The 143,338-nt window shown below is 38.5% G+C and overlaps 10 protein-coding genes, 1 long non-coding RNA gene and 1 pseudogene across 14 annotated transcripts in view; 6 read left to right on the top strand and 6 right to left on the bottom strand.

Annotated features, from left to right (window-relative positions):
• LOC110060382 (pre-mRNA-splicing factor ATP-dependent RNA helicase DHX16-like) overlaps window positions 1-8,233 on the top strand; it is a 21,378-nt gene extending 13,145 nt beyond the window's left edge. The window contains exons 13-21 of the mRNA XM_020767153.2: window positions 1-116; window positions 562-702; window positions 1,130-1,243; window positions 1,738-1,905; window positions 2,536-2,603; window positions 5,158-5,482; window positions 6,268-6,345; window positions 6,863-6,961; window positions 7,296-8,233. The exon at window positions 1-116 is cut by the window's left edge and continues 136 nt beyond it. Of these exons, the coding sequence (XP_020622812.2) occupies window positions 1-116; window positions 562-702; window positions 1,130-1,243; window positions 1,738-1,905; window positions 2,536-2,603; window positions 5,158-5,482; window positions 6,268-6,345; window positions 6,863-6,961; window positions 7,296-7,430 (1,244 nt within the window). The 3' untranslated portion in view covers window positions 7,431-8,233. The remainder of the gene's footprint in view (window positions 117-561; window positions 703-1,129; window positions 1,244-1,737; window positions 1,906-2,535; window positions 2,604-5,157; window positions 5,483-6,267; window positions 6,346-6,862; window positions 6,962-7,295) is intronic.
• A 6,525-nt stretch (window positions 8,234-14,758) lies between these two features.
• On the bottom strand, window positions 14,759-20,944 carry LOC110063264 (uncharacterized). Its single transcript, XR_002298208.2, has 4 exons — window positions 20,760-20,944; window positions 20,386-20,447; window positions 19,530-19,642; window positions 14,759-15,714 (listed from the first exon to the last, which is right to left on the bottom strand). It is a non-coding gene; the product is annotated as an uncharacterized LOC110063264 (long non-coding RNA).
• A 1,712-nt stretch (window positions 20,945-22,656) lies between these two features.
• Window positions 22,657-26,790, bottom strand: LOC110060529 (uncharacterized). Of its 2 annotated transcripts, none has more exons than XM_020767326.2 (4): window positions 26,713-26,790; window positions 24,772-24,851; window positions 24,239-24,443; window positions 22,657-22,897 (listed from the first exon to the last, which is right to left on the bottom strand). In XM_020767326.2, the coding sequence occupies exons 2-4, from the start codon at window positions 24,836-24,838 to the stop codon at window positions 22,828-22,830; spliced, it is 342 nt and encodes a 113-aa protein (XP_020622985.2). In that variant the 5' UTR covers window positions 24,839-24,851; window positions 26,713-26,790; the 3' UTR covers window positions 22,657-22,827. The 2 variants fall into 2 exon arrangements, with proteins under 2 accessions (XP_020622985.2, XP_089153950.1); XM_089297824.1 differs by lacking the exon at window positions 26,713-26,790 and adding an exon at window positions 25,515-25,608.
• Window positions 26,791-48,842: 22,052 nt separating this feature from the next.
• On the bottom strand, window positions 48,843-50,581 carry LOC149106221 (uncharacterized; annotated as a pseudogene).
• A 148-nt stretch (window positions 50,582-50,729) lies between these two features.
• LOC110062293 (uncharacterized) lies at window positions 50,730-51,802 on the bottom strand. Its single transcript, XM_020769167.2, has 2 exons — window positions 51,656-51,802; window positions 50,730-51,562 (listed from the first exon to the last, which is right to left on the bottom strand). The coding sequence occupies exon 2, from the start codon at window positions 51,510-51,512 to the stop codon at window positions 50,952-50,954; it is 561 nt and encodes a 186-aa protein (XP_020624826.1). The 5' UTR covers window positions 51,513-51,562; window positions 51,656-51,802; the 3' UTR covers window positions 50,730-50,951.
• Window positions 51,803-51,860: 58 nt separating this feature from the next.
• On the top strand, window positions 51,861-61,874 carry LOC110062304 (dysbindin-like). Of its 2 annotated transcripts, XM_089297747.1 has the most exons (12): window positions 51,861-52,038; window positions 52,198-52,248; window positions 52,392-52,427; window positions 53,365-53,418; window positions 54,390-54,450; window positions 55,170-55,302; window positions 56,841-56,973; window positions 57,644-57,666; window positions 58,229-58,369; window positions 59,222-59,334; window positions 60,113-60,265; window positions 60,390-61,874. In XM_089297747.1, exons 1-12 carry the CDS (start codon window positions 51,983-51,985, stop codon window positions 60,414-60,416), a joined length of 981 nt encoding a protein of 326 aa, XP_089153873.1. In that variant the 5' UTR covers window positions 51,861-51,982; the 3' UTR covers window positions 60,417-61,874. The 2 variants fall into 2 exon arrangements, with proteins under 2 accessions (XP_089153873.1, XP_089153874.1); XM_089297748.1 differs by lacking the exon at window positions 52,392-52,427.
• A 797-nt stretch (window positions 61,875-62,671) lies between these two features.
• LOC149106220 (uncharacterized) lies at window positions 62,672-65,045 on the bottom strand. Its single transcript, XM_089297814.1, has one exon. The coding sequence runs from the start codon at window positions 64,302-64,304 to the stop codon at window positions 63,675-63,677; it is 630 nt and encodes a 209-aa protein (XP_089153940.1). The 5' UTR covers window positions 64,305-65,045; the 3' UTR covers window positions 62,672-63,674.
• Window positions 65,046-67,688: 2,643 nt separating this feature from the next.
• LOC110061017 (collagen triple helix repeat-containing protein 1-like) lies at window positions 67,689-70,761 on the top strand (the record flags this gene model as incomplete). Its single annotated transcript, XM_089298378.1, has 2 exons — window positions 67,689-67,757; window positions 70,048-70,761. Coding segments are annotated over 2 exons (426 nt in total), but the record flags the coding sequence as incomplete, so codon positions are not given.
• A 5,197-nt stretch (window positions 70,762-75,958) lies between these two features.
• Window positions 75,959-83,109, top strand: LOC110062590 (collagen triple helix repeat-containing protein 1-like). 2 transcript variants are annotated; one of them, XM_089297792.1, is made up of 6 exons: window positions 75,959-76,003; window positions 76,096-76,141; window positions 77,610-77,654; window positions 79,572-79,702; window positions 79,915-80,250; window positions 82,606-83,109. In XM_089297792.1, the coding sequence occupies exons 4-6, from the start codon at window positions 79,619-79,621 to the stop codon at window positions 82,960-82,962; spliced, it is 777 nt and encodes a 258-aa protein (XP_089153918.1). In that variant the 5' UTR covers window positions 75,959-76,003; window positions 76,096-76,141; window positions 77,610-77,654; window positions 79,572-79,618; the 3' UTR covers window positions 82,963-83,109. The 2 variants fall into 2 exon arrangements, with proteins under 2 accessions (XP_089153918.1, XP_089153917.1); XM_089297791.1 differs by lacking the exons at window positions 75,959-76,003; window positions 76,096-76,141 and adding an exon at window positions 77,483-77,525.
• A 12,255-nt stretch (window positions 83,110-95,364) lies between these two features.
• On the top strand, window positions 95,365-99,283 carry LOC110060996 (collagen triple helix repeat-containing protein 1-like). Its single transcript, XM_089297780.1, has 3 exons — window positions 95,365-95,707; window positions 96,022-96,360; window positions 98,763-99,283. The coding sequence occupies exons 1-3, from the start codon at window positions 95,603-95,605 to the stop codon at window positions 99,117-99,119; spliced, it is 801 nt and encodes a 266-aa protein (XP_089153906.1). The 5' UTR covers window positions 95,365-95,602; the 3' UTR covers window positions 99,120-99,283.
• Window positions 99,284-103,521: 4,238 nt separating this feature from the next.
• LOC149106219 (uncharacterized) lies at window positions 103,522-104,157 on the bottom strand. The gene has a single exon (XM_089298377.1). The coding sequence runs from the start codon at window positions 104,155-104,157 to the stop codon at window positions 103,522-103,524; it is 636 nt and encodes a 211-aa protein (XP_089154503.1).
• A 19,155-nt stretch (window positions 104,158-123,312) lies between these two features.
• On the top strand, window positions 123,313-130,188 carry LOC110060330 (uncharacterized). Its single transcript, XM_020767107.2, has 4 exons — window positions 123,313-123,567; window positions 126,993-127,024; window positions 129,227-129,357; window positions 129,787-130,188. Exons 3-4 carry the CDS (start codon window positions 129,274-129,276, stop codon window positions 130,186-130,188), a joined length of 486 nt encoding a protein of 161 aa, XP_020622766.2. The 5' UTR covers window positions 123,313-123,567; window positions 126,993-127,024; window positions 129,227-129,273.
• Window positions 130,189-143,338: the final 13,150 nt, after the last annotated feature.

The raw sequence follows: 143,338 nt of genomic DNA, 5'->3' as shown, positions 1-143,338 counted from the left end.
GGACGCGTAAACTGGGCTCTAAGATCAACGAACTTATGATTCTGCCCATTTACGCCAACCTTCCATCGGATTTACAGGCCAAGATATTTGAACCCACTCCTCCTGGAGCAAGAAAGGTAGTGTAAACGCATCGTATGAGAATTTCTGTATCAAAATAACAATTATACTGTGGCTACTTCAACTACCGACACCCCTTAAAATTGAGTGCAAATTAAACGAATGAAAATCTTGGATGTTAACAATTTCCCTTTTAAGCGAAAAGTACATTTCATGGCAGAAATAGTAATTTTGCAACCATTTGATATTTATTTACATCATTTGCTTGACTATTGTCTCTTAGTCTAATCATTTTGTGACATTTTTTCCCCTTTGGCATTTTTCCTACCATGGCGAGTGACCGACTGACTGTTTTGCGAGTCGAAGATTATAGCTAGATACGCGCTTGTCTGCACTGCAGGCAAAGGCCTGCACCAGTTAGAAAAAATTTTCTATTTTCGTCCTGCAAGACTTTTTCGTCTTTGGGACAGTTTGGTCACTTGTGTACATATTTTTGCCTGGTAGGTTGTCCTGGCAACAAATATTGCGGAGACATCTCTGACTATAGACGGCATCATTTACGTCATAGATCCTGGATTTTGTAAACAAAAGAGTTACAACCCTCGAACAGGAATGGAGTCTCTTATCGTCACACCCATATCAAAAGTGAGTCATTTGAAAAAGATCTGAATTCTGAATATTGTAACCTGATGGCAGGCTTTTGATAGAGAAGGAAAGTGGTGGAAAACGAGCAATCTCTTTTCACTCATCACGTGCACAATTCCCTTCTTTGGTACCAGTATCGTGAGGTATAATACCTTTAAGGGGATATCTGATACGTGGACTTCGCTCCAGTTAAAGTACTTGAAAAATCCACGTTAAAACCACGCAAAGCTATAGCAGTGGATTCCTTTTGATTCTGTTACTTAGCGTGCTCTCCCGGTGTATGACGTGGCGTGTGAATTGCTTACGCAGAAAGGATGCAAACAAACAGTTTGCGCGAACGTCTTCAGCGGTTCTGGCTTCCGTTGGTAGAATCTTACAAGGCTTGGTGTTAAAGCATCTAATTAAAATTAATGTTTTGCCTTTTTAGGCCTCAGCCAATCAGCGGGCAGGGCGTGCAGGTCGCGTGGCAGCAGGCAAGTGTTTTCGAATGTACACAGCCTGGGCATACAAGAACGAGTTGGAGGAGAACACCATTCCTGAGGTAACTACGGTTTACACCTGTAACCCTGCGCTAATGCTGCTTTGATTGTTTAAATTAACTGGCACGGAATGAGAAAACTAACCAAGACACTCTCAACTGCCTCTCTTAGACTCCGCCCAAGTGATCAGTGACTTAGTACTGAGGAAGGGCTAGGCCCGAAACGTCTGCTATAAACATCGTTTTTAATTTAGCACTGCATTATTACTATTTACAACTTTTGAACTGTTAACTGTGCCACGCAGCAACTGATCCTCTTGGATTACAAATATGTTTTTTGATCAGTGACTTTGACGAAGAGAAAGTGGAAAGGATCACTCCTAGCCATAGTTGGCTTGATGGCTCAGAAACGTGAATTCCGGCTACAACCTAAAACAGAAAAAGAAAAAAAATCGTTGGTCTAAGCTAAACTTTCATCGTGATTGCCTTTCTCTTTTCGTCCTTAGTTGTTAGCCCTCAAGGGTTATATTGTATTTATTGTTATACCACTTTTACAGATCCAGAGAACGAATTTGGGCAATGTGGTGCTCCTCCTAAAGAGCTTGGGCATCAACGATTTGATTCATTTTGATTTTATGGACCCCCCTCCAGCAGAAACTCTGATCATTGCACTTGAACAGCTTTACGCTTTAGGAGGTCTGAATCATCATGGAGAACTCACCAAGGTATATTTTATGGGAAAATATGTATTTAAATAATACTGACAGTTTAAAAGCTGCCGTGGCGTAATGTTTCGTGAGCTAAAGGACTCCAGAACTGGGTTGTTCAAAGGGTGGATAACGCTATCCACCGGATAAATCCCTATCCAGCGGATAGTGCGGTTTGTTTTTGTTAACATTTATCCACTGGATAGCGGTTTTTTCAGTGGTTTGCGCTATCGAGCCTTCGAGCAACTGGGGCTAGTTAGTGTTTTTTGGGGGTTTGAGCCCTGGCCAGGTCATTGTGTTGTGTTCTTCGGCAAGACACTTTACCCTCACAGTGCATCTCACCATTAAGGACTGTAAATGGGTTCTAGTGAATCTAATGCCAAGAGATCGATAGAGCTGCGGAGGAGTAGTATTCCACCTAGAGGGGAGTGGAAATATTCTAAGTCAATAACGACCAGTACTCACTCCCTCTTATGGCTCGTCTCTCTGTTGTTAAACTTAACTCAAGTTACGTTGTATTTAGGATAGTTTTAAGGCCCTGTCATTTGTTCTGAAAATCTTACCTGGTTGTGGGGGACGTAACTGTGTTTTGATGTTGTTGAACAGTGTCAATCAATTTACACTGACTGAAGTTTGTTATTTTTCCAGCTTGGACGTCGCATGGCAGAATTTCCAGTTGAACCGACCATGTCAAAAATGTTGATTGCATCGGAAAAGTACGTGTAACGATTTTTTGATTTGATCGAATTTCATTCTTTGTTGTAGCTCGACTAATATAAGACGTGCAGGTTCTTTTGTCTGTTATCAGTGTAAAGTATAATCATGGCATTTGTACAGCCTTGAGAAGCGTTCGATATCTGTTTTCAAACTGAATATTTAATTTGCGCGTTCCACCAGCTGAGAAAGAAGAAAAACATTCAGAGGCCAAAAAAGCAATAAGAAATTATAGAGAGCTTGAAGAATTATTCAACCTTTGAACTCGTTTCGTCCCAGTTGTGTGTGCGGTTGCCTCTTTGACAGGTTTAGGAATGCTCAACTGGAAAGACGCTTATTCATTATCTATTAATTGATTAATTCATTTTTTTGTGTAGGATTTCCCACACTTTGTCAACGCCAGGGATATTTATTTATTTGTTTGTCCACGAGAGCAAAGCGTTTGTCACGTGGTTTCAACTTGGCGTGTAGACTGGGTTCCACCAGCAAAAGGTTGAGTGTTTTTGAGCGGCGGCCATTAGATGTGTAATTACTCTTACCGGGTGTTGTTTTTTGGCGAATTTTGACTTGTTTTTGAGATTCGGAGGGAGTCGTCGGCCTCAGGTCTTAGTGTTTTTCAGACACGCGCTGCCGTATTTATTTTTGACGTGCCATTTATTATAAGGTGGGTAAACATTTGCTTTCTGTATATGCGCGAAATTCTTGGATGAATAAGGAACAATCAGTCAATCATACAACAATCATACAAAGCTCCAGTTCTCGGACAAATCTTTCTGCGATTACATATTTAAATTATGTCACATTGAAATTCCTTTGATCAGCTGAAAATCCCGACAATTTCTGCGGAAAATGAATTCTAGTAAACATTGTGCATGTCGCGACGCGCAGTCTGCGACTGTCGGAATAAAATTTACACTTGATTGATTTCATTACTTTCAACTCCCGTCTATTGCTAAAATCATCATATTTATAGCAACAACCGAAGTGTTACGGACAGATATAAAATAATGACAAAGCCCAGCATTTTCCCGTGTATTTATGGTTACCAAGTTGAGGTCCTCTCGACTAATAAACCATGATTTCTTGATACGTTGCGTGACAGTGCAGTTTCCGTAGACTCACAAGTTTGAAAGGACTAAATATTTTAATTTGCCTTCAAACTTCACGCTAAACATTTTCACATTTACTGGTCATGTTTAAGCACAAAAGCTAATTTCTAAAAGTAAAATTTACATACAGTTTTCTCAGTTGGAAGCACGAATATTAGCTGACATTTGCAATCGGAGCTGATTTATCTTGAACAAACTCCGTGCAACCAGCGACCGATTCTAATATTTCCGCTGAGAAATAAAAGTAGACAACATTCCTATTGCCGTTCCTTGGTTCAGGCTAACTCTTATGGCCTTAGAGTACTTTTCCGAACAATTTCGACTGGATACCGTCTGAATTTTTCATGAAGGGGTGGGGGGGAGCATCTGCGTAAGAGCTAAGGCTAACTAACCTATTTGTCTCCACTGGGACTAATCAACAAATCCAGGACAAATGTAGCTAATGAAATAAAGCTGTTCCCACAATAAACATCCCCTAGCCAACGCGATTCAAAAGTTGTGTTCGGGAACATTAATTGTCCCAGTTATATAGCAGGTCATCTGGCATCCCGACGAAACAGGCCACGTTATTTTTGATTGCACGGTCCAAATTCACGACCAAAACTAAACCGTCTCGTGTGCACTTGCTTTCGATGATGTCATTTGTTTTCGCCCCTGCTGCGAAAAACAAGCCTAACCTGCAAAATGTGTTTACTTCAATGACTCTTTCAATGAACCCCTCCTCCCTTGAATTTTTTTTGTTTTTTTGTTTTTTGTTTTTTGCTGGGTTTTAGTATACGTTGTGAAACAACGGTTACACGGGATTTTGCCAAGGTAACAAAAATGGCACATGGAGGAAAAACATTTTTCCTTTTCGGTTACATATTAATGACAAGCAGAGAAACGTGATTTGCTCGTAATACCTTAGACATCAAAACACCAATGCAACTGACCACATTAAATGTCAAGGGCTCTGCATGTGATCTTTTTTATGTGTCCATGGGTATTAACTACGGGAAATTTACCTCCGGAAATATTGGTCATACTCACTGGTAAAAGGATCATTTACCACGGTAAAGAGTTCCGTGTAACTAATCCTTAAGGGAGCGAATTTCCTGGAAACTTAAGTCCAAACATGTTTCTCCTGTAACCGTTTTTTCATCTGCAAGCTGGGATCTTATAATCAGGACTCTACGGTATCTTTACTCTACATTCATCACTACAACACGACAAAATGTATAAATATTCACTGTAAAGCTACAATTTCTCTGATTTATCCATAGAGCATCAACTTTTATTTGACTGAAATCCCACACAAGTTCGCATTGCGGACCTATAGTTTTCGTCTTGTATAAATCAGATCATGAATTAACCAACGTTTATGGAATACTCGTGTTAAGGAGTAACAAACCGGCTTTGCGAGATGTCCACAACGCACCTTGATGTACTTATTAAATTAATCTTCCAGATACAAATGCGTGGAGCAGATTCTCACCATCACCGCCATGCTATCGGTAAACAACGCCATTTTCTACCGTCCCAAGGATAAAGTTGTGCACGCGGACAACGCGCGCATTAACTTCTTTCGTCCCGGCGGAGATCACCTGACCTTGTTGAACGTGTATGACCAGTGGGTGGAGACTGGGTACTCCACCCAGTGGTGCTTTGAGAACTTTATACAGCACCGCTCCATGAAACGAGCACGTGACGTCCGGGAACAGCTGGAAGGACTAATGGAGAGGGTAGAGATTGAGATCTCGTCGAATCCGAACGACTCGGTTCCTATAAGAAAGGTAACAAGGAAAGGAAACAACACGCCATTTGTGATAAGCCTGTGTGCGGGTGTTCAGCTTAGTCATTTGCGGGAAACCAGCCGGAATAGTGGTTTTCTTGCTCTCTGTTGAAACGCGCTAATATTTACACCATGATCGGTTGAAAACGGTTCCTTAAATTAACAAGGGATTTATGCTTTAGCATTCATTGTCGAGTCATGATGTGCACAGGAAAAATCACGTCTTCAGTAATTTCCGGAGACCGGATACCAGCCGAAAGAGTAGCACGTTTTCTCATTCTGTTCTGAATCAAGCTTAAGTTTCAATCGTGATCTGTTGAAAAAATTTTCCTTGAGAAATAACTATCGATTCATGCTTTAACGTGCATCATTTAGTTATGGTGTGCGCAGGAAGTTTGGAGAGCATAAGAAACGCGTAAGAGTTTAGCTCCTTGAGGAATCTCCAGACCTTCCGCAAGCATCTAAATTTGATGGTGATGCACGCTAAACCATGAATCAATTGTTGTATAACATTGCTAGTGGAAATTGTGCAATGAAACTCAGGCGAAGCGAAGAGAAGTCAACTTTGCTTATGCTGACGTCACTGGCGTGCACCACTGGATTATGATGCGCGCTTTACGTATCCTCAGTTGCCGACATTTCATGAAGTCTTGTTTTTCACCCTTTTCTTCCCCCATTCAAAATAGTGATTTTCTCTGTCAGTTGCTTCATATTCCTTTTAATGCCTGTAAGGCAAATAAACCGTAGGTGCGTAGGGCTGACTCTCATCCTTTTTTTGCTCGTCAGGCGATCACAGCTGGCTACTTTTACCACACAGCCAGGCTGAGCAAGAGTGGACAGTACAGGACAGTCAAACATCAGCAGGTCAGTAGCTTCTGTTGTTTCGCTTCGAGCTTCGCAAACTCGCTACGGCCGTGAATTTGCCTTTATCAACTTGAAAAATAGATAAATAGCTAACTTTTTCTACCGAGAAGTCGTGGTTGATTTGTGGCCTAATTTTTCACCTTCTACGCAGACTGTCTTTGGGCTTGTTTACAAAGATTGGAGACAAGACCAATAATCAGCTACCCGTGAGACTCATAATACAGAAACTCGAGTTTGCCGCGGCATATGTTAGTTTACCACGCCTTGGTTTGTTTACATTTCGCTTTGAACTGTCTACACCAAAAACTGTTTTTAAGACTGTAGGCCATTTGTGAGTGCTTGTAGCCTCCTTTTTAGAACGAGGTCTGTTGCAAATGAGCTACGCTCTCTTGTTGGGTTTTCCATGAGAGGTTTCCCACGTTTTTAATTTCCACCTATCTCGTGTCAGAGTTAATTGGAACTGACCTATTGCAGTAACACGTGTTTCTGTTTTTTCCTTTGCTCGTTTTGTTTGCAGACTGTCATGATCCATCCTAACAGTAGCCTGTTCCAGGAGCAGCCCAGATGGGTCATCTATCACGAGCTAGTGTTCACTACTAAAGAGTTCATGAGACAGGTATTTTGAACCTTGCTACTACTCATAACTCCTTGAATCAAACGTCAGCTTTACACTATCAGGTTGAGTGAACACTCGCCATTCCCAAGCATGGCAAAGGTTATGTAAGAAGCTGATTGGTTGAAACCAATCAGTTTCTGATCTGATTAGTTCTAGAGTGCGACGAACAACAGTTTGAACTGATTAGAACGCTAATCAAACGCAAGACAAAATGTTCAAAACTCATTCTGGGAATTTCATTATGGTGGACCTTAAACTTAGTGCGGAGGGTAAGCGTAAGCAGAAAGGAATAATGTAGTCATTAATCACTATCTTTTCTCATTGTCTGTATTAGATTATAGAGATTGAAAACAAATGGCTTCTGGAGGTGGCACCTCACTATTATAAAGCCAAGGAACTAGAAGACAGCTCTAGTAAGAAGATGCCAAAAACAGCTGGAGTCACACGAGAGCAGGCCAGGTCAACGTGATAATGGATTGCGTGACAAAAAACACCGCGTCACGCCGTTTTCTAACATCGACTTAAAATGGAATGGCAATTTGTGTAAATACTCTGCGGACAGTCCACTGGCTGTGAAAAGGAAAATGCCTCATGTTGGGTTTAATAAACAGAGCTTCTCTGCTATTAAGCGGGAATAACGAAGATATTTGTTATCATGGAATCACTGTATGGTGCTTGCTGAAAAGACTATGGAGCCTCGCAGTCCAGTCTCCCCAGCGTCACGCAGCAGCTAAGAGCGAGACGACCAAAACAAAGGCTACAAAGTGAGACCAAAGGAGACTACTCGAACCTGGATGAAGGGATTTTGCCTTCGTAAAGCTGATGGCCATAATGCGGAGAAACGTGGTTTTAGTCAAAGCTGCTCAGTCTGATTCAGTGGTGTAAAGAGCTTGAAAAGCAAAGAACGTCAACGGCTCGAGCTTTAGCGTGGAAACTCAAGTTATTGATAGCTGTATTACTTTGAATGTGGTTTTCGACTATAAATCTTTCTGTGTAAAGCTGGCAGAGTATGTCATTGACTGGAACATCTATCCCACTGTACATTTCGAGAACAGTTTTTCTGTCCCTTTTTCCTTCACCATCGTGGATAAAAAAATATGCCCTGGTGTACGTCGAAGGCATTTTATTGTACATTCAGACATTCAAACATTCATTCACAGAAAGAATGTTTATTCTTGATCTTCTAGAGGATGTTGCCCGTGTAGTTAGCTTTCCACGGTTGGCTTCATAATAGCTTGAACAATTGTCTTAAATAAAATGCTTTAAAAAGTATTCATGTTGAAAAAATTGTATGTGCTTAAGTTTGTAGAAAGGGAATGCATAAAAGGGGGAAACATTTGCTTTAAATTTAGCAAGTCTTCCGTTTCTATTTTAACCTCTTTGTTATTGGCTGAGAGCTGGCAAATTCAAATTTAATTTACAGCGCAATTAATTCGCGAATATTGGTAAGTTTGAATGATGTAATAAGCGAATAATCCTATGAAAGTTCGAGCAGTTAAGCATTTAAACTACTCGTGATATTTCAAAATTCTTTCAAATTCCAGGAGCTTTAAATTGTGATAGAATTTTTAAATATTGCTCGTAAATTTTTTATTGCTGTCTCATTCGCCCGATTACCTAATGACCTTATGAAAATGGGTGGCTTGCTGCTGAAGTTAATTTGTGAAATACTGTATGTATTGCTCTTTATATACGACTAAACAGGAGTGCGTTACTCAATTTCCTTTTCTGTTTTTATCACTGCTCTACAATAAGACTGAAGTGACAATGCGCCATACTACATCTTAGTAAATCCTCCACTCCTGTCTAACGACTCAGTCTTCGTCCTCCTTGCGCGTTGACTTTTCAACACTGCTTTTTTGCATTAGATTGTACGACTGTTATGATACGTTTGTTCTTTTAAATTTGATTATGAATAGCATTGTAAAAGTATTACAGAGCCAATCAAATTTAATTTATCCGGTCAGAAAACCCCCTGAGGTGAGGTAATAAGGAAAAAATCCACTTTAAAGCACAAGGCTTTCCGTGTTCTCTGTAAGATTCTTCTAAGAATTTCAATGTGTCCCCCTACACACAAAAAACGTCCGGTCGTTCTGATGGTTGAACACGTTCCATGTACACAACATTCAGTTCAGTTGAAACGCATACCTCACTCAGGGGCTTCCCGGCTTATCAGGTTTGTGAATATCCTATTTGAATTTGATTTCCCCCACTTCATTCCTTTTCTTTTTGGTTATTTGCCTTGTAAAGATGACTACATACTTTTTCTCTCGCCATGCATTCGTAATGGTACTGTCAATTCCAATCGCACGCACCCTACCCCCCACCACCCCGGGCACTTGTCGGGCATGAATGATCTCCCACGGCTAAGCTTCACAGTTCAGCGTCAAACAGAGAGAGATCTGGGTCCCAGGTTAGGTTAGAGCTCTGGTCGACGTCATTTCGTTGTTCTCTGTGAAAAGACGCATTACTCTACAACCAGGTGCATAAATTGAACTTCAAACTTTAATGCTGGGAGTACCCTGTGACGGACTAACGCGCATATAAACAGGGGAGAATAGAAATACTGCTGGTCAAAATAAAATAAATATCTAGCAAAGGCAGGGTAGAATGATTAAAGGATATTACAGGGCGGGTGTCGGCCCAATGTCAGGTGTCAGTCAGGGTACGGCCGGTTGGGTTTTGGCAAAGTTGGTCAATGGATAACGTTGCGTATTACATGAAGGGAAAAACGAAGAAAGCTCGTAGAATGTACGAGTAAATGCACTGATCACACAGGAAAAAGAATGAAGGAATGGTCCAGGAAGAGTACAGGAAACACACAGGGAATATAAAGGAGTTGCGGTGGGCGAGGACAAAGAAACGATCCAGAAAGAGTGCGACGGAACGCATTTAAAAAGAACAGATAAAGCATCACGTAACACGGGGAACACGCTGGGAAAGCCGACTAGAAAACAAATTAAAGAAGCACTTAACCAGTTTTATTTTTCTCAGTATTAATAAGCGCTATACATAAACTATTTCTTTACATATGTTTACTCTTTCCTCTCTTATACTATGGTTTCTTTTTATCACAAAATAAATGCATCTAATTATATGGCATATAATTAGCTTACTATATCTTGCCCTTTCCGCTTTCCTTTCACTGCATTCATTCAAATCATCAAGTGGAGAAATTAAAAAATACAAATAGCTAGGGAGTGCAACCTCCACCACCTCCACGGGAAAAATTTTGCACAAGGGATTATGGGAGAAAGAGAGAGGCGCGGAGGAGAGGGGGGGTGGGGGGGGGGCACACAAACATGCAAACCGTTGGAACAGTACATTTATCCCGTCAGTGGAATTTCAAGGGTTACGAGAAGAAGACACTGTCCGAAAATTTGTGGAATTTATACAACTGCCCAACTAAACCAAATAACACCAAAAATCTCCCTCATCATCACGAAAAGTTTCTTTTTTTTGAAACAAAAACTGGTATGTTTGCCCTGTAAAAATAAACGAAGAATAAATCAAGAAACTGATGTGAAATTTTACTTAGCTTTTGTATTGAGAGTCATGTTCATTTTGATTCTAATAAATGTCATCAAAACCTTTGAGCCAGACACATTTCGAAACTGCTCGGAAACATTACTATAAACATTGTTTTAAATATCCCGCACGTGATTATAAAGTGAACAGAACCAATCAAACAGTCCCATTGACACCAAGGCTCATCGTGTGATAACCACGTTGAAAACTTGCATTGTAAATCATGCACGTGATAAACTATTTGCCGTGTGGCGTTCTTGATGTCGGACGTTTGCCTTCCTGTCTCTTTCCTCGCTTATTGCTGCGCAAAAGCATCCTGCCGGCTTCAATTTAGGAGTGACATTTCTTGGAGGTGTACTGAACCGCAAATACCTGGCCAAGAACTTTATTTTCAACCAGGTCTTGCGAGCACGTGCTTCGTGTGAACAATGACGGCGGAAATTGGCCTCAGTTGGTAAACGGCCCTGATTCGCCTTCAAGGTAAGGAACGTTATAAGTTACTGAATTTTAACTGAAGGTATCATAAATTTCCTATTGGTAATTAAAAGCGTCAAAGAAAAATTAGGTACTAACGAACGAAGTATGTGTCTGCCTTTGAGAATTTACATGGAAACTGAATTATATCATACATAATGTTGGTCACTCTTAAAGTATATTTTTCTCAATCTAACGGTTGTAGTAGAAAAGTTAGCAATGAGTGGCAAAAGATTACGCGATAAGTTTCTAAACGTTTGGTAAAGTAGTGATGGTCTTATTCACGTACAATCGACTTTCTACCATCGTCAACAATCATTTTGACGCCACATTGCATATATTTTAATGCATTTTTGGTGATTTATTTTCAAATTTCTTGTATATCACCCGATTACTAGAAAATTCTAAAAAAAAACCCTCCTAGCTAGGCTTCCATTTGCTTCATTTTTCATTTTTAACTCGTGAATTAGAGTGTTTATTTCGAGTCCGAGATTTTCGTGGGGCGAGGATGGTTTCTCGGGATGAGGCGTACTTTCGGAAAGAGGCTTAATTGTCTCTAAGACATTAATGATATGCGATATTCTCAATTTCGGACATTCATTATAACGTTTGCTAAAGGAGTCCTTATTTCTTGCAAAGCAACAAGACATTTTATGTTAAATCTTTTTAGATGACAGAAAAATAAGTTTTTAGGCAATAAGCTCCAACGTGAACCTTGAGAGACATGTAAGTGACATGCACCTTTTAAGCTCACAATTTTATTTCTGATTGTTTTCCACAACAGGACAGAACCCAAGGCACCAAGACTTTATCAGGCGATCATCCAGATATCAATAACTTGATTTGGACGACTTCTACAGGTAACAGTTCCTCTTGCATCAAGTGACTACATTTACACACAAATAAGTCAACTGATTACAAAATAAAGGAAAATGTAACTGATATGAAGCGGCTAGGGACGACATAGCTTGTTCAGTTCGGCTTTAGTGTTATAACCTGAATTTTAAAGGCAGTTTACCTGAAGTTCGCCATTTTGTTTTATAGGCAAAATTCATTAGCTTGACCAGTGCTGCCTAAAACTGTTAAGTACATTGAAATTCTAGTACCCAAAAGCCATCAAAGCTGCTTTATGAACTTGGATACTTATTTAGGTTATCTTCTGAATTATTTTACAGATTGACAAAATGCCGCTTTGAGCTGGAACCTTACTGAAATCCCTGCAAAGGACAACGGTGAGTTGATTGTTTCACGGTTTCAATCTCATTCAAAGGCAATAAAAAGTCAGTCTGATGTTACCCGTTCAGACCATAACATTAACACGTTTAGAAGCTCTGTACAAAGATTTCTCGCTAAGGTTATTTGAGTCGTTACGATCCAAAGTTTAGAACCTGTTTTCAATCTTTTAATCTGCCAGAGCCAAACATGTGTGGATGGTTGGAATCAACTGTATCAGCTAGGATTTCACCGCGACAGGGATTTTTTTTTTTTTCATTTTTCTTGTCTTGATTTAAAGTGACTTTTTGGCATACTTTTCTTTAAAAAAAAGCAACTCATTACCGATTCGATCACAGCGGTACAAAAACATTCGGGCTATTTTCAAACACTTTATTAATGCTAAAAATAGCTAAGATCTGAGACATTTTCTCCGATATGTTCCACTGTTGACACTTTCCTAGTTATTTTCTCCTTATCGCTTGCAATTAGAGACCATTTTATCTAAATTTGCGATAATTCTTGAAAGCTGAAACTTATTTTGCATATTTTAATGACGTATGCTTTGTCCTTTCATTTCGGGTGACCTTGAATGAACTTCAGTAGACGCTGCTCGCCATGCCCGCGCCATGTTGGTTTTTTTATTATAATGCAAATTAGCTCGGATATTGTGCTAACAATGTTGTCTTAAAAAGTCTCTTTCTCGCATCAGACTTACAAATGAGAGCTATAGAGTATCTCAAATCACAAAACCTTTCGCTGGGGAAAATTAAACTGACATATTAAGAAATTGTCCATAAAAATCTATGAGGAGTTCAAGTTGTTCATGTCCTCAGATACATCATTAACATGTAAACCAAAATCCTGTGATCCTGAAAAAAAAAATGTTAACTACTTTGTCGCCTAGTCTAAGCCTTGTAACTGATCACTGACGACAATTAACAGGGAAAAAATTCATGTTCAATTCTGCTCCTACGAACAATCGCTCAACATAAGTATATAAAATATAATTCACCTTCCAATGCGAAAATTTCGTAAGACTATCCTTCACCCCTGCCGTCTATACTTACGTTTAATTACATAAATTTTTTGTATACAACAAACCGTGTAAAATGGATTGTTGTTTACATGGAGTTTTGTTATTTTCCCTCAGCCTTTCTCAGCTCCGGATTTCAGCGGACAACACAAGCAAGTCGATCGACAAGAAGATGCTGGATCACATTTTTACAAGATCTTTCTGTAGTTCATTAGGTAAATAACGTTAGTGTCATACGAGCCGCTAAGTTAGTGATCAAAATCTGCTTTTTCCTCAAAACATTAGTACAATGCTAGGCGTCTAGGTCAGGAGAAAGACTGAACTGATCAGCAGTGAGAAATTGTCTGGATTAACACATAAATTCTCACCAACTAGTATAAAGTAATCGCGAAATTAAATTTGCTTCCATTACGACCCGTGCGATATTCAAGGAGGCCTTGTTAATTTTCTTCTCGACAACTACGTAACCGATTTGAGATGTAGAAACATATTTCGATAATTTCATCTCGAATTTACCAGTTGTTCCAAAAATTTCATTTCATTTCGGTCAAACTCTACAATTTGTTCACCAAAGTTCGGCCAGTACAGTTAGCTACCTGTATTAATTTCGCAACATTTTGTGAAACAAAATTCAGTAGTCAGAATTTGTTTGCCAAAATTAAAGAAGTATAAGCTTTGATCAATTTTCATTATAACTGTCTTGCAACTTAACAAGATAAAATTGCTCCAAATTGGATATTTGATTTCGGTCAAACTTTTGACAAGCTACACATTGATTTCAGAGAACACTTGAAACAAAATTTATCATTCAGTGTTTGTTTGTCAAAACTAAGCAAGGATCCATTGATTTGCCTGTATAATAACACATTCAGTGTCGTACACAAGTTTCAGTCATTTTCATTATTTTTTTTTTCATCAAATTTATCAGTCAGTGTCTGGCTGTCAAAATTATGCAAGTATTACTGAATTGTCTTGAGACTTCAATCATTTCAGATTCGTAAACAATTTTCAACCAGTTTTCATTATCTGATTTTTGTTCTTCAAATTTATCAGTCAGTGTTTGGCTGTCAAAATCATGCAAAAATCTACTGAACTGTCTTAAGATTCATTCAGAGTTGTCAACAATGCCAGTTTCAACCAAGAGAGGATCAAAGAGTACCTTGATCTTCTCTTGGTTTCAACCAATTTTCATCGTTATTTGATCACGCAATTTTCAAAGTTTGTTCCAGATTTTACATTTGATTTGGACGAAAATTAATTTCTACATACCGCGTGGGGAAAATGTACAAACTAGCTTTATACATTAGCCAGGAATATTGATTTCACAAAAACACTGAATTATCCTGAAATTGCTTTTGAAATTACTTTTTTGAATGTATGCCAAAACAATTCATGCGACTCTAAATTTACGCTGTTTCCTGACATATCGCACGGGTCCAAGCTTGAAGAAATACGTTCGTTATATTTCAAGTTTGCCAAAATCTAGCAAATTAGCAGAAACTTCTAAGATTTTGCCTAGACTCAATCGCGAAAACCAAACAACTAAGATTGTCAGAAGACGCCTCTTTGTAAAAGCACTGTTTGCTTCTCGGACTTATAATCAATAATTTTGTTGGAGAAAAACCTTGACAAATAAGCAAAAATTATTTCCTAGTTATAGCCAGGCTATTATGCCTGCTACAGATTTATCGCTTAATTAAATAACCAAAATACTTAGATTATATTTCAGAGTTTGCTAGATTTAATGTTGATCATTTTAACAGCGAAATTTCGCCTTTGTGTTTATTGTAATTACAAATCTTAGTCATACTTAGAAATATAGTTAATTAACACGTACAACATTGTAGTACAATACTTGTGTTTAATAGTTGAAAGAAACAAACACTTGTAATCAATAAATGAGTCTAACTTTATTTAAATGAGGAAGAATAAAAAAAATCTGCGCTTCCGAAAGGGGCCTGGAAACTAGTCGGAATGTAGGCTATCTCTTTTACTATTTTTTGACTATGTAAGGTTGCCGATGCCGGGAAAAATTTCTGCAAAATTAAATGGGGTCTAGTATAAAATCGCAATAAACACTATCTTTTGATGGGAGAAATCTGCTGCTGACGCAGAGATTTTTCCCGCCAAAAGACTTAGTTTATTCATGACTCAATACTAGACTCCATTCAAAATCGCAGCCTTTTTTCCTGCCAAAAGACTTAGTTTTTTTTTTCGCCATGAAAGCTCCTTTCAATAGCGCAGTAAATTTTCCCGCCAAAAGACTTAGTTTTTTTTTCAACATGAAAGCCTCTTTCAAAAGCGCAGTTATTTCCATTGCCAAAAGGTCCAAAGCACATGTTTTGAGGTAACTAAGAAAGCATTGACTCTTTCGCTACCAATCGAACTGTTCAAACGTCAACTTTATTCATTTAAAGTCTTGCACGGACAGAACTTTTTTCGCCGCAGGTTGTTTGCTTGACAGCTTCTTTGTCGCTTCATAGCACGATTAACTTCTTTCGACCTGCAATATAAATAAAAAATAACATAAGAAATGATGGTCATGTTTCGAAAATTCAGCAGTGGAAAATAACTCTTAACACATGCACGTTAATAACGTTAAACTTATAACGGGAGATATTTTTAACTTACATCAATTTTTCCTCCAATATATATTACTGTTTTATGCAAAAGATTATAAATAATGGCTGGCCACGGTAAGAATGAGATTTTTAGTTTGTGACGCTGTTTTGGAAGTGTGCGCAAATTTGAATGTAGCAGATTGTGCTAAAAGATACAAATTTGTTAATTTAAAAGAAAAACACAACGGTTATCACAATAAGATATTGTTGTCGTCTTTAAGTCGTTGCGTTTGAATGCTTTGGATGAAACATTACTCTACAGAATCGACCACAAAAATCGAAGATCCTGTTTTCCTTGCACTATCACAAATGAAATTCTTTAGAAGCGTTCAAAAGCGCAATGTTTTGTCCACAATTCAAAATTAAAGGGACATGATTGATTGATTTTGGAAATCTCAAAAACATATATCGATCCTTGGAAGCTGAACAGTAATGGTTTTATTTAAACTCTTGGTCTTCGGCCATCTTAGCTTTATTGAAAATATAAAACAAACAGCGGTGATAAACATTTTAAAAACATGCATTTTATGAACTTGACGTTTCGTATGCTAGTCAACATACGTTTTCAAAAGTAAAACCGTTAAAATGTTTTGGAAAGCTATTTATACTGTAAAAATGGGGGTCTAGACTGAAAACATTTTGTTGAGCAGTACTCGACAAATGATTAGACCCCATTAGGAAGTGAGGATGGCTAAATATGGTGAGAATGAAAACGGATTGTGATATGGTTTTTTGAAAAAGTGTCAGGATGCCAGAAAATCGTTAAAATTTTGCAAAAATGTTGCTGCAGTGCAGACTTTCTTCAAGAAATTGCTTTTAATAATTTAGTTAGAGCTAATTAAGTTCTTATTACATAAATTTAGGGACCATTTCGTGAATTCATAACAGTTTTAAGCAAATATATCGTGGCAGTGTCACTTTAAGCAGGTTGAGAGACGTTTCGACGTACTGTAAATTGTGTAACGACAAAATGAATTGCAAATAACCTTACTAAATCACTGTTAAGGAAGTTCGCGCGAAAATTTTCCAGTCAATGTTTTTTTTTATAATTTTTACTGCAGTCAGAAAATGAGTTACTTGTGTCAGAAATGTTAGGGAAAAAATGGGGGTCACCGACTTCGTTTCAGAGATAAAGCATGTGAAAAACTTCCCTGATTTTAAAAAATTGGCGCGCGTAATTCAGCATAGTCTACAGGGGTTTATAGTCAAAATATCGAAGGTGAGTCAACGCAGGCAAACGATCTTATTCGTGCTTTGTAGAAGTAGCGTAAATAATTCTAAATGTTGCCAACGTTTTCAGAAAACTTAACCTTTCAAGAGGCAATTTAAACCGCCGCGCAAATAAACGACGAGCTAAAAACAACGGAATTCGATAGTGTATTTTGTAAAAAATTCAAACTTCTAATCGATAGATTTTCTTCCTTTTTTCACTAAACGGAGAAAATGGGTAGAGAAAATGATCCATCAAAAGAAAAAAAATAGGGTCACCGCACGTCCAAGATCGTTAAATCCAAGCAAAGCTATAGCAATGGCCATCTGCCCTATCATTGTTCATTTTATTACTTAGCGCGCGCGCTGATGCATGACGTGGCGTATGTATTTGCATGCGCAGTAAGGATGCGCAGAAACAATTAGCGCGAACGTCCTTAAATTCTCGAAAGTCACGCAATGAAGGATTCTCTTTTATAATCCGATAACGTCCGATAAATTTTAAAAGAAAATCGAATCTCTGTTGGACTTGCCCGGCTGAAACCTTTCACAATTTTGCTAGCTAGAAGTATAACAGGTGCAATTAACCAAAACATGCGAAAATAGTTCCATTAATTACTTGCTAAAGTTACAGTTTTCTTCTTAAGTGTATATGAAATATATATTTTTTTCTTTGCTTTATGGAATCTACACGACACTGTGATATGGGAATCTTGAAAAAATGGATAACGTTGTTGTTTTCACCGTGTTTTTTTCTTTTTTTTTTAGTTATCATTATTTTTTCACCAAACAGATAGAAACGAAAAGAATAAGTGCAATATACTAGGAATTAAGCAATCAAGCGTAATTCAAATTTTGGCTCAAAATTGTAAACATTTACGAAAGAAATGTAGCCCTACGTTCTTGTTTTGACGTCACAGCGCTAGCCTGACTAATCCTAGGTCCTAATCCCTCGCGGTTTCTGACCCAACCGGAAGGGAAATTCCACATTTTCAGATGGCTAAAACGCGGTAAAGAGAAAACGATATCCAATTTTTTGTTCAATTTCCATATCATGACTCTTGTAGATTGCGTCATGCAAATAAAATGTATCTGTCATATACACACGTTAATAGATTTGAAATCCAAATTGAGCTTAAAGTTTAACTTGACTGTTTTCCTTTGTCAGCATTTCCATATGAACACCGAGTCTATCACTAGCTATGACTTGAAAGCGGCTATTAAAATATAAAGACAAGAATTAAATTTTGTTAGGTCTCGGAAACCTCGTATGAAAGTAAATAATTACTGAATGAGAAGACTGGTAAGTTAACCCTCGGACGTGCAAATGCTTTGCAATAATTCTTTCAAGTTTGAGCAGGCGTTTCACTCTTCGATTGAAAACTTTCCGTGGCTGTTCATTCATCCCTCGCGAAAATTTTGAACTATTTGCCTACTTGATGTTTTTAAGGCAACCGTGCCTTGATTACAAGTTTCAGTATTTAATGTTTAGGTTTAATTCTTCATTACATGATTTTTTTTTTCAAGTTTCCTTCCTCCCGTTTTAGTCCATTTTCGCATTCTGTTGTCCTTTGGGCAGAATTCTGTAACAATTAATGACAAGAAAGATCCAAGATGGCGCCAAATGACATCATCATATAATAAGTATCCAATTCTATCTTGTAGAACAAGCTACAGGCTATCTTTTAAAAGAACAATTTCAAAATGTCCGTCTACAACAATGAAAACTCCTAATATAGGCTCACACCACTTCCATGCTCGCTGAGTTATGAGTTTGCATGTCAAGTCACAAGGGTTAAAAGGAATTACATTCCGCAGGTCGCGGTAGGCCCGGTTGCGTGACGCGCCATACACGGCTTACGAAAAAGTTTGAACAGCGATCATATGGAAAAGAACAAATGCACGTGAGGGACTTTGAGTCGAGTCACGTAAAAAGCTGACTTTGCCATGTCATAAAGTAATTACTCTTTTTGGCTAATAATAATATGAAATCAGTTGTATGATGACTACTAGGTGAAACATGCCATTATTTCATGTTAAGTTTAAATGCTACTCAACAAATTATCCTGACTGGAAACTTTAATTCAATTCAATTCTTCAAACGAAGTTTTTTGTTTAGCATTCTGATTTGCATGTTTGTTTTTTTGTTTTGTTTTTGCTTTTTGTTAGAATATGCGCAAATAACATCAATGTTTGAAAACGTTTTTCTATACCGGCGTCCATTCAATCATTAGTTTCTTTTGATTGGCAGCTCCTCTATATTTTTATTTATTTACACCTCCCTTCGTCGCAGAAAAAAAAAAAAAAAAAAAAAACAGCTATGAAACTACAGACTTTGAAACTGTACATCGCAGGCCAAACTTGTGCAAGTCCAATCAATCGGAAAGCAATATATTAGCACGCAAAAACGAAAGAAACTTGTATAAGTCTAAGCTAATTTTCCAACTAAACGTGTATAGTGATTCGACAAAAAAGGTAATATACATACCTTATAAAACAAGAGTTACACAATGATCCGTGGATCCAGGACACCATGGCTTCTTATTATTGGCTTCATCCACTTCCAGAATAATGGCACCATAATAACGTTCAAGTATTTCCCTGTTGGTAATAATTTTTAAAGTCACTTATTGCATAGTGAATAACATACAACTTCATGTACATAGTTTGGTCCCCTTATTGTCAGGATTGTTTTTCTTTTTTTGTCTTGCTGTATACTCTGAAATTAGTATACTCATTTGAAGCATTAATCTCATGTATATTTTCATGATCACTTATTTGCCGCATGAAATAAATACCTGTATGATCGTTATTGAATGTCTTTTATCTTGCTATCCATCCTTAACTTTCAAAACCATATTAGTGTTTTTTTTTTCTTAAAAAAAACTGTTCATGAGCTGACTGTTTAATTTTTGTGTGTTAAGACCCATAATTTTTTTTGTATTAAGAGCTATAAAAATTCTAGTTGATAACAAATTATGATTAACCCCTCGCTCCCTCCCCCTCTCCCAAATATCCCCCCTTCTCCGACTACCCGAGTCCCTCATCCCTTAAAATAAGTCACCCCTAAAATGCCAGGGCTGTTTACTATCGGACTTTACGGCTTTGTTTCCTCTGACTCATTCTAATGATCAAATATTATATTACCCTGCAATTCTTGTCCACACGCATTTCTTATTTTTAAAACATGTTGGGAGAATTTAGACGCATGTCCCTTTCAGTTGGTACTGATATTTTGAGCACAATTCAAATGCTACAGTAAATCACTCTCAGTGCAAAGTAACTGTTGATTTGTCGATGTCCTGACTAAAAAACATAAATATCGCTAGAATTCAAGTACTCACCTTGAGGTTAGTGCCGCTCAGTTTGTCAGAGATTCGTTTTGACAGGAATCCATCTTTTGCCTCTGTTGACAAACGTACAATGTTACAAAAGTCATAATTAAGACTAATGGCTTAAAATAAAGATTACTGAAGAATGTTGATTCGGTGAGTGAAGTCCAGAAAGATTTCCAAACACTTGCACTCGGCAGTCCACTATAACGAAATAACCACCACGAACGTTAGCGTTCATTATGTACTGCAAGTTAAAGAAAAGATAACCCATCTAGCTCACGCTTCTTTAGAGCGTGAGAGAGACATAGCAGTCTTCTACCTTGAATAATATAAAATCATCCTAGGATTACAGGTTTACTAAAGATTTAACACTCCACATGTACCTTGTTTGCCCAAATTTCTTCCGTTTGCGTTGAATGGTCCATTTGATTCCTGGCTGTCAAAGCGTATTCTTAGTCTTATTCTAACAGCCTTCATTTTAATCCAGCAAATCTTTTCACCATTTCTTTACCGACAAAGACAGAACAGCAGCATCAAGGAACCGACAAACATGGTGGACAACTAAACCTGCAATGAATAATTAGCAAGCATAGAAAGCCCGTATGTTGGAACATTTTTGTAATGTAAATTTTCCCCGCGATCTTCCCGCCAGAAACTTTCATATTTCAAAGCGCAAAGATATGACATCGACAATAAAATTAATGTTATACTTAAATCAATTCCCGAGAAAAAGCAGACAGCAGGAAAGGTACTAGACTTGTCTTTTAGTACAGCAGCTTATTGAAATACCTTTTGATAGATTATCTCTCAAACGCATTAATAATTCGTCAAGTTACAACAAAGAAAATCACTTGTAACCGTAGAGGAGGTTTGGATAGCCGGTCTTAATTAGCATAGATTTTGATGATTTTACTTTTCCGTTTACTCCTTAGTTTTTGTTTCGATTGAGAAGATATATCAAACACTGATCAAGACAGTGATTCATCGGCTATCCAAACACCTCGAATTTCGTCAAAAATACTCCGTTGCGCGTCGTATTTTCAACTCTGTCCTCGGTGTTTGGATATCCTGATGAACACTGTCTCTCGTATTACATAACAGTTCATGATTGTGTCCTTTAATAAGTCGTTTTCACGTGACATCGTTTTCATCATTTTCTAAAATCCAAAACTAAAGAGACACCAAAGTTTTTATCCTTATCAGGCATAAGAAGACGGTAAATTTATATCTTCTTGCAATTTTACAGCTCAATAGACAATAAGTGTGCTTTGCGTGGAAACCAGCAGTTACGGCGGCCCGTGACACAGAGCTACTATCGCGTTTGTCGAAAAATATATACTTATCTAGTGATTTTTAGCCTTTTTAAAAGTTGGAGCATTAGTAAAAGTGCTTATGTGAATGCTTGTTTGTTCAGTATCGATAATCAGTCGCCTAGATAGCCAAAGCAAGTTCCTAGGCCCCAGTACTAGTTGTTCAAAGGCTGGATAACGCTATCTACCGCCATCCACCTTACAGGGGACCGCCATCGCCGGTCCGTATCTCGCACCCCCTTCAGTAAAATCCTGTATCTGCCCCAGGCCGTAGCATTTTTCCGGGAACCAAGTGAGGCCTAACCACTTCAATAAACGCATTTCAATTTCAGAAGGAAAGGAAACGAACAGCAGTTACAAACATTACAAATAGACAACGTGTGGTCTAAAAAACTTAATTGTATTAACTTGACGTTTCGTCGCAAGTTCTACCTGAGGAATAACTGAAGTAAAAAATGGGAACCAACAACAAACCTAACCCAGATATGGCCTCAGGCCGGAATCAAAATCCGGGCCACATTGGTTGGGGGGGGGGGGGGATTGCTCTCACCACGTATTGCGCCATCCCCGCATGCTCCTGAAACGAGCTTCGTCCAAAGATAATGTTATTGAATGGATTTTTTGACAACGGTTAACCACGAGGGGCGAACACATTTCAGTGTTTTTATGGTTACAAGTGGGAGGTGAGATGGCTTGATATTCTCGTCATCAGTAAATAGGTACCGGCTGACAAAAAATGTCGGAATCCAACCTAGGACGTGACAAGCAGCCCAGTAAGGGGGCAGAGGGCGCATAAATACTCATTGATGCTACGTCTCATAGCAGAAACTGGGCATTTCTGGCTATAAAATTCGGAATGAAAAGTGAAATTAACAAATTCCCTGCAATAATGATATCTAGAATAAGTTAGCAAGTTCTGGAAACAACTGAACTTGAGCACTCGAGCGTTTATGATAAAGAAACAGGAGTCATAATTTGATCAGTTTTATTTTTAGAACTGGATTAAAATTCACACCAGCATTGAATCCCAAGATTTAAACCAGTTGGTTTTATAATACCACTGCCCTTATTTTTCTATTACTTTTTCAATGGGATACCGGATCGCTTTGTTGAAGTCTCCACTGGTCAAATGAACGCGCTCTTAATGATACAGGTTGTCGCGAAGTTTACGATAAGCCGAATATTCCTCCTCTGAAATGTTGCCCTCGTCACTGAAAAGCAAAGAGAGAGAAATTAAAAAATACGTGGTGAACATTTATTTTTAGATGGTTATTGTGTGACGCAATTTAAGTCAAGTGTTTTTCTACGGTAGCAGAATAATTCATAAACCTAGGAGCGGGAAAATGGCGCCTGTTTAAACCCGCAGCTTTTTTTTTTTTTTTAAATCAGGCTACCTCACTATACATGGTTAGTACGTCTCCGGTTTGCTTGCGATAAGTTCCCTCCCCTCCGGTTTGCTTGGGCTTAGATCCACCCCGGCTTACTTGCGGCTAGTTCCCCCCGGTTTGCTTGCGGTTAGTTCGCCCCGGTTTGCTTGCGATGTCCCCCCCCCCCCCCCCAGTTTGCTTGCGATTAGTTTCTCCCCGGTTTGATTGTGGTTAGTTCCCCCGGTTTGCTTGAGGTTACTTCCCCCTCCGGTTTGCCTGCGATTAGTTCCACCCCGGTTTGCTCGAGGTTAACTTTCATTTTGTGTTTTGGACGTCAGTGTATTATATATATTTTTGCTTGCAGTATGTATGACTGAAAAAAATTTGGTTCTTTACAGCCAACGCTTGGATGGTGTTTAGTGGTAAATGGTTCGACTCCTAATGTCCGGAACAACATTTTTTCTTTTTCTCTATTTAAACTAAGTGTGGCGTGACCTTCGTGTGAAAATAAGTAAGTGTGTAATCTGGTTCAGGTCCTTGTGAACTAAGATTTTCCTCTTATAAGCTTTGAATACTTGAGGAGTCGAAAAGATAGTGGCAAGAGATCTGTGGTTTATTTTGTACTAGTGCCAAGTGTTCCACCAAGATTCGTAGCTGTAAACTGTGTACAGCAGTTAGTATTCAATTAGTATTCAACAGCCTTCGTCCTACCATTTGAGGCGCAACGACAATGGTCGTTTGTTGGAAAGACCAAGTGTGAAAGCCAAGAAAACATTGGGAGACAGAGCTTTCCAGGTAGCTGCTCCTTTCCTATGGAATAAGCTGCCAAGGTCCGCGCGCGAAGCAACGAACTTAGAATCTTTTAAGACGTTAATTAAGACATTTTTATTTAAGGAATCATTTCAGTTATCCTAGCATATCTATATCTTCATTTGTAATTATCTTTTACCCATTTAATGTAAATATTTTTTATGAATTTGATAGGAAGATTTGTAAAATTTTAGTTATTAATTACTGTTGTGATGCGCTTTTGAATATTTTATAGAAAAGGCGCAATACAAATAATAAATTTTATTGTTATTGTTATTGTTAAATTCCACGTTCTCTTTGAAAATGTACCCATGTAAGTATTTGGACGCTGGTCGCCCTGTTTGGGGATTTTGAATGAAAGTCGGCTTATATCACCTGTGTGGCGTCCAGTTCCTGCAGCAGTGCAGACCATTGGCACAATTTAGTTTGTTATCCCCAGGGCAACTAACTGGTAATGCGCAATGTCCCCAAGGAAATCTACTGCTACCACTAATAAGTGCACATTCTTCTCCATTGTTCTTCAATTCGGCTGAAGGTTTGGAAGGTTTATTTTTGTTCTTGGGTCGTTTTCCTTTACGGCCTGAATGAAATTATACAAACATATGCTGATTAGCTGGGATCTTTAGTGACGGCATTTTAAAGCGAGGTGGGGGTGGAATGTGGGAGCAAGTCATAGGTCGCGCTCCAAGATTAGTAGATTTACGTCCAGTGTTATTCCAAATTTTCGATAGACTCGCTACAAAAGAGATATTTTAAAATCTCTTGCGACATGAATAGATCACGAATAGGTCACAAGAGTATCTGACCAATTATGGGCTGTTATCACTTTATTTACTTACTTATTTATTTATTTATTTATTTATCTATTTATTTATTTATTTATTTATTTTCTTTCTTATTAAGATTACCTTCCACTCCACTACACAGTAAGATTATCAAGACAATGGAAATCAGCACTTTCAAGAAATGGCGCATGATTAAAGATTCCCTGCATAAGAGAAGGAATGGAAAATAATCAGTTTTAGAAGAGCAAAGTCTGCAGCTTTCTTAAGGCTGATTGCTACAATACAAGAAGCGTTGGCTACAAACTTAGCTATACTACGATCGATCTTAAAAAGCTATCCTTGCGATCATATCCTGGATCATATCGTACCGACACGGGTGTATTCACGCGTAAAAGTTAAGACGAAACTATGAAATTAATTTTTTGGCAGAAAAATACCAATAATAAGACATACTACAAAGAAAATGAGATTTTTGCGATGGATTGCTGTGTTGGTAGATTTTTCTTTCTTTCTTTTTTTTTTTCATTCTGTATTATGTCGCCTTGACTTGTCACAAGTCGGCCTTTGCTTAATTAATCCTTCGCTTATTTATCTCCCTCGAGCGAGAAGGCAGTTAACGACTTTTAGCGGAAAGTCTATATGTCCCCTTGACTATTTCGACATACCTCTTGTTATTTTATGCCTCAATAACGGACAAAATTAAGAAAAAAAAGGTCAGAGTGGCTAGGTCGAAAAAACGTTTTACTTCACAATAAATGTAAAGTCAATGAAGGCAGAAATACTGATAGTAATAGCAATAGTTTTGTCAAGCGTATTTTCTACATGTTTATGTTTGGGACATCTTGCTGATGAAAGCTAGCCCTGACCCGCAAAATGGGTTTTACTCGAGTGTTGAGTCCTCTTAGTCCTTAAAGAACTAGTTATGGACAATCGGCTCTGTTATTCCACGGCCACACGGACAAGTTTTCCTTTTTTAGCTTGAGGTTTTATTGATTTTATTAATATTGTGACACTTGAGGTGGGGCAACTGTTTGCATATAATTCAAATGATATATTAGGACTAAAAAGTACTTTTAGGGAGGTAAATAAAGAACACCGTGTAGTGGGGTTGCACAATGAGTCTGCTTAAACAGCCTTTATAAGCCACAATTGTGACTAACTGTAAGAGAGGGTGTCGCAAAATGAAATTCTACTATGTCTCAACAGTGGCGCCAATTGTTAACCTCTGCCATGGTCAAATTCTTTACTAGTAAAACATTACTCATGTATCTTAACAATCCAATTAAGCGAAATTATATTACGCTTTATTTCTTTCCTGTTTTCGAAAATGCTAAAATCATCATGTTAAGGTATATGCTCGATGTTAAAAGAAATGGTGACATAAAATGACTTATTTCAGAGAAAATGTACAGAACAGAATAGACCAGCCTAGAAAAGTGTATTTAATTATACCACCCTGCACAAGCTAGAAGCATGAAACTAGATCCTACGAATATGTTTACTACTTAATCCATTGTTGCCATTTTGCTTCCCCGATATTTTAGTTGTGCTTCGCTTGCTATTAGTAAGCCAACTTTCGATATGCGACTGAAAAAAGGAAAAAAACTTCAAACACATTCAAGCTGAATAGATACGTAAAGTAAGTTGAATTACCGCATGGTAGTTCTCAAATGGATTTTTCATTCCGTGAGGGATCGCCACTTGAGGGATGTTGCTGGTTTAAACAGAAGATGTCATCCATACGGAGATTACTAGAGAAGCGTAAAAAGAAATCGCGGCTAGCTGTTGTGGGGTCTCCGCTTATGAAAATAAAAAAGAGGAAATCTAAAAGAAGCCATGGTCCTTAACGCTGGGCTAAGCTTACATCAAAACTGCTGTGACCGCCTAAAGTGTTGGTATACTTAATTGAGGGCTCGCTAAAATTCATAATTCTAAACGGTGTTTGACTATCTTTGATGATAACTTTAAATAGTAGCACATAGTTAGAAGAACCGAACAGCGCAATAAACTTAACACTAACAGACTCACAAACATCTAAATCAAAACCAGTGCATATGAAGTTACCTTTTAAGAGAACAATCCCTCTTGTCGACCGTTTCCCCTAAAGCAGAGATGAGGAGTTAATGGGACAGTCTGTCACTAAACAGTTTTGCATTTTAAATTGTTAAGATGACACGCATTTCAACTAAACCAATATTTAATCTGCATGTGTAATTCTTTCTCACTATAGTACCTCCGGAGGAATCCTCATGTTGGATGTTTTAAAAATTGGACTGTGGGGGAGAGGGGTGGGTGGGTTTCTCTTTAAATGGAAGTTGACCAGGTATTTGAGCTTCACTAACTAGTTTATCTCATTTGTATCCACTTCAAGTTAATAAATAGCTAAGTATATGTGTACAAAATTTTCATTGCCTTGGATAGTGTAAAATAATTGCGTTTTTAAATGGTTAACAGACTCACATATGCAAATTCAGATAACTGTCTGACCTGCCTTGTCTTAAATGAACGACTAATTGGTCTCAAACCAAGTCAGGGGCATACAAGACGATCCCACCCCACCAAGGTTTAGTTTTGTGTACTGTTTTTACTTCAAGTACCTAGCAACAAAAACAATGGTTTAGCTAACTGCAAATAGTTTGTAACAAGTTGTCTGTAGCCAAGGCATTCGGCACTTAAGCAAATTTTCATTCTCCCCCACCAAGTTCGTCCGAGCAAAAAATATTTTAGCGATAGAAAACAGAAACAAGAGACAGAAAACACAAACAGAAATTAGGAAGTCGATAAGAAAATTCTTGTTTAAGGAATATAAAGCAAATAGCTCATGCAAAACTACGCTCTCCAACGAAGGAAAATTTGTTGATCTAAATCTACGCTTGAAGCCTAAACGAGGACCTCAAAGCAGTATGCCGACAAACAAATGTTGGCAGTATATTGACAGAGGAGAAACAACACAGACGGACTCCCTTTTCCGCCTCAATATCATTTTATGTAAACGAATCCTAACTTGCGTTCTCGTCTTTGTTTGTTGTGTTTCAGGAGTCATCCGGCATTGTATATTGCATGCCTCACTCCTCCTCCTATACAGTGAGCATCCACGTATAAGAAACTGGATTTTAAGGCCCTGTTGGGCCAAGATTCTTCATTTAGACCCCCTCTACATATGAACCTGTCATGCATTTGTAAATAGAACCTGTTTAGGCCAACTGGAAAGATCCAGGTTTGTATACGCTGGTTTTTACTGGAACTGCCGCACATTGGCAGTGTTTAGTTGAGTAGTTCAGCGGTTTTAGTAGTAGCATGTCTTTGTGATTCAATTTCATGAAAAGAGAGCAAAACCAGTACAGCTCATGCCTTGTGTTCATGACAAAGCATGGGGGGTTGACGTTAAATTCATTACAAATCAATCAAGCTAAACTGACAAATGCACTGTAAATATTGATTTTAGAGCGATTAATTGTTTCTTCATATTTGAATTGCCCTCCACCTTTCGTGACAAGACGAAACAAACACCTCGAAATTCGTGAAAAATACTCCTCGGCGCGTCGTATTTTTAATTCTCTTCTCGGTTTCTGGAGATGTGGTCAAACGTAGTCACTCGTGTTCGACATAATTTTACTTGAAAAACCTTGCTTTAATTAATTAGGGATCTTGAGTAAACGTAATGATAATTATGGCTCTGAGTGAGTGATGTAATATGTTTAAGCTCAAGAGCGCGTATAGTTAATCATATGGAAAAAGGCGGCGGAATTGAACTTCAACACCATCCCACGAATTGACGAAGCGGCTATAGCTATGATTATGTAACTTTGTACTTGTAACAAGTGGAACTGTAAAAAAAATCGTTGTTTTAATTTGGCCAGCCACCTTGAATCAAAGTGCTCTATGAGTAAACTCATGAATTTCACAGTGAATGATGATTGACAAGAGCTAACATTCGCTTTTATTACTCTTTTCATAAAATTATAGGTCGCATTGCGGGGATGAGTTCGTGGCTAACGGCTTATTTTAGTTATAAGAGGTAATTTATCGACTTGCTACTTTATTGGCTATACCTGTTAAAACAGCGCAGAAATGAGGATAACCAAGTGAATCGTTCCTTGTTTTCATTCCGTTTAATTTGTATTTCAATCTCAAATGACCTTTTTCGTGCATAAAACATTTTGTATAAGAATGGGGAAGCCTCTTTGATTACACTGACATGAACTGCATTGCTCCGATGGATTTACTCATTCTCAATTGGGCCACACTAACTTGTAAGCTTCTCCTTGCTTAATTGAAACTAATTAAGTTTGCTCAAGATGTTTTTCTTGCCACCTGAAGACGAAAACTAGTCTCCTTTACTCGCCTCAGCTCCGCTAGATCGAGTTCTCGCAGTCCTGCGCATGCGTGGGTGTTCGGACGATTAAACACAATAGGCTGCGAATAAGATCGAAGCAACTCTGCCTTTAGGGTGGCTGCGAAAGATCTTCGAGAATTAAAGATTTTTTTTTAATTAAGCCATCAGATGCGATTTAAGGTCGACTATGTGAAACAGAAAGGTGGTGTAAAATCAAAAGGTGTGTATATGTTCTCCAGCAAAAAGAGGGTTAACTGAACAGGAAAAGATAAAGAAGAAGAGGAAAGAAGAAGAAGAAGAAGAAGAAGAAGAAGACGAAGACGAAGATGAAGACGAAGACGAAGACGAAGACGAAGAAGAAGAAGAAGAAGAAGAAGAGACGAAGAAGAAAAAGAAGAAGAAGACGAAGAAGAAGAAGAAGAAGAAGAAAACGAAGAAGAAGAAGAAGAAGAAGAAGAAGAAGAAGAAGAAGGAGCAGGTTATCAAGGAAAATCCATAGCTGTACGTTTGGAATGTTTAACTTTACTAAACGATATAGTAAATAAAAGTTACATAAGTCAACGTTCCTTGTGTCAATATTTAAAAATTAAGATATATGTTTTACTCTTTACAAAGTAAGCAAATTCTGCTACAAAGCGTTCAAGAGGCAGCAGTGCTGTTAGTATTCAATCAATCAAATTTTCCTGAGACTTGTGGCAATATTGTCCAGGCTTTCAAATAATACTTCTACACGTTGCATGTTGAAATTTACGTGCGGGCAAGATACAAATGGTGCTGCACCATCTCCTGTAAAGTACGCTATGAACGCGGGTTCTGTATACTGCACATCTGCACTGTGATGCCCGCAAATATCGTTGAACTCTATCCATTCACGTTGAACGTGAGCGAAAACCTTTTCCACCCCACGTACCAGTGCAGTGACTACAGCAACAACTAATAAGATGCCAGGAAACCGAAGGTGGTTAGTACTTTTCTCAGCTCCAGCTTGGCTGTTAACTGAGTCGTGTATAACTGTATCTTGAGAATAATCGTAGCAGTCTTGACTCTGATGGTAATGACCGGAAAATATTCTTTCGCCTGAACACTCTCGGCGATGAGGTTCTCTTGAACCTGGAGAAACTTTCCCCGTGCTGACAAAACTTCCCTTTCTGCGGAAAACAAGTTCTTCAACTGGTGGAGGTTTCACCCGCAAATCTGGTTGTCTTCCAACCTCGCTCCCTTGCTGACAAGTCGGTGTATGTTTCTTTACTTTGAGCCCTTTCTTGTTGTTCTTCTCTCGAGTTGTTTTCTTGAGATAGCGACTTTCAACTTTTTCTGGCCCTGTCTGTTGAGAATGTGCATCAGGGTCTAGGATCTCTCCTTTTCTGTACGTTATAAATGCAGGATCTGTATGCTGCTCGACCCCCGCGCTATCTTCTTGAATATCACTGAACTCCTGAAATTCACTTTGAACATAAGCGCAAATCCTCTGCGCCCAGATTGTTGCCGTCTCTGCCAAAACATTTGTTACACAAGAAATACAGAGACAACTGACAACGGACAAATTGCGCATAACAGACGTTTGGTTTTCCATCTCTGATTCCATTAATCTTGGACTATCTGTACAAGGCTGTCTTTTCAGTTCGTTTGTGACGTTCATGTTTCTTCTGTTTTGTCATTTACCGACGAGTTACGCGAGCGCATTGAAAAGCACGCGCGACCTGGTGCGCGTGCTCTTACCCCCGCAAAACAACCGGCTGAAAGTAGAATTTTTTTTTTTTTTTTGTCCTATTCAGAGGTCACGACGATTTGCTTTAAAGAACGAGGAACTTAATTAATTGAGAAGAAGACCAGTCCATCGGAAGGGGAGGTAGAAACAACTTCAGCACTTGAATCGCGTTAAACCACTTTAGTATAAGTAGCGATAGTTAAAAACTGCTTTCAAACATGCATTCAAGCTTAGGACCAATAAAATTTGACAAACAAAGTCGATAAACAACCACTGAAAGAGTTCTAATTTACTCTTGTTTTTTCGCACGCGATACATAGAGTCATACAAGCGCGCGCTTAAATAAAAGGTATGCGCAGTTCAGTTCTCGTCTAAATTTGTAAAAGCCTTTGATTCAAAATTGTAAAATTTGTAAAAACCTTTGCGGATCCAAAATTGCTCGAAAACCTACCCGGTATAACCCATGATGAAATTTTCACTGTTGATATGTAGGGGTGAATCATGTATAGAACCAAAATTTTTAAAAAAGTCTGTAAGACAGATTTGGACTGAGCTATTTTTGAAATAGGCAAAATTTCACATTGTTTCAGTTTGCGAAAAATCTGTCTAAAAGATTTTTATTTTAGTTTTCACGATTGTTTATAATCATAGCCAATTTCTTATTTCTACAATTTTGAGGTGGGTTCGTTATTAAACCAACTTGTGCCCAGTCTCTCCTTAGGCATTCGGTCGTTCATTTTGGCCATTTATTTAGGTTTAAATTGTTCAAATTTCACATAAAATGGAAAATAGCTTAAGCAAATGGTAAATATAGAGAGGAAAAACATCTTGGAACATTTTTCAAAAGAATGTGCTCTTATACTCCATCAAAACTGTAGTAAGCCACCTTAAGGGTTATAGGCAAGTTAAAGTGATTCCTCAGTATTGCTTTTTACGTAAGTCACCGTGAGTTTGAAGGCAGATAAGTACCTAAGCTTTCTCTTTCCGCGAACCGAGAACGTTCTATACCGGAAGTCAAAAGAAAGAAAACTAAATTTCCTGACGATGCCCAGTTCCCTCTTAATGATTCCCTGCCAGGACATCTCATGGCATGAACTGGGCATTTCTCTAGCTATAAAATTCGGAATACGAAGAAAAATTAATAAATCCCCAATAATGATTCCTGAAAACTGAAGGTAAGCCCTCGTAAATGATAGAATAAGCAGGAGTAATCAATTGCTCAGTTTTATTTTTAGAAATGGATTAAAATTCACACCAACATTGCATGATATCCCAAGATTTAAACCCGTGGTCTTATAACACCATCGCCCTTTATTTTTCCAATCCTGTTTCCAAGGGAAACCAGATCGTTTAGTCGAAGGCTTGAATTTTTTACATGAACACGCTCTTGATGGTGCAGGCTATATATATATATCTCGTGAAGTTTAAGTGATAAACTGAATATTCCTCCTCTGACTTTATAGTGCTCTCATCCCTGAAAAGCAAAGAGAGAGAGAGAAAAATACGTAGTGAACATTTATTCTTTAAAAAAGGTGAACTATCATGAATTGCGCATGTGCGAACTTTCGATCCACAGTTTGAGAACGTCCCCCGACGATTTCAATCTCATATGCCAAATTTAAAATGGCGTCGACAAGCAGAGACTACTCAGTAAATGTACCACCAAATCATAATTTTCTTAAGAATCTACATTCACTTAGTTTTCTACGGACGTACTGAACGTAGAATTTTGTGCAGATATGTTGCAAAAAGCAGGTTACTTATAACATAATATTTGAAGATGCATAGAAAGAGTTGCAATTTGATGGTAATTTTGTTGAAAAACTATACATGATGTTTTAGCTATTTAACTTATCATGGCCTGTCAATTTTAAAGTACTGCGGAACTTGCATTCACATGCTTTCAAATGGCGTATTTATCTTAAAAATCTTTGGAGATGTAATGGAGAAAAAAATTATTTACACGAGTCGGTTAGCCCTATGAGCATTTGTGAAGTTGAAAAATAAATGGTTCGTGTTGCAATTCGACGGAAACCAGATTCAAATATACGGCATAACTATGATGATGATGATGATGATGATGATGATGATGATGATGATTTCTTGGCTGTTTCACGTATCACTGCCTCCATATCATTACATACTGCGGAATCTACATTCACCTAGCTTTCAAATGCTTTATTTCGCTTAGAAATCAGTGGTGACTTAGTGGAGAAAAAAAAAGTATTTATCTGAGTCGGTTAGCACAGTTAAGGTGAAAGATAAATGGATCGTGTTGCAATTCGTAGGAAAGTAGAGTGAAACACGGTGTGATCTTTTAGCTGTTTAATACATACATGAAAAAAACACTCGATTCTGATTGGCTGAGAGCAGTGCAGTTCAAGTGTAACACCAGTGCAAAAAGTGTAACACCAGTGCAAATTACACATCGTAATTCTGGATTATTAGTAGCTGAAAGGCAATAAGAAATTTTCTAAGTCAATAATATCACGTAAAATGATGACGAAAATTTTGTGCGGAAACTTTGAAAAAAGTTTTCTCGAATGAGAAAAATATCTTCCAGAAAGATCTTCTGCCACTTTCTCCACTCGAATTTTTTCATGTTTATATTATTAATAAGTAATCATACAGTTTTTCTCGTTCAATTTGGAATTAATTTGCACTTGTGAGTTTTTCAAAAAGCTGAAATTGCACTCGTCGAATCGGCTGGTGCAATTTGAGCTTTTTGAAAAACTCACTCGTACAAATTAATTCCAAATTGAACTCGAAACCGTGTGATTACCTATACTAACGTATCGTGGCCTCTAAAGTATTACGTGCCGTGGAATCTGTATTCACCTTGCTTTAAATGGCTCATTTAACTTAGAAATCTTTGGAGATGTAATGGAAAAAAATTATTTACACGAGACAAGTAGCACTGGTGAATTTATGAACTTTTCATGATCACGCTGCGATCCGATCGACGGGCAAAACTCAAACAGACCTCAAGATAACTTAGTTTTGACATGGGCTTTCCCTTAGCTACAAAATAACACATTACCTTAGCCAATATGAAAAAGAAGTTTTACACATGCGCAGCTCGTGATACTGTTCCTTTAATTATCGTCTGACGCAAATTAAGTGACTTTCTACGACCGCAAAATAATTCTAAAACCTAACTTGCAGCCGGGAATAATGGCGTCTGTTGATACCAACAGCGTCTTGTTATCTTGGCATACTTGATGAATCGAAAAGGCCGTGGCAAAAGATGATCTGTAGTCTATTTTGTGCTACCATCGCGGACAAAATTAAACTTTTGAGACAACTGAGTCAAATGTGCACTTATGAGACATTCGCACTCTTATTACTGCTTTTCCTCGCCCCCTCCCTCTTTCAATGTTGCTTTGTGCGTAAATGGTTCGTCGCAAAAGATATTTTCCAAAAAAACAAACGGTAACGTTGAAGGGAGGGTGAGAGGGGGCATTTCTGGGCCGGGAGTGTCGTTTTCGCATCGCAGTTTGAGGTCAGCGGCTTTGATATGCCTTTCTCTCAACAGGTTTTGTCCGCGATCGTAGTGCCCAGTATCCCACCCGAATTCGTAACAGCTGTACAGTGTGTACAGTATTATAAAATACACGCTCCCGTTGAAAATGCGCCTGTGTGAGCAGTTTAATTTGACGCTAGTCGCCCTGTTTCAAAAGGGTCTTTGAGTGACTGTCTTTTTACATCACCTCTTTTAATATGGCACCCAGTCCTTGCAGCAGTGCAGATCATTGGCACAATTTAGTTGGATTTCTCCAGGGCAACTAAATGCTAGTGCGCAATGTCCCCAAGGAAATGTACTCTCACCATCGACAAGTTCACATGCTTCTCCTTCGTTCTTCAATTCACCTGAAATGTTTGGAAGGTGTATTTTATTCTTTGGTCGTTTTCTTTACGGGATGAATGTAATACGAGGCCATTTTCGAGTTGCCTTTTGGCTCTGTGTCAAATCGAGCCTTCGTGCGAAACCATTCACGTGGAAATGTGTTTCCCCTACAGGTACATTTTCATGCAAATCAAAGTCATTTTCATCTAGGCATGAGGACTCGTTTTGAAACAGAGGCACAAGGTAACTCGGAAATGGCCTATTATGAAAACATGTTCTGATTACAATAGAGCGTATTTACTCACGTGTCCAGCAGCCATACAAATTCCTTGGAATGAAAGAAACTGTTTACATAAGAAAAGAGTTGAACTCTCATAGAATTGGTTTGGTACACCAGCATGGCCGCCGTTTCGTTGTTGTGGAACAACAATATGGCTGCCATGACGTCATGTCCATACGCTCTATAGATGGGACCTAACATGACGGCATTTCGAAGCGAGGTGTGGGGACGGGGCGGGGGAGTAAGCTCAGCAAATATATTTACGTCCAGTGTTATTCCAAATTTTCCATAGAGGTACACTACGATAGAGATATTTTAAAAACTCTTGCATGAGACACGAATAGATAGAAAGAGGAGATCACAAGGTTATCTTAGTAACAACGCTGACCAATTATGGATTGCTATCAGTTAACTTATTGGGTTTTTGTTGTTGTTGTTGTTGTTGTTGTTGTTGTTGTTGTTGTGGATTACCCTGCGCTCCACTACACAGCAGGATTATCGATGCAATGGAAATCAGCATTTTCAAGAAATGGACATGACTCATGATTAAAGATTCCTACACCGGAGATAGAAAGAATGGAAATCTCAGTTATAGAAGATATTAAGGCTGGTTTCCATGTGATCGCTACAAAAAAAAATCGTTACTAACTTCGCCATGCCACCTACGATCGCTGCAAAAAATCTTATCGTTGAGATCATATGGCACCGATGCGCGCGTGTATTCACGCGTAAAAGTTAAAGCGAAACTGTGGAATTGATTTTTTCGACAGAAAAGTACTAATAAAAAGACATATACTACAAATGGTTCTTATTCTTCAAGTCCTGCCGCGGGAAAAAAATGTCACATACATCAGAAATAGGAATCTGCCATCAACAAGAAAAGTAAGTTTTCAAAATGCTCATTTGTTGGTCATTAGAAGGCAGGGTGGTCGACCGTGAAAAATGTTGACGAATTCCTCGTGCGAATCGTCTGTCTCAGAATTCAACTGAGTGGGGCGCCTTGTTGCAGCCTATTCATGCGATCGTGACGTGCGATATGTAACAGATTTCTGGCTGAGGAGAATTCTCGGACAAAATAAGGGGAACGTTCTCCACTTACGGTTTTCTTAATTTTGTAAATGATTGTATATTGTGACACTTCCATGCACTGGAACTTAGGGTGAGGTAACTGTGTACATGTAATCTCTACGATATGTTACTGACAATTAAACAAACTCGAGAGGGTGAAGCAAAATGAAATTTTAGTTTCACCTGTATGTTGCAAAAGTGACTCCAATTGTTATATTCTGAAAAATGGGTCAAATTCTTTAAAAGCATTACTCAAGCACTGAATGATCATCCATGGCTGTGCAACAGTCAAGGTTAGCCCCCGCATATGTTGTCAAGGTTCTTAGTTTCCTTGCTCGTTTTGTATCTGGGAGGTTTATTTTTTATTTTTCATCGGTGTTCATGTTTGGGTTTGTCTGCTGACCTTGTTTAGGCCCTCCACTGAAGTTCCTGTTTTGACATAAGTTTTTAAACGGCTGAGCCTATATATACTCGTTGTATCAAGTGCGTTGCTATTCATTTGTTGGAGTCGCCTGGAAGTGTTTGGGTTAGTGTCCTGTAATGATATTAAATCCTCCAAGGTCAGTCGTCCTGTATGCCACACATGCACGCATTTGTTTGCCAAGTAGTGGAAGTTAGACGAAGCGGATTGGCAAGACAGTAGTAGTCCAAGAAATAAAAGACCCATAAACAAATTCTCGGTACCTCCTTTTGTAAACAGGAGCAAACCAACTAGTATCTGACCGAAATGCCGAATCCATGCAATCGAGTGAATTTTAATATTTCGCCTCTGTTTGTTCAGCCCAAAATCACCATGCTAAGGTCCATGCACGATGCTAAAAGAAATGGTGACACAAAATCGCGGATATACAAGGTACATCGCTGATTGCATGATGAATATGCCACAGAAACCGAGCAGCAAATACTTATAATCTTGAAACTACCAACATAAATTCAATATGATTGTGTATTGTCATTTTGCGTACCCTTTATTCTAGTTGTGCTTATTAGTAAGCCAGCTTTCGGCATGTGACTGACAAAGTCGATCAAACACTTGTCAAGCTGAATACATCACTCAATCACTGATGGTCCTAATGGATTTTTATTTTGGAGATGGTTCGCAATTAAGGAATGTCGTTAGTTTCAACAGAACGTGTCATCTACGGGAATTACTAGAGGAGAGGGACATGGGGATTTGCGGTGTTGCGGTGTCGATGTTTTTTTAATGCGGTGATGCGGTGAATAAAATCTCAACTTGCGGTGTTACGGTGATTTCAAACCCTACGGTATGCGATGTTTGTGTTTTTCACGCTGCGGTGTTCGGTAAAATGAAATTGTTCGCGGTGCTGGGGTTTTTTTATTTACCATTCTCAAACCTAAATTTGACCTGAATTTAGCATGTAAACTTCGTTAATCCATGTTAATTTATGACAAACACATACCATTGAGGTTAGTAATTTGTAGCAAAATACAGACCATCACTTTCTAGTCAATCTTCAATGTGCTTGGGCTGCCAATGCGAAGCTGTTTTTATTTATACGTAACTTGACAAGTAACTCGACCTCTGCGACCCGGAGCTCAGTGTTCGGTAGATACGTTGAGGAGCGAGGACAAAAACAATCCTGGAAATTCTGGATACGCAAAGGCCGAATATTTAGCTCTTATTAACCGAGCAGGAGGTCTGTATGGGAGAATCTTGACCGAGGTCGTGAGTACAGACCGAACGCAGTGAGGTCTGTACAAACGACCGAGGTCAAGGTTCTCCCATACAGACCGACTGAGCTCGGTTAATAAGATGTTTATTATATGTCAAACAAGAAACAGATAATTCGTTTAATGTAACTGGTTTGTACAAGCTGACATTTTGCTTGCGAACGGCGATGAGCTGAATTTCAATCTGTCAAAGTTTGCTTGTCCTCTTTACTTTTTTTTTTTCATCAGGCTTTTTGTCATTTCCACTAATATTTGTAGAAGAAAATAGTCAATATTTTTGTATTTTAGGTTGACACTTTTTCACCCAAAACGTAACCGGTCTAGATGGGAAAATCTAGACCGCGGTCAATATCGAGTTAAGCCAATCAAATTCGAGAATTCGGTAGTTCCCAGTCCTTGTGAGACACAGCCATATAATAAAGTGTATTATTGACTGCGCAGCTTTTTCTACGCAAAAAAGGAAATGGTGGCGAAAACTACCGGCAACAAAATATATTCAGATATTGCGTAGGCAGGGAAGAAAGAAGGCTTGCTAAGCTAAGGAAGCTTTGTAAATTACACACGTTCACTATTCTTTACTATTCATAGTTTTTTTTTTTTCCTTTTGCTATTCGGCTTCGTCTAGAGGTCATTCTGATACCGGTCTATACCCACTCCCAGGCCCTGCGACTTTCTTGACCATCTATTTTTTCAAACGATTATCGATATCAAACGCAAACGCAGCTAACTCCGGAAAGCAATACATCCACTCAAGATAGGGCTTCAGTCTGTGGATTTATACGCCAAGAAAAGTGAGCGATGTAAATGTAAAAGAAGAGAGAGATCTGGGGTAAAGGCCATCTCTCGAGGCTCCTGTCTTTTTTCTTCGTCCGCTTCCTAGCTTGCCGCAAGGTTTCTTCACAAGAGCAAGAAAACTGATTTACAGGCATCAGCAGTATCGATACATGCGCAATGAAAAGAGTTGTGATGTGTTTATTTTGTGGAAAATTGTTGAGGTATAAAAGTATTGTTTTAAGTGTAGATGAACGAATCATGGCGCTAAAAACACGAGTTGCGGTGACGGTGTTTCGTTGACTTTTCTTGCGATGTTGCGGTGTTTAGATTCCCCCCATGTCCCCCTCCTAGAGAATCGTAAACAAAAAAATCGCGGCTTTTGCGAGGTCTCTGCTTATTAGAATTACTAGAGGAACTCCAAAAATGTTATTGCTACTTTCACATCCATTCAGAATCCATGGTCCTTTCCTATGGGCAGTGCTTGAGGGACATCAATACCGACCGCTATTACTGCCTAAAGTGTTGGTATACTTTGTGGACTCCCTAAAACGGTGTTGAATTATCTTTGATAGCAATTTCAAAGAGTATAACACATGACGTCGAGCATACAGGTCATTCATGCCATGAGATTAGTAAATATCCATAAAATCAAGCCCGCCGGCCCTGGGTTGACAGGTGAGGCCAGGAAGGGAACGCTGACTGTTGCAACATTGTTTTAAACACGCCAAAATAGAAGAGTCTTTCGCAGTTGTAAGAACCGGCAGAGCAGCCCAATAGGTTTAAGAATCGAATAGCAGACGCACAGATATTTGAATCATATCAAAACCAGTGTATACGTAGGTACCTTTTGAGAAGAAAAATTGCCCTTGTTTACCGTTTCCTCTATATCCTGAGCAAAGATGAAGAGTTAATGGGATAGCATGTCACAAAACAGTTTTGCATTTTAAATTGTTAAACGCTACCCAGTAACCGGACACGCATTTCAACTAAACCAATAATTAATCTCCATTTGTAATTCTTTCTCTATATAGCATCTCCGGGACGCATTCTCATGTTGGGTCGTGGGACTGCGAGGGAGGGGGAGGGTTGGAAGTTGACCAGGCATTTGATCTTCACTAACTTGTTAACTTGTAGCTTACCGTATGAAAGATCTGTCTTATTGCCTTAGATAGCCTATAATAGTTGCGTTTTTAAATCGTATACTGACTCACACTTTCAGATAACTTTCTTGCCTTAAATAAACGGCAACTTGTTCTCAAGCCAAGTCAGGGACCTACAAGACGATCCCACCCTACCAAGCTTTAATTTTGTCGTCAAACGCCAAGCAACGAAACACAAGCTACAGCTAATGGCAAATAGTTTGTAAAATGTTGTCGATAAACAAGGCTCCGGTGATAAAGCAAATTGGTTTGAAATCAGTATTGAGTCATAAACCTAAGGTTTCGTATGGGTATGTTAACAGAAGACGGAACCACACTTATCAAGTCCTTTTACCGTTGCAATATTTTATGCAAGCGAATCCTCACTGGCGCTATACCGGGAAATTCCATGCTCTTTTCTCTATTGGTTATGTTTTAGGAGTCTTCAGTGTATTCTGTAGCCTCTGTCCTTCTCCAATACTTGCATTATTAAAGTGTTGCGCTATCAAATTGTTTTTTTACCACAAAAAGAGAGCAAAATGAATAAGTGTCCTGTGCCGAATTCATAGCAAAGCATGGGGAGTTATCGTTACGTTCAATTTAGCAATTAAACGAACTCAACGCACTAGTTAAGAAATGCATTGTGAATAGTGATTAGAGAGCGCTTAAAATTGTTTCTATCTATTTGAATTGCACTAAACCGTTCAGCTACGCAATCAAACAGATAACTCTGCGAACAGTTACACCTTTGAAATAGAAGGACGAAAGAACTGATGATAGCTTTGCCTCGAGCAGGAATTTCAATTCAGGCAAAGTGCAGTTCATTTCCTAAGATAGAAACCTGTTGTCACGATTACTACTTGTTAAATGATGAAAATGCAAACTATGACCATACATTTATCTATTTATTTATTATTTGTTCAAGTGTCAAGGGAAACTTTTTGTTGGTTTTGGCATAATTTACTATGGTTTTGGAAGCATACACTATTGAAACTTCTATTAAATACAATCCTGCGATTTTTAAATAACTGGAAAGATTATTACAGCTTATGTTTCTGACTTGGCCTACTATATTTGAATATTCGATATTAACCAAATAATTCTCTCTCCTAGTACGATGTTCGTACACAAGAGATGTTATTTTCCTAGCAAACTAATCTTTTCACAAAGTATGTTTTCATTTGGTTACCTTGACCGTTTTGTTTTCCTGGAAATTATCTTACGTTGTAATTTCAATTCGCGTGAATATTTAGTATTGCAAACTTGGACCAAAACAGTTCGTAATTAGATAGATACTCTTGTAGAAATGTGCGTTTATGAAAGTGCTCTTTCTGTAAAAAAGTGGTTTTGGTATCTGTGATTTGTTAAAATATTACTATAATTATTTTCATTCAAACTGTGTCGATTTAGGCCCCGTCCACACGTATCCGGATATTTTTGAATCCACAACTTTTTCTTTCCGGATACGGCTTCCGTCCACACGCATCCCGCGAATTTGGCAGCGAATCCAGATATTTTTCAATTCGCTCTCCAGAGTAGGCTCGATTTCCAGGCTTTTTGGGAGTCCGGTTGTTTATCCTTCTCCCGTGGTGTGGGGCAAGGAACGCGGGCTCACAAAACGGCTGGAAATCGAGCCTATCTCCAGAGTGGAAAAAAAATAAATCCGCAACGAATCCGATAACGAGTGGTCTGCGAATCCGGAGATTTTTTCGATTTTTTCTACTTTCTGGGCGCCATATTATACTTATATTGGTGTACAACGGTGGTACACCAATATGGCGTTTTCATACTGGGCTCTGTAAATTTCTACGAAGCATTTGGACGAATATCTGAAGTTCAGTGAAACGCACAGACCTAGAAGTGTCTTCTTTATTTATTTTCTATAACATTACAATTTTTTGACTTTTTCCACTGGATGGTTTTCGATGCAACATTGAACTTGCAACCAGTGAATTGTGTAAACTCGTTCTTTTCCTTCGGCTAAAAAGATAGTGAGATTTGATAAAGTAAAGTACTTCGTCACTGCGTATAATATACGTTGTTGTTTTTTTTTTTTTTTGCCCAGACGCATTGACTCTTCATGCGAACTGCGCAGAACATCACGAAAGCATAGATGACCAAAGATCAATCCCTGAACGGACAAGGCGGGTGCAAGCTCCGATTTGGAGAAAAATAGGGCGTGTTAAAAACACCATAATATTAACGAATTCTGTTATCTGATATCTACGGTTAAGAAAATGATAATTTGATTCGTAAGTATGGGAGTAGGACGGGGGAGGGGGAAATTAAATTTATTTGAAGCTATTTTTCGTTCCCCATGCACTCGCAGAGACAGCATTTTGATGCTCTCTTTGACCAGAAATTCCTCAGATAAGTCATCTCCACAAGAACACATTTTAACCCCCCCCCCCCCCTTTCCGCACTCCTCACCGGCGTACAGCTCCTGACTCCGTTCGATTATCAACAAAACCTAATGCATTCTCTATTTTCTAATTGCCCATAATCTACTCTGTCTGCCCCCCAAATTTTGCATAAACTTTTGTCGTGAAATGCTCTTGGGAGGTCTGCATATTCCCAAGAGCACTTCACAACAATAGTTTGTGCAATATTGGGGGGGGGGGGGGGGGGGGGGAGAACAGAGGGGATTATGGGCAATTGGAAAATAGAGAATGGCAAGTAATAAACAAACGTTACAAAAGTCAGCGTTTCGCGTTCTTTATTGTGAAACATAGACTAACATGCAAACATTGTTAATGTATTTAGCCAAATTCTCTTGACACCTCTGACAGTATTGTTACTTTCATGCCTTACATATTGAACGTCATGTGCGGTTAGGATATGTAAGGTGCTGTACCTTCCCCTTTGAGGTACGCTATAAATGCGGGCTCTGTATACTGCACGTCTACACTTTCATGCCCGTAAATATGATTGAACTCTGTCCATTCGCGCTGAACGTAAGCGCAAAACTTCTCCACCACACGTACCAATGCATTAAGTACAGCAACAACTAATAATATGCCAGGAAAGCGAGGGTGATTAGTAACTTCTTCAGCTCTAATGTGCCTGTTAACTGAGTCGCGTGTAGCTGACTCTTGAGAATAATTCTCGTGGCAGTCGACATGACTCTGATGTTCACCAGCAAAATTTCTTTTGCCAGAAGACTTTCGGCGTAGAGATTCTGTTGAACCTGGAGAAACTTTCTCTGTGCTGATATAGCTTCTCTTTCTGCGGAAAACCAGTTCTTCAACTGGTGGAGGCTTCATCCGCAAATTTGGTCTACCTGTAACCTCGCTCCTTTGCTGGCAAGTTGGTGTGTGTTTGTTTACTTTGCGTGCTTTGTTGTTGATCCTCTCTCGAGTTGTTTTCTTGAGACGGTGACTTTCAGCTTTTTCTGTTGCTGTCTGTTGACAATGTGGAGCAGGGTCTTGGATCTCGCCATTTATGTACGCCATAAATGCGGGATCTGGATGCTGCCCGAGCGTCGAATTATCCTCTTCAATATCTCTAAACTCCTGAAACTCACTTTGAACGTAATTGTACATCTTCTGCGCCCAGAGTGTCGCCGTCTTCGCTAAAACATTTGTTACACGAGGAATACAGGGACAACTGACAATGGACAAATTACGCAGGACAGACCTTTCGTTTTTCATATCCGAAGCCATTAATCTTGGACTATCTGAAAAAATTTGTCCTTTCAGTTCGTTTGTGACGTTTCATATCTCTTCTGTTTCGTCATTTACCGACAGCTTGCGCGTGCGCACATTCAAAAGCACGCGCGTCTTTTCGCGCGCTCCGTCTTCACCGGAAAATTTTTACCTCTTTCGTCTCAGGCCTTTTCAGGAATCACGACTTTTTGCTTAAAAGGACAAGAAACATAATTTACTGATAAGAAAGTCGTGCAGTTCTTATGATAAAGGCGACAGCGCAGACAACTGAAGGAGAACGCGTTTTTCCCGCGTTAACGTGGGGAAGTGGCTCGTTAAACCTCTACTCTGCAGCAGAGCATAAGATTTATATCATATTTGAATTTTTTGCAAGGAATCTTAGCCTGTAGTTCACGCAAGCCGGGAACTTTATCATTACTAAAGAGTTGAGAAAATTTCCCGGTTTAAAACATTATAATCGCTAGACGAACTAACGAAAAGGTATGAAAAATAGTTAATGGAGAATACACAGACTCGTAGGCTAATAGCTTTTCGATTCAGACAAGTCGCTTCAGGCGTCATGTTACGCCTAAGTTCCGTTAAGGGTCGAGCACCGGCAGATTGACTGGCTGTGAACAGACTTGGCCCGGCTACTTCATCGATATTCCATATAGTACTGGTGTGGTCTCATGCTATTTTTATGTGACTCTCTGATTTTCTGCCCCAGATGCCATACCTCGATAGGCCAAGTGTTAAAAACCTTATTGAAATCCCTGGTTTAATACGGAAACCTTCTCACGACTTGTTTCCTTAGCTTGAGATGGTGACTTTGAACATTTTCTTTTGCTGTCTGCTGATACTGTGCTTCAGGATGGAGGTCCTCGCCTTTTATGTATGCTATAAATGCGAAATCTGTATTCTACTCGACCGCCGCCCTATATCCTTGAATTTCACTTAACTCCTGAAACTCACTTCAAATTAAACGTAAGTGCAAATCTTCTGCGCCCAGAGTGTCGCCGTCTTCGCCAAAGCAATTGTTACAGGAGGAATACAAGGACAACTGACAAAAAACAAATTGCGCGGGACAAACCTTACGCTTTTCAACTCTGAATCCAACATTCCAGAACTATATGAACTAATCTGTCCTTTAAGTTTGTTTAGGGCGTTTTATATTTCTTCTGTTTCGTCATTTACAGACAGCTTGCGCGCGCGTATATTCAAAAGCACGCGCGACTTTACGCGCACTTCGAATTCGTCTTAACCGTGCAAAACTACCGAAGCGTTTTTCCTCTTAATTCGTCCTTGGCCTATTCAGAAATCACCTTGCTTAAAAGAACGAGAAACATAATTTACTGATAAGAAAGTCATGCACGTTATTGTGACAGAGGCGGCAGTGTAGAACACTGAAAGATAACGCGTTTCTCTCGGGCTAACTTGGGGGAGTGATTCGTTAATCCTCTAATCTGCAGCAAGGCACAAGATTTCTAACATGTTTTAATCCTTTTGTCAGAAATATTAAGCCGTTGTACGTTCATGCGAGTCGAGAACCTCATCGTTAGTTCAGAAAAGTTTCTTGTTTAAAACCATATTATTTCTAGACGAATTAACGAAACGCCGTATGATAAACTGTTAAGGGAGAGAACAAAGTTTCGTACTGATAAGAGAGGCGTGAATAGGTTTTCGGATCGACGGATTTGGCCTTAAAAAGCGCGCGGATTGTGGATTTTTGCGGTAAATCGAGCGGATTCACGGATTTTGAAAACACAGTGTATCGTGGATCAGCTGTGAATTTTGGCGCGGATTCCGGATTGTGTCTGTCTTGATGTTCGAATCTTGGGTCCTAAACGAAATTTGGATCACAGATCTTTCTTCAGTCTTGGTCGGTATGTTAATGAGTTCATCCAAATTATTTCTTTTTTCGAACGAAGCTCATTTAAACTCAGGTGTGAGACTTTTATTGGAATTGTACTGTGTTAAAGTCATCAAGCATGTTGCCTTCTTTACTATTTGTGCGAAATTAACACTGGCATTCACACTCACCAGTTTACCTTTGAACTTTTAACGCCTGTCCAAACGGGAAATGTTGTCAAACATTGTTTGGTGACCAAACACAGATCAAACACAGATCAAACTATGAATACAAGCTGCTGAGCACGCGTGGTACGCATGCGCGCGCCAAAATGTTTGATACGGCTGTCCAAACAAAGAAAACATCGCCCGTCAAACACGAGAACAAAAGAAATGTTTTAAGTTGTTTGATCGAATGTTTGATGGTCTTTAGATTTTATCAAACACGACCAAACACAATCAAACACGATCAAACAGCACCAAACAAGGTGGCCAAACGGTAAAATGTTTGGTCACCAAACAATGTTTGATGGTGTTTGGTAGCCAAACATTTCCCGTTTGGACAGGCCTTTACACTTCTGTTTCCGGATGTGGTTGTGATTTCGGATTTGAACAAAAATAGCTGATCGACGGATTTGGCGAAAAAAAAAAAAAACGGCAGAGATCGAAGGATTTGCATACCCCTATTCACCAGGCATGAAGATTATTTAGTAGGTTTTGCAATTCTCTTTACAGGGCTCCAAGTTTCTGCTGGGTTATGAAAGTATGACAGTTTGACAATAATAAACGAAATTATTCTAATTCCACAATATACTGATATTTCTATGTACATGTTTTAAATAGGTATCTGCTCTCTGCACGCATTGCGCATGTAGGCCCATAATCATAGAGAATAATGTACCTACATGTAGCTCTCTGCACGCATTGCAGGCCTATGATGGTAGAGACTATTGTAACGTAATATTGTGAGAACTTTTAAGTGCATCAATATATCGCACAGAGTACACAGTCATAATAATTATTTATTTATCTCAAGTCCATTGATAATTGATAACTTCCTATATCATAATTATTACACCTTAGGGAAATTCTCTTACTGATTCAAAGTCTTAAATAAGATCTAATAAGTACACATAAACATACAACATTTATAAATGGATTATCATTTACTGGTAGAAATGGCCATCATACTATTTTTCAAACACTGAAATTTAAGACTGACCAATAAATCTCTGCACTTTACATTCCAATAAAAAAAAGCAATTTTCCTTCCTTTATTCAAAAACATGGCAGTTGCATCTTTGCATGTGGTTTAAATGTCTGCACAGTATCAAACTGTTATCTTGTTACGTGTATGTGATCACTGCAGTGGAACCCCTACTTTCAAGAGGCACTTTCATTCAAGGGACACGTCCTTACAGTGTACATGGAACAAACTTTTGTCCTTGCAAAACAAATGCTAGCTAATGCTCATGTAAGTCTATGAATTTACTCCATCTTTTAAAGGGTCACCCGTATTTCACATACCCCTTGAGAGAGGTTCCACTGTTCTCCCACTCTCTTTTTCAGCAATATCATTGAGCTGTATACTCACGCAAAGCTTGAAAAGCAAACTTTAACAAACAAATATGAGAATAAATAAAAATGCGAATCACTCCACAGGTTTTGTAAATAATCAGCAATAAAAAATGTATGGAAATATTAAAGTAAAGAATATCTAAAGTATGTAAATAAGTAAAGTCAAGAATTTGATATTTTGACCCTAAAAGTAAGAGTTAACTGAAATCTAAAGTTAACCAAATGTTCATGATACAACTCTTTTTTTTTTTTTGTTTTCACTACCAGATATATTGGCGACCCTGAAGTCTAGACAAAGAAAATCACATTCAGATTGTATTTTAAGGTAATAAGTGTGCATGAGATTGCAGACATAGTGGGAAATAAAAATACAAGGTGGCGAGTAAAGGCCAGGACCTAAATTGAAAAAGTAACAAAGCAAGATTTTTCTCAGGTCTTCAGGCTTCATTTCATTCCCTTCAGGGTACCTGCCTGGAGGCAACAAAATAGTACCTGGAAATTTGCAAGCTATAGCCATGTACATGTACATTGGCTAAAACACACAAAATAATACTCATCCAGAACTGAATGCTCACTTGGGGTACAATGAGGTTAATCCACGATAAAGGTGAATGTCAACTTCAGTTTTGTAAATTCCCAGGATTTGGGGCCAATTGTGTACAGGGGCAGATCCAGGATTTTTCTGAGGAGGAAGTGCACCACTAAGGAATGGCATAACTGGCTGGTGAGGTAAGCAAATTTTAAAAGTGAATATGAAGAAGAAGGCTTCATCTTGAGGAGGAGGGGGGGTGCACCCCCTGCACCCTCCCCCTAGATCTGCCCCTGGTGTAAATGACTAGCAAAGGAGGCGATATTTCTCATTAGAATATCTTCTGATTGTATATTCTGACTTCAGTCAAAAAACACCTAGAAATACTTATCAACCTCATGCATCTCAGTAATCACAGATGATACAACTTGTGAATCAAAGCAGGATGACTGAGGCCCAGATTTCAAGGAAGATGTCAATGGACTGACAAACTCTGAAATGTTTCACTTGACTTTTAGTGTTAACCAACAAATGTATTCTTTAGCCTGAAGAATTCTTCCTGGATATGCTCAAGTTATCTACATGTACATAGTTGAATCCAATTGGTTAAATTGCAAACAAGAGAAGTGATGGGGCTCATGTAATAACTTGCACAAATACATCAAACTAAGAACCTTTCCATTATTATAACAAAGTAATGTAGCATTAGCAGACCGTAGAGATGATCTTAAAGAGAGGCCAGTAGTGAAGAAAAACCATTCTGCTCCCAAGGGGAATGAACTGGAGAACTTTTTCAGTCTGTTGGGTCTTATGTCTAATTACAAGGAGAGTAAGGGTCCATATCTTGGAATATCCACCACTGCATAAAGGAACAAAGGCGAACTTACACATGTACATTAGGACCAATTTAGTGAAGAACTACTGAAACACAGTTAAAGTGCGAATGCCACAATTACATGTATGAAACAGCACCACTGTTCACCCACCTAACATGTCCAGAAATACAGTTGCTGACACACTAGGTGACATGGTAACAGGGCAAGTGTTTCAGTTGACAGTTGATGTTGTTTGACAATACAGTGTACATTGGTTGGACCAAATTTGATGCCTTACCTAAAGACAAAACTAGGGGAGGTGAATGGTACCTAGAAATTTGTGGGTCTACTCTTGGAAACTTTAGACCCGATCTCAAAGTCTTGGAATCATTTGTGATAAGTCACAAAGTCTTGTTTTTGTGTGCTTTGTTCTGTGTAGGGGTCTAAACTAATTCGGGTCTCAGTCCCGTCGCACATTTTACCATTCTATGGGCGGCCATCACCACCAAAAATACAAGATTATTAAATGGCACAGACCAAACATAAATGGTTTAGTGATGGTTAGCGAAATGGAATAAATGATTGACAAATGATACTGTCTAAATACAAATAGTTGGGTGTTCTTATGTTAAACGGTCTACTGAAACAGTAAATGATTTAGACGATTTAGAAATGGTTCAGTCACCGATATCAAAATGGAACAAACTAATAAGAATCAGTTTATTAAAATGAGAATCCATCTGATTATGAAATGTAGAATGATCAGGTCTGACAACAAACGGTCAAGTGTTCTGTTTCAAAACAGCGTAATTAATGGTGGGACAGTTGAAGTAATTGACAAATCCTTTAATTCATCAAGAAGTGGTTCAACTCACCGACCAATGGTTTAGTGTAATGCCAACTGATTTAATGCAGACACAAATAGTGCGGTACGAAGTCAAATCATTGACATGCAAACAGCAAATAGCTTAACTTAATGTTGAACTGTTCAGTCATAGGAGGAATGGTCCAGTATGATTAGAAATGATCGAACGAAATTAAAAGTGATTTAGCATGGCACGAAATGAAACAGCCTTCTTTGCGCGCCGAACCGCAAAACATACAACAGTGAAGTGGAAAAGTCGGATCATGTGTATTTTGTACACCCCTGGACCGATATATCGGGAAAAAACAGAGACAGGCCTGCACAGACTGCCAGTGTGGTTTTTGTGGTTGCGTCGCATTATCAAAAGCCTTCAGACTATAGCTTTGCTCTTACAAGCATGTCTTTTAGAGATTTACCTCTTTTGTAAGATATGATCGGAGGCTTTTTAAAAGTTGTTTTCAGCAGAGGCTGATTTTCTATAGAACTCCAGTTTTCCATCACAATTTTGTTAAGTTTCTTTACTGCAGGGTGGTATGTAGTGACAAAAGGCAATAGTCTCTCTGCCGTTTTTTGTTTTTGTGGTTTAAGAGCCGATTGTCTCGAGTTAAAGATGACCTCTGACAGGGACCTTTCTATATATTTCCTCGGATACCTGCGTGCTTCGAGGCGTCATTTGAAGTTTGCAAGGCACTCTTCAAATGTTGTTTTTGAAGAGTTTGTTCTAAGCAGTCTTATTGTTTCGCCTTTGATAAAGCCTCTTTTTACTCCCGGGGGGTGGCACGAGGTAAAATGGGTATGTTGAAAGGTTTCGGCTGGCTTGTAGTGAGTTTTGATATCCAGGATGGATTTTTCTATGAATCTCTCTCCTTTGAACACCACTGTATCAAGGAAAGTTATTTTGTTCTCTGATATTTTGGCCGTGAATTTTATTGTTGGGTGGAATGTGTTAGCTTGTTCAATGAAATGATCCACTTCATTTCTTTTACAGTCCTAAAGGGAGAAAAGGTCAGCAATGTAACGTTTCCATTCTCTTGGCTTGGTATTGTTTTGTTGGATTATTTTTTTTATTGGATTATTTTGTTGGATTAAGTCTGAAACAAGACAAAGAACAAAGGTGAGTAAACGGGAGGTGTCATCATTTCCTTTGAGTTCAGGCTTGTGACTTTAACCTTCTTTGACCTTGATATAATATCCTATCTGATCTCATAAATATTGTCATAATTTCTAGGTTCCCTCTGGCACTCTCAAAGACATATCTTCTGGACAGAAACGCATTGCAAAATGAAATAAAAAGAAGCAAACTTGCCGAAGTTGTCCGCAACACACTTGGCCAAGCTCGCCGAGTCGGTGTGACCCGTGTCATGGTCATTCACTCGGCTAATTTGGCGCCAAATATGATGGTATTACGTCAGACCCCACATTGACTGATCTATTCCAATTTTGACTTGTCCACCTCACTGTTGTATTTTTTGCGGTTCGGTGCACAAAGTAGGCTCTTTCGTTTTGTGCCACGCTAAATCACTTTTAATTCGTTCAGTCATTTCTAATTACACTGGACCATTCCTTCTACATGTATGACTGAACAGTTCAACATTAAGTTAAGCTATTTGCTGTTTGCACAAATGATTTGACTTCGTACTGCACTATTTGTGTCTGCATTAAATCAGTTGGCACTACACTAAACCATCAGTCGGTGAGTTGAACCATTTCTTGGTGAATTAAATGATTTGTCGATTACTTCAACCATCCCACCATTAATTACACCGCTTTGAAACAGAACACTTGACCATTTGTTGTCAGACCTGATCATCCTACGTATCGTAGTCAGATGGATTCTCATTTAAATAAACTGATTCTTATTAGTTTGTTCCATTTTGATGTTGGTGACTGAACCATTTCTAAATCGTCTAAATCATTTACTGTTTCAGTAGACCGTTTAACATAAGAACACCTAACTATTTGTATTTAGACAGTATCATTTGTCAATCATTTATTCCATTTTGCAAACCATCACTAAACCATTTATGTTTGGTCTGTGCCATTTAATAATCTTGTACTTTTGGTGGTGACGGCCGCCCATACCATTCGACACCTCTAGAGCTGCTTATTTCAATCTAGCTGAGTTAGAATAATGCTTATTGGTCAATGCATAGTTTTATAACAGATTGCTTAATCATTCCCTACTTTTTGGAAACTTGCTGGAGCTTCATCTCAAGTTCAGTAATTTTCATGTCTTTTTCTAAGAGCAAAGCTTGCTGTTTTTCAACCTTCTGCTGCAATGAACCTCTTTCCTCCTGAAGTTCAGCAACCATTTTTCCATAGTACTTTTTACACATATCCAACATTGTCCTGTAACTATTAGCATCCATGTCCTCGTTTGACTCTCCTGATTTGTCATTCTGCTGTTCGCAGATAAGTTCTTTTAGATTAAACCTTCTTTGTTCTTCGTTGAGTCGAATCTCTTCCAGATCAAAGACTACCGTTTGTGTCATTGTTTCAATGGTTCCTCTCAGTACCTCATTTTCTTCTCGTAACTTCTCAAGTTTCGGTTCGGATTCTTCACTGTTGCTAGAGGTAACACTAGCTCTGTCCTCGTTAGAATCTGTTGATAGCGGACCATTCATTTTAACCTTCGCCCCAAGTTCGCCCGCCAGCTCCAAAGCCTTGTCTCTTTCATCCTCCAAAGCCCTGATTTGTTCCAGTAAAGTCATTATCAGAGATTCGTTGCTTGAATTCGCCATTTCTCTTGTCTCGTTTGCTGGAGCAAGTCGTATAAACAGGAAGACAACGCCTGGAAATAAGACGCGTAAAATAACACAACACTCTTGAAATTTTCGTCCTAGTTAACAATTAAACAAAATAAACTTCACGTATCGCCAATTACCTTTCAAGTTTTGAAATTTCTAACAGATTTTTCGTCGATACACGTCTTAAATGCTTCGAAGATTAAAATATTTCGCGTTAGTTTTAGTTTCTAATAACTTTCAAGCACGCAACGCACTAGAAAGCACCCTGAGGCGGCCATATTGGAAATGAGTCACGCAATGCATTTTGGGTAATTTGCGTTCAGCGGTTTTTCGCACGAGAATACAAAAGCGAAGCAAAAAATCAAGCAAAAACAGAGCACAAAGATGGAAAATATAATTTTAACTTGCAAGGCGAAATAATACGGAAAAATTGGGGATTATCTAAGCTTACTGTACCAGGAAGAATGTTCGATAACTTTAGAGATCGTTTGCAGACGGTACAGCATGATCTGAGCCAAGGGTAAGAGTTAAATAATGAAATAATAACAGGACCTCGTCTCTGAAAGACACCTCGTCTTGTGGTAGAAAGTTCACGTACACTTTAGTAATGTTGCATCATAGCTGCCTTGTTCGTGCGTTTTTTAAACTATTGTCATTCTCACATTTTCTTTCCTTTTAGCTGGAAATCGATCGCAGATAAGGCCAAGGCCGTTAACAAGAAAATAGTTCGGTTAGTAATGTTTGTGAATTAAATACTCATGACGACTGAACTATAAATGATCAATACTGTAGATTGAGGGAGGGTTGGCAAGCTAAAGCAGTTTAACTGAGTTTGAAAAGCTTAAAAAGAGTCATTTTGTTTGACTGATACAGAAAGACGACTTTTATAACGGATGAAATCATCGAAAGGTAGGTAGATCAATACCTTGAATTTTGAAAAAATTTCCATGCATTTTGCTCAGCTCGGAATCCCCAAATTTCGTATCCTTAAAAATAGATTTTTGAGAGTGTGTAAGTTAATTTTAATAATACTTTGCCACATATACAAAAACAAAAATATGGTGGGATAATGCCAGGGGGAAATTTTTAAAGTAAAAACCCAAATGTATAGATAATTTTTTTTTTTTTTTAATTGAGACAACAACTATAACCGGAATAAGTTACTGTGAAAATTGCTGGTAGGTGTTTTAATCCTGGCTGCCTCAAAATTTTCCAAAAGTCACTTACGGCTATATTCCATGCACCCCTTTAATTATAATTTAATAAATCAATTTTTGAAACATACAGTATTACTGTATAACTACCTGTACAATTGTTAAAGAATTATTACAGCTGTAGTGTGACTATTAAAAGAAAGTTTTGATTGGAAGTCTGAAGAAATTGTGTATATCTACATGCAACTGCATACATACATGTATACACTCACTCCTCTTAATTCCGATTTAAATCTGCTCTCTTAGGTTGCCTGTGCTCAAAGTAGCACTAGTCTAAATTATTATGATTTTTTTTTTGTATTTTACCATTTTTAAAATTTGTTTCAATGGTAATTCATATTAGTACTAGTTCTTTTTAGACAATAATGAAGATGAGAGTAAACTGTATAAACTGCTGGGAGGTATTTAAATACTGGTCACCTCAACGTTTTGCAAAAGTCAGTTACATTGTACCCAGGGCGTTTTTCCACTCACCCCTTCAATTAAAGATTTGTGGGGAAGTGTCTACCCACTAGCTGATCTTTTGTGCTTCTTATTCTCCAGGGTATCCATTTACATGTAAATCTGTCCTAAGCTTTGGGTCACCAAAAAGGTCTTTCAGTGTTTGATGGACAATTTCAATGTTTTTTCAGTGGTGACCAGTGTTTCAGTTGTGATCTTGAGGCAGGCTCTGAAATCCTAAACAAGTAAGTACTCAAGTACTTGTCCAGCCATTTGATGCTATCAATCAAAATGAATTGTAAATACAGTGTAGCACAGTTAACCATTAAAACTACAGGTAGTCAGAGTGTGAAGAAAAATGCATATTAAATAGTTGCATATGCAAAAAACTAGATGGCAAGTCTGCACACGAGCCAAGTGACCCATCAGGTCAGAGCTGATACCAGTTTCTGTAGCATGAAGTGACTAAGAGTACTTCTACTCCCCCCTGGATGGGATGTTAGTACATCGCAGGGTTACACCTAGCATTACACTGTATGTTTGCTGGTACCCATTTATACACTGGGATGGAGAGAGGCACTGTGAGAATAAGTGTCTCGCACAATGAACACAATGCAATGTCCCTGGCCAGGACTGCTCAATCCAGAGACGAGTCCACTAACCATGAGGCCACCGCACTTCCCCTTAAGTTTATTAAGTAACCATGCAAGTTAATTGCTTTTACCCAAGACAAGAGTGGTTGAAATGATCTGGTCCTGGACATGTCACCAATTCATATATCTAGAGTACAACTGTAAGGGCCTGTTCACATGGAGGTAGGGGATCCTGGGCAGGTGAGGTACCCTGCCTAGATGTTGTATCTGTAGTCAAAAAAGCTATAGTGCAGCCTTCACCTGCAATACCGGGGTCCTGGGGTGACGTGTACATGTAAAATACTATTGTGTGGCGCTAAGCAGTATACAAACAAAGATGGTGGACGGAAGACACTTTGTGGCAGTGAATGCAGTAAATGCAATTTTCCTTTCATTGGCATGTTGAGCTTATCAAATTCTGCCATAATTTTGTACAAATGGCTTGCTTTGATTATCATGAAATATTTTACATTTAGTTTTACTGATCATTAGTGATGAAGTTCCTTTGTACAATGGTTGCAATACATGTACATTTTATTATCAATTCCATCAATATTCTGATGTGACCATGTACATTGTACTAGGTTTCAGAAAGAATGGGCAGAGCTTCATGAAGCATCAAGGGAATGTGCAGCTAAAGCTCAGGTTTGTAGTCTTGATTGCTTTTGTACTGTACATGTACATCTTTCTTGTAAAATGTCTCTATATGATTTTTTTGGGGGGGAAATGGCCACATTCTAAGTATGTGTGGGACAAGTTATTCTGGACTCTCAGTCTTTTTTCCCAGCTGGGTTCAACCACTATGGGCCGGGAAAGGAAGGATTTGAACAGGGCCTGGACTAATGGCACCTCTACACTTCTGTGGCTTTATACATTGCATTTACATGCTTAATTGTACTGTTTTGAGAGGTTCTGAGTTGTGGGAACAATTGGCTAGATTCTGAGGTAAACATACACACATGTAAGTTAGAGTTTATGCATCTTTGACAAATTTCTAATTTGACATTTAAAATAAACATTTTTACAATCATTGCAGCAGAAATTCTTGCATGCTCATTTGGCTAATTTGCATCGTCAATAAGTAGACGGATGCATGAATTTATAATCTATGCGATGTTGACGCGTCGGGGATAATTTGACAATTTGTTATTGTAAAAAACAAATTGACATCACTTTTTGATGCATCTGTGTTGTTATTGACAATGAATTTCCTCATGACATTGTCAAAAGTAGTCTGCAGATCCACTCGGCTATCACCTCTAGGATCCACAGCTACTTTGACAATGTTATGACGAAATTCATGATCAATAACAGGACAGATGCATGAAAAACTGAGGTCAATTTAAGTTTATTTTCTGTTCTAGAGGGCAGACCAGATTATTTCCGAGTTTTCCAAGAAATGTTCTGAACTCCATACCACAATGAGTATTTTTCAAAGTGAACTGGCTCTACTACCAGAAGTAATAAAAAATATTGAAACAGCTAAGGCAGATATAGGTAAGTTATAATACTAACAATACTTTATAATGTGCAGTTCCAGAAAATATCCATACTGCCCCCACAGAAGGGATTGGAATTTCCTGGGGGGATGGGGGGTTCTGGAAGACCAAAAAATTTAAATGAATTTCCAGGGGGGTGGGGAGGTGTTAGAAAAAGATCCCTTCCATGGGGGACTGCTATGGATAATTTCTGGAACTACACAATATGTATTTTATAAATACAATCAAGTTGTAAAGTGATTCTGACTAATGCTTTTACCTTGGCCAAACTAAATTGAAATGGTGGTCAATGCGCTTAGATACAGGAATGTCAATCAAACCAGTGTCTGATTTAGGATTTCACTTTGGGGGAACATTCTGTCCCAGCCAACAATTTTCTAGGGGACATTCCAGTTTTTTGGGGGACACTGACACTGTTTTTTGTATCGCAACCACTTGAATTTTTCCAACCAGGTAGATTGAAAGTTTCTCCTTGCTGCTTTGGCTTTCGGTTCGGCAAAAGGTTCACTTTCATCAGTATCACTCAATTTATCTTCGTCAACGTTGTCGATTCTGCTGGTTTCTGTTTGCAGTCTGTGTTCTTCTCTTTTGTTTTCTTGACCAAAGAATGATAATATTCTTTTCTGCTTTGACATGACAATAATATAGCAGAACGACAAAGAAAACAACGGAAATAGCACGTCGCCTTTCATCAATCAAGCGTGAAAAGTAAGGGGTTCGCAATGAGCATGTGCATTTTTTATAAATTGACCCCGCTATAAGAATTATTCTACTTGTTCCCAGGAATCTCATCTCAGCCTCTGGTAGCTGTATTTATTTGTCCGTGTTGTAAACATTCATAAAACGCACGCTGTTTTATATTGTCAATTCTATGAAACTTTAAATCACACAAAGTTTTTGAAAAACTTAGGAAACGAAGGAAAATTACATGTACAAGTCAGTAGCTGTAGATGTTTGCTGCACCAAAATGACCCATGTGACGAATATTTGGGGGACATCATCTATCGAACTGCGCCAATCCCGCAATGGCGCGCTCTAGATCAGACACGGCAAACTGAAAGAAACAAATATTTCAAATAAACCTATAATAATATAACTGGGTTGAGGCAGACTAGTTGGCTAATTTACAAGTATGGCTGAGGAGTTGAACAACACATGTACATTCTACTGAGAAACAATTCCTGCCCTGAGCTTAGTGGCCAGAATGGGATTTCAACCCCTGACCTCCAGATTTCAAACCTAGCAGCCTAACCACTTGACCACACTGCCTCCTTATTAATAAGTAACCTTTAGTTAACACTTTAATTACATGGGCAAGCTTTAAATTGATCTTCTTTAAAATTGCAATTAGCCCATACATGCATGTAGTGATTCAAAACAGGGATACTCAGTGCCCATCCATGAGATTTTACTTGCAGCATCATTTATGTTTTGTTTCAATATCATGCTATTATTTCATAAGTTGCCTAGCTTAATCTGAAGGGTGGTTTTTGAAATGTAATTGTTTTATTATTTTTTTTTTGTTTGTTGCTATAGATGCCTTTGGAGGTCAGATAGAAGTTTTAGACAACTTGTTTGTGGATTTGGAAGAAGTTTGCGAACAGCTGGACTTGGAAAGAAGAAAAACTGCTCAAGGCCTGAAGCTTAACATGCTTAGACATAACAGAGAGTAAGTCAAACAATATGCTGTCAGTTTAACAAATTGACGTCAGTTTTTCATGCGTCTGTCCTGACTTACTGATCATGAATTTCATCATAACATTCTCAACGTAGCTGTGGATCCACGAGGCTATAGACGAGTGGATCTGCAAACTACTTTGACAATATTATGATGAAATTCATTGTCTATAACAGAACAGACGCGTGAAAAACTGACATCAATTTGTTTTTTACAATACATTATAATAACAAATTGTCAAAGCGTCCGCTCTCGCTCATGGTCGCATTGCATAAATTTTAAGTTCATGTGTTTGTCCTCTTATTGACAATAAAAATTAGCCAATGAATGTGCGAGAATTTCTGCAGTTATTGTAAAAAGGGAAATACTGTACAATGAAACTCAGTCTTTCACTGCACGAGCTATGGCTACAGTATACATGTATTTCCCTACTGAAGGTGAATTGTCAAAACAGAATTTACACAATCATACTCTGCCATTGGGCCAATATTAAATCAAGGGGTAAAATGTCTGCAACTTAAAGTACAGACCTCAAACACAGTTAGTAAGATGTAAATATTACTAATAATTATACAGTTTAAAATTATTTTATTTGGAGAATCTTCATTGTTGTAATGAGTTCTTGACCTGTCCAGTAATGCATCCTAATTCCATTTTTCAGGGATGACTTAGATGCCTTGAAAGGTAGGAGAACACCCTGTAGTACATGGTGTACACAGTCAAATTAAAGTACCTCCCACGATAGCCACATACATGTACCTCTCCACAATGGCCAGGTTTCTTTGCTTGTCCGACTTTTTATTCCAACTCTCTACAACAACCACTTTTTGTAACAATATCTAACCCAGTTAATTCTGACTCCAAGCAGGTGGCCTTTTTTTTTAGAGAGATTCAACTGCAATTCTGAAGTACTTTAATTCATATTCCATGCTTGCCACTGCTACATACTCTGACTATATGTACAGTAGCTAACAGCCAACAAGACACAGCTGTTCAGTTGTTGCTCAACACTGTACAGTGTTGTTGTGTTTTACAATGTGTGATTTAGTTAGTATAACTAATTAGACATGCCATCTGACAGGCTATCTGATAGTGTACGATTACTCATCAAATCAGATTGCAACATTTTCATTAGTGTTCTAGTAGAATTCTGCTAATGGCTGTTAGTACACCTGTAAGAGTTACATTTCAACCTGACTTCAAGTTTATATTTTATTTAATAAACTGCATTTGATTATTCTTTCAGAGGAACTTCAATCAGCAAGAGAAAGAAATGATGTCAAACTTCAGCAACTGGAGAGACAGGCCTCTATAGAGAAACAACAAGTGTATGAAGATGCATTTCTTGAACAAATGAACTACTACATACAACATGGCAAGACAGAAGGTATTCAACTTTTACACTGTATGTGGCTTAAAACTTCATGAGTTTTATTGCACTTGAGAGCAAATTTGTAAATAGTGGTCACCCAATAGGGTTTTAGTCACAAGTAACTCAGGGACAGGTGCGCTGTGGAGCAAGAAACGAACATTCTGACAAACATGCAAAGAATTTAGAACTTTTAAATTAATGAAGGCCAGGCATATCCAGGATGTTTGACAAAGAAAAGTTACCCATTTACCCAATGTTGCCAGTTACAGTGTATATTTAACCGGTTACCAGTATATGTAATATTATAAATTTTTTGCCTTTTTCATTCATTCGCCACCTACATTTAGAATCCGCTGCTGTTGACTCAACCTTGTTCCCAGGGTCTCTCTCTTTCCCCTGCTCCAGTGGGCAGGAAAAAGACAGACAGGGCTGGGAACAAGGTTACTGTAGACTATGTCAAGTTCAGCATGTAATTTAAGTGGACAGAAACTTTAAAATATAATTTGTTTTGCATTATACATGATTTTAGTATCCAACTGCAGCAAATGCCGTCCAAATAACAGTACAAATATACAGCAATATTGTACAGTTACTTGTACAGTAGTAAACCTGTTTGCCATACAGGTCAGTGTGCGCACACAAAACTGTCACTCTCCCTCTTTCATTGATACATTTATTGACTACAGCAGTTGGATAACAAATCTCTTATTAGATGTTTTGGTGTGTGGCATCGCTTTATATCTTTACTCGCTGTTTTTGCATTTTGACTTGCCCTACGGGCTCATCAAAATATGGCACAGCTCATAAAATATACAGTGATACTACACACCAAAACATCTTATAAGATATATGTTTATCACCCTTCAGAGCCAATAAGCTTACTTCATGGTCGAAGCAGTGGATCATTGGATGATATCATGCTGGAGGATGACACAGACCTGCACAAGGAACTGGATGATTTTTTTGGCCCCGAAGCTGAGGTCAGTGAACAACTTTTGTGGATAAATTATGATGAAAAAACAAAAACAAAAACAAAAACTGTTTAATTAATTTATAAAGACATGTCCCTGCTGCAGGTGGTTATATTAAAAGCTTGTCATGTAATGGACTAGCCTGCTAGTAGTTTCTCTTTTCATCAAAAATCCATGGGGAAGAATGCAAAACAAGTAAGGATGCGAACGTGACTCTGAGTGTGACATGCGAGCTTGCTCGAAAATCTGAGGGGAAGAACGCAAAACAAGAAAGCATGTGAGCGTGACATGCAAGCTAAGTGACATTAAGCGGTGATGCTCCCAGTTGCCCACTTCAATGTTGAGTTCCCACCTACAGACCTTTCGCCAGGAGAATTGCAAAGAGTCATCAATGTTAGCCAAAAATGTGTGGGAGTAAGGTTCCCTACTGTAATTGTTAGAATAATGTGCTGCCCAGACTCCAGATTTTGGAGTCCAGGTTTTAGCCCCAGCTGGGCCAGGGGTTTTGTGTTGTGTCCTTGGGCAAGAAACTGTACTTTTACAGTCAACTTCCTGTCCACCCTGCAGTATATACATGTAAAGGTACTGGGAAACTATCAACCTTCAGTAAATACTGCAACAAAAACAAAAATCCACCGTAACTCCATGTCTACTGTAGGTGCCAGTTATTGCCTAGGGCTTTACTGCTTTCAATACATGTAAATTATTCATAATACAGTCTTCAGGTTGGCAAATAATGTGCCACCCTTGTTGTTGTCTAAGAAAAATTTTTCTAATTTATTTTTAGCCCAGTGGAGAGCTTTCTGGAGTGGATAAAGAACAAAGTAATATAATCTTATCTTCTGAGGATGAAGAACTGTTAAACCAGAAGTTAGCCAGTGAAAGTACAGAGTCAACGGTGCAGGATGTTGGAGAAAAAGAGAAAACAGATACAGTTGAGGTGACATTACCTTTTTGATTGTTTAAAAATGTGTACAAGTGACACATGCATTTTCTGAAAATTTTCTGATTAGAAAATTAACTTTTGAACTTCTTGTAATGATGGAAAATTTGTTTGCTTATAGGAAAATGATGTTAATGAACAGCCTTAAGAGGAGTGTGCCAAACATTGTGTTGTTCATGCTGACCGACTGCGTGCTGGTAAAAGATTTACAAGAAATTATCAACAAACATGAACTGGAAAAAAAACTTGGCCGAGAAGAGGAACATTGCATTTGCAATACCAGTATTGATGAAATCCCAGATATTGTGAACTGGTTAACAGAAATAATATTATGTACATGTACTAGTAATATTTAATGGGAATTTGTATTTTTCAAGTGTACACATTAGAAGCTTAATATTGATATCACAATAGGGCATAAGTTATCACTAATTAAATTATGAAGAGAAAAATTATCTCATTTGTGCTTCTCCAAGCCTGGTTATCATACAAGGTCAAACAAATAAAAATTTTGTTGGCTGGATTTTTCCTCCAACAGAGCACAACTCAGTGCCACGTGACATCTGACAACAAGACTGTTCACAAGTCTCTCAGTGTAGTCCTCAGTGTATAGTATACCTGTAACATTTAAAATGTAGTCACTGGCCCCTTAAACTTAATCACTTTACGTTTTAGTCTATGATACCGGTATATAACATTTTCAGGAAAATTTTGGTCATGTGATGCCAGCTGCAAAGGGCTTATGTTGCCTGCTTACAGAGTTTTGGTGGGAAACAGTTTTTTGTTGGATGTCATGTGACCTCAAAGAAGCCAATGAGAGCACAGTCATGCTGTTGGGAAAAAATTTCCAGCTGTACAACAATACAAAATCTATGGCATCAGAGGGTTAAACAGTGCACTGTTACTTTTAAATGTTGACCAACAACTGCTGGGAACAAAACAATGTTGAGAACCTTGGGAAATAAAATTTAACTTTGTCCCAGTATTGAGCATTAAACGTTCTAATGCAACAACTTTGAGAAATACATTTATGAAACATACAGCAGGTTCAGTCACCTGTCAACAATTTTGTCCGGAAGCTGCAGGCCCACCTTTGAGTCTCGCACAGGCTAAGAGCGAGTCAGTGAGCACTTAGCAATCTGGTGGGATTAGATTTTGACCATAACCCTAAGTGGGTATAGGGCCAGGATCTGGTGGGAAGGGATCTGTTTGTGCATGTGCTTCGATTCCCAAACTTGAACCTGCTCACATAAATAATTATTAGTAACCAATAGTTTTGGACAGTGGCGTGGTAAATTAATAAGGACACAGTCAGCTATGTTTCATTATCAATGGGAATAAAATGAGCAAATTTACAACAATCATGCAAGTATCTCAAGTGCTAGACAGACTTTGTGTGCTCTAGCTCTCTACAGCTGTAGTACATAGCATGTACAAGTAGAGTAAATTCAGTATAATACAGTATAATACTGTATTTGTGTTTACATTTACAAGTTTCACATATGTAATCAAACATACATGCTGTGAATTACCAATTTTAGGAAATGCTTATAAATGAATCAACATGTACATGGATGTCTCATTAATAAAAGCAATATTTACAATGTTTGTTGTCAGGTGCCTGTTATTTAGATCACATTTTTAGTGACAGAAGTTTGAAATTGAGGATGTCACACTGAATTCTTTTTCCTTTGACTAGTGTGAAGGTAATTCATTATTATGTACTGTAAATTACTGTACACATTTAACAAATAAAGAAGCCTAAGCCATGTATTACACTGTGATAAAACATGACAGGCATTTGAGAACACGAGGGAAATGTAGAAAACATGAGCTGCAGGTGAGTGTTTTCTACATTTCTCATAACAAATTTCTACATTTCCCATAACAAGTCGGCTGTAACAAGTGTTACAGGTTACTACCCTTAATAACACCCCTGTACATTACATGCTTAGACACTATGGCAAGGTGTGACAATTATACATAATATAATGCATTCAAAGGGCTATGCAGTGATGTCTTACATCACATGCCTATCATACTATTATGAAGTATGACAGGCATGTAATACACGCAAATGCCTATGTTGCAATATCTTCTGCATACATTACATGCCTATCTTACTATTATAAAGTATGACAGGCATGTAATGCATACAAATGCCTATAAAAACAGCCCACATTTGGCACAAAAACATTTTCAGATATGTGTCTGCATACACTATCTATTGCAGGAGGCAAACAGTTTTCCGAGTGAAATTCAAGGAAAACTGAGCTTTGAGGAACAGATAATGTCAAAGAACAAATATCTGAGAATTAATTTTTGAGCCAAATGGAGGCTCTTGTGTTTATTATCCTTGAAATATTTTTTTCAGCATGCACCGTTTTTAAAATTTGTGATATTCCCCAGTTTTAGCTGGGGCATATTTATTCATGATGCATTTATACCAATCGCGTGTGAGTGAAACTATTTGATGGATTATAAGTGGCAATATCTTCTGTATACATTACATGCCTACCATGCAATCATAAAGTATGAGAGGCATGAAATGCATGCAAATGACCATGTCACAATATCTTCTGTATACACTACATGCCCATCAATGATCCTAGGCATGATATGTGTGGAGAGGGAAATGTAGCTTTACATTCTGACTAGGAATTGCTTGCCCATGATACCATTGTATAACATCATAGGCATGTAATAAATAGAGAGGGTTATGAAGCTATACCTTCTGCAAGCATTATGTGTTTCTGAGTATAGCAATAAAGGCATAAAATGCTTTGCTGGTTTTACACATAATGATATCTGGAGTTGACAAGCAATGTTAATGGGACTTTTTCCCTCCTTCCAGTTTATCATGCACAGTCAGGACTGTAGAAAACAGTTCCACAAACTTCGTGTGGTTGGTGCTGGAGATATTGATGTGGGCCAGTGTGAAAAAGCTCTTCTACAAAAACATATCAGTAGCCCCACACCCCTTGGGTCTGGGAACCTGGACTGGCCTCGCAAGTGTCTGTGCATGACTACCAGCGGTCTACCCTGGGCAGTGATATAAACATAACAAAATAATGGGAACCCATTGTGACCAACCAATGTTTTGCCATAGATACTATTACAGTTCAAGTGATAAAGCTCAAAAAACCTTTTGACTGATCGAAGCACAAAGCTCTGCTAGTATTTGAACTTTCAACTCTCTCAAAACCTTCAATTAACAAATGCTTGTTGCTTTTTTTTTCTATCAAGATATTGTGTTAGAACATCAACAATATTCAATGAATATCAATAAACAATTCATAAATTTTGAAGTTTCTGATAAATTTTATACTGTGTAAAAACCATTAACAATAAATTAAATGCTGAAGATATCGATACTGACAACAGCTTTTTTGTTTATTAAAAGTGCTTATTTATAAATATCTTTCCTTTCTATCTTCCACCTCCCTTTCATGTCTTTCGTGAGCCATTTTTCATTGTGCTTCAGGTTTTCGGCGTCCTCAGAAAAGAAATCCGACTCGCATAGTGCTTGAGAGAGTATTTTCAATGCATCAATGAGCTGACTAGATGCAATCACATCCTTGTATTGTCTTTTGGCCTTAATTTCCTTCGCATTAGCGAACAACCTCTCTATAACAACTGTAAAGTGGGGGCCGCTTTCAACGTTATTCTTTCGCACATCGGAAGGGCATCTATCGTAGCATCGTAGTCGCCATATTGGACACTCGTGATCATGAACTGGCAAAACGGCAGATTTACCGGTTTCTTCAAATTCTGGGAAACGCTCCATTTGTTGCCATAAGTCCTTGTTTTCAGAGTAGATGTTCACAATGAATTCTCCCGGTTCCAGAGGCACTTCAGGGGCGTTTGTCGACAAAACAGCCAAAGTCCCAGCGTCCACATTTTGGCGATCAACAAGCTCGATGCCTGTTCGGTGTTGCCATAAATATCGAAATTCGTACACGTCAACTTTTCTCTCTTCCTCGTCGATTGTCAAGCTACATGTTCCTAGAAGTTGACGCTGTTCTTGGCTACTCATTGCACTTTCAGTACGGGAAAAGGTTAGTGAAACAGCCCGACCTCCACAAACCTGTTTCAAACATGGCGGTTGCCGACGGTTGGAAATCGTCCCAACCTCGTCCCCAGGGTCTTCTCCACTTCTCAAAGGGTAGTGCCCTGGAGACAAGGTTGGTTATCTGTCCCGTTGCGGGTTTCCCGCTGCCCGCTGCATGGGAGGCTCGATTTTCAGCCGTTTTGTGAGCCCGCGAACAACCGGCTGGAAAAAAAGAACCGGCTCGAAAGCTGCATGGCGGCGGAAAAGAAACCTGTACTTGCAGACATTCGACAGAAGACCATTACCATCCATTAACGGCATCGATGTGTTGCAAATGACGATTTTACAGCATATTGCACTTTTCAGCTGACTTGTTCTGCCGAATTGCTAGATTTTAATTTCTTGTTTGCAAGTAAAATCAGGGCCGGAATTCAAATAATTTGCAAGATTACTTGAATCAACGATCACTACGAATGAAAACAAAACAGTGTAGATATTCAGTGTGATAACTAATTGTTTGATCACAAGATTGCAGAGTTGGACTTTCCAAGGGGCCCGCAAAGCTACTGATATTTCGACCGGTAAAAAATGCTTGTTGTTCAACAATGGCACAGTGAGTTCTAAGACGCTCTCTTATATTTTACGCCGTCGGCTAAATGAGTTCTTGCGTGACTGCAAATGCTGATCATGAATATCTTCGCCTTTGCGCTCCTCAGAAGACTGAATATGCTCATAGTTACGGTGAAATATCGGGATGTTTCTTGGGTACTTTGTTTATCAGTGATATTTCTACATCCTTTGCTTTCACGGCCAAAAGAAAATAGCGATAAATAATAAAAGACTTTTTCACAATAAAAATCTTGTGTTATGGCTTTCTTGTGGCTTTCACAGAATGGCCCATTGCATCTATTACTGTATACTGAAGAAACTTCTACTGTATATAATACTTTATTTAGGCAAGTCACGTCTAGGAGCTACACAAGGAACGTGTAAATATATGTTTGGTAATATAACGAAAAAGACGTGACTATCAGTTGAATCTGAAATCTGCAGATTCTTTGGCTTCTTTACACGGAAAAGCAGCGAAAAGACTGATGAAGTGTACTTTCTGAAGGCGGAACGTGGCACTGAATCAAAGGAGGAATCGAAGACCACATCCTATTGGACAAATCAATGACTAAACAAACCGTTTCGGCCAATAAGAATGTATCTTAGAATGGAAATTAAAATCAAACATGTCAGTTGTTAAACAAACCTATTTTCACGAGGATTTTAATATTAACAAACAGCAGTTTGCCTATGAAACTAAAGTTTGAATTACTAGGAAGAAACATCGTCATCTCAGTTGTGGAAAGAAACAAGCTTCGTAAGTGTGAATTTGATTATTTTGATCAGTTTTAAATCCTTACATTTGATTCTATTTTCTGTTTTGCTCGATTTAGCTTCTTCATTTCCTCTCAAACTCCACAGGCGCAGCTGACTCTTACTTCAAAGGTAAGCGATTTTTATTTTTGATAATTAAGTGAACCTAATTCGTGAAACGAGAGGTATAAAATGGATGCCCAGAAAAGGAAAATCTTCGCTGGTTTTCTTTTTTAACAGAAAAATTTAAATTTCACTACCAGAGGTTTGTGCAGACTTCAGACTGGTGAAAATCGAAAACCTTAACTGGGGCCATAAAAAAAATGAAGATCATTATTTTTCGATTTTCTTGTTTTTCGCTTAATTAGCTTTTCAAGTTTCAAATTGTTTTTATATGAATCCCATCAAATTAAAGTATAAGAGAACAAATTCATCCCGAAAGGTTTCACACTACTTGAAAACTGGAAAAACCAACATGTGCAAATAAAAAAAAGCTACTCGACTGTTCCAGTATCAGACTATTTGTGTAGGAAATAGCACGGTTTCTAGTCTGGTTCAGGCTTGGGTTCTGTTAAGGATAAATACCGCGAGTGATATTTCAAAATTCTCAACGCTGTTGTCACGAGCCTCGAAGCGGCTAGTTGTAATCTAAGAGTTGTGAAATATCCTTAGACGATATTTATTCCAACTTCCCCCCAGAAACCGTGTTTATACTACAAAGCAAAGAAATTTCACAATTTATGCAACACATACATGTATTTGTATATTTATTTACTCACGCGCAACATGTGATTAAACACCCGGCCCTGCAAGCAAGGCCTTTTCGTTACGGTACATGCTATTTTTCCGTGCAAAAAAGAGATAAAAGAGGCTCTGCTCTGCTTAAAAATGTGATTGTGATCAAACTGATGACTGTGATGAAAACTGTACTTTGCTTAATTTTGAGATGTTACACTGAAGCATCTGCCATCGATTCTGTGGGACATATCGCTCCTCGGCTCCGGAAACGTTTGGCTAAGCTCGTGAGTAGTTCATGGTCACTTGATTGACAGCCGTGGAAGCTGTTGATAGTCACCATCCGTTTCTTGCACATCATCAGCGTGTTTGCCCCAGTAGAGGAAACCTCAACATATTCAAGTGACGACCTTGGTTGGACTTTATTAGCTGAATGTCTTAATACTTATTGAAAAATCTTCCACTTACATGTCGCTCGAGTGCTACTGACATCCTATTCATCCGAAGTGCTGCTTAAATAAAATCGACACGGTCGCTGTTAGGAACTTCGATGACTGGTTGTCAAAGAGCCCTTGCAATCACAGCACTCGGCCGTTGGGACCATGCCTATGACGCATGAGAACGCTTGAAGTAGCCCTGTTCACTGAGGAAGCGAGGTTTCCCTTCAAATACTTTACGACTGTTCGCAGTCTCTTTGTCCTTGGCAATGGAAAGGCTATATCCTGCTTCCTTGAAATGACGGTCCAGTGACGCTATCATTACCCGCAAACTGTCAGTCTCGCTCTCCAAACCATCCTTCTTTCTCACCTCGGCAAAAACACTTTTTCTGGTTTCTCATCAACTTCCTCGGCTTTAATTCGTAGCTTTCAATATCTCGACCGTATTATTATTTTTGTTTAGCCTATATATATTGTCGCAATAGTACTTAACCCAGGTCTTGGATTTTTTTCTTTTTGTTTTCCTTTTAAGAAGCATTCAATTTTCCTACGTTATCCTTGTAGTTGTCAGGCATCACACTAGAAAATCTATTCGCCATAGTTGTAAAATTCAAAACAATAAAATTTCGGTTTCATGGAAATTGTAATTTTTACATGTAAGTATTTCAAATTCTCACACTTTAGGAATTTCTCTTCATTTAGTGGTTCAGTGTAACATTACACGTAATTAGCTGCCGATATAGCAGATAATATAATAATAATAATAATAATAATAACAATAATAATAATAATAATAATAATAATAAAGTTTTTTGGGCGCATTTAAAAAACTCAATGCGCTTACTGGAACTGGAAAGAATGTACCTGGAAAAGGTATGACGTCAAAGACTCAGGTTTAATCCAGGCAAGTGATATGCAGCACAAGCGTACATGTATTCAACAAAGTTCTGTCAACAGATGTCCTCTGTTGTCTACCCAACAGATGACATTGTTATTATAATTAGTTTGGGATAGCATTTTATTGCCGGTTTTCATCAAAGATAAAAATCGTTACCATTACTGAAAAAAATGAAATTTAGATCACAGAGCTTTGTATGGAGACACCATGTTAGTGCCCATTGGAGGGGCAAAAAACGTGGTGACCGTAAAGTAATAGAAACATATGTCATTGAGTCTTGCTGTTGAAACGGCTCATTGAATTTAATAGCAGAGCTCCTGCGCGCCTAAGACGTGCGAGCGGAGTCCCATAAGCGCCCTGCCCATGGTAACCCATCGATCTAAAACATTTTTGTTGTCACATGGCTGTCCGTACGTACGTCCGCACGTCCGTCCGTTCGTCCGTACGCCAGTACCTTCAAAAATAACTAAAGAGTAGCACCGTAACCATAGGTACATCTTTGATATTGGACATCCATGTTATGGTTAATTGACAGCTTTCAAAACAAGATATCAACTGACCAGCATCATGTGACCATATCGCGGGCTCTAGTTTAGAGCTTATTCACCCCTGGCGTGTTGTTGACTTTTCTTCTGATATATTCCTTGCACAATCGTCTTCTGGGAAGTCCCTGCTATATTGCGTACGTAACTTCAACAGTCTTGGTTACGCTTATTGGCAAAGTTTTTTAAAATGCTACTGAAAAAAGTAGCGAAACCACACGCTGAAGAAACAAATGCTACAACTGATCATTTTGTGAGTTTCTGATCCAAGAAAAACATATCCTCTTTTTTCTTTATGGTTCATTACTGCAATTAGGAGCTCAGCCTTAGGCTTCGCTAAATGTATATACTACTTCCTCTAGTACAGGAACTGTTTAAAGTGAAGAATGATCATCGCAGTAAATTTTCCAATTTATGCAATTGGAAAGAAGAAGCCTGAAAAAAATCAGGGCTTCAACGGGATTCGAACCCGTGACCTCCGCGATACTGGGGCGATGCTCTACCAACTGAGCTATGAAGCCACACATTGGGAGCGAGGTCAATTAATTGAGTTCACGGGAAGATATGAACTCAATTAATTGACCTCGCTCCCAATGTGTGGCTTCATAGCTCAGTTGGTAGAGCATCGCACCGGTATCGCGGAGGTCACGGGTTCGAATCGCGTTGAAGCCCTGATTTTTTTCAGGCTTCTTCTTTCCAATTGCATAAATTGGAAAATTCACTGCGATGATCATTCTTCACTTTCATCTACTACAGCAGTTCAAATATGAATTATTTCATATATACTTCACATCAGGAACTGTTTAGTTAGTAAAAACGTAAGTGATAGCCTCTTGCAGGCGTTAAGTTAGTTGGGGCGCAGTGCGGAAAAAGGCGCAAGAAAAAATAATGATAAAAAAAAAGCGCGGCGAGGAGAACCGAAAGAACGCCTGTGGGAAAACTTAACAAAAGGTCGTTCCGGAATACGAGGATCTGGTATACCCTCTGATTGGTCAATTTTGACAGGTTTTTTTTAACAGTCGAGCGCTACTGACGCATATCAGAAATGCGATATGGCAACGAGTGACGCGGCGTTTCTCCTCTCGCGGCAATAATGACCAAGACCAAGTGGACAGATGAACAAAATTGGAGTTGCAGCAACGGCAGTAGGTATTGAGGAGATATGGACGAAGAAGCCGCAAAGCACGGAAAGTGCGAGATTATGTCTAAAATGAGGTTGACGGGCCTACACAACTCCTACAGTCCATGACATTTGTACATTTGCGATTCTCTTTTCGACCTTTTCGGTCTCTCGACCTTTCGCTTCGCGGAGTTTGACACCTCTGTAATTTTCTATGTGCTAATACTTTGTTTATGCTCATTTCCAATGCAAGACATGTTTTAAAGTCTCTAAGTATTGGTTTTCGAGAAACATGCTGCTAAGTTTCGTTTTATATTGTTGACAACTGTAAATCACGAGCTGGCGGTCATGTTACGGACGGGCCCCTGCAGGCGGTCTATAAGTGGGCGGAAGGAGTTTTTGTAAGTTTGCCACAGGCGTTCTTTCGCTTTTTCTAGCCGCGCTCCCCCCTTATTTTTTCGCTCGTCGTTTTTCGCACTGTGCCCCAACTAACTGAAACCCCTTGAAGAGACTACTTAAGCGATAACTCATCCACTGAAGTACGCGACAGCCCTCTCGGGCTGCCATTCCGTTGCTCTATTCCAAATATAGAATCAGGTTATTTTGATTTATAATCAGCGGATTATTTCTGTAGAACTGTGACTTTATGAAGAACTTCACAGACACTTCCCTCCATGTTTACTTTGCTGGTAACCTCAGGATTAATAATTGCGACGGCTGCTGTAGTCGTTGGTATTTCACCTTCAATGACGTCGAGTGCAGCTCTCCTGGCCCCATTGACGGTGCGTTCTACACGCAAACCGGCAATAACCACAATCTTCACCGTCACCGCCATATTGAAGGTCACTGTAATAACATCCACAAGGGAAAGGTGCGAGTGGGATTCTGGGTTGGAAAGTGTGCCACTGGCCATGACAGTGCTGACGCAAGCACGGGCTGGGCGACGATGTCCCGGATCTTCGTTGACGAAGTGGCCAAAGCTCAGCAGTAAACACGTTGCAGATGATCAATTGGACTTTCTAGAAAAACTTTCGTATAGAATGGATAAATAAACCGCTCTGCTGTCTTCGGCAGGGTTTGTACCAGGAGTTGAAACTTTCAATTCAAATCAACTGAGAAATAAAGTCCAGGAACATTACTAAAAGGATGTCTTCTTTCAGACACAAGTTTCTTTATCATTACCTTGTGAATTTCCAACACGGATTGAACAAAAAGTATGCCCCAGTTACATACTTGGAGGTACACACCAGTGAAAGAAGATACAAATTAATGTTTCGACGATTTACCCGACAGTCTCACAAAATTCTTAACAATCGATTTAAGCGGCTCCAAAACTCCAAGATAATAATCCACTCCAGTTCGACTCAAGAAAAAAAAACCCAAATCGTTTATTCATAAAAGTCGCAATAGCTAATATACAAATTTTCTTAATTAGGCTCAAAATATGAACACGTGCGTTTCAGTAATTGGGCCAGTAATATAAACACCAATTCCAGTGTACTTTACATTATTCACGGTTTAAAACCAACGTTTTACTCACCCGTGTTTTGAATGTAGTCTATATGTCTTACCCGCTTTATTTCTTATTTAATTTGTCAATCCTTAATAGCTATGCTGATATAAAATAAACAATCCGTCCAATAAATCCTGATTCCTGACAAAAACTAATCACGATTCTGCTCGATGATTCCTTCCTTCGTTTCTCTAAGTCCCCTTACAAATTAAAAGAGAAATTTAAAATCGCGCAGTTATTATCACTACGACGGTTAAAGAGACCAAATTTCATTTCTAAGTGTTTGTGTAATGAAATCGACGAACGAAATATGGCGAGGTATTGTAACTCTGTCAACATTTTTTATTCACAAAATAAAGTCATGGCTTCAACCAATAAAATGTTTTGCTTACTGACTGAAAGCCACTGTCGTAGGTCCCACTCTTGTCATATTGGTTTTCCACTCTTTTTTGTTATATCAGTAGAATTTAGAAATAACAGGCCGGGCAGACAAAACGGACCGAGTTTGATGTGTACTTCCGCTACCGTTTAGCGCTAACACAACTCGGTCATCCAGAACGCAACGTGCACAAATATTCAACCAAAATTAACTTAATGGCTGCCACGAGTGCATACATTGAGTTATATAACTTATGAGACAGAAGTAAGTCACAGTCCGTTTTGAAAACCGATGTTAAGCAGACAGAAAAAGATGACCAGGGGAAAACAAAAGTTTTAATCTAACACGTTAGGATCAATTCGGATGGTGAAGTTTGCATGAGTATGTATTATACATAGAGCCATGTTTTGAAATTCATCATCTAATCACTGAATTAAATAAATTAAGGTGTTCTCGCCGAGTAAGACTCAAATTATAGAGACTCTATTTGTCAGTTTTTTCTTACTTTAACTATACCCTGGAGTCATTTTATTTTCGTTTTTTTTTTTTCAGATCGCAAATCGCACCGATATAGTTATATTACAGGTAGCTACAATGTTTGAATGAAACGTGTCACAAACAAACTGTCAATGAAAGACTTGATTCTATTGGACTAACCAGACTTAGAAAGCGTTCTAGCGAATAGCATTGCACGTTAGAATGAACATTTTAATACAATTAAATATGTATGCCGTTTCACTTTTCTTGTCCTTACGAGAAGGTATCTAAACAGTCTACGAAAAATATTCTCACTCAGGCTTTGAACAGCGACAAAAAAGCAATTATGCGAGACAAGATGGCGGTAGAACCTTGCCGCAGTGTGTTAGCTAGTTTATTTTTAGTCATTTTGAACTGTTCTCTCGTTATGAAACAGGCCGAATTTTTCTACAGCGGTTGTTGTTTTGGCTAAGACAACCCCGAGGTACAGAGTTATTTGACAGGTAAGTGATCTATAGATTCAATTACTGATATGCTAACTGACTGTGTTCAGTTATTTCGCTAGAAATTATTGTCCTCAGTCAATGAAAAATCAAATTTGCGACCCCCTTAAAAACTCATATCGTGAAGACAAATTTTGCGGTCCTTATTGGGTGAAATCATTTTAGACTGCCACTAAGTATTCGCAAAGTTTTGAAAGAAAAGAGAATGTCGATGTGTTCAACAATTTGCAATCACAATTTGTTCTCATTGAGTGCTCTCTTGATTGCGCATAATTATGTGAAACGCACATGTAGTTTTTTTGATGACCCTTGACTTTTACAATCTTAATTGCTGACGAGTTTAGCAAATAAATTTGTGTTTTAAGTAACTTCAGGGTCTTTGGCGTTTGATAATTCTTTTGGTCTGACGTGTCGGTAGGACAAAAACGTTAGCTAGCAGTATACTGTGAATTTTCATTTCTGCTGGGAATTGTGTCAGTTTTACTTCATTAAAATCGGCAATCAGACAAGAAATCGAGCATGTAGAATCGAATGATGCCGATGGAGAGGGAAGGTGAGATTTAAAAGAAGATGAGATTCAAAAGGAAATATTAAAACTTGAAACTAGCTTGGGGCTAACGTTAACCCTGCTGTACGCCTCTTGAAAACATTGAGATTAACACTGCCATATAGTCAGCCGTGTTTAGGAATCGACGTATAAATCTAGCCACAACTTTGTCCTAGGTTATATTTTCATGAAAAGGACTGATTTCATTTCTCGCCTTGCTATAACGATCGATTCCAGACGTCTATTGCGCAAATGACAAATGATGCAATTAATTTTAAAACAAAAAAATTGCCTTCATTAGTACATGAATAACATTTCACCAACGTTAACACTTACGGCAATGCTGGCTCAGACAGGAAAACATACACATTTTGGTCTGTAATGGACGGGGGGAAAAAAAAAGCAAGGAAACAGCCCATTGATCAGTTTTTGTCGTCATTAAAACTTCAGTTACGCGTAAAACAAGAGTAAGCTTAGACTGTTTCCTTTGACAAAAATGTTCTTTTAATCAAGAATCTAACTGGAATCAAAGATGTTTTTATATCCAAAACTATACGATACCGTCAGGTTTATGTTTTATACCAGAAAACGTAATACCTTTCAAACAGGTATTTCGCTTCTGATATATACTTCACTTGATGAATTTCATTTGTAAATGCAGTCTAAGGGATTAGTATTCCCAGCGGATACTCGCCGAAATTTACACCTGGCTGCATATCTGCGCATATCCTTACAGGCATTCTTACATGACGGTGACGTAAGAAGAAATCTATGCGGTCAGACAGTAGGGATTGTAGAATTTTTATGACCGTGTTTCCTTCTGTAGTAAATTATTTTTGTTTCCTACTTGCTCTGATCAACTATCCAACTCTTCACGGCTCAATTCTGACGTCACTCTTGGGAGAAGTTTGTTCAGTTATATGGGTTGTTTTGTTATTAACATTTCAGTATTCGCGATACCAAAGCACAAAACAAATAGTTGAAACTGCATAATTATAAAGGGTAAGATCGAAATTGGTCAAAGTAAACAAATTTCATTGTTGATTATTGTAACCTAGTCTCGATTTTCAAATAACTCGACGTTTTGAAGTTAATAAACTACACAAAGCCAAAAATCTCTACTTTCAATTATTGCGGCATTCGATTTTGGCAGAAGTGTCAGGACTGAGTTGAAGTTATTCAAAACAATGGATTCGTGTGGAATGGCGAAATGTTAGGGACAAGATTTTACTTCGAGGTTTTAATATGAAGAAAATGTTTTCAGGCGCGCGGCTTGATGTATCCATATCAACGAACAAAAGACTTCAGGAAGTGTTTACAGGTATGATCGGTGTCGCTAGTTTATTTTTCGTGCTTTTCCGTTTCTTCTCCGAGTCAGTAAATACTAGCTGGACGAGCGGGTTTTCAAGCAATTGATAATTCAATTCGTCATAAACACTAAAAAGAACGTTTTCAGACACTAACAAAAGAAGCTGAACCTTTGTATGCATTTCTTCATGTGTTAAATTTCGTTTCCTACATGTTAGCCGCGTTTAGCCTCGTTTTTCGTTTCGCGTTTTGTTTGTAAATTGACTACTTTAATATAGATATCAGAGTATAAAACAAAGAAAAAGCGTGTACCGTTTTTCGTCACATTATCTCTAGTCAACATTTTTGCTAGAGATGGCGGAAAACATTTTCTTTGAAGAAATTTGTGATGGAGGTCTTTGCAAAGCAGCAGAAAGTTTTGAAGACGAGGCATGTAGCACTTCAGTGGCATTAAATTGCCTCAGTTTGTCGATCTGTGTGCTTTGCTGCTTTTACTCGCGGCGTGTAAAATCAATATCATAAAGCAAATGAAGAATTAAGCCTAAGCCATGTATTACACTGTGAAATGCATCCTACAGCTCGTGTTTCCTACATTTCCCTCGTGTTCTCAAATGCCCGCCGTGTTTTATCACAGTGTAATACACGGCTTAGGCTTCTTTATTTGTTAAATACAAAATAGCAATCCTATTGCGACTGATCACGGCATTGTCAACATTTTGTTCAGTTATTCTTGGAGTGAGATACTACATTCAAGTTTGAACTGAGTTGAGCTGTATTCCACAGCGGATTTTGATGTTCATGTATATATTTAAAAATTCTCATACCGTGTTGGTGACAACAGCCTTTGTTGACATTATCAGCGTAGTATTCGTCTCTAAATCAGAGCCATTTTCGTGATTCAAGCAAACGAATTGAAGGTCTATCTGGGCTGTGATGCCTTTTTTTCTATCTGGAAGCCATTGAAAAATATAGAATTTTATACTCTCTGTATCTGATTGTCTCATTATATTTATATTCTTTAATAAGAAGAGAAACTTATTAACGAACGTGCAGTGTTTGCTGCATTTTTTCCAGCAGAACAAAATTGAACTTTGACAGAACAAAACTGAACTTTGAAAAATGTTGATGATCGCTAATGACTGCACTAGCGAGTTTCTGCGTTTGTGGCTAGATTGCGATCAGATTCTTAATGTGCGGATATTCTGATTAACTATTGCTAATTTCCTCATGTACAGCGCAGTAAGATGACCCGATAGTAAGTTTTTTTTTGTTACATCTGTTTTCAAATGTAAATGCAATTATACCATGAACAGCTTTTTTATGCCGTTAAGGGCGTAACAAAGGCAACACACTTCAGCAGGAAATGAAGAGAGCAGCTAAGTAAATCATCTCTACAATCTTAAGTTTCTGGGCTGACAGTTACAACGTAAGTACATGTATATGGAATGCTTTGCATTTTTGAGTTAATATTTTTATTGGCCTTAATTTTAAGGAAGCGATTTATGTTAAAGGACAAGGATTAGATGAGTTTTTTCGTATCGTTGTTAAAAAGAGAAATAGTGATCCTCACAGCGTTGGTTTGTTTGATATTGCATTACAGTAGAAGCTAAGGCGACAGAATAAAACCTTCATCCTATTGGACAAATCCACGACTAAACAAACCGTTCTACATAGATAGCGAATAACATTGTGTGTTAGGACCATAAATAAAAGTGTACATAACAAATCCATTGTTTCACAAACTTGTTCCGACGAAAATTTTCCCAAACAAATAAAGGAAGTAACAAACAGTGTGGTCAGTAAGTCAAGGGAAGAGAACTCCTTGAGAATTAAGTTTCAGTCTTGTTTGGAGAATTTAACAATGTAAGTTGTTTGCGATTCTGTTGTATATTCTTTAATTTTCCCAAAGGTTTTAATGTTAAATCTGACGTCCATTTCTCTGTTCTGTTGTTTAGCTTTGTGTGCACCCTCAGACGACCCAGAGGCTGAGTTTATTCAAAGGTAAATGAACTAGTGTTAACTGAGAAGCATGCACCAATTTTTCAAAAATAGTACGTCACAACAAATATAGAGAAAAGGAAAAAAAACTTTAAATTCGTACACCATAAACCATATCCAGGGTAAACACACTGAAACAGTAGATCACTCGATTTTGGGTATATTAGTTGACGAGTTCTCTCAACGAAGGATAATTTAGCAGTGAGATTTTCAATATTTTCAATAAGAGTAAAGTCATGTTCATAAATAGACTCATTTCAAGTGCTTTAGGACTGTTTTTCACTATTTTTAGAGTGGTCAGGTTTATGTTTTGTGTAAAAAGCAAAAGATGTTTCCGTTATAAATATTTTTCCGTTGTAAATTCGCTTCGTTACCTTATCGTTACCGTTCACATTTTTGCTGTCTTGAACAATATAGGTTGAATTGACCATTTGTAAATGTTGACTGTTAGCAGAGAAATGACGTGTCTATTAACTGATAGCTGAGATCTGAGATCTTCAAAATTGATTCATAGCTAAGAAATAGACTGAAATTTTAAATGATAGCTGAGAAATCGACGAAAAATAAACTGAACCAGAATCTCCCTGCAGAACCCTCACTCTATAAACTTGCAACTTAATAACCAGACTGCCTAATTTAACCTCATGGAAAACAATCTAATAGTAAAGTACACTAAACTCAACAGAAAAAAAATTCGTAAGTTTGAGCCAAACTTTTGTGATAAACGTTGTGTACACTAAATTGAGCCAAGATTAAATTAAACACAAAGACGTTCTACTTCTATAATAAAACACTCATCTTAATTGGAACAAGAACTGCGCTTCCTTCAGATTTTGAAAATTTATTTTATTTTAGAGCAAAATAGACGTACCACAAATTAGATTATTATCCAGAGTCTGTATTTGCTTCACTTCAGGCGCAAGTGTTAGAACTCTTTATTATTTCAGGACTTGACTTCGGAGTGAAAAAAGAAGGATTCTTTTTATTATCCGAATTTTTTGATTACAGTAAAGTTGCCTTTTGGCTGAAAAAAACTATAATGAAATTGCATCCAAACAAAAGGAAAACAGGAACAACTGTGACTCGCACTCATTCGTGAAAAAAAAAACAGTTATAAACAAATTAACTGGCTCAGCAAAAATGTAAAATTAATGTAAAATTATAACACGCCTTCTCACTGGACAGACAGCAGAAAGCAAACAGTTTTAGCGAATAGCTTTGCTAGTTTAAATGAAAATTAGAATTTTATTATGCATGCCGTTTCACAAACTTGTTCTTACGCGAACCTCACACCGACAAACGAAGCAATAAAGTTTGCCTGACTAACAAACAAGGAGTTCATTTTAGTGCTGAACAGAGAGGAGAAAGGACCGTATATGTTTAAGATGTAAGTTGATTATTTTTTTTTTTTTATTCTTTCCTTGTTTTAAAATTATTCAATTTAACACTCGTTCTTGTCTTCCCCCTTTAGCTTCTTGTCCCATTCAGACGAGACAGGAGCTGAGTTGCTTCAAAAGTAGGTGATTTCATTCATTGCACGTCTCGCTAGAGCAATCATGTTTTAGCTTTTAATTTATTTCTCCAAAACCAGCGTAATATAAATTATCAGTATCTTTTAGCTTTCGTTTTGACAGAACAAAAATACAAAAACTAAGATCAAACGAACCTTACAGGTTTTAAGTGAGACTTCTTTTTCAGTTGCGCTCATCAGCTTAGTATCAATGCTTCTTGAAAAGTTAGTTTCATTATTTGATACAAAATGGGACTAAAATCGCATCAGTAACGCTTCTTATATTTCAAGGTGAAACGCATCAGTTGACTGATCATTTGGCTGTAATATGTTTGAGGAACGGTATGTCTTTAGTGCAAAAGAAAAATCTGTGTACAAAGCCAATCCCACTGAAGTCGTGTTTTCTTTCAAAAAGACAGACCGAAATGCTTGGGAAAATCGAAACTGTCTCCACGACGTTACCTCTTAGTGTTGCTGTCCTACTCGTTCCGTAAAATCACTCGATTTGTAACGATTTGTGTTTAGAAAGTAAGTTAAATTAGTTAGATTCATTGTCTGGATAATTTTTCAACGTTTTTACCATCAACGCTGTTGGGTTTTCAATTCAAAAAGGAACCTTAGAAAAGTGGAAAGTGTAAAGTGATAAAAAACGTAAGAGTTTTCGTCACTGGTCAGTTTGTAAATGTTGTATAAGAACTTATTGACAGTATCGGCACGCTTTTTCAGATATATCGGTAGCCTTGTTCATTCTCGCGACGAGAGAGGACTGCCAATGAGCTGACGGTGTAGCAGATATATTTCAATAGTAAATAAATGACTAAAAAAAGGTTCTAAGACTTTGTTAAAATGTGTTCAAGTATCATAAAGGCAAGAAAACTGAAAGACGGCCCAACGCTTAAAACGACAATTGGATCAAAAGCTTCAAAAATTTACTGAAGCCAAAATTATCGCCTTCTGCTCATTGAGCGTATTAGTACGGTTATCTTTGTTTAAAAACGTTATAGGCAAAAGTTAAATCATTTTAAGATGCGTTTTAAGGAGCGTGTTACTCAAAAATGGAGAAAGCTAGCTCGTTGTCGTTGTGCATTTCATATTTTCGAAACGTTTTTTTGGTCCACAACACGTACACAGTTCAAAAACACGATTTAACGTGAAATTGGCAACACAAAACAAATTGACATTAATGTCAGATTCTGCGTCATTGTTCAATTTAGGTGTAATGTGACCAATCAGAGTGCTGAACGTTTGCACGTAATTAGCTAGTAAACGTGTTTCAACATGAATCTCCATTTGTCGGCTAACAAGATAAAATAACACACTGATAGTAGTGCAATTTTCATTCAGATGATTGCTGCCACAGTGGAAGGTAGGCTCTTACTCGACTAGGCTGCACAGACATTTTTTGTTTGTTTTGCCTTGCCTGGGTTAGTTAATATTAAGAGAATTGAAGAATCGTTTCTTTCTAGCGAAATTTTTACTTTCTGTTTTACAATTTCATTGAATTTAATGTTGCAAAGTCTCTGGTGGGCTTGCCGAATTCTTCAGTCCTGTATGGCTGAAAGAAAAGCAACACTTAACCAAACTGAGCGCTCATAACAGTTAAAGTAGCTCTTGACAGTCACTAGTACTCAGCATCTCTTGTGCTATAAAAAACAGTAATATAAATGTAGGCGTCACTGTTTTATTTTGTTATTGGTAATTAGATCAAGAACTTTATTCATTTCCATGGCCCACAGCAACATTCCTGCGCTAATTTTCAAGCATTGATATTAACTCAGAACGATCAGAAAAGAAAATGTCGGAAAACTGTGAAACAGTAGAATAACTGACTAAAGAAGTTTTCTAGAAGGCATAGTGTGAACTGTACGAGTCGCCGTCACGGTGACCATTCTTGTTTTACTTTTCTGACATTAATCTTTTCAGGCTAAACGATATTAAAGGGAACACCTTGTAAAGAGAACTCGCTGATCATGTTGTTTCTACTGCTTTTTGTGCTGATAACCCTGGCTTCTGCGACCGCCAATAATGTCAGCAGCAAACCAAGTGATAACAAGGTGAGTAGCTCCCTCTTTGGTGCGTGAGTTAAATATAGGGGAAAATAAGAAATAAAGGAAGAACGAGAAAAGTACAGATGATATTATCGCTTCTAAACATCGACCTTGCTGTTGACTAAATTCACGAGGACTTACATCAAGACACTTCCTTTCATTTTATTATAGCTGGCACCTTCGCAGAACTTAAGGTGTTGATCTTTCCTCTGACACAGGTCTCAATGTGTTACGGTGGACAACCAGGGACAAATGGCATCCCCGGCATGCATGGCATGCCGGGTTCCCCTGGGACACCTGGCCGTGATGGACGTGACGGAGTCAAAGGAGACCAGGGCAGCCCGGGAAAGATTGGACTTCAGGGACCAGCTGGCGCAGAAGGAAAGAAAGGAGATAAGGGAGAGTCTGGAGCCCAGGACCCCGCTGGGCAAAAGGGACAGCGAGGGGAGAAAGGTGAGAGTGGAATTCCAGGATCGCCTCAGCTTTCCTCGTACATGAACTGGAAAGAATGCACCTGGAAAAAAGACGACGACAAAGACTCAGGTGTGATCCAGGCAAGTGATTCACAGCATGAGTGTATAATGTATTCAACAAAGCTCTGTCATTATTTGTCATTACTATAACTGTAGCTCACGCTAAGCCACAAGTGATACGTGGGTAATTTCCCGAGCGTCCTAGCGCGCGGTCCCCAAAAAACACGTATTTTGCAAAACGTGATGCGAACGTCAGATTTAGAGCAGTCAAAGTTGTCTTGCTAGTCCTGTCCTACAACGGAGCTCTTTCCTTAGATTCCTTTAGATTTCGACCAGTCCATTATCCTCGTCGCTGGAAAAAGGTAATTTGTAGCTCAATTTCGTTCTGTTTTTTTATTGTGCCGTCGTAAGATTTTCGTATATTTCGTCAAAACAAGCCGACTCGCCAACGGTTCGTTTTCTCATCGATTTCTTTGTCATGTATTACTTCCTAGTTTTACTCTTCTTTCTGTAACCCGCTGAGGATATTAAAAGAAAGTTGTAATTCTGAGAGCAGTGTGATGGTAAATTGTTTGGACCGAATTCGGACCTATTTATCGTGCGAAAGTTCGCCGGTAACAATATCTATGAGATAAAATTTAATCGTTGAAGAGGATTTTTGGCATAATTTAGCAAATCGAGCATAATTTTTAGCCTTTATCTAAATTTAGCACTGCTAGCATAATCTGGCATTTTTTCCTTCAAGAAATGATTTGATGTCGTTTTGAATATATTCATTTTTACTTGTTCTGTTTTTAAACTTCTGTTACTGTTGCCTTCGGGTCACCTTGTTCTTGGTCTTTGGCCTTTTGCATATGGCTCGGTAGTGAGCTGTCTGAGCATAAAGATCTCAGATGGCGTCTTCGTCGCCGATCTCAGCACTTCCCAAGTTCCAGTTCAGATAGTTCAGCAGCTTACAATGTCGTACAGAGAGCTTCAGTCTCTTGGAAGCGTTTATTGAAACCGTCATTAAGAGCGAATTAACCCAATTTAGATCCTCGTCGTAGTACAACTGTACAAGAGGGGGGGGGGGAGGGGGGAGGGGGGGAAGGTTGATGGAAACCTTCCCATATAATAGGTTTTTGTTCTGTTAAGGCACAAAGAAATACATTTACATGGATTAGATAGCCCTGAGCTTGCTCTACAAGGTGATACCATGTTTTTTAATTATGACATCATTTGACCCGCTATCTTGGATCCGCTATCTTGGATTTCAGTATTTTCTTAAAGAGTCAAGAGATAACGGAAATTAAGGTGGCTCAAAACAGTTTTCTGTTTTTTAGACTTATAGAGCTAGGTGCGATTTTTCAGGCGTGGAACTGAACTGTCCTAAATGGCTGTACAATTCTTTTATGGTAACTCTCCACTGTACCTTTCATTATGTTTAAGTCATAAATTAAGGTTGCACTTTTCTGTTGCACAGCAACAAACTTGACGCACTTTTTACCATCACTTGCTTCTATCTTAAAAAGTAAGTCGGTGACCCCATATCTTTTTCCAAAAATCTTTTTCTTACCCATAGAAGAAGAGACAGGAAAACTTTTTATGATAGCCGTCGAGATCGATCGCAACATCAACATCCCAATTTTCGTTTACGTTCCAGTACAACGATTAAAAGAATGTTTTTCCTTTGAAATTGCCTGAAGGATGGCTGTTTTCGAAGGTAAAAATAACTGATAACGCAAACAGCTTACTAAACTTGGTGGAAACTAAGTTTTACGAAGTAGGTCTCGCGCTGACATGTTTGTTTTGATTTTTAAAAGCTTTAATCTCGCGCGGAATCTCGCGACCCCTCGAGTGATAACGTAGGCGCTTCATGGAAATATTACTGTTTTGAGCCACCGTAATATAAAGTCAAACCAGGATGCTTAGAAATGTAGAAAACGGCGCTTCCCAACGGTGTTATTCCTTCTTTTGTCTTTATTCGCCCTGCTCTGTCTTTATTTTGCTTGAAAACGAAGTAGCATAACTTTGATGCGCGGACCATAACTTAGAGAAACGAGCATAATTCGGGCATAATTTTCAAAAATTTTGAGCAGTGCTTAGAGCATAATATGCCAGTTTTACGAGAACAATCGACAAAAGCCTAGAAGCTGCGTACTTTGATTATTATTTTCTCCGACCCATGCAGCCCTCACTTGAAAGGGTAAATGTCCTACGTACTCTGGAATGGGTAGCATTTCATTGACAATGTCGAGTCCGGTTTTTATTAGCAAGATTTTCAATAGATGCTTCAAGTTAGAGGAATAAAGTGTCTTATGAAGGTCATATCTATTTTTTGACAAGTAATATTAATGATCATTTATTTTAGAACAGTTCTACTTGTTTCTCGTCCCTTTGTCGCTGGAAGTGATTTTCTAATTTTACTGAGATTGATTAATTTGATTATTTCTGTAGAACTGTGATTTTATAAAGAACTTCACAGACACTGCCCTCCATGTTTACTTTGCTGGTAGCCTCAGGATTTATGGATGTGACGGCTGCTGTAGTCGTTGGTATTTCACCTTCAATGGCGCCGAGTGCAGCTCTCCTGGCTCCATTGACGGTGCGTTCTACATGCAAACCGGCAAGAACCACAATCTTCATCGTCACCGCCATATTGAAGGTCACTGTAATAACATCCACAAGGGAAAGGTGCGAGTGGGATTCTGGGTTGGAAGTTGCAACACTGGCCACAAGAATGCAGACGCTCACACAGGCTGGGCGACAATGTCCCGGATCTTCATTGAAGAGGTTCCAAAAGCTCAGCAGTAAACACTTTACACGTGGTTCACTGGACTTTCTAGAAAAACCATTATATAGTACGAAAGTTGCACTGTTGTAGTTTTATAAGCGTTCGTATCAACAGATTTGAAACTGTTGTGTCAGCTGAGCAATAAAGTCCAGGAACATTATTAAAAAGCTGTCTCTTTCTTCATTCTTAAGTCTCCTCATCATTAACTTACGAATTTTTCACACGAATTAAACTAAGAGTATGCCTCAAGTACGACTGAAACACTTGGAAGTATACACCAATAAAAAAGGTAGATATTAATATACAAATTTTCTTTCTGGTAACCCAGAATTGAACCCTTCGTTCAGTTACGGAATTAAGCTTAAAATGTGATCACTTGCGTTTCTCTCAACCGAAAGTCGGTGTGACGTCACATCATTCACGTTTAAAGCCAAAATCAAACTCTCGCGTGTCTTAAAATTCACAGCCCAGATGTCTTGGTCAGCAAAAGTTTGTTTCCTCAGTCGCTGTTGTTGAGTATAGTTCAATAGTTATTTCGCTATTGATACATACTTGATGACTTTCACTTGTAAACACCACTAGAGAGCAAGCAGTCTAAGGGATTAGAATTGTAGGCAGTTATTTGCAGGTCTTGTGGTTGGCTCTCGGCCAATGAAAAGGAATTAAGAAAAAATGCATCGAATAATAACAAGATATCATGGAAGGGTAGTTCTTTTTTTTTCTTCACGCCCATTAAATTTTCCTTGTTCTGTCCAGTCCGAAAAATGAGAGGAGTACATATTCCATAATCTCCAAAAATGTTTCTTAAAAGTTTTCTAATAATTTGTTTTCCAACAGGGATTTCCGGAAACGTCTGAGAGATGACCTCAAAACCAAATACATTTCACACCGTGCACCATTCCATTTCTCGTTTTAAATTTGAATTGCAAATAACTGCTCTTGATTGCTCATGTTTTCATCGTGACCTTGACACGTCAAGAGAGCAAGAAAGAAATATGTCGCTCTATCGACAGTCTTCTTGGGGCCATCTTCTCTATAGCTAGATAGCCATCTTGGCAAGATTTCCGTATAACCCCATACATAAATTATGCATAGACCTCCTTTGGGACTTATCCGCTTTCAATAACTATAAAATTTACCATTCTTTTATTTTTCTCTTACTTTGCCACATCATGGAAATGATATAACCTGACATTTTGAATTGGTAAAAAGACAAGTTTGTTTAGACCGGTTTTCCAACATTCTGTAATTTGTCATTCTTTTAAGGTCATTCCCCAGTACTGCATTGCGCATCCCTACTGCGTATAATTTTCACGCGTGATTAGCGCGCGCGCATTAAAAAATGGCGGTTTTTTCTTTACGGCTGGACCTCGCCATAGAGGTAAATCGTCATTTTCTCGCAAACGAGTATCGGGACCTATCATTTTTTCTGTTGTTTTGAATTGAGTAATAATTTTCTCTGTGTCAAATAAATATGGACCAATTCTCAGTGTAGAACAAAAAACAATCGTCGGAAACGTGAATTTAGCAAGCAATCGTGACTACAATCATGGTGCTATTATAAGGATTTATTGGGTACAAACATGGTGCTATTGCTCCTAAACGAACATGGGGACCCCTCACTTTTATTTCAAAATTTAAGTTCCTATAATATAAACAATCAATAGGCAAAGTTTCACAAAAATCTCAGTACAGGTTCTATTTCAGTGGAATGACCTTAAATATATTAGATTAGCTCTGACAGGTTTCAACAAAAATAGGGTATTTTGTAGGTATTGTATGTGGTTACAACTGAGCCAAATTAAAAAAACTCACCGAAGGAGACGCGAGAAAATTCACCGTCAGTTTTTCTTTTTGTCCTCATGGTGACGTCATAAAAATCGAAAAACACTTACGTTTTCCTTTGAGCGCGCGCAGATTACTTGAGCTTTCGACCTATGCGCGCGTGCAATCGCAAAAATATTGTGAGCCACCTAAAATTGTTTGAATTAACCAGTGGGAGCTCGCGCCTGAAACAAAACCAATAAAAACAAAGTCTGCACTTGCACGCGCGCCAGGGCCTAAAAGCCAAGCTTTTGTTAAAGTTTTTAACTATTACATAAATTCATAAAAGTCGCAATAACTAACACCTGCTAATTTACGAATTTTCTTACAGGTAACACAGAATTCAACTATTTCGTTTACTGTTTGAATTAGACTCAAAATATGATCACATGCGTTTCAGTCAACATCAACGCTAGTGTACTTTATGTCATTCACGATTTAAAGACAACGTCAAACTGAAATACGTACTTAATATGTCTTACCCGCTTTATTTCTTATTTAATTTGTCGATCCTTAATAGCTATGCTGATATAAAATGAACAATCCGTCCAATAAATCCTGATTCCTGACAAATACAGATCATGATTCTACTCGATGATTCCTTCCTTCGTTTCTCTAATTACAAAGAAATTTAAAATCACATAGTTACAGTGGAACCTCGATTTAACGAAGTGCCAAGGGACTGGGGAAATTTGTTCGTTATATCGAGGGTTCGTTAAATCGAAAACCTCGATTTAATGAGTTTTCGGAAAAACAACCAAAATGTTCGTTATATCGAGGTTAGTTAATAATTAATTTTCATCGGTGTTACGTAGCACTACCCAGCATTTCTGGATCTGAACAATTACTAATAAGCACTCTTTCTTTAATGTCTATGTAGCTATGTACTGTACAGATATGTACATAGCTACGGTACTTAGAAATTGCACAGGCAAACAAAACTGCTTAAAACTACATATAAAAAAACATAAATACACATCTATATTGAGACGCTAATAAATGATTACTTCCAATGGAGGTTTTTTTGTCATCAGTAAAAAATGCGTCCTCCGTATAAGAAAAACGAACATGGTATTAAACAAAACGGTAACAATTTTAACACTGTTCTAGTCCAATTGTAGGACTCTTAATCAAAAAATTCTTTTAGTGAAGATTGTCTCTGTGGTTTTGTTGCCATTCTTAGGAATGTATCTTCCATAGAAGAAAGGGAGCGCAGAAATTCCTTTTCTTTTGCACTTGTCTTGTCGAATGACAAAATCAAATTGCGAAGCCCTGTCACAGCCTCGCTAGCTTCGACCAGTCTAAGTGGTTTTGGCTCCACTATAGAGATGTCTGCGTCTGAATCTCCTTCATCTTCTTCTTCCTCATGACTCATCGATTCCACGTTTTGGACTGCCTTCAGGGCTTCCCGTGTTACATCTTCCTCCGTCGGTTGGCTTTCGGTTACAACATTGTTATCAAGGGATACAAAGTGACTGAATGATATCTCTGCAAGAGAGGGAAAATGGTGGGTAATGTTTCCCCATAGACCGACACCAGTTTCATTGGTATCTTCATCTTCCTCGTCTGACTCAAAAGGATCGTGTGAGGGCTTCGCTACTTCACCTGGGAATCCTGCTTTTTTCCAGCAGTTTTTGATTGTCGTGGTGTTTACATTGTCCCAGGCTTTGGCCATCATAAAGACAGCATCCTTTAGGTCGATTTCTTTGACAGGTTTATTGTCATCTAAACACTGTAACATCCGCCTGATCATTATCTTGCGATAATTTACCTCAAGGTTCTGGATTATGCCTTGGTCTGCCGGTTGAAGCTTGCTTGTGCAGTTAGGTGGAAAGAAGATGAGCTTTGTGTTTGTCAGGCCATTGACAATAACATGTGAAGTACAGTTATCTAAAAATAACAGAATATGGCGGTTTGCTACTCTCATTCGTCGGTCAATTTGACGGACCCATTTTTCAAACAAAACGCTGTCCATCCAGGCTTTTCTTTGAGACTCATAGGTCACGGGGAGCAAGTTCATGTTACTGTTCCTAAAACACCTGGGTCTGGCATATTTCCCTATCACAAGTAGGGGTAGCTTCTCTGTGCCATCCTGGTTGCAGGCCACAAGGACTGTCACGCGATCTTTACTTCTCTTACCACCGGTGCACTTTTCTCCTCTCAGGTTGAGCGTTTTAGTAGGGGTAGCTTTCCACATAAATCCTGTTTTGTCAGCATTGAAACGATCCTTCATGCTATAGCTGCGGCAAATATCCGGGAGACGCTCGCTCCAATTTTCGACAATATCAGGATCTACGCTTTTCTCTTCACCACATACAGCTTGGCCTGTAATTCCCTGTCTTTCCTTGAATTTTTCTAGAAAGCCATTACTTGCCTTGAAGTTCTCATACCCTAACTGTTGTGCAAAATACAGGGCTTTTTCTTGCAGCAGCGTTCCACTAACTGGGATGTTCATACCTCGAACCTTCCGAAACCATTCAGACAGTGCTTTGTCAAGATCTGGAAAAGTCGCCTGCTTCATCTTCTTTCGTTTGTCTGTGAAGAATCCTCCTTCATAGGCACTAATAATCTCATCCTTTTTCTTCATAATGGTCGAAATTGTAGACTGAGACAAAGGAGGATCAAAACGCTTTGCAGCGACAGTGTTTTTCTCCCCATCCTTGATTGCTTTAACCAGTTTATATTTCTCTTCCAATGTCAGCACCCTTCTCTTCTTGGTCTCTTTTTTGGACTGCGACCGCGACGTGGAAGCACTAGGAACGGGAACTGTTGCGCTTTCTTCTGCTGCACTCTCTAGGCTTGCCATAGGACAATATTTTAAACTGCTTTCGATGAAAAGTGCCAAATTCAACAGAGATATAAAGACCCCATATACGGCGAGGTATTGCAGGACGTGCTGGAATTTTTGGAATCTAACACCTTTTGATTGCTCAACAGGGTATCATGTCAACTTTCACAGGAAATTGAAGGTCTCTCGCTATTCACCGTGAAACTAGCGACAGGTAGCGAAACGGTGAAGCGACTTGTTGAGTTTTAAAACAGACAGCAATGAGCAACACAACATATTCTTTTCGATCTTGTATTCGGGGCTACCATGCGTATAAAGATATCTGGGATGCAGCTGTTGGTGAAGTTCTGGATTGTGAGGTAAGCCCTTAAAAGGAATCGTTTGTAGTTTTGACAGGTTATGAGCAAACTGAGTGATTTTACATCTATATTTTCTGCAGCACGAGCCTGACAACCCACACGACACCCATGCTGTTGCCGTTAAACGGGTTCAAGGCCAGGAAGGGACAGAAGGGACGCTTCAGACCGTGGGCCATGTGCCATTGACACTTTCACGTGTCTTCCATTTATTTTTAAAGCACGGAGGGCAAATATCAGTGGAAGTGGCTGGTAAACGAAGAAATAAGGGCATTGGACTCGAAATTCCAGCAATTTATTCCTTTTGCCACAAGAATCCATCAAAGACAAAGAAGTTAATAGAACTCATAACAGACAAAGAGGATAAAGTCGAAATGTAGATACTTTTATATGTTTGTATGAAATTATGTAAACAGCTGTAATGGGCTGGGGTGTCTACAAAACGAAGATCGAAGACCGAAGACCGAAGACCGAAAAACGAAGAGCTCATATAATTTTAGGCCTTTCAAACTCAAGGCAGTTATAATCATCGATAATCAGGCTTAAGTACTTTATCGGACGCTATCACACGCGAAACCGACGCGGTCTTCGTTTTGTAGTTTAGGCCGGGTCAAACTACAAAACGAAGACCCTCGCTCAAACGCTCTTTAAGACGCCAAAAGACGCGAAACCGACTGGGTCTTCGTTTTGTAGTTTAGGCCGGGTCAAACTACAAAACGAAGACCCTCGCTCAAACGCTCTTTAAGACCCCAAAACTCTTTTCCAAATTTCGATCTCACACGATCAGGCGTTTTCTGTTAGGGGTGGACCATTAGATTTTTGATGGGGGGGGGGGGTGTGCAAATCCCAAAAAAATATCGATCATATGCTTCTAGTCTAAATAAAATATCATGCACATTTGTTAAGACGGAAAAAAATATCGAGCAGCCGTAATCAGGGCGCGGGAAAGGATCTTTGCGTGACGCGTGACGGCCCAAAAGTGGCTTTGAGTCACCTTAGTTACCATTGGAAGGAAAAAATGCCTGATACATGTCAGGGCTGATGTGAATAAATTACCGCGCCAATAGCCAGGCTACCTCGCCAAAAAAGAACATAGCTTTATCTGATGACATCGCAATTGAAAGGTACCTTATAAGGAGGCGACAAACGAGTCGTCAAAAATATATATCCCTGACATGTACCAGGCATTTTTTCCTTCCAATGGTAACTAAGGTGACTCAAAGCCACTTTTGGGCCGTCACGCGTCACGCAAAGATCCTTTCCCGCGCCCTGATTACGGCTGCTCGATATTTTTTTCCATCTTAACAAATGTGCATGATATTTTATTTAAACTAGAAGCATATAATCGATATTTTTTTGGGATTTGCACAACCCCCCCCCCCCCCCCCATCAAAAATCTAATGGTCCACCCCTAACAGAAAACGCCTGATCGTGTGAGATCGAAATTTGGAAAAGAGTTTTGGGGTCTTAAAGAGCGTTTGAGCGAGGGTCTTCGTTTTGTAGTTTGACCCGGCCTAAACTACAAAACGAAGACCCCGTCGGTTTCGCGTCTTTTGGCGTCTTAAAGAGCGTTTGAGCGAGGGTCTTCGTTTTGTAGTTTGACCCGGCCTAAACTACAAAACGAAGACCCAGTCGGTTTCGCGTCTTTTGGCGTCTTAAAGAGCGTTTGAGCGAGGGTCTTCGTTTTGTAGTTTGACCCGGCCTAAACTACAAAACGAAGACCCCGTCGGTTTCGCGTCTTTTGGCGTCTTAAAGAGCTTTTGAGCGAGGGTCTTCGTTTTGTAGTTTGACCCGGCCTAAACTACAAAACGAAGACCCAGTCGGTTTCGCGTCTTTTGGCGTCTTAAAGAGCGTTTGAGCGAGGGTCTTCGTTTTGTAGTTTGACCCGGCCTAAACTACAAAACGAAGACCCAGTCGGTTTCGCGTCTTTTGGCGTCTTAAAGAGCGTTTGAGCGAGGGTCTTCGTTTTGTAGTTTGACCCGGCCTAAACTACAAAACGAAGACCCCGTCGGTTTCGCGTCTTTTGGCGTCTTAAAGAGCGTTTGAGCGAGGGTCTTCGTTTTGTAGTTTGACCCGGCCTAAACTACAAAACGAAGACCCCGTCGGTTTCGCGTCTTTTGGCGTCTTAAAGAGCGTTTGAGCGAGGGTCTTCGTTTTGTAGTTTGACCCGGCCTAAACTACAAAACGAAGACCCCGTCGGTTTCGCGTGTGATAGCGTCCGATAAAGTACTTAAGCCTGATTATCGATGATTATAACTGCCTTGAGTTTGAAAGGCCTAAAATTATATGAGCTCTTCGTTTTTCGGTCTTCGGTCTTCGGTCTTCGGTCTTCGATCTTCGGTCTTCGATCTTCGTTTTGTAGACACCCTAATGGGCTGTTGCCCTCGTGTTACAGGATTAAAGAAATGTCATCCTTGTTAGTTTGTTTTGCATTCATCTTTCGTCACATGTTGACATTTATTCGTTATATCGAGGTATATTTTACGTTTGGGCGCCTGGATTGTGTTCGTTATAACGAGGATTTCGTTATATCGAGGTTCGTTATATCGAGGTTTTGCTCCATACATTTTACTGTAATTTTGGCCGGGCTGAAGAAAATCGTTCGTTATATCGAGGACTTCGTTAAATAGAGGTTCGTTAAATCGAGGTTCCACTGTATTACCATTACGACGGTTAAAGTGACCAAAGTTCATTGCTTAGTGTTTGTGCACTCAAATTGACGAGGGAAATGTGGCGAGGTATTGTAATTCTATCAACATTATTTATTCATAAAATAAAGTCATGGCTTCCAGTAATAAAAATAAAATGTTTCCCTTACTGACTGAAAGCCAGTGTCGTAGGGCCCACTCTTCGTACTATTGGTTTTTCCGCTCTTTTTTGTTATATCAGTAGAATTTAGAAATAGCAGGCCTGGCAGACAAAACGGACCGAGCTTAATGTGTACTTCCGCTACTTAGCGCTAACAGCTCGCTCATCTAGAACGCAACGAACGCAAATATTCAACCAAAACAGTTAACTTAATGACTGCCACGAGTGCTTACACTGAGTTGTATAACTTACGAGAACGGAGAAAGTTACAGTCCATTTTAAAAACCGATATTAAGCAGACAGAAAAAGGTGACCAAGAAAAAACAAAAGCTTTAATCTAAGACGCTAGGATCAAGTGGGGTGTTGAAGTTTGCATGCATCAACATGTATTATACATTGAGCCATGTTTTGAAATTCTTCATATAAACAATTAAATGATTTAAGGTGTTCTCGTCATATAAGACTCAATTACTTGAGGATTTATCTATCAGCTTTAATTTAATTATAATCTGCAGCCATTTTTTTATTTCATTTTGTCTTTTTGTTTCTTTAGATCGAAAATCACAGGTAGCTACAATGTTTGAAAAAAACCTGTCAATGGAAGAGCTGATTCTATCAGACAAACCCGCGACTATAGAAAACGTTTTAGCGAATAGCATTGCACGTTAGAATGAACATTTTAATAATATGAAATATGCATGTACGCTGTTTCACTTTTCTTGTTCTTACGAGAAGGTCGACTCTAAACAGTCTACGAAAAATATTCTCATTCAGGCTTTGAACAGCGTCAAAAAAGCAACTACTTGAGAGAAGGTCGCGGTAGAACTTTGCCGCAGTGTGTTAACTGGTTTATTTCCAGTCATTTTGAACTGTCCTCTCTCTATGAAGCAGACCAGATTTTTCCGCAGCCGTTTTTGTTTTGGCTAAGACAACCCCGAGGCACCGAGTTTATTGACAGGTAAGTGATCTGCAAATTCAATTAGAGTTGCTAACCGACTGTGTACAATTATTTCGCTAGAAATTATTGTCCCCAAAATTAATGAAAAATCAAATTTGCGACCCCCTAAAAATCTCACATCGTGAAGACAAATTTTGCGGTCCTTATTGGGTGAATTCATTTTAGACTGCCACTGAATTTTCGCAAAGTTATGAAAGAAAAGAGATTGTCGATGTGTTCAACAATTTGCATTCATAATTGCGTGAAACTCACATGTAGTTTTTTTGATGACCCTTAACTTTTAAAATATTAATTGCTGACGAATTTAGCAAATAAATTTGTGTTTTAAGTAGCTTCAGGGTCTTCGGCGTTTGATAATTCTTTTGGTCTGACGTGTCGGTAGGACAAAAACGTTAGCTAGCAGTATACTGTGAATTTTCCTTTCTGCTGGGAATTATGTCAGTTTTACTTGATCATTAAAATCGGCAATCAAACAAGAAATCGAGCAAATAGAATCGAATGATGCCGATGGAGAAGGAAGGTCTGGCTTAAAATTTAAAACACGTAGATGAGATTCAAAAGAAAATATTGAAACTTAAAATTAGCTTGGGGCTAACCCTGCTGTACGCTTCTTCAAAACATTAAGATTAACACTGATATAGTCTGCCGTGTTTAGGAATCGATGTAAAAACGTGGCTACAACTTTGTCCTAGGTTATATTCTCATGAAAATTGTACTATTTTCATTTCTCGCCTCGCTATAACGATCGATTCGAGTCGTCTATTGCGCAAATGACAAACAGTGATGCAATTAATTTTAAAACAAAAAAATTGCATTTAAAAAAATTAGTACGTGAATAACATTTCACCAGCAGTTACCATCCTGGCTCACACAGGAAAACATAGACATTTTGGTCTGTAATGGAAGGGGGAAAAAGTAAACAGCCCGTTCATCAGTTTTTATCATGATTAAAACTTCGGTTACGCGTAAAACAAGACTAAGCTTAAACTGTTCCCTTTGACAAAAATGTTCTTTTAATCAAGAATGTAACTGGAGTCTTAATTAGTATGCTGAAATCAAAGACGTTTTTATATCTAAAACCATACCATACATTCAGGTTTATATTTTATACATATGCTAATCTAGATAGCTCTTTCAACTCAACTTTAGCAGGTTCATCTGGAACTGATTTTGGTCCTTAATTAATAGAAAAATAAATTAACCCGTTTAGTTTGGTGCTTTATTATTGCTATTATTATTTATCTGATTTATCACCAAATATAATCACAAAAACAAAAAACACAAAACAATCTGAATCATGGTTTTCTTTTTTTTTGAAGCGCTAGCATGGTATTAATCTCCTTGTACAGTTTTGAGCTTCAGCTTGTTCATTATTTAAATTTCTACATTCTTTGCTTAATTCACAGCCAGAAAACGATCAAATAACCAATAAAAAACTCTTGGTCAATAGCCAACCTCTCGGAAGGAAATGCAATCCAAGCATAGTTAATGTTTCGCGACTGATCGATCCAGAAGGACATTTGTTTGTTTGTCTTTGGGGTCCGTTCTCGCGTCTGATTGGTGACTACACAATAAAAAGTGAAAGTGTTTACGGCTTTCTTATCAGAAAATTTTTGAAACAAAAACGACCCATGCGGCAAAATAGACCCTCTGGTGTCTCTTTATTAATATAAAGGAAAATATCTAGCTAGCAGGTCGATCTGAAGTCTGCAGAAGCTTTGGTTTCTTGACACGGAATAACAGTGAAATGATTAAACAAAAGAGCACTCGCTGTGAAACGAAACGTGGCACTGAAACAAACGAAGAATGGAAGACTTCACCATATTGGACATATCAGTCACTAAACTGTTTTAACCAATCATTTTTGTGGTAGAATGGAAATTCAAATTTTATATGTCAGTTATTCCACAAACTTGTACTGACGAGAAGTTCGTGAATTAATAAACAAAAATTTTGTCATGAAAATAGTAAGAGTTTGATGAACTAAGAAGAAGTATCTTCTCCTCAGTTGTGAACAGAGACAAGCAAGTGTGTGAGTTAGCTCGTTTTGATCACTTTAAATTCTTACATTTAATTCTATTTTCTATTTTACTGTTTAGCTTATTCATTTCCTCTCAAACATTTCAAGCGCTGAGTTATTTCAAAGGTAAGCGTTTCCACTTTTTGATAAGTTAATCTAGTTGATACTTCCAAAAAACACTCATCCATGGTTTCAATGAAAAGGCGAATATGTCAACTACAAACCACCAATCAAACCAGAACTGAAGCATTCACAACCGAATGATGCAGCTGACGTGGAAAGAGCTAACATGAAATGTAAAAAAATATCGTTAGAAGACTACTTAGTATTGTAGTAATTGATATTCAATCGAAAACGACCAGGAGCTTGTTTAGAGCTAACATGTGTTTCGTTTCAAAACCAGATAAACATACTCAGTTGTGTTTCGTTGTAATCTACGTATTTCTTTAGCTTCAGTGTGTCCAACGTTATATTCTCAAGTCAGGGATTGCATTTATCGCCTTAACAATATTGTGAGGTGCGTAGATACTTTAATGATCGAATTATTTGAAATAGAAACCGATTGACTTCTTACAAACTCGTGCCGTGCTGGTTAGCTAACATGAACATTTTCGACTTTGCTGGAAGAAGAAAACACCTTATTGATTTTACTTTTCCACTAACTATTTGACCTACCTACCATTATTTTTTTATTCCAGTGTAGAACTGCTGTAGTACTAGAATGAATGATTTAACTAGAATCGAAGATGTTCTTGCTTCCAATAGTGCAAGATAAAGTCATTATTTTTAGACAATCTTATATGTTCAACTAGTGAGCTTTTCCCGCTGAAATTCATTTAGATTCATCTGGAACTGAATGCACCCATTTGATTCGCTTTTTCGACAAACAAATTAACCCGTGTAGTTTGGAGTTATCAGGTTATTTTGTCGATTCTATCTCCAAATATAATCACAAATGAAAATACTACCCAAATCAGAATTGAATCATGGGATTTCTAGTTTTCAAGCCTTAGTACGTGATATTGGTGACAAGTCTGTGTGAGCGGTTTTGGGCCTCTTTCTATTTATCGCTCGGATTTCTCTCCTTTTTTTTTTTTTTTTTTTGTTTTGTTTGTTTCTTGTTTTCACCGCCAAAGTCATGGATTAAGTAGTGAAAAACTACAGGGCAAGAGCTGATCGTTTTCGAAAAAAAAGGGATCAAAGCTTGGTTAACGTTTCGAGACAGACGTTTGCTTGTTTCCTTGGAGTTTCTTTCTGGTTCTGGTTTTCTTACTAGAAAGTTTCTTTTTCAGTCAACAAAGCGACTAATGCTGTATTTTAAGTCTTCAGATTTGGTTTCTTCAAACAGAATAACAGCGAAGTAATTCTGATCTACAAAAGTACACTCGCCGTATATGAAAATAAAACGTGGGATTGGAACAAGCAAGGAATGGAAGACTTCACCCTATTGGACAAATCGACCTGTCAACTAACCGTTTCAGTCAATAACAATTTATGTTAGAATGAACATTAGAATTAGAAATTTATTTTTGTCCCACAAACTTGTTCTGACCAGAAGATTATTGACAAAAAACAGTTTGGTCATTAAATTATAGTTCAACGCAATTCACTAGGAATAGTTATCTTCCCGGCCTCAGTTGTGATCAGAGATTAGTAAGAGTGCGTTTTCTCCTTTTGATCAGTTTTAAATTTTATTGTTTACCGTATTCAAAAACGTGCGAAATCAAAAGGACAGTCAAAGGACAAAAGGAAAGAACGCCTGTTTAGTTACAAAACCAGCGTCAGTACAGGAATTGAAATAGAAATTAAACTTAACCAGCCACAACTGAAGAGTTCAATTTTGTTTCGGTGCTTGTTATTTGACAGTGCTTTATATTTTTGTCTCCAGGGCAGAATTAAGGTAACAATGACGAAATTTTCGCTGACCATCATCTTAGTTTCACTGATTTTACCGCTAATTACCTTGAGCTCTGCAGACAACGCCAGCACCAGCAAACCAAGCGACAATAAAGTGAGTAAAATACCTTTCCTCTGGCAAAGATAAATAAACACTATTTTTTCAAAAATTACATGAGGTAAATAGTTTACAAGATTCCTTTTTTTTTGTTCATGCTCTCTTTTACTATTTCTTACCTAAACCCATTTTACATGCTTTACAACTTCTTGCCTGTTTCCTGTCATGCCGTGCAACTCAGTTACCTAGTGCCTTTGAAACAAACGAAATTAAATTGAGAACAATGAAAATGACGGATACAAAAACAAACAATTTTCGAGAAAAATTAACCAAATCGTACTTGAATATTCTCATGACTGTTTCTTTTACAGCCTCTTTCAATGTGTTACGGTGGACAACCAGGGACAAATGGTATCCCCGGTATGCATGGCATGCCGGGTTCCCCTGGGGCACCTGGGCGTGATGGACGTGACGGAGCCAAAGGAGACCAGGGCAGCCCGGGAAAGACTGGGCCCAAAGGACCATCTGGTGCAGAAGGAAAGAAAGGAGATAAAGGAGAGTCTGGATCCCAAGGCGCCGCCGGCCAAAAGGGACAACGAGGGGAGATAGGTGAAAGTGGAACCCCAGGATCGCCTCAGCTTTCTTCGCGCATGAACTGGAAAGAATGCACCTGGAAAAGCATTGACCAGAAAGACTTAGGTGTGATCCAGGTAAGTGATTTACAGCATGAGTGTATAATGTATTCAACAAGGTTTTTTCGTTTGTCATTACTATAACTATGGGATAAAATTTAATTGTTGAACAGGTCGTAAGCTGTACGTAGGCTTTTGTCGATTGTGCTAGCATAATTTTTGGCATAATTTAGCAAATCGAGCATAATTTTTAGCCTTTATCGAAATGTAGCATTGCTAGGATAATCTGGCTTTTCTGCCTTCACTAACTGATGTAATTTCGTTTTGAATATACTTCTGTTCACTTGTTCTGTTTTTTAAACTTCTTTTACTGTTGTCTTCGGGTCGCCTTGTTCTTGGTCTTAGGCCTCGTGCATACGGCTCAGTAGTGAGCTGTCTGAGCATAAAGATCTCAGATGGCGTCCTCGCCGTCGATCTCAGCACTTCCCAAGTTCCAGTTCAGATAGCTCAGCAGCTTGCAATGCCGTACAGAGAGCCTCATGTTTCTTGGAAGCGTTTATTAAAACTGTCATTAAGAGCGAGTTAACCCAATTCATATCTCCACCGTAGTACAACAGTACAAGGGGGCGGGGGGCGGGGAGATTGATGGAACCCCTCCCATACAAGAGGTATTCGTTCTGTTAAGGCACAAATAAATAAATTTACATAGATTAGATAGCCCTGAGCTTGCTCTACAAGGTGATACCATGTTTTTTAATTATGACGTCCTTTGACCCGTCATCTTAGATCCGCTATCTTGGATTTCACTATTTTCTTAGAGTCAAGAAATAACGGAAATTAAGGTGGCTTAAAACAGTTTTCAGTTTTTCAGACTTACAGAACTAGGTGCAATTTTTCAGGCTTGGAACTGAACTGTTTTGAATAGCTGTACAATCCTTTTAAGGTAAATCTCCACTGTACCTTTCATTGTGGTTAAGTCATAAATTAAGGTTGCACTTTTCTGTTGCATAGCAACAAACTTGACCAACTTTTTACCATCGATTGCTCCTATGTTAAAAAGTAAGCCGGTGACCCCACATTTTTTCTAGAAGTCTCTATCTTACTTATAAAAGAAGAGACAGGAGAACTTATAAAAAATTCTGTGGAGTAGATTTTGCTTAAATTAAAAGAAAAAGGAAACCTCCAAGTTGGAGGAAGTCCACTCCACATTTCTTTTTTTTTTTCTTTTTTTTTTTTAATTTCCCGCAGGCATTCCGCTTTTGGTGTTGAATAATTTTTTTGCATTAAAAAAGTAGGGTCACCGATCAGTTTTCAAGTGATTAGCTTGTCGGTGAACGAGTTTTTTGAGCGCGTTTTACACGCAAATTAAAATCTCGAACTTGCAAGATCGGCCCTTACACACGCGTGAAGATGGTCAGTAAAGCCCGCAATTCCACGCGAATAGATCAACAGATCCGCGAATAGCGTTTTTTTTTCTTTTTTTTTTTTTTTTTTCGTTGTTGTCGTTAGCAGCATAAGTGGTAGAGGAAGAGTTCCATAAAAACCCGAAGGTGAGACTGGCCAAGAAGAAAGAACGAAGAAAACCTAAAGAGTAGTTATTTTTTCCTGCTGTTGTTTTAGAATGATAGCCGGCGTGATCGATCGTAACATCAACATCACAATTTTCGTTTACCTTCCAGTACAGTACAACGGTTAAAAGAATGTTTTTCCTTTGAAATTGCCTGAAGAATGACTGTTTCGAAGGTAAAAATAACTGATAACGCAAACAGCTTACTAAACTTGGTGGAAACAAAGTTTTACGAAGTAGCCCTCGCGCCGCCATGTTTGTTTTGATTTTTGAAAACTTTAATCTCGCGACCCCTCGAGTGATGACGTGATGCCTCGTGCTGAAGTGCGCGCTAGAATCTAGGCACTTCATGGAAATATTACTGTTTTGAGCCACCTTAATAGAAAATAAAGCCAGGATGATTAGAAATGTAGAAAACGGCGGTTCCCAACGGTGTTATTTCTTCTTTTGTCTATATTCGCCCTGTTCTGTCTTTATTTTGCTTGAAAACGAAGTAGGATAATTTTGATGCGCGGAGCATAATTTAGAGAAACGAGCATAATTCGGGCACAATTTCCAAAAATTTTGAGCAGTGCTAGGAGCATAATATGCCAGTTTTACGAGAAAAATCGACAAAAGCCTAGTAAGCTGCGTACTTTGATTATTATTTTCTTTGATCCATGCAGCCCTGACGTGAAAGGGTAAATTTCCTACGTACTCTAGAGTGGGTAGCTTTTCATTGACAATGTCGAGTTCGGTTTTTATTAGCAAGATTTTCAATTGATCCTTTAAGTTTGAGAAATAAAGTGTCTTATGACGGTCATATCTATTTTTTGACAGGTAATATTAATGATTAATTTATTTTACAACAGTCCTAATTGTTTCTCGTCCCTTTGTGGCTGCAAGTGATTGATTAATTTGATTATTTTTGTAGAACTGCGACTTTATGAAAAACTTCACAGACACTGCCTTCCATGTTTACTTTGCTGGTAACCTCAGGATTTATAACTGTGACCGCTGCTGTAGTCGTTGGTATTTCACCTTCAATGGTGCCGAGTGCAGTTCTCCTGGCTCCATTGACGGGGCGTTCTACATGGAAACCGGCAAGAACCACAATCTTCATCGTCACCGCCATATTGAAGGTCACTGTAATAGCATCCACAAGGGAAAGGTGCGAGTGGGATTCTGGGTTGGAAGTTGCAATACTGGCCACAAGAATGCTGACGCTTACACAGGCTGGGGGACAACGTCCCGGATCTTCATTGAAGAGGTTCCAAAAGCTCAGCAGTAAACACGTTACACGTGATTTACTTGACTTTCTAAAAAAAACCTTGATATGGTAAAAAAGTTGCACCGCTGTAGTTTTATAAGCGTTCATATCAACAGATTTGAAACTTTTGTATCAGCTAAACAATAAAGTCCAGGAACATTATTAAAAAGCTGTCTCTTTCTTCAGTCTTAAGTCTCCTCATCATTAACTTACGAATTTCTAACACGAATTAAACTAAGAGTATGCCTTAAGTGCGACTGAAACACTTGGAAATACACACCAATAAAAAAAGTACATATTATTATTTAAATTTTCTTTCTGGTAACCCAGAATTGAACCCTTTCGTTCAGTTATGGAATTAAGCTTAAAATGTGATCACCTGCGTTTCTGTCAACCGAAAGCCGGTGTGACGTCAAATCATTCACGTTTTATCTAAAGCTAAAGTCAAACTCTCGCGTGTCTTTAAATTCACAGCCCAGATGTTTTGGTCAGCAAAAGTTTGTCAATTTCCTCACTCGCTGTTGTTGAGTTGATAAAGTGTTCGTTTTCAAGCTGCACAGTGACAATGGTTTTCAATACTTTCATTGAAATTTAAACATATAAATCAATGAGGGTGCGTCTAGGAGCTATTTTTCTCCGCGACATTTTCAAGATTTTATGATATACACAAATTGAGTTTTAGATAATGTCTGTTTTAAATCTGACTTGAAATGTAAGAGAGTATTTCGTGATTGTCGAAATATTATTTTCCTTATGCGATGGAGACATGATGAAACCTTTTGAAACTGGATGAGGCTGTTTATTTCATGGTGATAGTAGTCTAGATTTTGAAGGTGTATCATTTTTTTATTAACAGTCTTGAACAATTCCCCAGGGCAAGTATTTGTCTCATTTCTCTCTTAAAATTTGTACAGTCATTTTGGAAATCATAAAACTCATATGAAGCTTTCGAAGCACGAGTACAATTCAATGTGTCAAAAAGAACACAAAGGTAATAGCTTTCATAAAGTTGTTTCGCTTTTGATATATACTTGATGACTTTCATTTGTAAACACCACTAAAGAGCAAGCAGTCTAAGAGATCAATTGCCAGGGGAAACAATATAGCAATGGTGTTAAAAATAGGACTTCTGTTCAAACTACGGTTTTGTACAGTAAGAAAGTATAAAGAAAGTTATTTTGTTCTAATTTCAATTTTCCCAAAAATAATGTATCTTTATGCAGCTTTTTACGCTGAATATACAACCTACGCATATAACTTTTGTTATAACTTTTAAGTCTTATTGACATATTAATCTTGTAAACTAAGTTTAGTTAGTTGACGTTTTCAATGAAGCCGACTCTATTCAGATGTCTATGATGCCTTTTAATTTGTCATTAGTTTCATCCTGACTTGATTTAGTCGTCTTTATTTCTTCCTTGCATGATGCAATCGTGCATTGCGCTACTATAAGTAAAGTACTCTGTTCATTGTAAGACGATTTACATCTCGACGATTTACGATTTTACATCAACGAGTTGTACGTCGTAGACGTAGAGCAAAGTACGAAGAATAAACGTGTGAAGTCCAAGTTCTCTGAGTGTCCCGATTTCAGTTGTAGCAGATCCGACGGTACTTTGGAACCCGTGACAAGTTCCATTCCCGCAGCAAGCGAGTCGGCTCCGAGCTAATTTCCGAGTCAAGCACAGTCGTCCAGCCAGTTAGACCTCTCAAAAGCCCGTTTTCCCCTAGATAGAATTCAGAGCAGAAAAACCCGTTGTCACACAATATTCTCAGTGGATACTCCCTGAAATTTACGCCCGGCTTGCATATCTGCGCATATCATGACGGTGACCTAAGAAGCAATACGCGCGGGTCAGTCAGTAAGGATTGTAGAATTTTCCATGGCGCTTTGTTTCCTTCTGTAATAAAGTATTTTTGTTGCCTACTTTCTCTGATCAAGTAACAAACTCTTCACGGCTCAATTCTGACGTCAGTCTGGCGGAAGTTTGTTCAGGTATATGGATTGTTTTGTTATTAACATTTCAGTATTCACGATACCAAAGCACAAAACAAATAGTTGAAAGTGCATAATTATAAAAAGTAACATCGAAAATGGTTAAAGTAAAGGTCCGGTAATACGGGCAGCATTTTTCTTCAACTTGTCTCGCAGCATTGTTGCATTGCACGTTGAAACATATTGTTGCACGTATTACCACGTTTGTGACCAACTAGTCTTGCAGCAAAATACAGTGTTGCAAGTTGAGGCAACATGTTGCGGAAAGTAGACTCGAGTTCTACTTTCTGCAGCAAATTTTAGTTTTGATGCTCGTATTACCACTGAAGCTACAACTTGTCTCGTAACAAATTTGAATTCAAAGCTTGTGATTGGCTGTCGCGAAGCGCGGAAACGTGGCAAACAAAACAAACATAGCGGACGGTGAAGGCGGGCGTGAATTCGAAGTAGACCAGTAACGCTCGGAATGTCACAAATTTGCCCTGTACAAAGACCTCGAGGGCCATCATAGTCTTTAGGACACCTCGTTTGTCCCTTCACACAAGCAGCAAAAAAGGCAAACGGCTTGGAAGAACTGTAGCAAAAATACAACTTTTCGCCTAGCAATCTGAAACGAACACGAACTTCATACTGACAGAACTTCGCTGGCACGGAAAATTAAGAAGAAAATGACGGCCAAAAATCGAAGTGGAAGTTCGTGGAAACGCTAAATTATCCGAAAGAACATTCCATCTCTATTTAAACACGATTGACCAATTATACGTGAAGAATTCCGCAGACTTGCAACACTGTATTTTGCTGCGAGACAAGTTGGTCACAAACGTGGTAGTACGCGCAACAGAGGGTTTCAACTTGCAATGCAGCAAAGTTGCGAGACAAGTTGAAGAAAAATGTTGCCCGTATTACCGGACCTTAAACAAATTTCATTGTTGATTATTGTAACCTGCTCTCGATTTTCAAATAACTTGACGTTTTGAAGTTAACAAACCTCACAAAGCCAAAAAATCTCCACTTTCATCGGATCAGACGAAGAATTATTGCGGCATTCAATTTTGGCAGAAGTGTCAGGACTGAACTAAAGTTATTCAAAACAATGGATTCGTGTTCAATGGCGAACTGGTAGGGACAAGATTCTAGTTCGAGGTTTCAATATGAAGGAAATGTTTTCAGGAGCGCGGTTCGATGTATCCATATCAACGAACAAAAGACTTAAGGAAGTAATTACAGCTAAGATCGGTGTCGCTCGTTTATTTTTCGTGTAAGTGCTTTTCCGTTGGACATCTCGCTAGAGCAATCATGTTTTAGCTTTTAATTTATTTCTCCAAAACCAGCGTAATATAAATTATCAGTATCTTTTAGCGTTCGTCTTGGTGGAACAAACAAAACAAAAGCTAAGATGAAACGAATTTTGCAGGTTTTAAATGAGACTCATTTTTGCAGTTGCGCTCATCAGCTTAGTATCTAGGTTTCTTGAAAAGCTGGTTTTATTATTTGATACAAAATGGGTTAAATCTTAAACACTCTTTTTCCTTGGCCATCGTAACTTTAGAAGAAACAAAACACAAACCGCGGTGATAAACATGGAACCAAAACGCATGTTAAACAAAATTAATTTCCTTGACGTTTCGTATGTACAACATACATCTTCAGAAGTGACCGTTAACTAGATTACAATCGAAATTTAAACGCGAAGAAAAAGAAAAAGAAAAAGACTGGTATCTAATAATATGTAACAAGACTAATAGTTAATAACAAACAGATGAGACTGCGGAAGAGAAAAAAAAAATTACCATAATAATAATAATAACAATACAAAATGTTAGTAAAGAAAAAGTTTTTCACTGCCGACGTTTTCATTCAAGGCTGGCTTTAAATCACGAATTAACAATGTTTCCTTAATTTTACAATGTATATCTGACCTACCAGTTGCTAAGATATCAAAATTGTCCCATTTAATATTATGACCCGTGGAAGTAGCGTGATCCGCAATGGCTGAGGTGTGATCGCTTTTATCAAGGCCTTAAAATGTTCAGTTTTTCTATCGTGTAGTCGACGCTTTGTTTTTCCTATATAAAAATCATCACAGTCCCAGCAGCTTGCCTTGTAAACCACCTTAGACATCTGAGAACGGCTGAACCTGTCCTTGTACGGGAAAAAAGACTTAATTCGGCGGATGTTTCGGAAAATTATTTTAACGTTAAAACAACCATAAAACTTATAGATACAAGATTTAAGTTGCTGGGTAATTACTTTACTTTGGAACCCTAAAAATGGTAAAACAATGAAGATTTCTCTCTTGGGAACTGTAGTGATAGGGTCTTTAGGTTTGTTTTGATGTCTATTCACTACATCGTTCATGTTGTACGTGATGATACCACGGGGATAACCATTGCGTGACAATAGCTTCCTGAGATCATCCAAGGCAGACTATAATGATGAAGACGATGAACAGATGCGAAGACAACGATAAGTAAGGGTGCGGATGAGGTTTATCTTGTACTTGCGAGGTGTGAAGGAGTCCCATTTCGTGTAAAGGCCAGTGAAAGTTTTCTTACGGTAAATGGATGTTGAGAATGAATTGTTATGGCGTTTGACAAGAACATCAAGGAATGGAAGTTCGTGATCCTGTTCAAATTCAATGGTAAATTTGATGTTGATATGTCGGTCGTTGAGATAAGAGAGAAATTTAACAGCAGCGTCCTTACTGTCAAATAAGGTGAAGGTGTCGTCAACGTATCTGAACCAAATGGTAGGACGAGCACTGTTACTCATCACCCACTTCTCCTCAAAATGACACATAAAAATACTGGCCAAGACAGGACCCAAAGAGGAGCCCATGGCAACACCATCAATTTGATCAAAAAACTGGCCGTCAAACACAAAATGGCTTTTCTTAGTGGCAAAAACAAGCAAATCCCTTAAAACAGGGCGAGGTAACTTGGGTGGATCAGATAAGGCATATAATTTGTCGCGACAGATTTGTATTGTCTCTTCAAGTGGAACGTTGGTGAACAATGAACTAACATCAAAAGAGCACATAAACTTGTTGTTGTGGTTGTACATCTTGGCCCATTCAGCAAAACTAAAAGAGTCCTTGACTGTAAACTGGTTGGTGGAGATAGGTTGAAGTACATGCACCAACTAAGAGGCACGATTGTAATTATAAGTGTTAATAGACGAAATAATTGGACGAAAAGGGCAGCCAGATTTATGAACTTTGGGAAGACCATAGAGGACACCAGAAGTAGAACCAGAAGGCATTATCCTCTGAAGCGTAACTTCATCAGTGATACCATCTCTTCTAAGTTTACGGAGATGGGAGGTCAGGCTGTCCTCTCTAGACTTCGTAGGGTTTTGTGTAAGTTTTTTACATTTTGTTTCATCGGAGATCAACTGTTTCATTTTATTGAGGTAATCAAGTTTATTGACGATGACAACGCCGTTACCTTTGTCGGGTTTCGTTTTTATGATACTGTCATCACTGCGCAAATCATTAAGGGCTGTCCACTCTTCTTTAGTGAGAATGCGCTTCTGCCGAGAGAAATCATATGAGTAGATGTAGCTGTAGGAAATATTTTTCAATTGACTCTTCAACCTGTCCTGGTTTTCACTAGTAAAAGCGGGCCCAAGCCTACTAAGATCGCGGAAAAGTAGCTCAAAAGAACATTTGACATCATATGTATCGACCTCCTTCGGCGGCAGACAGAAACGTAATCCTCTTGCCAAAACCTTTTTTTCGGCCTCGGTCAAGACACGATGCGAATAATTAAAGATGATATCATCGGGTTAAATCTCATCAGTGAAACGACATCATTTTAATCGCTGACTCATCATTTGGCTGTAAAATCTTTGTTGGACGAAATGTGGCCTCATGGTTAGTGCGCTGGTCTCCGGATCGAGCGGTCCGGGTTCGAGCCCTGGCCGGGGACATTGTGTTGTGTTCTTGGGCAAGACACTTTACTCTCACAGTGCCTCTCTCCACCCAGGTGTATAAATGGGTACCGGCGAACTTAATACTGGGGGTAACCCTGCGATGGACTAGCATCCCATCCAGGGAGGAGTAGAAATACTCCTAGTCGCTTCATGCTACAGAAACCGGGATAAGCTCCGGCCTGATGGGCCACTTGGTTCGCATGCAGACTTACCTACCTACCATCACTAGTTTTCATGGCTCTGAAGGAGAATGGCTACCAAATATTTAGAAAAGGATCGGAGCAAGTGTTTAACTATACATCCTTATTTTTGATCTAATAAAAAAAAAATTTTCATCGTCGAATAATGATTTTTTGATACTTGAAAAAAGAAATGGAGTTACAATTAATAAACAAATGCATGGGAAAATCGAAACTGTCTCCACGCGGTTACTTTTAGTGTGACCATTTTGCTATGCTATTCGTTCCATATAAACACTCGTTTTTTTTTAAAGATTTGTATTTAGAAAGTAAGTTAAATTAGATGGATTCATAATTTATGCACGTTCTTACCATCAATGCTCTTGGGTTTTTAATTCAAAAAGGATCGTTAGAAGAAAAAAAAAAGAAATAGTAAAGAGAAAAAAACGTAAGCCTTTTCGTCACTGGTCAGTTTGTAAATGTTGGATAAGAATTTATCGACAGTATTGGCACGTTTGTTCATTCACACGACGAGAGAAGACTGCCAATGAGCTGACGGTGTAGCAGATATATTTCAATAGTAAATAAATGACTAAAAAAGGTTCTAAGACTCTGACATTAAAATAACTAAGATTATCGCCGTCTGCTCATTTATATTTAACGTGTTAGTGCCGTTATTATTATTTTTTATTATTATTTTTTTGAGAACGTTCTAGGCAAAATAATAATAATAATAATAATAATAATAAACTAATATCTGTAGTTTAAAGGATCTATAGTTAAAAGTCTAAATCATCTTTAGATGCATTTTCAAGGAGCCTGTTACTCAAAAATGGAGAAAATTGGCTCGTTGTAGTTGCGTGTTTCATATTTTCGAAACTTTTTTTTGCTTCACAACACGTACACAGTTATAAATGACAATTTAACGTGAAAATTGGCAACACAAAACAAATTGACATTAATGTCAGATTCCGCATCATTGGTCAGTCTAGAAATGATCTAACCAATGAGAGAGCTCAACGTTTACACGTATTAGCTAGTTAACATGTTTCAACATGAATCTCCATCTTTGGCTAACAAGATAAAATAATACACTGATAGCAAAATCATTTTTATTCAGACGATTGCCGCCACAGTGGAAGGTAGGCACTTCATCGACTAAGCTGTAGAGTGTTTTTTTTTTTTCTTTTTCTTTTTTTTTTTGCTCTGCCTTGCCTTGCCTTGTCTGGGTTAGGTAACACTAAAACGAATTGAAGAATCGTTTCTTTCTAGCGCAACACAGACCGAACCAAACTGAGCGCTCATAACAGCTAAAGCAGTTCTCGACAGTCACTAGTACTCAGCACCTCTTGTGCTGTAAAAACCAATAATATAAATGTATAAATGTAAATATAAATGTGATATAAATGTATAATATAAATGTATGCGTCACAGTTTTATTTTGTTATTGGCGATTAGATCAAGAACTTATTCATTGCCATGGCCTCCAGCAAAATAAAAAGCATTTCTGCGCTAATTTTCAAGCATTGATATTAACTCAAAACGATCAGAAAGGAAACTATAGGAAAACTGTAAAACAGTAGTATAACTGACTAAAGAAGTTTTCTAGAAGGCATAGTATGAATTGTAAGTGTCGTCATGACTATTCTTTTTTGCGTTTCTGACATTAATCTCTACAGGCTAAACGATATCAAAGGGAAAATCTCGAATGGAGAACTCGCTGTTCATGTCGTTTTCACTGACTTTTGTACTGATAACCCTAGCTTCTGCGACCGCCAATAATGTCAGCAGCAAACCACGTGATAGCCAAGTGAATAGCTCCCTCTTTTGTGTGTGAGTTAGATTAAAGAGAAAACAAATAAAAAAAAAGAAAAGAAGAACGATAAATATCATAAACATAATTGTTGTTAAGTTAGTTTCCATCAAGAGATTATCAATGTTAAAGAGTGAATCCCCCATATAGACCCTCTACCCAAGCTAATCCCTGTTAAGTTATTATAAAGACATGGTACCCGGCTCTTCCGCGGCTATTACTCGCGCGTTGCGTGGGTGTTTTCGTGGAGGATCTGTTTATGCTCGTTTCGTTTCGTTTCAAAGCAAAGGAGAACCTCCAACGCTGTGGAGATGTCTTCTTTGATATTTTGATCACGAGCAAAGGAGCTTCGACTCTCGGTATATTTTAATACATTTCGAAACTTGAATAGGAGTTTAAATAAGAGATTGATGTTCCCTGCTCAAACAATAACAATAACAATTGAATGTTTAAACATACGAGTGCAAACTGAAGCAAAGCAAACAACGCCCAAACGCAACCTCGTCCTGGATGGGACGACTGCTGTAGTCGTTGGTATTTCACCTTCAATGGCGCCGAGTGCAGCGCTCCTGGCTCCATTGACGGTTAGTTCTACATGGCAAACGGCAAGAACCACAATCTTCACCGTCACCGCCATATTGAAGGTCACTGTAATAAAATCCACAAGGGAAAGGTACGAGTGGGATTCTGGGTTGGAAAGTGTACCACTGGCCATAACAGTGCCGACGCAAGCACAGGCTGGGCGACAATGTCCCGGATCTTCGTTGAAGAAGTTGCAAAAGCTCAGCAGTAAACACGCTGCAGATGATCAACTGGACTTTCTAGAAGAACTTTAGATAGCAATTTTAGATAAACTTCTCTTCTTTCTTTGGCAGAGTTTGTACCAATAATTGAAACTTTTAATTTATATCAACTGAGAAATAAAGTCCAGGAACATTACTAAAAGTGTGTCTTGTTTCAATTACAAGTTTCTTCATCATTAACGTGCGAATTTCCAACAACACGTTTTGAACAAAAAATATGTCCCTACTGCATCTGAAACCTTGAAGATACACCCCAGTGAAGAAAGCTACAAATTAATGTTCCTACGATTTACTCGACAATGCTAAAATTCATAAATTCATAACTAATACCTGCAATAACTAATACATGCTAATTTACGAATTTTCTTACAGGTAACGCGGAATTTAACTATTTCGTTCACTGTTTTAGACTCAAAATATGATCACGTGCGTTTCAGTCAGCACCAACTCAAGTGTACTTTACGTCATTTACGGTTTAAAACCAACGTTAAACTAACCCGTGTTTTTTTTAACATATAGTTTATGATGCCTTACCCGCTTTATTTCTTATTAAATTTGTCAATCCTTAATAGCTATGCTAATATAAAGTAAACAATCCGTCCAACAAATCCTTCTTGCTGACAAAAACAGATCAGGATTCTGCTCGATGATTCTTTCCTTCGTTTCTTTAATTATAAAGAAATTAAAAATCGCGCAGTTATTAACACTACGACGGTTAGAGAGACCACATTTCATTGGTAAGTGTTTATGTATTGAAACTGACGAACGAAATATGGCGAGGTATTGTAATTCTGTCAATATTTTTTATTCACAAAATGAAGTCACGGCTTCAATCAATAAAATGTTTCCCCTACTGACTGAAAGCCGCTGTCTTAGGGCCCACTCTTATCATATTGGTTTTCCGCTTTTTTTTGTTATATCACTAGAATTTAGAAATGGCAGGCCGGGCAGACGAAACGGAACGAGTTTGATGTGTACTTCCGCTACTTAGCGCTACCACAACTCAGTCATTCAGAACGCAACGTGCACAAATATTCAACCAAAATTAACTAATGACTGCCACGAGTGCCTACACTGAGTTATAAAACTTATGAGAAATTAAAGGAGAAAGTTACAGTCTGTTTTGAAAACCGATATTGAGCAGACAGAAATAGATGACCAGGGGAAAATGAAAGTTTTAATCTAAGACGTTAGGATAAATTCGGATGTTTCAGTTTTTATCAGTGAGCATGTATTATACATAGACAGTGGCGGATCCAGACCTTGAGCTAAGGAGGGGCGCCCGGTATCCAGACCTTGAGCTAAGGGGAGGGGGGGGGGGGGGGTGTGCAGTTTTTGTTTTTACTTGCCCTGCCGGTTTTTCTTTCTTCTGTGATTTTTTTTTACTCAAAATAAGGGGGAGGGGGAGGGGGCCCGGGCCCAACATCCCCCTCCCCTAGATCCGCCACTGATAGTGCCATGTTTTGAAATTCATCATATAATCAATTAAATGAATTAAGGTGTTCTCGCCGAGTTAGACTCACATTATAGAGGCTCTATTGATCAGTTTTTTTCTTACTTTAACCATAACCTGAAGCAGGAGCCATAATCGGGAACGGAGACCGTAAGCGCGCGCCATTTCAAGTATTGGGGTTGTGCCCATGATATGGGACAATAATTCTATTTTTAGAACAAATTGCGCCATCACCTGCGGCACACGCGCGTACATGCTGCGAGGATTTCTGCGGATGTCGCGTAAGGGAAATGGCGTCCAAAATTCCCGAAATTTTTCACGTTTTTGGCCCACAACTCAACGCGTTTACGTTTGTTGGAATTTTGCTTAATTAAGTATCTTCGTCGTAAGCTGCTGCAGTTTGAGTGAAGTAAGACCGTGTCGAATTTAGGTATGTTCCGCTTTAAGCTTATATATATCGCTGACCAAGTTGTGCTCCGACGGATGCTTCTTTTACATGAGCTGTACATTACTCCACTTTAAATTTCACATATGTTGAAGATTAACAGCTTTTCCATTACAAAGCAAAAAACTACCTGGATATATTTAGATATAGCAGAGCTTCAGGACTTCATGGTTTCCAGGCTCCTCTTACCACACGCTTGCTAGGAATTTGCCAGTCTATCGCGACCGAAAAGTAAAACAAAATAATTGCTAGTTAAAGTTTCGCCTGAATTGTAAGCAATGCTTGATGTTTCATCAAGGCCCAATAACTTTACATCCGTAGATACTGCTCAGTTTTATTCGTGTAAAAATCCAGTAAATTCTCTGTTGTCGATGAATGAGAGCGCCCGCCGATGCGTGTTTTGTACAGTCAATGACAAATTGGACCTCCGCCGCCGCACTTTCGTACATCGAACTCAAACAATAACTCTATAGTTTTTAAATATGTTTAAGATTGATAAATGTTTAAGAGCATATTAAAAGCTAAGCTGGAAATATGTGAATAAAGCAGAAATAATCAGCAAAGTCACAATGACGCTTTCTTTAATCAACTTCGAATAACGATTTCGATTTTGTTGATCGAGTTGTCAAAACTCCTTGTCTATTTTCATTTTCGCAGTGTAAAACTTCACTATGCTTATGTTGAAGAAACACACATGATGTTAGTAGCCTTTTTTGCATTCGTGAAATTTGTTGCAGCATCTCAGCACAAAAGATAACGAAAGAAATCTTTGTCAAGATTTGTTGACAATTGAAAACACCGACTCGGACTTGAAAGTGCACGAGCTGCACTATGCAAATGAGCTAATTGTACGCGTCAGACTTTCCTTTCAAAAACTTTTGCAAACTCACCAAAGAAGCAGAAACAATAAGAAACCATCAAAACAGGTTTTGGTTATGATTAACCATTGTCTGAGAAACTCACAAATTAACTCGATACCAGAGTATGAACAAACGCAAAGTCATACGCGTGAGCTTACAACAAGCACGAGCAGATCTTATTATTCATTCCCAGCGTGAGATTAAAGTCTTGTTTTCGACCCTGAAAAACCCACCTTTTCCGTTAGCTCAGAGCGTAAAACTACATATAAGCGCCCTGGTTCGTATTCCCCGCCTTATTCCCTGCCATCGCGGTGAAAAATACGCAAGAGAATCTCGCAACTCTCACCATTTGATCACGCAACGTGACAGCATCCACGCGAGAGCCCCCGACATGTGCGTGGATCCGCGCGGATATATGACGTCAGGATGGCGCAATTTGTTCTAAAAATAGAAAAATTGTCCCATATGATAGGTGCGCGCGGATCCCAAGACTTACGGTCTTCGTTCCCGATTATGGCTCCTGCCTGGAGTCATTTCGTTTTCGGTAATTTTTTCTTTTTTTTTTTTTTCAGATCAAAAATCAAACCGATATAGTTATATCACAGGTAGCTACAAGATTTGAATGAAACGCGTCACAAACAAACTATCAATGAAAGACTTGATTCTATTGGGCTAACCCGTGACTATAGAAAGCGTTCTAGCGAATAGCATTGCGCGATAGAATGAAGATTTCAATAGTATTAAATATGTATGCTGTTTCACTTTTCTTGTCCTTACGGGAAGGTCTCTTAACAGTCTACGAAAAATATTCTCACTCAGGCTTTGAAGAGCAAAAAAAGCAATTATGGGAGACAAGATGGCAGTAGAACCTTGCCGCGGTGTGTTAACTAGTTTATTTTCAGTCATTTTGAACAGTTCTCTCGCTTTCAAGCAGGCCGAATTTTTCTACAGCGGGTTTTTTTTTTAGCTCAGACAACCCCGAGGCATTGAGTTAATTGACAGGTAAGTGATCTATAGATTCAATTACTGAGATGATAACTGACTGTGTTCAACTATTTCGCTGGGCTAATTAATTTGTCCTCATTTTTTAATGAAAAAGCAAATTAATTGCGGACCCTCTTAATATCTCATATTATGAAGACAAATTTTGCAGGCCTTATAGGATGCATTCATTTCAGAATACTCCAAAATATTCCCAAAGTTATAAAAGAAAACAAGTTCTCGATGTACGTGTTCAGCAATTTGCATTCATGATTTGTTCCCACTGACTGCTCTCTGATTTTGCATGATTACGTGGACCTCAAATGTAGTTTGTTTGATCGATTACCCTTTCTCACTAATCTGTAAAAGAAATTGTGATTCCGAGTACAGCGGAAAAAGTAACTGCTGATGGATATAGCGAATAAATACGTATTTCAAGTAGCTCCAGTTTTGGTGGGTTTCATTATTTTTTTGGTCTGACGTGTCAGTAGGACAAAAACATTAGCTTGCTTTATTTTTTGAATTTTCATTTTCTGCTCAGTTGGAATTGTGTCAGTTTTGCATCAGCAATCAAACAAGAAATCGAGTACACAGATTCGACTACTGCAGATGGAGAGGGAAGGCCTAAAATAAAATTTGTCCACTATCAAGACTGGCGATAGATGAGATTCAAAAACCGAATTTAAAATTTAAGACTTGAAGCTTGTTTGGGGGAAACCTGTTCGTTGCTTCAGTTCGAAACAGGACAAACACTTGGTCAGAAGTGTATGAAAATCTACTTATAATTCTGGCCATAACTGTTTTCTTCGTTATATTGTTGTGACAGTGATGGCATTTCGCGACTTGCCTTAACGATATTCGTCTGTCGCCCACAGACAAATGGTGTAATTATTTGAAAACAAAACTTGACTACAGTTTAAGGTAAACATTTTGGTTTTATATGGAAGGAAAAAAAAATTAAAACGGCAAACAGCATATTGTTTACGTTTTTTTTCTCTCTCTCACAATTAATTAACTCATCCGTCAAAAGCAAGACTGAGCTAAAATAGTTCCTTTGAGTAAAATGCTCTGATCTTAGAATCAAGAATGTTACTGGAATTAAAGATGTTTTTTCAATTGTAAAGCTAGACGATACATTTAGAGTTATATTTATATGTTCTATATGTTCACTGAACTAAGGTAGCCTTTCCGCTTTAATTCATTCAGGTTCATCTGGAACTGAATTCGGTCCTTTGGCTCCATTGTCGAAAAAATAATTTCAGTAAACCCGTTTACTTTGGAGTTTTACTTTTATCGCCAAAGATTATCACAAATGAAAACGCGACTCAGAGCAGAATTTGATTGTTTGTTTTCTCTGGTTTTGAGGCCAGTAGCTGGTACTCGGCCTTACTTAGCACGTTGAATAAGTCTCACTGAGCGTGTACAATTTTAATTCGCACTTTGTTTATCATTCGAATTTCTATAAGCGATCAAACTGTGGTTAATGAAAGTTTCTTGACTGCATGATCAAGACAGGCCTTTTCAAAATTGCTTCCGGCCTTGAGGTTTGATCTCGTATCTGATTGGTGGCTAGACAATAAACAAAAGAACGTGTTTAGGGACCGTTCATTTTTTATAAGGTAGGGGGGGCTGGTGGGATTTGGGGGGGGGGCATGCGAAAAAAATGGCTTTCGAGGGGGGGCCATCCCAAAGAAATAAGGAAAAAAGGGGGGGTCACGTGAAATATTTTAGTAAAACTTTAAAATAGCATAATGTTTGAATATCAAAAAAAATTGCTATAGAATAAACATAGAAGGCAGGATACAAATTTATTACAAACTTTCCTTCTGCTTTAAAAAAACGTTTGGCGACAAAAAGCATTTGTAGCTACTAAAAAGAAGTATTTAACACTGTTATTTTCGAATGCAACTTTCACTGGCACTCATCTTCATCTTCGCTGTCATCGAGTTCTTCGCCGCCGCTTGTGCTGCTATGGAAGTCTGTTTCACCAATGTTGCAAGAAGCAGCAATGCTTTCCGTCAGAGTGTGCTCTTCAGGGTACATGAAGGTGTAAACATAATCTTTGACTTCCTGCTCAAGGTTTGTGGTGAAATAATTCCCTTCCAAGAGCTGTGCGATGTATGGCCCATCTCTTCTAAATAACGACGTGGCAACATCCTCAACTTTAATACACTCTTCCGGGACGGCCGTTCTAGGAGGGTACACAAGGCATTGTGGAAGATCATTTCCTAGCGGGTTTCTAACACAGATTCCATAAACTCGGTGGACGTTGTTTTCAGTCCGCTTGCTCTTTCTTTCATTTGACTTTCTGCGGTTTTCTTTTTTCCTTCTCCTTTTGTTGATGTGCTGTTTGAGTGTGCGCTTGAATATGCTGTTATAATTGCTCTTCTTATTTTCTAGTGCTTCCATGTCCTGCGTGACCTTCGTCAACTTAGCTTCTATACATTTGATCTGTTTTACATTAAAACTGTGGGCAAATTCTTCGCCCTGCTTTAAAGCAAGCCCATTGGACTGAAAGAGTGTGGAATTGTGTTCCTTTACATCTTTCAATATGACATTCAACTTTTCCACAATTGCTCTGAGCTCTTTGATGGAGAAGTTCAGTTTTCTTCCATCACTGGGCTTCAACTGATACCCTGGCACGGAAAAGTCACCCACCCTTTCTGAACAGCCATCCGCACTTAGAAAGATTGCTTCTTTTGCTTGTAAGATGTCAAACTTCCTGGATCGTTCAGCTGTAAACCTTTTCTTAAACGACTTGTCGCTTTCGCCATTATTGCGCATTTTGGAATTTTGCGCATTTAAAAAGCAGCAAGAGTGAGAAAGTAAAGGCAATTGTAAGACATTCATGCTTGCAGCAGAAGAGGCCTCTCAGAGCTGGCCAACCAACACTGAGAAATGCCAGGACATTGACACAACCAAGTGCTGACAGCACTGAAACGGATGAAAGTGACAATGATGAGTATGACAGTGATGCCATTGACTCTGGGGGAGAAGATGACTCAAATGACGTCATTCTTGCATTCATCAATTCAGATGAGGAAGATGCCAATGAGAGGCCAAATGCCACACGCTCAGGGCGAGTCATAACTAGGAGATCCGAAATTGACTTCTCTTTCTTTTGATTTGTTTTTTAAACAACAGCTCTCTGTCGTATAGGGATTGTAAATATTGTCTTCATAGTGAGCACAATAACGTGAAGTAGGGGGATAATAGAGAAATATTTAGAAAGTTGAAATCTAAATATTGTTTGTTCAATTTTTTTTTGGGGGGGGTGGTCATCCCAAAAAATGACCGCTATAAAGGGGGGGCCATGTGAAAAAATTGGTAAACTGAGGGGGGGTCATGCGATTTTTAAATGGTGCTTCCCAAATCCCATTAACCCTCCCTCCCTCATAAAAAATGAACGGTCCCTTATGGCAATCATTACAGACAATCTTTTTAACAAAATGGCTAATGCAGCAAACTCTTTTTTGTTTACTTAGTAATATAAAGAGAAATGTATAGCTAGCAGATGGATCTGAAGTCTGCATATGCTTTGGTTTCTTGACACGAAATAGCAGCGAAATGATTATACAAAAGTGTACTCGCTGTGAAAGCGAAACTTGAAACAAACGATCGAGGAATGGAAGACTTCTTCCTATTGGACAAATTGATGACTAAACAAACCGTTTCCGCCAATAACAATTTATGTTAGAATGAACAATAAAATTAGAAATTTCTTTTGTCCCACAGACTTGTTCTCACGAGGAATTGATTAACAAACAACAGTTTGGTTATGAAATTAAAGTTTTATTAACTAGGAAGACCCATCTTCACCTCACTTGTGAACAGAGACAAGTAAGTGTGTCAGGAGTGTGTGTTTGCTCGTTTTGATTAGTTTTAAATCCTTACATTTGATTCTATTCTATTCTAGCTTGTTCGTTTCCTCTCAAACATCCCAAGCGCTGAGTTATTTCAAAGGTAAGCGATAATTTTTGATAAGTTAATCTACTAGTTAATATTTCGAAAAATAGTCGTCGATGGTTTCAATGAAAAAGGAAAAATGTCAACTAATACGTGCAATACAAATCGCCAATCAAACCAGAACTCAGGCATTCACAACTGACTGATGCAGCTGACGAGGAAAGACCTAACATGAAATGTAAAAAATGTTATTGTTAGAAGACTTCTCAGTTTTGTAATAATTGAGATTCAAGAGAAAACGACCAGGAGTTTGTTCAGGGCTAACACGTATATATCTTGCTTCGAAACCAGATAAACATCATCGTCGTGTTTTGGAATCTACGTATTCTTTTAGCCTCAGTGTGTCCTACGTTACATTTCAAGGCACAGATTGCATCATGTTATCGCTTGCCTTAACGATATTCGCCAGGTGTGCAAATGCTTAATGATCGAATTATTTGAAAGAGAAACTGACTGACTGCTTACCAACTCGTGCCGTGCTGGTCAGCTAACATAAACATTTTCGACTTTGCTGGAAAAAGAAAACTGCTGACTGAGTTTTCTATTCCACTGATAATATTTAAGCTATCCAGCAAGTGTCTTTTTCTATCCGAATGCAGAGCTGCTGAAAGAAATACGTAATTAAAATAAACGATTTAAGTGGAATCGAGGATGTTTTTGCTCCCAAAATTAAAGTACACGATCGATAAATTCATTATTTTACACGATCATGAATGTTCAACTTAGATAGCTCTTTTAATTTCGCTGAAATTCATTCAGGTCAGGTAGGTCCTTTTTCGCATCAAGTTTAATTTCATTATTGCTTTTATCGCCAAATATAATCACAAATAGAAACACAATGCAACACAGGACAGAAGTTCAATCATGGGATTTCTGGATTTCAAGCCTTAAGACGCGGTATTGGTAACAAGTCTGTGTGAACGGTTTTCAGCCTCATTTTGTTTATTGCTCGCATTTCCACCTTGTTTTCACCAAAAACAAACCAGTTGAATACGCGATGAAAAACTAAAGGGTAACAGCCAATTGTTTTGGAAGACTAAACCATCGAAACTTGGTTACTGTTTCATGACTGATCAAGACAGACGTAGAGTTTCTTTCCTTGGGGTTTGATCTCGCATCTGATTGGTGGCTTCACAATTGACAAATGAATTCGTTTATCGTTTTCTTACTAGAAAATTTTAACAAAATGACGCACGCAGAAAAAAATGTTCTGCTGTTTCTTCAGTGAAAGAACCACATAACTAGCAGTTAATTTCTTTTTCACACGGATTAGCAGAACAAGGACACACTCTGGAAAAAACGAAACGTGGCACTTAACAATAGAGGAATGGAAGACTTTATCTTATTGGACAAAGCGACCACTAAACAAATCGTTTTAACCAATAAGAATGTATGTTAACTAGGAAATTCAAATACAATACGTCAGTTGTTTCACGTCACAAACAAGTTCTGACGAGAAGTTCAATATCAAAAACAGTTTCGTTTTCAAATAAAAGTTTGATTAACTAGGAAGAACTATCTTTTCTTCAGTTGTAAACAGAGACAAGTAAGTGCGTGTTTGCCCGTTTTGATCAATTTCAAATCCTCACAATTGATTGCAATTTCTGTTTTACTTTTAAGATTTTTGATTTCCCTTCAAACATCCCAAACGCTGAGTGACTTCCAGGATAAAGGTAAACGATTTTCTTTTTTGATAAGTTAACTACTGTAATCGAATTATTCACACAAAAAATTCGTCTCCACGGTTTATGAAAAAAAGGAAAATGAGCAAGTGACAACACTGTCTTGGCCCTTACGTAGCCTCATAAACGAAGCATTGTTCCAAGTACTTGTTACAAAATCATCATTTTATTTTAATTTACGAAGGAAAAACCTGGACTCTGCGTGAGAAAAATAGGCCACTATGAAGACTTGTTAAAATTGCTAGTTAATGGCAGATGGAATGTTGTTGGCATTATGATGTGATTCATACATGTAATCATGTGAAATGAGTGTTTCAGTTGTAAAGTAGTGCCCCCCCCCCCCTCCCCCCCAAAAAAACCGAAGTGCTTCGCTTTTTCACCAGTTGAGACTTCTTCGAACTTGTGGGAATGGTGCCTTAACAGTGACGAATCCAAACCTTGAGCTAAGGGATGGGGGGGGGGGGGGGGGGCGGTTTTGTTTTGCTTGCCCTGCCGGCTTTTCTTTCTTCGGTAATTTCTTCTTCTTTTACCCAAAATGAGGGGGAGGCGGGAACCCCGGCCCCTCCCCTAGATCCACCACTGCTTAAAAAAGTTAACTGGGGCTTCTGGACTACTGAAAGAGAAGGAAAAAAAGAAAAATCTCGTTTAAAATGCTATCACACTGGATAACCCAGCCACTATCTAATCCTTGAACTTATTTGATTTTTTATTATAGCTATACCAAGTAGTAACAAATGCTTCGAAAACTTGTTTTAACATGAAATTCAAAGAGGTTTGTCATATAGAAAAGGGTATTACTTTTCTTCATCAACTGCAAGAACAAGATACATGTACATGTAACTGTAACTGTAAGGCGAGCAAAGCTTTGCTTTATTTCATCTAGATGTCGAAGGAGACAAAGGAAAATTCACTCTTAATCTAACAGCGAGAATACTGATTTTCGGATTATTTTGCAACTTAGGTGCTTTGAAGACAATTTTGAACTTAATCACACTTGCCTGTCTGTTGCGTTAATGATTCGCTTGTTTTGTTACTATAGCAGCAACCGTGTAGGAATTGAAATAGAAAAAAGAAGCTTAACTAAGTAGAACTGAAATGTTCAACTTTGTCCTGGTGCTTGTTATTTCACATTGCTGCTATATTTCTATCTCCAGGGCAGATTAAAGGTAATGATAATGAACTCTCCACTAACAGTCATGTTGTGTGTACTGATTTTACCGCTGATCACCTTGAGCACTACGGACAACACCAGCACCAGCAAACCAAGTGACAATAAAGTGAGTAAAATACATTTTAAGTTAAGTTGTGAAACAAACTTCCTTCCTTTTTTAACGTTATTAAGTTCAGTGGTTATTATCTAAACCAACTTTTACTTGTTCTGACCTGTTTTTTTTTTTTTTTTTTTTTTTTTTTGGACTCCACTTAATCATTCGTGAAGCTAATGTGGTTTTAAATTTTAACTGTCACAATCGAAATCGAACGAAGAGCATAGAAATTCTAATATAATTAAAAAAATGGTTTTAAAAGACAATTTCTTAAACTTAATTTTAACTTAAACTCGTACCTATTATTGCAACAGAAATTTGAATGGGATAGAATTTACATTTTTCACTTCTGTTTCTATTACAGCCTTTTTCATTGTGTTACGGTGGACAACCAGGGACAAATGGCATCTCCGGCATGCATGGCATGCCGGGCTCCCCTGGGGCACCTGGCTGTGATGGACGTGACGGAGTTAAAGGCGACCAGGGCAGCCCGGGAAGGACTGGGCCCCAGGGACCAGCTGGTGCAGAAGGAAAGAAAGGAGAAAAGGGAGAGTCTGGAGCCCAGGGCTCCGCCGGCCAAAAAGGACAGCGAGGAGAGAAAGGTGAGAGTGGAACCCCAGGATCGCCTCAGTTTTCCTCGCACATGAACTGGAAAGAATACACCTGGAAAAAGAGCGACAGCAAAGACTCAGGTGTGATTCAGGCAAGTGATTTATAGTACCAGCGTATGGTGTATTGGTTACTATATGACATAATCCTATTGTCAAAAAGGTCTGTTTATTGATGAACTTCAAGTTTTTTCTCGGCTTTTTCCTCTCATGGAAGGGGAGGTTCTTAACTGGAGGAGGAAGCAATTTATTAACAATGTCGGGTATTTTTCTAACTGGAAAGATTTTCAGCCGAACAATCTCTCCTCAAGTTGGAAAATGAAAATGAGCTATGCAGGAGATATAGTGTAGGTTGATTAACTGGAGAGAATAAGACAAGCCCAATATATACTGAATAATCAATTTAAATTAATTTAGTCTTATTCTCGCTTAGCATCCTCTCATCTATTCAAGAACACTAATTATCAATAATTTCTGCGATTTTCAACGCCCTTGTTACAAATTTACGTTATTCATTATTTGCTGTTATGTTGCAAAACCCTCAATTGTTCCTCCTCCCTTTGTTTGTAAACAAACAAATTATAAACATTGATTAAAGTGGTTTTCTTGAATCGGATTACATAAACTAATAATAGTAATTATCTCTGTAGAACTGTGAATTCATGAAGAATTTCACAGACACTGCCCTCCATGTTTACTTTGCTGGTAACCTCAGGATTTATGGATGTGACGTCTGCTGTAGTCGCTGGTATTTCACCTTCAATGGCACCGAGTGTAGCTCTCCTGGCTCCATTGACGGTGCCTTCTATATGGCAAACGGCAAGAACCACGATCTTCTTCGTCACCGCCATATTGAAGGTCATTGTAATAACATCCACAAGGGAAAGGTGCTAGTAGGATTCTGGGTTGGAAGTTGCAACACTGGGCACAAGAATGCTGATGCTTACACAGGCTGGGCGACAATGTCCCGGATCTTCATTGAAGAGGTTCCGAAAGCTCAGCAGTAACCACGCTGCACGTGATCAACTGGACTTTCTAGAAAAACCTTGATATAGGAAGGATAGAAAATTGCAATGCTGTAGGCGTTCAAGCGTTCGTAACAATAGATTCGAAACTGTCGTATCAGCTGAGAATTAGAGTCCAAGAACATTATTAAAGCTGTTTTTTTTTTTTTTCAGTCTTAAGTCTCCTCATAATTAATTTACGAATTTCTAACACGGATTAATAAATTAAGAGTATGCTTTAAGTGCCAAGAAGCAACTGGAAATAAACAGCAGTAGAAACGGTAAAAATTAACTTATAATTTCTCTTTCTGGTAACCCAGAATTGAATCCTTTCGTTCAGTTATGGAATTAAACTCAAAATGTGAACACGTGCGTTTCTGTCAACCGAAAGCTGGTGTGATGTCATATCATTAACACTTAAGAAGGAATCCCCCAGAAGTATGATTAACAAGTGGAACACAATTTGGTACCAAGATTATTTGCATCATATTGCAAATTTCTGTGCGACTGCAGTTTTAAATATGTTCTCCAAAAAAACTCATTCCTAACAACACCAAATGTTGAAAACAAATTTTGAAGCTCATATGAAACACTTGGGAGTACTAGTGAACTCAGACTGATGATGAAATTTTACCTGTGTTTGCACAATTTCTTTGAACTTTGAACTTTATTGTCCCGAGTTCCTATGGGAAATTATTTTAGGTGTTATTTCAGCCAATTATTTATAGCTTTAGCTTTTAGAAAATGCAAAAAGGATTTTAATGTACTTGACATCCTTCTGGCATAACAGTTTTGTCCACTAAAAACTGGAAATGCTTGATTTTCTATCGGGTTTGGTTTTCGACAAAACACTGACCCCCTACTGACCCCCTATAAAATCAACGGGAAAGTGAAAATTGAAAAAAGCCCAGAACTATCAGTGGGACCGATTCAAGTTCGTCAATAAATTTAGCTTACCTGAAACTTCCAAGATGGCGGACGCATTGCAGATTTCCGACTCCCTTCTCATTTGACTGAAGGATTTGTCACCGAAAATCGAGCTCAGAATAACTTGGAATATCATCAAGTATGGTATTTGTAGCCATGAGAAAATTAAGCAATGAAAATAGCGAGGAAATTCTGGCTAATTAACACGCACGCGACCAACCTTGAGCGACACGCACACGATTATCATCAACTGGAAGTTTATTTTGGCAATCTTGTAGCCCCAGGTCCCTCACCTTCCGCATGCACAAACTACGTTGTACATGGCTTTAGTCATGGACAGTAAGTGGCATTACTGTTTTTCATCGATTTGCCTCTCATTGTGCACTTTGTATATCCGAATTATGCCATGAATACATTATGAATTTTATTTTTGTTACTTTTCCTTGCCGACGATCTGGATGTGGTAGAGCTTGTAGAAAGGTATGTTGGTTTTTGATAGGATTATCCAAGAATTTTACCTTGAGAATCCGTGGTCCTTTTGACGACTTCATGCACCAAGGAGAAAGTAATCCATCGGGCTTGTCCAAATGGTTTATACTACAGTTACCACAGTTCTTAAAATGCAAAAACAAGGCGAGAGGTCTGGAACTACCTTATGAAATATTAATTTGTCTTCCGGTTGAGGTTTACGCGCGTGTTCGTGCCGCTCGCACGAGCAGTCCAGCACAAGCCTTTCGCGAGCCTGCTCATTTGTCAGCTTTTTTCTTTGCTTCATTTTCCAATGCGGACGAAAACAATATTTGATTATATTCAAGCTTATTCTGTGCTCGATCTTCCGTCAACAAAACCTCCACTGAACAGTCAGTGGAGAACAAGAGAGTCGGAAATCTGCAACGCGTCCGCCATCTTGGAAGTTTCAGGTAAGCTAAATTTATTGATGAACTTCAATCGGTCTCATTGATAGTTCTGGGCTTTTTTAATTTTCATTTTCCCATTGGTTTTATAGGGGGTCAGTAGGGGGTCAGTAGGGGGTCAGTAGGGGGTCAGTGTTTTGTCGAAACCTGTCGGGTTTCGCCTTAAAGACAAAGTCAAACTCTCGCGCGACTTTAAATGACAATTCACAGCCCATGATATGCCATGGTCAGAAGCAATTTCTTCCTGTGTCACTGTTGTTGAGTTGACAACGTGTTTATTTTCAATCCATGACAAAGGTGTTCCAGACTTTAACTCAAATTAAAACATAAGTAACCACGACCTTTTTTTTTCTCTACGACCGACTTTTTTTCAAGATTTAATGATATACATCAAAATGGGTCTCAGATAACGTCCGTTTTAAATACTTGAAATGTAAAGAGTATTTCGTGACCGTCGAGTTATCATTTTCCTTATACGATAAAAACATGATCAAACGTGTTGAAACTGGATGGGGCTGTTTATTTCATGGACATAGTAGTCAAGATTTTGAAGGTGTATCATTATTTTAATTAACAGTTACAAACAATTCCTCCGGGCAAGTAGTTGTCTCATTTCTCTCTTAAAATTTTGTACAGTCCTTTCAGAAATCATAAAACAAATATATAGCTTTCGAATCACGATTACAGTTCAATGTGTCAAAAAGAAAACGTAATACCTTTCAGAAAGGTATTCCGCTTCTGATATAGACCCTTTTCATAAATGGCTGCCAATTTAAAATTCTTTTGTAAGCATTTAAATTAGCCTCACTAAACTCGTTTGGGAATAAAAATTCTTTTGAATAAGCAATTAAAAAACGAGGTTAGTCAGGCTAATTTTAATACTTACAGAAGAACTTATAATTGGCAGCCATTTATAAAAAGGGTCTATATACTTCACTTTACGAATTTCATTTGTAAATACAGTCTAAGGGATTAGTATTCTCAGCGAATACTCGCCGAAATTTACACCCGGCTGAATATCTTCGCTTATCCTTACAGGCATTCTTACATGACGGTGACGTAAGAAGCAATATATGCGGTCAGTCAATAGGGATTGTAGAATTTTTAATGGCGCTGTGTTTCTCTCTGTAATAAACTATTTTTGTTGCCTACTTGCTCCGATCAAGAATCAAACTCTTCACGGCTCAATTCTGACGTCACTCTGACGGAAGTTTGCTCAGGTATATGGATTGTTTTGTTATTAACATTTCAGTATTCACAATACCAAAGCACAAAACAAATAGTTGAAACTGCATAATAATAAAGAGTAAGATCGACATCAGTTAAAGCAAACAAATTTCATTGTTGATTATTGTAACCTAGTCTCGATATTCCAATAACTTGACGTTTTGAGGCTAGGAAACCACACAAAGCCAAAAATCTTATCCTTCATTGGATCAAACGAAGAAATATTGCGGCATTCAATTTTGGCAGTAGTGTCGGGACGGAACTAAAGCTATTCAAAACAATGGATTCATGTTCAATGGCGAACTGGTAGGGACAAGATTCTAGTTCGAGGTTTCAATATGAAGAAAATGTTTTCAACTGTGCGGTCGATGTATCCATATCAAAGAACAAAAGACTTCAGGAAGTGTTTACAGGTAAGATCGGTGTCGCTCGTTTATTTTTCGTTTAAGTGCTTTTCCGTTTCTTCTCCGAGTCAGTAAATACTAGCTTCGTGAGTTGGTGTTCAAACAATTCATAATTCAATTCGTCATAAACACCGAACCACGATTTCACACACTAATAAAACAAACTGAACCTTTGTATGCATTTCCTCATGCGTTAAACTTCGTTTTTTTTCTACATGTCAGCCGCGTTTAGCCTCGTTTTTTGTTTCGGTTTTCGTTTGTAAATTGACTACTTTTAGCGAGACCTTTCTTCCCATTCAAAGCAAGTTAACCTATAGTTATCAGACAGTATTACAATATAGATAGGACCTCTCGCGCGCTCTGATTGATCAAAAATCCATGTTTTATCAGAGCATAAAACATAGAGAAAGCGTGTTTTATTGTCTTTCGCCACATTATCTCTAGTCAACATTTTTGTTAGAGAAGGCGGAAAACATTTTGTTGGAAGAAATTTGTGATGCAGTTCTCTGCGAAGCAGCAAAACGTTTTTAAGAAGAGGTATGTAGCACTTCAGTGGTATTAAACTGCGTCAATTTGTCGATCTGTGTGCTTCGCTGTTTCTACTCGCGGCGTGTAAAATCTATACAAATGAAGAAGCCTAAGCCGTGTAGCTTGCGGCTCGTTTTTTCTACATTTCCCTGCTGTTCTCAAATGTCCGTCGTGTCTTATCACAGTGTAATACACGGCTTAGGCTTCTTTATTTGTTAAATACCAAATAACAATCCAATTTCGACTTATCACAGCGTTGTCAACATTGTGTTCAGTTATTCTTGAAGTTAGATACTAAATTAAAGTTTGAACTGAGTTGAACTGTATTCCACAGCAGATTTTGATGTACATCAGTATATATTTAAAAATGCGCATACCATGTTGTTGACAACAGCCTTTGTTGACATTATCAGTGCAGTTTTCGTCTCTAAATCACAGCCATTTTCGTGATTCAGGCAAACGAATTGAAGGTCTATATGGGCTGTGATGTCGTTTTTTCTATCTGAAAGACATTGAGAAATATAGAATTTTATACTCTCTGTATCTGATTTGTCTCATTCAATTCTTTAATAAGAAGAGAAACTTAATGACGAACGTGTAGCGTTTGCTACATTTTTTCCATAGCGACAGAACAAAATTGAGCTTTGGAAAAAAATTGATGGTCACAAGTGACTGCACTAGCGCGTTTCTACGTTTGCGGCTGATTAACCATTACTGATTTCCTCATGTACAGCGCAATAAGATGACTCATATTAAGTGTTTTTTAGATCTGTTTTCAAATGTAAATCGAATGCAATTATACCATGAACAGTTTTTTTATGCCGTTAAGGGCGCAACGAAGGCAACACACTTTAGCAGGAATTGAGGAGAGCAGCTAATTAGATCATCTCTATAATCCTAAGCTTCTGGGCTGACATTTGCAACGTAAGTATATGGAATGTTTTGCATTTTTGAGATAATATTTTGTTGGCCTTTATTTTAAGGTAGCGGTATTTGTTAAAGAAAAAGGATTCAATGAGTTTTTCGTATCATTAAAAAAGAGAAGAAGTGATCCATCGTTTTGGTTTGTTTGACATTCCATTACAGCAGGAGCTAATAAAAACCTTCATCCTATTGGACAAGTCCACGACTAAACAAACCGTTCTACATGAATAACGAATAACATTTTTGTTAAAAAGATAAATAAGTGTACATAACAAATCCATTGTTTCACAAACTTGTTCTGAGGAAAATTTTACCAAACAAATAAGGGAAGTAACAAACAGTGTGGTCAGTAAGTCAAGGAAAGAGAACTCCTTGGAGAATTTATTTTCTTGCTTGGAGAATTTAACGGTGTAAGTTTGCAATTGTATTAAATATTCTTAAATTTTCTCAAAGGTTTCAATATTAAATCAAACGTTAATTTCTCTGCTCTACTGTTTAGCTTTGTGTTCACGCTCAGACGACCTAGAGGCCGAGTTTATTCAAAGGTAAATGATCTAGAGTTAACTGAGAAGCCTGCACCAATTTTTCAAAAATAGTACGTCACCAGATTTACAGAAAATGGGAAAAAACTTTAAATTCGTACCATAAACCATAGCCAGGGTAAACATAATGAAACATTAGATCACTCGATTTTGGGTAAATTAATTGGCGAGTTCTAACAACGACGGATAATTAAACAGTATGAGATTTTAAATATATCAATAAGAGTAAAATAATGTTCATAAATAGACTCATTTCAAATGTTTTAGGACTCTCCTTGAATATCTTTAGAGTGGTCAGGTTATTGTTTTGTCTAAAAAGAAAAATATGTTTCCGTTATAAATATTTTTCCGTTGTCAATTCGTTTCGTTACCTTATCGTTACCGTTCACATTTTTGCTGTCTTGAACAATATAGGTTGAATTGATCATTTGTAAATTTTAACTGTTAGCAGAGAAATGACGTGTTTATTAACTGATAGCTGAGATCTGAGATCTTCAAAATTGATTCATAGGCTGAGAAACATTCTGAAAAATAAATTTAAAAGAACTCCCAGAGTCCTCATTGAGACCTTAAAAATAGCGCGGACTGCATAAAACTACGATTCAATTACCAGACAGTCTCATTTTAGCACGAAGAAAACAATCTAATCGTAAAGTACACTAAACTCAACAGAAACACAATTCGTAAGTTTGAGCAAAACGTCTGTGATAAACATTGTGTACACTTCAGTGAGCCAAGATTAAACACAAAGACGTTCTACTTCTATAATAAAACACTCATCTTAATTTTAACTTTGGAACAAGAACTGCGCTTCCTTCAGGATTTGATAATGTATTTCATTTTAGAGTAGAACAGACGTACGAGAAACAGAGAGAATTTGATAATTATGCAGAGTCTGTATTTGGACTTTGATTCATTTCAGAAGTACGTGTTAAAACCTTTTATTATTTCAGGACTTAACTTCGGAGTACAGTGTAAAAAGAAGGGTTCTTTTTATTATCCGAATTTTTTGATTACAGTTAAGTTGCCTGTGGCTGAAAAAAACTATAATGGAATTTTATCCAATAAACAAAGGAAAACAAGAACAACTCATTCGTGAAAAAAAGAACTATAGACAAATAAATTGGCTGAGCGAAACGTAAAATTATAACACGTGTTCTCACTGGAGAGAAAGCAGAAAGCAAACTTTTTTAGCGAATAGCTTTGCTTGTGAAAATGTACATTAGACTGTTGCTATGTATGCCGTTTCACAAACTTGTTCTTACGCGAATCTCACACCGACAAACAAAGCAACAAAGTTTGCCTTACTAACAAACAAGGAGTTCAGTTTAGTTCTGAACGGAGAGGAGAAAGGACTGTATAAGTTTAAGATGTAAGTTGATTATTTTTTTGATTCTTTCCTTGTTCAATCTAACAATCGTTCTTCTCTCCCCTGTTTAGCTTTCACACACTGGCACTGAGTTGCTTCAAAGGTAAGTGATTTCATTCATTGCACGTCTCCCTAGAGCAATCATGTTTTAGCTTTTAATTCATTTCTCCAAAACCAGCGTAATATAAATTATCAGTACCTTTTAGCTTTCGTCCTGGCGGAAAAAACAATACAAAAACTAAGATTAAAGGAATTTTACAAGTTTCAAATGAGACAGCCTTTTGCAGTTGCGCTCATCAGCTTAGTATCAACGCTTCTTAAAAAATCGGTTTTATTATTTGATACAAAATGGGACTAAAATCTTATCAGTGACGCTACTTATATTTCAAGGTTAAACGCATCAGTTTAATCGTTGACTGATCATTTGGCTGTAATATGTTCGTTGAACGATATGTCTTTACTGCAAAAGAAAAATCTGTGTATAAAATCTATCCCACTGAAGTCGTGTTTCCTTTCAACAATGTTAGTACATAACAATGTTGTATCACTAGTTTTTATGGCTTTGAAGAAAAGTGGCTACCAATATTTAGCAAAAGATCGGAGCAAGTGTTTACATATAGATTCTTAATTTTGCTCTAATAAAAACTTAGCTCATCGTCGAATAATGATTTTTTGATATGTGATCAAAGTACTCGAAAACAGAAATAGAGTTGTAACTAATAAAAAAATGCATGGGAAAATCGAAGTTTTCGTCACCGTGCACTTCTAAAAGATGTTTTCCGATAGCCGAATACTTGTGTTCGGCAATGCGTTAATGAAAGTGTCGGGCTATCTCCACGAGGTTACCTTTTAGTGTTGTCATTTTGCAATCCTACTCGTTCCTTAAAATCACTCGATTTGTAACGATTTGTGTTTAAAAAGCAAGTTAAATTAGAATTGTCTGGATAATTTGTGTACGTTTTTACCATCAATACAGTTGGGTTTCTAATTCAAAAAGGATCCTTAGGAAAAAAAGAAAGTGTTAAGTGATATAAACGTAAGCCTTTTCGTCACTGTTGAGTTTGTAAATGTTGGATAAGAACTTTTTGACAGTATCGGCACACGTTTTCATATATACCTGTAACCTTGTTCATTCATGCGACGAGAGAAGGCTGCCAATGCGCTGACGGTGTGGCAGATATATTTCAATAGTAAATAAATGACTAAAAACAAGGTTCTAAGACCGTGTTAAATTTGTCCAAGTGTCATAAACGCAAGAAAAATGAAAGACGTCCCAACGCCTTAAAGAAAGGATTGGAACAAACGCTTCAAAAATTCACTGAAGCCAAGATTATCGCCATCTGCTCATTAAACGTATTATTACCGTTGAAAACGTTCTAGGCAAAAGTCTAAATCATCTTTAGATGCATTTTCACGAAACCTGTTACTCAAAAATGGAGAAAGTTGGCTCGTTGTCGTTGCGCATTTCATATTTTCGTTTTGGTCCACAACACGTACACAGCTGTTCTAAAACAAGATTTAACGTGAAACTTGCCAACACAAAACAAATTGACATTAATGTCAGATTCCGCGTCATTGGTCAGTCTAGAAATGATCTGACCAACGAGAGTTCGTTTAAACGTAATTTGCTAGTAAACGTGTTTCAGCATGAATCTTCATTTGTCGGCTAACAAGATAAAATGATACACTGATAGCAGTATCATTTTCATTCAGATGATTGCTGCCACAATGGAAGGTAAGCACTCAATCGACTAAGCTGTACAGTCATTTTTCTTTCTTTTTTTTTTTTTTAGCCTTCCCTGGGTTAGTTAACACTAAAACGAATCGAAGAATCATTTCTTTCTAGCGTAATTCTTACTTTTTGTTTTACAACTTCATTGAATTTAATGTTGCAAAGTCTCTGATCGACTTGCTGAATACTTCACTCCTGTTTGGCTGAAAGAAAAGCAACACGGAACCAAACTGAGCGCTCGTAACAGCTAAAGCAGCTCTCGACAGTCACTAGTACTCAGCATCTCTTGTGCAATAAAACCAATAATATAAATGTAGGCGTCACGGTTTTATTTTGTTATTGGCGATTAGATTAAGAACTTTATTCATTTTCATGGCCTCCACCCGAGTAAAAACCATTTCTGCGCTAATTTTCAAGCATTGATATTAACTCAGAACGATAAGAAAGGAAAATGTAGGAAAACTGAGAAACAGTAGAATAGCTGACTAAACAAGTTTTCTAGAAGGCACAGTATGAACTTTGAGTGTCGCCGTGACCATTCTTGTTTTACTTTTCTGACATTTATCTCTACAGGCTAAACGATATTAAAGGGAAAACCTCGCATAGAGAACTTGCCGATCATGTTGTTCCTACTGCTTTTTGTGTTGATAACCCTGGCCTCTGCGACCGCCAATAATGTCAGCAGCAAACCATGTGACAAGAAAGTGAGTAGCTCCCTCTTTGGTGTGTGAATTAAATTAAAGGGAAAAAAAAGGAAGGAAGAACGAGAATAGTGCAGATGATAAGAAATAACACACAGTCTGCGGTGACAAACATTGCAATAAAACGCATTTTGGAAGACAAAATTAATTAACTTGACGTTTCGTATGTTTCGACATACGTCAATTAATTCTATTTTCCAAAATGCGTTTTATTGTCATGCTTGTCACCGCAGTTCGTGTGTTATTTCTTATTAAGCTAGGATGGCCAAAGAGAAAGAGTATTTACGATAGCACAGATGATATCATCGCTTCTAAACATCGATCATTGCTGTTGACTAAATTTACGAAAACTTACATCAAGATACTTCCTGTCACTTTATTATAGCCGGGACCTTTACAGAACTCAAGGTGTTGATCTTTCTTCTGAGACAGGTCTCAATGTGTTACGGTGGACAACCGGGGACAAATAGCATTCCTGGTATGCATGGCATGCCGGGCTCCCCTGGGGCACCTGGCCGTGATGGACGTGACGGAGCCAAAGGAGACCAGGGCAGCCCGGGGAAGACTGGGTCCCAGGGACCAGCTGGTGCAGAAGGAAAGAAAGGAGATAAGGGAGAGTCTGGAGCCCACGGCCCCGCCGGGCAAAAGGGACAGCGAGGGGAGAAAGGCGAGAGTGGAATTCCAGAATCGCCTCGGCTTCCTTCGCACATAAACTGGAAAGAATGTACCTGGAAAAAGGGCGACGGCGAAGACTCAGGTGTGATCCAGGCAAGTGATTCACGGCGTGAGTGCATAATGTATTCAACAAAGTTCTGTCATTTGTCATTACTATAACTATGGGATAGAATTTAATTGTTGAACAGGTCGTAAGCTGTACGTAGGCTTTTGTCGATTGTGCTAGCACAATGTTTGGCATAATTTAGCAAATCGAGCATGATATTTAGCCTTTATGTAAATTTAGCACTGCTAGCATAATCTGGCTTTTTTTTCCTTTACTAAATGATGTAATTTCGTTTCGAATATACTTCTTTTTACTTGTTCTGTTTTTAAAACTTCTGTTACTGTTTTGTTCCGGTCGCCTTGTTCTTGGTCTTAGGCCTCATGCACAAGGCTCTGTAGTGAGCTGTCTGAGCATAAAGATCTCAGATGGCGTCCTCGTCGTCCATCCCAGCACTTTCCAAGTTCCAGTTCACATAAATCAGCAGCTTACAATTTAATACAGAGACCTTCAGTCTCTTGGAAGCGTTTATCAAAACTGTGATTAAGAGTGAATTAACCCAATTCATATCCCCACCGTAGTACAACTGTACAAGGGGTCGGGGGGTGGGGGAGGTGCTGGTTGATGGAACCCCTCCCATATAATAGGTTTTCGTTCTGTTAAGGCACAAATGAATACATTTAAATAGATTAGATAGCCCCGAGCTTGCTCTACAAGGTGATACCATGTTTGTTAATTGTGACATCATTTGACTCGCCATCTTGGATCCGCTATCTTGGATTTCACTATTTTCTTGAAGAGTCAAGAAATAACGGAAATGGAGGTGGCTCAAAACAGTTTTCTGTTGTTTTTTTTTAGACTATAGAACTAGGTGCGATTTTTCAGCCTTGGAACTGAACTGTTCTGAATGGCTCTACAATTCTTTTATGGTAACTTTTCACTGTACCTTTCATTGTGTTTAAGTCATAAATTAAGGTTGCACTTTTCTGTTGCATAGCAACAAACTTGACCCAATTTTTACCATCAATTGCTTCTATCTTAAAATGTAAGTCGGTGACCCCATTTCTTTCTCCAAAAATCTTTTTCTTACCCATAGAAGAAGAGACAGGAAAACTGATAAAAAATTCTGTAGAGTAGATTTTGCTTAAATTCAAAAAAAAAAAAAAAATGGAAATTTCCAAGTTGGAGGAATTCCACTCCACAATTGTTTTGTTTTTTTTTTTTTTTTTTTTTTTTTTTTTTTTTTTTTTACAATTTCGCACAGCATTCCGGTTTTGGTTTTGAATAAATTTTTGCGTTAAAAAAGAAGGGTCACCGGATCAGCTTTTGAGATATTACCTTGTTGTTGAACGAGTTTCTTGCGCGCGTTCTACACGCAAATTAAAATCTCAACTTTGCAAGATCGGCCCTTGCGCACGCGTAAAGATGGTCAGTAAAGCCCGCAATTCTACGCGAATAGATCAATAGATCCGCGAATACAGCGGGTTTTTTTGTTTGTTTGTTTTCGCTGTTTTCGTTAGCAGTATAAGTGGTAGAAGAAGAGTTCCTAAAATCCCGAAGGTGAGACTGGCCAAGTAGAAAGAACGAAGAAAACCTAAAGAATATTTTTTTTTCCCGCTGTTGTTTTTATGAGATCGATCGCAACATCAACAGTCCCAATTTTCGTTTACGTTCCAGTATAATGGTTAAAAGAATGTTTTTCCTTTGAAATTGCCTAGAGCATGGCTGTTTTCGAAGGTAAAAAGTAACTGATAACGCAAACAACTTACTGAACTTGGTGGAAACGAAGTTTTACGAAGTAGGCGTCGCGCTGACATGTTTGTTTTGATTTTTAAAAACTTTAATCTCGCGCGCTATCTCACGACCTCTCGAGTAATAACGTGATGCCACGTGCTGAAGTGCGCGCTAGAATCTAGGCGTTTCATGGAAATATTATTGTTTTGAGTCACCTTAATATGAAATCAAGCCAGGATGCTTAGAAATGTAGAAAACGGCGGTTCCCAGCGATGTTATTCTTTCTTTTGTCTTTATTCGCCCTGTTCTGTCTTTATTTTGCTTGAAAAGCAAGTAGCATAATTTTGATGCGCGGAGCATAATTTAGAGAAACAAGCATAATTCGGGCAAATTTCCAAAAATTTTGAGCAGTGCTAAGAGCATAATATGCCAGTTTTGCAAGCACAATCGACAAAAGCCTAGAAGCTGCGTACTTTGATTTTTATTTTCTTTGACCCATGCAGCCCTCACCTGAAAGGGTAAATTTCCTACGTACTCTAGAGTGGGTAGCATGTCATTGACAATGTCGAGTCCGGTTTTTGGGTATATACTTCACGGGTGAATGCCATAGGTGCACCGAGTATTCTACTTCATGTAAACTACATTACAGTATTATACTTCATGTAGACTACACTGAAGTGATTAACAATGATCTTCTGTCCCTACTACTTATCATCTGTCTCTAGCACTATTCACCTGTCCCTATCAGTGATTGTCTGTCTCTATCACTGATCATCTGTCCCTAGCACTATTCACCTGTCCCTATCACTGATCAGCTACCCCTAGCACTGATCATCTGTCCCTAGTACTGATCATCTGTCCCTAGCACTAATTGTGTCTCCGTAGCACGGATCATCTGTCCCTATCATTAATCAGCTGTCCCTAGCACTGATCAACTGTCCCTAGCACTGATTGCCTGTCCCTATCACTATTCACCTGTCCCTATCATTGATCAGCTGTCCCTAGCACAGATCATCTGTCCCTAACAGTGATTGTCTGTCCCTATCACTGATCATCTGTTCCTATCACCGATCGTCTGTCCCTAGCACTGATTGTGTGTCCCTAGCACTAATTGTCTGTCCCTAGCAGTAATCACCTGTCCCTATCACTGATCAGCTGTCCCTAGCACTGATCTTCTGTCCCTAGTACTGATCATTTGTCCCTAACACTGATTATCTGTCCCTAACAGTGATCATCGGTCCCCAGCACTCATCATCTATCCCTAGCACAGATCAGCTATCCCTAACAGTGATCATTTGTCCCTAGCACTGATCTTCTGTCCCTAGCACTGATTATCCGTCCCTAAAACTGATCATCTGTTCCTAACAGTGATCATCTGTCCTTAGTACTGATCATCCGTCTCTAGCACAGATCATCTGTCCCTAACAGTGATCATCTGTTCTTAACAGCGATCATCTGTCCCTATTACTGATCATCCGTCTCTAGCACAGATCATCTGTCCCTAACGGTGATCATCTGTCCCTGGTACTGATCATCTGTCTGTAGCACTGATCATCTGTGTTCTCTAGCACTGATAATTTGTCCCTGGCACTGATCATTTGTCCCTAACAGTGATCATCTGTCCCTAATTTTGATCATCTGTCCCTAGCACTGATCATCTGTCCCTATCACTGATTATCTGTCCCTAACTTTGGTCATCTGTCCCTAACAGTGATCATCTGTCCCTAAAAGTGATCATCAGTGTCCCATCATTGATCATCTGTCGCTAGCACCGATCATCTGTCCCTAGTACTGATGATGTCCCTAACAATGTTCATCTTTCCCTAACACTGATATATCTTTTTTAAATCTTTAATACTGTAATTAATTTTAGACTCCTTTCCCAGTTTGTTTATTCATTTTAATTGACGTATTTTTATCTTTTTTTATTCGTTTTGTAACTGAAAAGCCCCTTTGGGGAGTTGCAAATAAAGTATGTATGTATGTATATCTGTCCCTGGCACTGATTATCTGTCTCTAGCAGTGACCTTCTGTCCCTAATTTAATTTAATTTTGAAAAGAACTGCCTAAGAGGTACCAATTTTATACATTTAAAAACAATACATTACCTCCAGTCAACTTTCTACAGCTCGATACCCTTAAAGCTACCGCAAAAACTCCCGCTGTGCACCTTTCGAGGCTGAACACCCTTATTGGCTCCAAAACCTCTTTTTAACCCCTGAAAGGTACTACGAGCATCCCTGCATTTTTAAATAGGTGGGAATTTCCACGGAATAACTCGTTCAATTCTTCCTTGAATGGTAGATCTTTTTTAGAAATGCCAAGCAATTTCAAGTATTATTTCAGCTTTGTAGTTCAAGACATTTTCAACCTTGGGTATATTACAAAAACTCGATGTTTCTCCGCTTACGTTGAACATATTCGTGCTCTAACTCCGACGTCAATAAAAGTCCGCACAAATTATATTGAAACCCTTTGAAAGTACTCCATATGTTTCAGAAATATTGAGCGATTCTAAATTTAATACTTTGTTTCTGAAGTGGATGCCAGAATTCTCTTAGCTTGCCTTCCGCATACTGTAAAAATATTAATCTCTTGTCAAGGGCAAGGTTGTTCAGAAAACGAGGTGTCATCAAATAATTCATCTTGTATAATTTGAAGTTGCTTCCGTTAAAAACCAAATTTTGTAAAAATTATCAATAATTACAATCCATTGTACTTGAGTTCATCAATTAAAGTGTTGATGTTTACTTAGTAGGTCGTAGTCTTTTTTTTTTTTTTTTTTTTTTTTTTTTTACACATGTAATGCTCTCCAACCTAAAGGTGTTTTTTGGACTTTGAATTTCCTAATAATTTAAATCTGCCTATCACTACCGGCATCCACATGCAGTTTTCGGTTGCCTTTTGTTTTTTCTGCCAACTCAAATATGTAGATGTAGATTACTCGATAGAGATCTCGAGCACATGTAATCTTTAAATAGAACGCGTGTAGCGGTTATGGGCCATAAAAAATGAACTCCGCTCCTTCGCGTTCTTTAGTCCCTTTCAGTGTGTAATTCGGGCTTCGCGCTTATTAAAATCTCGAGCTCATAATCTACTTGTTTAGTGGCTGCACTCTGGAAGTTTGGAGTGCATGAAAGAAGCGCAAGTCTAGTGCTCTCCAAACTTCCCACGAAAAGACTCAAATGGTCCGGGTTCAAGCGTTGTGTTCTAAGGCAAGACACTTAACTTTTACAGTGCGTCTGTCAACGCGGAACTATAAATGGGTAACGGACTACCGCTGAATTTGATGGGGAAACCTAACAATGACCTATGATGGACTTAAACACAAAGGCGTACTATATAACTAAAAAGACCTAGGCTCATTTGTCAATCACCGTTGAAGTGTGTGGATCAAATTTAAAATGGCGGGCGATTCGAATAGTCGAAAGGTAAGCTTAAGGTGGCTCCCTATAGCTTTACGATCGCACGCGCGCTGAGGACGAAAGCTCAAGTAATCTGCGCGCGCTCGAAGAAAAACGTCAGTGTTTTTGGATATTTTCTGACGTCAACACGAGCACAAAAAGCAAAACTGACAGTGAATTTTCTCGCGTTTCCTTCGGTGAAATTCCGTAAAATTTGGCAGATTGGTAGCAAATATTTTACTTTAGTCGGAGCTCGTTTTTCAGGGAAATCTATAAGACCAGATTTCTTGCAGCGGTAAAAGACATAAATTTGAAAAAATCGAAACAACTGCATTTACAAACCCTACTTTTTCTCATGTTTAAAATTCGTACCCGCTGGAAGCGATTTGTTGTAAAAATTTTGGAAGATTTCACCGAAGAAAATTCAAGAAAATCACAAATAAAGCCACACAAACAGTAAAAACACATTTGTTTGGGCATTTATAATTCAAGACTAAAGCCCAAAGTTTTAACAGAGATGATAGCAAAACACTATTTAATCATCCGTTATTACATGTAATAAGTTTGAAAGGACTGGGTGCATGTGAAAGCGAATGCAAAAACAGCATTCAAAACATAACAATTGAAAACATGGCGGATTTGCCTTGATATTGTGTTCTGTCAGTTGAAAAATGGCTATAGGTCACTAACGAGCTCGGACACCCCCAATTTTTTCCAGTCCTTTTAATTAATTAATCAATTAATCATTAGCTTTGGCTGAGGAAAGACTGATCAGATTTCTATGTTTGAAAATTGAATAAATAAGAAAAATAGCACCTGCTCTGTCCTATTTTGCAGTCTGATAGCCGTGACAAGCAATTTTGTTCCAATATTTTAACAACGATTCAGCTGTCTGTCAAAATAGCTGGCAAAATAGCTACAGCTGACTGTAGTTTGAGGCGTGTTTTCATGAGTCTGGGCTCACAAAGAGTTTACAATAACTTGGAATGCGTTCTTGTAATAACCATTAAATAACACTAGAATGGGACATTTTCAATGCCTCACTGCTCCTTAACGAGCATGGGCACCCCCCTTTTTTGTTTTATAATTTAATTTCTCATATGATAAATATTCATTGGAAAAGTTTGAACAAAAATCTATGTGCAGTTTTATTCCAGGGGAATTACCTTAAGTGTCTGTCTCTACTTGTCTCTATTTAAGGGAATCATTTTTTCAATAGGATTATAAACGGATATTCTTCCACTGTTCTCAATGTCCATGCGAATAATTGATCTACTTGTAATGTCAAGCTGATCCCAGCTGGTATTGTAGAATACTCTCAGAGCGTGAAGCAAGCTTTTTTGGGTGAATTACTATCGATACTCCCACAAAAGGTAATGGCCAAGAAAAAAAGAGGAAGACTACGCTCTCTACTCCACCTTCTCTTAAAAGGCGTCGAGGAGCTGAATATTTAAGGGAGAATAACGTTGAAAATATTGCCGAGGGGTGGAGTCAGCTAGAGAACTGTGTTCTTGAAATGGCAGATAATTTTATTTCCTCTTCTTATTTAGAACACACTAAAAAAAATATATGTGCTCTACATACAATTTTGTGATTGAAAGTGACTTGGCAAAATGCAATTCCTACCGTTTTAACGGCCGCAAAACCCTCGCACTGATCCATGGGAAACTAGCGTATATAAATAGAAGGACGGATGCTATATGGCGTTTGGCTAGTGGAGGATAGAAAAGCTAGTTTCAAATAGTTCAGTAAAAATGTCGGGAATGATGCTTCGAAGTAGCTTAGAGGTCTTATAGTTTTGTTTTATTCAACTAAATATTATAACTCATTTCTTAATTAAATGCAGTACACAATGAAAAATGAGGTTGTCACGAAAAGTTGGAAGGTTTTAATCGTTATCACGAGAGAACTCATTCATCAACAGAACCTGTTGGATCCTTAAGGACCCATAACTGAGTTGAGTGAAGTATTTTTCATAGTTGCATTTTGCTGTGTTTAAAGAATATCAAAGTTCTATTTGAGAATCCAATTGTTTTTATTCAAAAAGGTAATGCTCAACGATTTAAGGACACGTTATCATTGTTGCTGCTATAACTGTTTTATTTATGAATAAACTTTCCGGTTAACACTTAATTGTAACACGTTTTCTTTTCTTTCACCACACTTCCACAATCCTTAAAGGTTTAGTGATCAGTGCTGAGGAAAGATAATCAGCGCAATGCTTGGGAGAGGCAATCAGTGCTAGGGACATAAGATCACTGTAGCCAGTAGCCTGGGTGGACACCTTGGGCAAGTGTCAGTACACCCTTAGCCTCCCTTGACCAGGGTTACAGTTCCACTGCCTTGTGAGCCTCTGCCTTGTGGTGGCTAGGGATAGCCAAAGGTTATGGGAGCAAACCCTGAAAGAAAAATCGGAGTGGAGTCCCGAATGATAGGCGAGGGTTGTCCAATACACCCAACTAGAGTCGATTCGTGTTTTAAGTTGACGATTCGACCAACCGGATGTCGATTCGAGGACCCTCTTTGATGGATTCGACACGAGTCGTCTCTCTTGCTGTCGATTCGTCATGTCGGAAGTCGATTTGCGCGAGAGTTAGTAAATATAGCGCATCTGGGATTTGAGGGTGGGTTGAAAATGTTGTCGATTCGACTCGATTCGATCGAATCGTGACAAATCGTGTCCCTTGCTGTCAATTCGTCATACCAGAAGTCGATTTACGCGAGACTTAGTAAATATAGCGCATCTGGGATTTGAGGGTGGGTTGAAAATGTTGTCGATTCGACTCGATTCGATCGAATCGTGACGAATCGTGTCCCTTGCTGTCGATTCGTCATACCGGAAATCGATTTGCGCGAGACTTAGTAAATATAGCGCATCTGGGCTTTGAGGGTGGGTTGAAAATGCTGTCGATTCGACTCGATTCGATCGAATCGTGACGCCTTTCCTTCGAAGAATTCTCCTTAATTGCCTGAGATCAAAATACTGTTGTACTAACGAGTCTCTCCTATGGTAAGCCACTCCAATAGCGGGAAGATAAGATGGCAATACCGCATTAACGGCTTCAAAACTGGAACAAAACAACACCAAAAAAAGTACAAAAGCGGCTAGCTTGCGATCTTTAAAATTGCAGCCACAAACGTTGCTGACAGATCCAGATAAAGGAGTAAACACCTGCATCATACGTGTAAACCGTTAACGTTGGCCATGTGCTAACGAGTTATACAATAAATGATTTGCCGAGTTCTCATGTTCACGTGTTATAATTCGAGATCTCGTGTTACTAAGTCGAGATCACGCATTATAAGTCGAGATCTCGCGTTATTAACACGAGATCTCACATTTTAAGTCAAGATCTGGCGTAATTAACACGAGATCTTACATTATAAGTCGAGATCTCGTGTTACTAAGTCGAGATCTCGCGTGATAAGTCGAGATCTCACGTTGCTAAGTCGAGATCTCGTGTTGTAAGTCGAGATCTCGCGTTACTAAGTCGAGATCTCGTGTTATAAGTCGAGATCTCGCGATTCTAATATCCCGCGGAAAACGCCATAACGGCCGTCTTTTTGTAAACATATATTACGAGCTTTAACTATAATGTAGAAATAAGAAACAGGTTATCAGAAAGGATTGTGAAGTAATAATAAATTAACCAAACGAACCAGTTATAAGAAAGCTTGGGCTCGTTAAGTACCTCACACGAATCGACCCAAGTTTGTAGTCACGTTTCAAGAACGAGGAACGTTCATGTATCATTATTTCACGGCTCTTGACTTCCGGTGATGCGGATCGACTCCGTGCGAATCGAGTCGAACGTTCATGTATCATTATTTCACGGCTCTTGACTTCCGGTGATGCGGATCGACTCCGTGCGAATCGAGTCGAATCGTTAAGTACTTCATACGAATCGACTCAAGTTTGTAGTCACGTTTCAAGAACCAGTAACGTTCATGTATCATTATTTCACGTGTCTTGACTTCCGGTGGTGCGGATCGACTCCGTGCGAATCGAGTCGAATCGTTAAGTACCACACACGAATCGACTCAAGTTTGTAGTCACGTTTTAAGAACGAGAAACGTTTATGTATCATTATTTCACGGGTCTTGACTTGCGGTGGTGCGGATCGACTCCGTGCGAATCGAGTCGAATCGTCAAGTGCCTCAGACGAATCGACTCTAGTTGGGTGTATTGGACATGAATGGAGTGTCTTGCCACTGGACCCGGCGCATCAGGACGAGAGAGTGAGGCTGATTCTGCGCAAGTCTCCCTCACTTTAATCCAAGTCACGCGCAAGTCATGACATCACCACCAGTTACTCTATAAGTCCTGTGGCGATGAAGAAACGGCGAAGCAGTAGGTGAGGATACACTGGGAGCTGTAGTCGTGAACCTGCACACAGGCGGCTCAGGACAAGTGGTCGCCTTTCACTGGACCGAGGCGGCAGTGGAGTCCGGCAGCCTCCTGAATGACCGAGCAGCCCTCTTTAGGACCGCTCTGCTCGCCTCCGTAGCATGAGGACGGGGCTAGAAAAGGTGCCCTAAACATAGCCTGCCTCACCTCGCCCTGGCCAGTATACCGCCACTAGCGGGGATCCCTTTTCTGCGGTTGAAACCAGAGAAAGAGGAAAATACAACAGCAATGGTCTCCTCCTGCTCATTCTGTGCGCCTCACACGACCTGGCCATTACCAACACCATGTTCCGCCTGCCAACCCGCAACAAGACAACATGGATGCATCCTCGTTCACGGCACTGGCATCTCATTGACTATGTCATCGCCAGGGCCAAGGACAGGCGGGACGTACGAGTGACCAAAGCCATGTGTGGCGCCGACTGCTGCACGGACCATCGCCTGATTATCTCAAAATTGAATTTTTCTATCCAGCCGAAGAGAAGGCCTCAGGGGAAGAAACAACAAAAGGGACAGATGATCATTGTTAGGACAGATGATCTGATCACTGTTAGTGACAGATGATCAGTGATAGGGACAGATGATCACTTTTAGTGACAGATGATCAGTGCTAGGGAGAGATGATCACTGTTAGTGACAGATGAACAGTGCTAGGGAGAGATGATCACTGTTAGGGAAAGATGATAAGTGATAGGGGTATATGATCAGTAGTAGGGACTGATGATCAGTGTTAGGGACAGATGATCACTGTTAGGGACACATGATCAGTGCTAGGAACAGATTATCAGTGCTATAGAAGACAGAAGATCACTGTTAGGAACAGATGATCAGGGCCAGGGACAGATGATCAGTATTAGGGACAGACGATCAGTGCTAGGGACAAATGATCACTGTTAGGGATAGCTGATCAGTGCTAGGGACGGATGATGAGTGCTGGGGACCGATGATCACTGTTAGGGACAGATAATCAGTGTTAGGGACAGCTGATCAGTACTAGGGACAGGTGATTACTGCTAGGCGCAGGTGATTACTGCTTGGGACAGACAATTAGTGCTAGGGACGCACAATTAGTGCTAGGGACAGATGATCAGTGATAGGGACAGATGATCAGTGATAGGGACAGACAATCACTGTTAGGGACAGATGATCTGTGCTAGGGACAGCTGATCAATGATAGAGACAGATGAATAGTGAGAGGGACAGACAATCAGTGCTAGAGACAGTTGATCAGCGCTAAAGACACACAATCAGTAATAGGGACAGATGATCCGTGCTAGGAAGACACAATTAGTGCTAGGGACAGATGATCAGTGATAGGGGCAGCTTATCAGTGATAGGGACAGGTGAATAGTGCTAGGGACAGATGATCAGTGGTAGGGACACAATCATTGCTAGGGAAAGATGATCAGTGCTAGGGACACACAATCAGTGATAGGGACAGATGATCAGTGATAGAGACAGACAATCACTGATAGGGACAGGTGAATAGTGCTAGAGACAGATGATAAGTAGTAGGGACAGAAGGTCATTGTTAATCACTTCAGTGTAGTCAACATGAAGTATAATACTTTAATGTAGTTTACATGAATTAGAATACTCGGTGCACTTATAGCATTCACCCATGAAGTATATACCGGTTTTTATTAGCAAGATTTTCAATTGATCCTTCAAGTTAGAGAAATAAAGTGTCTTACGAAGGTCATATCTATTTTTTGACAAGTAATATGAATGATTAATTTATTTTACAACAGTCGTACTTGTTTCTCGTTCCTTTGTTTCTGGAAGTGTTTTTCCAATTTCACTGAGATTGATTAATTTGATTATTTCTGTAGAACTGTGACTTTATGAAGAACTTCCCAGACACTGCCCTCCGTGTTTACTTTGCTGGTGACCTCAGGATTGCATACTGTGACCACTGCTCTAGTCGTTGGTGTAGGATTCCACGTGCGAATTTTTATTTTAGCTTGCCATTTACGTATGCAAATTAGGACTATTTAAAACGCTACGATTTCCTAGCGCGCCAATCTTTTCAACGCTTTCTCTAGCTTCAAGTTAATATTGTTGCGGAATCTATTCTACCTAGCTTCACTGTCATCGCTACAGTCAGGAAACATTTGTAAGTCTTTATATTCTGTCCTGTATTTCTCATATCGCTCGGCTCTTCTTCACATGTATTTTTATTTATTTTTCTAGTCGAACCTCGCTCGCTCTATCTTTCAATTCTCAACGGGCTCCTCGAGTCTCTTCAACAGAGCGTGAGTTCGAAATCTCTAGACGTAGCGTCAACAAGAACTGTAAGCTACAGTTGGTATTTCACCTTCAATGGCGCCGAGTACAGTTCTCCTGGCTCCATTGACGGTGCGTTCTACATGGAAGCCGGCAAGAACTACAATCTTCATCATCACCGCCATATTGAAGGTCACTGTAATAACATCCACAAGGGAAAGGTGCGAGTGGGATTCTGGGTTGGAAGTTGCAATACTGGCCACAAGAATGCTGACGCTTACACAGGCTGGCCGACGATGTCCCGGATCTTCATTGAAGAGGTTCCAAAAGCTCAGCAGTAAACACGTTACCCGTAATGATTCATTGGACTTTGTAGGAAAACCATGATATAGTAAGGATAGAAAATTGCACTGCTGTAGTTTTACAAGCGTTCGTATCAAAAGATTTGACACTGTTGTATCAGCTGAGTAATAAAGTCCAGGAACATTATTAAAAGGCTGTCTCTTTTTTTAGTCTTAAGCCTCCCCATCATTCACTTACGAATTTCTAACACGAATTAAACTAAGTGTACGCCTTAAGTGCAACTGAAACAATATGCACCAATAAAAAAAGGTACATATTAATATATAAATTTTCTTTCTGGCAACCCAGAATTCAACCCTTTCGTTCAGTTATGCAGTTAAGCTTAAAATGTGATCACGTGCGTTTCTGTCCACCGAAAGCCGGTGTGACGTCACATCATTCAGGTTTAATTTAAAGCCAAAGTCAAACTCTCGCGTGTCTTTAAATTCACAGCCCAGATATTTTGGTCAGCAAAAGTTTGTCAGTTTCCTCAGTCGCTGTTGCTGAGTTGATAAAGTGTTCGTTTTCAAGCTGCGCTGTGACAATGGTTTTCAATACTTCAATACTTTCATTGAAACTGAAATATATTAATTAAGGAGGGTGAATCTAGGAGCTATTTTTCTCCGCGACATTTTCAAGATTTTATGATATACACAAATTGAGTTTTAGATAATGTCTGTTTTAAATCTGACTTGAAATGTGAGAGAGTATTTCGAGATTGCCGAAATATGATTTTCCTTATGCGATGGAGACAAGATGAAACTTTTTGAAACTGGATGAGATTGTTCATTTCATGGTGATAGTAGTCATGATCTTGAAGGTGTATCATTTTTTACTTGACAGTCTTGAACAATTCCCCGGGGCAAGTATTTGTCTCATTTCTCTCTTAAAATTTGTACAGTCATTTTAGAAATCGTAAAAATAATATAAAGCTTTCGAATCACGAGTACAGTTCAATGTATCAAAGAGAACACAAACGTAATAGCTTTCAGAAGGTTGTATCGCTTTTGATATATACTTGCTGGCTTTCATTTGTAAACACCACTAAAAGTCTAAGAGATCAATTGTCAAGGGAAAAATATAACAATGGTGTTAAAATAGGACTTCTATTTTGTTGGAGCATTGCTTGGCTAAAATTTGTCACACACCTTTA

This window comes from Orbicella faveolata, unplaced genomic scaffold (genome assembly GCF_042242905.1).
Source record: "Orbicella faveolata isolate gen_17 unplaced genomic scaffold, um_ofav_v1 contig_3, whole genome shotgun sequence".
Taxonomy (NCBI): Eukaryota; Metazoa; Cnidaria; class Anthozoa; order Scleractinia; family Merulinidae; genus Orbicella; species Orbicella faveolata.
This window is presented reverse-complemented; position numbering and strand designations above follow the sequence as displayed.

Coding starts and splice junctions, on each gene's coding strand:
- LOC110060529 (XM_020767326.2), bottom strand. CDS start 24,838: ATGCGCCATTTCTTGAAAGTGCTGATTTCCATTGTCTTGATAATCTTA. Junction 24,444..24,771: donor ACTGTGTAGTGGAGTGGAAG/GTAATCTTAATA, acceptor AATTTCATTCAG/GCCGTAAAGGAAAACGACCC. Junction 22,898..24,238: donor AGGAACTGGACGCCACACAG/GTGATATAAGCC, acceptor TTTGCTTTTCAG/TGACGAGGGCAACATTTCAG.
- LOC110062293 (XM_020769167.2), bottom strand. CDS start 51,512: ATGGCGAATTCAAGCAACGAATCTCTGATAATGACTTTACTGGAACAA.
- LOC110062304 (XM_089297747.1), top strand. CDS start 51,983: ATGTTCGATAACTTTAGAGATCGTTTGCAGACGGTACAGCATGATCTG. Junction 53,419..54,389: donor GGCTCTGAAATCCTAAACAA/GTAAGTACTCAA, acceptor ACATTGTACTAG/GTTTCAGAAAGAATGGGCAG. Junction 54,451..55,169: donor AATGTGCAGCTAAAGCTCAG/GTTTGTAGTCTT, acceptor TTTCTGTTCTAG/AGGGCAGACCAGATTATTTC.
- LOC149106220 (XM_089297814.1), bottom strand. CDS start 64,304: ATGAGTAGCCAAGAACAGCGTCAACTTCTAGGAACATGTAGCTTGACA.
- LOC110062590 (XM_089297792.1), top strand. CDS start 79,619: ATGTTGTTTCTACTGCTTTTTGTGCTGATAACCCTGGCTTCTGCGACC. Junction 79,703..79,914: donor GCAAACCAAGTGATAACAAG/GTGAGTAGCTCC, acceptor CCTCTGACACAG/GTCTCAATGTGTTACGGTGG. Junction 80,251..82,605: donor AAGACTCAGGTGTGATCCAG/GCAAGTGATTCA, acceptor TTATTTCTGTAG/AACTGTGATTTTATAAAGAA.
- LOC110060996 (XM_089297780.1), top strand. CDS start 95,603: ATGACGAAATTTTCGCTGACCATCATCTTAGTTTCACTGATTTTACCG. Junction 95,708..96,021: donor GCAAACCAAGCGACAATAAA/GTGAGTAAAATA, acceptor TTTCTTTTACAG/CCTCTTTCAATGTGTTACGG. Junction 96,361..98,762: donor AAGACTTAGGTGTGATCCAG/GTAAGTGATTTA, acceptor TTATTTTTGTAG/AACTGCGACTTTATGAAAAA.
- LOC149106219 (XM_089298377.1), bottom strand. CDS start 104,157: ATGTACAACCACAACAACAAGTTTATGTGCTCTTTTGATGTTAGTTCA.
- LOC110060330 (XM_020767107.2), top strand. CDS start 129,274: ATGTTGTTCCTACTGCTTTTTGTGTTGATAACCCTGGCCTCTGCGACC. Junction 129,358..129,786: donor GCAAACCATGTGACAAGAAA/GTGAGTAGCTCC, acceptor CTTCTGAGACAG/GTCTCAATGTGTTACGGTGG.